The sequence below is a fragment of the Mobula hypostoma genome, chromosome 27, assembly GCF_963921235.1.
Source record: "Mobula hypostoma chromosome 27, sMobHyp1.1, whole genome shotgun sequence".
Lineage (NCBI taxonomy): Eukaryota > Metazoa > Chordata > Chondrichthyes > Myliobatiformes > Myliobatidae > Mobula > Mobula hypostoma.
Genome location: NC_086123.1, coordinates 3,160,640 through 3,282,535, shown reverse-complemented (window position 1 = coordinate 3,282,535; position 121,896 = coordinate 3,160,640). Strand labels below are relative to the sequence as shown.

The 121,896-nt window shown below is 42.9% G+C and overlaps 2 protein-coding genes across 3 annotated transcripts; both read left to right on the top strand.

The window, feature by feature from the left end:
- The first annotated feature begins 379 nt into the window (after positions 1-379).
- Positions 380-85,019, top strand: LOC134338334 (BICD family-like cargo adapter 1). Its single transcript, XM_063034090.1, has 9 exons — positions 380-802; positions 29,214-29,429; positions 50,551-50,667; positions 53,346-53,492; positions 64,487-64,666; positions 69,139-69,357; positions 70,865-70,995; positions 73,075-73,195; positions 80,719-85,019. The coding sequence occupies exons 1-9, from the start codon at positions 416-418 to the stop codon at positions 80,911-80,913; spliced, it is 1,713 nt and encodes a 570-aa protein (XP_062890160.1). The 5' UTR covers positions 380-415; the 3' UTR covers positions 80,914-85,019.
- Positions 85,020-98,876: 13,857 nt separating this feature from the next.
- Positions 98,877-113,770, top strand: LOC134338419 (transmembrane protein 233-like). Of its 2 annotated transcripts, none has more exons than XM_063034223.1 (3): positions 98,877-99,367; positions 106,940-107,074; positions 112,342-113,770. In XM_063034223.1, exons 1-3 carry the CDS (start codon positions 99,188-99,190, stop codon positions 112,345-112,347), a joined length of 321 nt encoding a protein of 106 aa, XP_062890293.1. In that variant the 5' UTR covers positions 98,877-99,187; the 3' UTR covers positions 112,348-113,770. The 2 variants fall into 2 exon arrangements, with proteins under 2 accessions (XP_062890293.1, XP_062890291.1); XM_063034221.1 differs by having other exon boundaries at positions 112,339-113,754.
- The last annotated feature ends 8,126 nt before the right edge of the window (positions 113,771-121,896 follow it).

The following is a 121,896-nucleotide window of genomic DNA, read 5'->3' as shown; positions in this document are numbered from 1 at the left end:
GCCGTGCAATGTACAGGTGTCAGATTCCGTCAGAGGGGTGTGGACGCGCGTTGGGTATCAGTTTAAGCTTTGCTTGCGATCCGCAGCATCATGTGTCCAGCTGCATCCTTGTAAAGAATGGGCTCATCGTCCCCTGCGAAGCGGGGCAGCAGAAAGAAAGCGATTAGCAAGGCGGACAACGACGACTTAGTCCCGGGACAGCGGCCGGCCACCGCCGCAATCACTCGAGAGATCTCGAACGATTGCTTTTTGCAACTGGACACTACTAGACACCGAGTGCTGCGAGCAAGGGGACTGGGTCACACCATCCCGATCCCCGGCCAGGGCACGGGAGGCAGGTCGATGGGACTCGGTGCAATCCGTGAGCTGAGCCGGGATCGGAGCCGATTGTAATCTGCCCAGCGCTAGTGGAACTATGGCGGCGTTATGGCTGCAGGAGTTTCAGCAGGGTGACGAGCCCCACCACTCGTTTGGCGTTGAGGAGGCCGAGCGCCATCAGGCTAGCAATCTGCCGAGACTGCCGCCCCTTTCTCCACTCCTAACCCCTCCTGGGCTTGGCGGCGGCAGCGCCAACCTGCTGTTCGACGAACACTTCCCTGTGCTGGCGACCAGCCGCCAGGAGGGTTACAGCGAGGAAGTGGCAGCCGGTAGCCCCGGCATCGAGGACCTGCTCTCCCAGCTTCGGCAGAAGGATAACGATCTCATCCTGGCGGCTAAGCTTGGCAAAGCCTTGCTGGAGAAGAACCAAGAGCTTACCAATCAGTACGAGATAATGCAGAGAGAGCTCACTGACAAACTAGAGGTAAGATACTGTGGCAAATATAAGGGAATCCTTTCATCCTGCTCACCTCCCCTATCCAAGCATCTTTGACCCTGTTTCACATCGCATTCGTATCTCTGCCCAATTTGGTAGGCTCATTAACCATCAGTACCCCAACTTGTCATCCTTCTTATTCGTAACCAGAACTATGTCATTGGACTCCACCGCTTCCCATACCATTGCATCCCATTTAACCTAATATATCGCGTCTACTTCATTAACATCTCCCAGACTCGCCCTAATGCTGCCGTGACGCCTGAGTTCTGATGATCTTACGTCATTACATTGGCCCGGAACCTAATCCAAGAACGTCAAAAACTGGTGATATTTGGAAATCCTCTTGTGTCCACGCTTTAATGTTTCACGATTAATCTGGAAAATGCTATTGAGACGTGTTGAATATATTGTTAAATATGAGTTTAATAGCAATAATATTACATAGTGAGTATAAGAAAAGTAGTTCGCTGCCTTTCCATCTTGAGGTACAGGGTCAGTCCTGGGTTCGGTGTGCAGGATCGTTGCAAGGGCTTTTAAAGGCTGCAACTCAGAAAAATGTTGTTGACGTGGTTAGACTACCAATGTAGCGTTAGTTCTTGCTGTTCGGCGCCTTCCGGAGGTCGGCAATGTCTGTACTGAGCTAGTTTCTGTCTGCCTGGTGCCCATGGCCAGACTGGTACAGATACCTGAAAGCTGCATGAGGCCCCGCTCCATTTTATCACTTTCAGTCAAACAAGCGAAATGGGCATGTCTCACTCATTCAAACTTGGTTCAATGCTCAGTGTGCCGGATGGGCGCTATTTATATGCAGCACGGTGGGGGAATGATTAGCAGCAAAATATTTCTTGTATGCAAATTAATATTTTGTCTTGGGTTTTCTTAAATGAAGGAGAGTCAAAGTAGACAAGTTGTAGGGAAGGTTGTAATGGTGGGTTGGAAGGGAGGAGAATGGTGTTATGGTAGTAGGGAGTGGTACTGGATCGAAAAGAGAGAAACTGATTACCTTGGAGGCGTGGTACAAGCGTTAGCTTCCTTTCTGATCTCTAGTGTTGTCTGTGGAGTTTACACACTCTTTCTGAGATCCCACGGGTTTCCTTCAGGGGCATCCATTTCCATTAGGAACTTGCTGTGCTGCTACTGAGGTACACTCAAACGATGTGCCAGTTACTAGGTTAATTGATTATTATAACAAGAAACCAGATTAATGTAAATGTGTTCTTTGATAGAACAGACACAATGGGTCAAATGCCCGAAGTCCCCATGTTGTACAGTTCTATGACTAATAACAGGGGCCAAGCAGAGCTGGGACAGCCACGCAGCCTGACATGAGGGGGAAGTGGATATGCCCAGAATCTTTATGGAACATTCTCCTTTCTGAACTTCAGTCCGATACCTAGTGGAGGTGGAGGTTGCCTTACACAAAGTCCTCACTGAAATGAGTTACCTGCTACAATTACAACAGCAGAGAAAGAACAGCATTGCCCGGGGCTCTGAAGGTTAATGTGGTGACAAACACTTAGCATTTGGCTTCTCTCAGATTGGAATTCTTTCCAATAACTCACAGTATGTTGTCCACCGCTGTGTAAGAGATATTAACACTGTTCAAATTTACTATATTTCATTTTCTCTTGCCAGTGACTGAGAATGTACAGTAATTTCACTGGAGTGGCAAGCTTAACTAGGGTACAGGGCACAATAAACTGCACGCACATAATTTACAGGCAACACTGGCATATTTAAGAAGGTCATACCATTTCCTCAAAATCCAGTTGACATGACCATTGGCAGTGAACCATGTAGGTCAGTGCCCAGCGTACTAAATGCAGTCATGATGCTTTCATTCTGCAGTGATCCACCTATCCCATTTAGTAAGCACTCAGTGCTTCTCATTCTAGACCATCCTGTCCTGCAAGGGAGAATAAAATTTGTCTGCAAGTGTCACCTGGTTGACATTGCTATCTTGGTTGAAACAAGCAGTTAGTGTAACCTGTGAGATTTGGATGTGGGGGGGGGGGTCAATTGTTGGTGCATGAATAGAGCAGGTGAAGTGCTCTAATGTTATATATAAGGCCTGATTTATAGTCGGATGCAAAACCGGTCATTTAAATAGTTAGTTAGGCTGTTGGTGCAGTTAATGGAATATGGCTTTTGAAGATAGACTCATTGATCTTGGCCGTTCTTTTGATGTCATTTAAAAAAATAGAAGCAGAAGTAGGTCGTTTTGCCTACTCATCTATGCCCTACTAATCAGTGCAATCATGGCTGATCTTCTACCTTACTAACCCTACATCCATTTATCAGAATGGTGGATTCGAGTTAATGGGGACACATCAGGACCAGTATATTTTGGCCCAATTAATGGCTGCCACAATTAGCCAAAGTTTAATGAAAATAGTTTTAAAAAGACAAACTATGTTTAACTGAGCAACAAATTATGTATTTAAATGAAATACAGATCAAATTAGAATATTACCAATATTACTACAGTACTATAACAGCTAATAATTATCGACAGAGGAGTTCAGAGGAGTACGTTGCTCTGTTCTTTCTGATTGACTGTAAATGAACAAAATCAGTGTTGCCTTCCTGCATGAAGTGGTGTCAAAAATTGCTACTTTGTCATTTGGCATTAGTAGGCCCAAATGAATAACATAGCACAAGCATACGCAGTTGATGCTATTTAAAAACTACTGTATTTGCTCTAAGCACGGTGTAGTGTCTAATGGCCACACACATGCACACAACTGATGCTAGTTAGAAAATGTTGCATTCTCCAAATCTTTGTTTTCATTGTGACATTCAAGGTGATTGTCAATACCTTAACTTCCTTCATGGTTTCTAACTTGCTGAAGTAGTGAAATCGTTTCATTTTCATTCCTGGCCATTTCTAGTATCTCCAAGCCTAACTGCTTGAAACCGCAATGAACAAAACAGTTCTGAATTGTCTTACTGTTTATTTTTGGCTGCCTATCACTGACATAAGCCACTGCTTTTTTGAACACAAGCGGCTGATATTTAAAAACTGTTCACTCTAAGCATGGTGTAGTATTTAATGGCAGACAAGTGCACACAACTGACGCTAGTTAGAAACTGTTTGGCAATAGTCTCCTGTCCCAATTAAGAGGCATAGTGTCCCAAATAAGTGAATGAAGTTCTGGCTATTTTCTTAATTAGTTTATGTTCATTAAGAGTTGTCCCAAATAACTGGCTGTTCCGTTTAACCGATGGACTAACTGACCAGAATCCACTGTATATCATTTATTCACACCCAGACCACTCTTGATGCAAGGTCTCAGCCTGGAATATCAACTTGTATTCTTTCTCTGCAGATACTAATTGATGAGCTGAGTTCTTTCAGAGTTTTGTTTTTGCTGGCAGATTCCAGAATCTATAGTCTCATTTGTTTTCATATCCTTTATTAGCTGGATATACCAGATCTCTTTACAATATTTCAGGCACAATCTTAACAAGTATTTATATAATTGCACTTAAATGTTATTATTCTTGTACTCATTCTTCACTGGCAAACCATTTGCCTTTCTAATTGTTTGCTGTATTTTGGCAGCAGTGATTCACGTACAATGGCACCCAGGTCACTCTGAGCACCAACTCCTTACAGTCTCTCATCATTTAAATACTCTACTTTTCTATTTTTCCCTACCAAATTTCCTCTTGCACTTTCCCACATTACATTCTATCAGCTGTGACCTTGCAGGTTCACATAACCTGCACATATCCATTTAAAACACAAGAGATACTGCAGATGCTGGAAATCCAGGGCAACACATATAAGACGCTGGAGGAACTCAGCAGGTCAGGCATCATCTATGGAAATGAATAAACTGTTGGCGCTTCAGGCTGAGGCATTTCATCAGGACTGGTAAGGAAGGGGGAAGATGCCAGAATAAAAATGTAGGGAGAGGGGAAGGAGACCAAGTTTGAAGATGATAGGTGAAGCCAAGTGAATGGGGGAGAGGGGGGAATGAAGTAAAAAGCTAAGGTGACTTGCAGATGTAAGTGGGACGCAACTGAACCAAGAGGGATAAAATGGAGTTGTGGTATGTGGGCGCGAGTTCAGTGGGGCAAGAGCAGACAGAAACAATGGGCCTACCCGGCCATTCAGGTTTGTGAATCTTGGGACCAGGTGTCAATTCTCTAGACACCTCCTCTTACTTACCCCTTGAAAAGGACCTCACTTGGGACCATCAGGATATTTTCTCTAACATCACCAGCAACCTCATCAGCTCTGGAGATCTCACATCCACTGCCACCAACCTCATAGTTCCCTTATCCCACACTGCAACACCTCGTATTCCAACTAAGTAGTCTTCAACCTGATGGCATAAACATTGATTTCTCTTACTTGAATTACTTCCGGTAAGTTTTCCCCTTCCATTCCCCACTCTAGCCTCTTACTACTTCTCCTCCCTGCCTATCACCTCCCTCTGGTGCCCTTCCTCCTTCCCTAACTCCATGGTCCAGTCTCCAGCCCTTTGCATTTTCCACCTATCATCTCTAAGCTTGTTACTTCATTCCTCCCTCTTACCCACCCATTCGTCTTCACCTATACCTTCTAACTTGTCTTGCTTCCCTTCCACCTACCTTCACATTCTGGCATTTTTCCCTTCCTCTCCAGCTCTGATAGGGGGTCTTGGCCCAAAACATCGGCTGTTTATTCATTCCCATAGATACTGCCTGACCTACTAATTTCCTCCAGCATTTTGTGGGTATATCCATTTAAAACTTCTCTGCATCATCATTACAAGCCATACCGACCCCAACTTGGTATCCTTAGCAAACATGGATACATTATTGTAGACCCTCTCAACCAGGTCATTGATATTGACTGAATACTAGAGCCCAGCATCAACTTCTGCAACACTAGTCACAACCTCCCAATCTCAAAGTGACCTATTTATTCCTAGTTTTTATTTTCTGTCTATTAACTAATCCTCAATGCAGACAAGAATATTTCCTTCAATCCCATGTGCTTTATAATTTCTTCTGTGGCACCTTATTCAAGGCCTTCTGAAAGTCTAATGAGCAGCATAGCTGGCTTCCTCTTTATCAATTCTCAGCAAACTCGAACAAGATTATCAAAAGTAATTTAACTTTAATATATACATGCCAATTCTGATCAGTCCTGCTTTGTTAAGTGTGCTGTTGCCACTTACTCAATCATATACTTTAAATATTTTCTCTGCATTGTTTTCTCCCAACTTTGTTAAATAATGGGGTTACATTTACTTCCTTCCAGTTGAGGGGAACTGCGCTGTACCTCAAGAAGAAGGGGGTGGGATTTTGGAAAATGTATTCTTTGTACCATTGTACTATGGTAATTTTGCTCATCCTTTCGGCAGTCTCTTGAATAGATACAAGGACTGGAGTTTCCTTGGTGGTGTCTGGATCCACATACTAGCCTCATTTGTAATTACAATTTGTTTGCCTTGCTCACCAGTTCTGCAGTGCTTATCGTTAAAGGCATGATGACCTCCTGGAGCAAAGTCTCCAGTGACACCATAACCAGGTTCATTAATACTGTCTCATATGATGGGAAATCAGTTGCTTTGCAGCAACTGTAAAGTGCAAAGGTGCAAAAGTACAGCCCAAAGACAGTAAATTGCTACAAATTTCAAAATAAATTGTGCTTAAAAATGAATAATGATGGATTGTTCATGGACCTTTATTATAAAATCAGAATCAAGTTTATTATCACTGGCATATGTTGTGAAATTTGATGTTTTGTGGCTGCAATACATAAAACAAAATAACTATAAGTTACAATAAGTCTTTGATGATTGTCTTGGAGGAGGAGATGTTATTTTTCATCTCCCAATCTGGAAGTCAATGATCTGGTTGCAGAGGGAGGTACAGAAGCTCAGGTCTTGAAGCTAGTTGATTAGTAATGAAGGAATGATGATGTGGAACACTGAGTTATAATCAGTAAACAGTAGCCTGACGTAGGCATTCTGTTGTCCAAGTGGTCCAAGGGTCAGTGCAGTGCCAATAAGATTCACTCCCTATAAGGCTGGTTGGTTGGGTGGCACAGGTTTTCAGTGCCAATAAGATTCATTCCCTATAAGGCTGGTTGGTTGGGTGGCACAGGTTTTCAGTGCCAATAAGATTCACTCCCTATAAGGCTGGTTGGTTGGGTGGCACAGGTTTTCAGTGCCAATAAGATTCATTCCCTATAAGGCTGGTTGGTTGGGTGGCACAGGTTTTCAGTGCCAATAAGATTCATTCCCTATAGAACTGGTTGGTTGGGTGGCACAGGTTTTCAGTGCCAATAAGATTCATTCCCTATAGAGCTGGTTGGTTGGGTGGCACAGGTTTTCAGTGCCAATAAGATTCATTCCCTATAGAGCTGGTTGGTTGGGTGGCACAGGTTTTCAGTGCCAATAAGATTCATTCCCTATAGAACTGGTTGGTTGGGTGGCACAGGTTTTCAGTGCCTTGCCAGGTACACCATTGGGCCTGAAGCCTCCTAAGGGTTCACCCTCTTGAAAGCTGTTCAGATGTCAACCTCTGAGACAAATATAAGATGCTGCAGGGAATTACACATGTATAATTTTATTCTGCCTTTCAAAGTGTACATAAAAGACATTCATTTTAATTCAGCCATTTATGATGCTAGGTTTCACCTTGTAGAAAGTAATTGCCTGCAAACTCTGCCAAAGCTAAGGTGCATCTGATTCTGTCTCTAGCTTCCTTTGAAACTGCTTTTTCATACTTAAGATAGCCTTCCATAGGTCATAGAAAAGTACAACACAGGAACAGGCCCTTAGGCTGATGTCGTTCATGCCAAGCGATTTAAGCTGCCTACTCCCATGGACCTGCAGCAGGTCCATAGCCCTACACACCACTGCCATCCACATACATATCCAAACATCTCTTAAATGTTGAAATTGAGCTCACATGCACCACTTGCACTGGCAGCTCATTCCACACTCTCACGACCCTCTGAGTGAAGAAGTTTCCCCTCATGTTCCCCTTTAAACTTTTCACCTTTCACCCTTAACCCATGACCTCTAGTTGTAGTCCCACCCAACCTCAGTGGAAAAAGCCTGTTTGCAATTACCCTATCTATACCCCTTGTAAATTTGTATACCTCTTATCAAATATCCTCTCAATCTTCTACATTCCAAGGAATAAAGTTCTAACCTATTTAATCTTTCCAAATAACTCGGGTCTTCCAGACCCGGCAACAACGAAATCCCAGAATATTGCCCCTCCTGTAATAAAGTCTCACTGATGGCTACAATATCATAATTCCAGGTGTTTATCGTAAGTCCAGGTCATATCTGGACTTCTTGTAGAATGAATAAATAGTTGTAAAATGAGTTATTGTTCATAGGCCATTCAGAAATCTGATGGTGTAGGGGAAAATCATTGAGTGAGAGGCTTCAGATTCTACATCCTTACTGATGGTCCTATAAAGAAGAGAGCATGTCCTGTATGGTGGGGGTCATTAATGATGGATGCTACTGTCTTGTGACACTGCTTCTTGCGATGTCCTTGATGATGGGGAAGGGCGTGCCCGTGATGAGTCTGCTCCTCTCCGTGGCCTCTTGTGATTTGATGCAATGGAGTATTGTATAGCAGGCTATGAAGCAGCTAATAGAATGCCCTTCCCCACACATTAATAGAAATTTAATATTTTCACCCCCTCTTGTGTTTAGCAGTATCCAACTCTCAAATTCCAGTTCATCGGCTCTTAACTGAAGTTCCTTGAGCTGGAGACATTACAGCCAATGTGGTCACTATGGCCTGTCCTCTCACCCACCGGCTTCTACATATTCCAGCTGCAGCACATCTGCAAATCCATACCTATCTTAATTAAGTTGTACATTTTTTGAAATATACAGCTGCATTATTGCCTTTGGTATACTTTGTAAGTTTAAGAGGTGGCTTTGGAAAATTCTATTATGGAGCTGGGAACTTATTTGCTGAAGGAAAAAGAACAGATGGCTTACAAAGAGAATCCTATGTTTATGAATAGAAAATTTTAATAAACTTCAAAACTAACTTTGTGATTGTAAAATAGCTTCCCAATTTAGGTAGTTCCTTGGGACTAAAGAGCAATTTCTTCAACTCTGGTATTTGAGTATTGCTGAATTTAACATGGGAGCAACAGGCTCTTTCACAGATGGGACAGGGTTGGTAATTTGTCAGGTGGTGTACTCCTTTTGCCGATTATGCAGGGATTCTTTGTGCTTTTCAGTACCTTACCAAATACTCATTCTCTTTGAATTGCTGACCCAATGGAGATGGTCCATTTTTTAAGGATGTGTTGAATCTCCTCTACCTGTTAGTCTCTCCTCCTGACAGAGCTCAAAATAGAGTTCTGCTCTGTTTCAGGAGTCTGGTGCTGGCCGCACTAGCAACGTAACTTGCATAACAGAAGCAACTAAATGTAACTCAGTACTAGAGATGATGGCTGAGAAGAAGACACTGACATTGGTTTTGTTATCATGCATTTAAATTTGGAGTCTTCTAGGGAGCAAGTGTTGGTGGTATCTTTTCAATCATGAGGTGCCTGCAATAGGTAGTCTAGGTCTTAAAAGAATATAAGAGGACAGTTGACATGAACCTTGTGCCAAGGTTGAGGTAATGATCGTCAAGTACTCTTTTATATCAAAGGCTCTGCTAGCCCTTTTCAGCATTAATACCTGCTACTATCAAGAGTTAGCTCCCAAGATATGGAATATAGTCTGTGTTTTCCATGGTCTCGCTGTGAGCTGCTGTTGTTAGAGGGCAGCGCTGTGCAGAGAGAGGACAACTTGGCTAAGGACCTTTGTCCTTCAGTTGTGTATAATGCCTATTCTCTTATATACTTAAGGTAAATGAGTCATTGTGATCTATTCTAGGGTGCTCTTGGTTTTGGACTGTAGGTAGAAACAGTTCAATTTAGTTTTGAAAATATCTTCACTATCACAGGGAGCTTTTTAGAGGTGAGGTGAGGTTCAGAAATGGCGCTCAATCCCCTTTCAATCAGTATCAGTTTCTCGTTAAGGAAAACCATTCTTGGGTCATTATTTTTTGTTAATTCTTTTTTGAGATCTCTGCCAGTAATTACCACCATCTCCTAATTCTTCTTGAAGAAGTGGTAAACTGATGGCTAGAACTGCTGTTGTCCTTTTAGTGAAGATAATTTCATAATGCTACCTGGGAGAGTCTACCAGGATTTTGGTCTACCGATGGTGAAGGATCATCAATGTATTTCCAAGTCACAATGATGTGTGCACCTTGGAAGTGAATCTGCAGATGGTGGTGCTCCTGTGCACTTGCTGCCTTGTCCTTCTTGGTTCTGGGGGTAATCACAGGTATGCTGGGTTCTGACAGAGTAACCTGAGTAAGTAACTGTTGTAAGTTTTGTAGATGGCATACACTGCAGCTACTGCACTAAAAGTGGAGGAAATTAATGTTTGGATGGTTAATGGGTACCAATAAAATTGGCTACTTTGTCTTGGAAGGTGTCAAGCTTCCTGAAGGTTGTTAGCACTGTAGTCATCCAAACAAGTGGAAGGTATCATATCATGCTCTTATCATGTCTGATGGAAAAGGCTTTGGATGGCAAGAGGTGAGTAATCTACCATCAAGATAACACAAATGTTACCTGTTCTTGTAGCTATGATATTCATGTGGCCTACCCAGGTGAGTTTCTGGTCCATGGTGACCTCAAGAATTGATGGTGGGGGTGTGAGGGCTCAGTGACTATAATGTCATTGAATGTCAAGGGTAAGTGGTTGGATTCTCTTCTGGAGATGGTCAGTGCCTGGAAGTTGTCTGCATTCTTATATGGGTTAATTAGCACACTGAGTTGTTGCACATTGTGCAGTCGTCAGCAAACATTCCCACTTCTGATCTTATGAGAGACAGATGGCCATTGAAGATGGTTAGGTGTACTACACTGCCCTGAGGAATCCCTGAAGTGATGGTCTAGTGTGGGGTGATTGCCCACTAATGATTGCAACTCTTCCCCTTAATGTGAGGTATAATTTCATCCTTTTGGTGACAATTGACTTCAGTTTGACAGGAGTAATTTGATGTTATGCTTGGTCAAGTGCTCCCTTGACATCAAGAGCAATTGCTCCCAGCACTTTAGTCTATGTTTGGACCAGGGCTGTGATGAGTTCTGATTCCGGGTGGACCTGGTGACATCTAAAATAGGCATTGGTGAGTAGGTTATGGGTGAGTAAGTGTCACTTACTTCCATTACAGTGCTGATGATTGAGAGTAGATTAATTAAGTAGTAATTATCAGGACTGAATTTGTCCTACTTTTTGCAAATAGGACATATCTGGGCACTTTTCACATTGTCAGGGTGATGGCAGCTTTGTAACTGCACTGGAACAGCTTAGCTGGATTTATAGTTAGTTCCGGAAGATGGGTCTTCAGTACTGTAGCTGTGATGTAATCTGGTTCTGCAGTACTTCTATAGCCACTGCTCTCAGCCATGTCTTGTTAAGGTGTGCCATGAATCAAGATGATTAGGTATTGACTTCTGTGATGGTGAATATATTCTTAAGCTTTCTCTATTGTACATCACTTTTATGATTCGATTTTGGAGGACTACAGAACTTCAAACTGATACATCAGCTTTAAGATTCGTTAACTTTGTCTGTTATATGTTGTATTTGCTGTCAGCATACATATAATGCTGCACAGAGAGTTCATTATTTTCTGCAGCAGTTCCTATCAAATTGCACATTTCCCAGTTGAACCAGAGTTATTCCCATGGCCTGATAAAAACGGTAGAGTTAAAGATAGACAAGACTCTGAGGTTATAGATTGTGGTGGTACACACTTCTGCTGTTGCTGTTGATATACCACGTCTCATGGAGACCACTCAACATAATGGAGTGTGTCCTCAGTCTGAAGTTGGACTTTGACACCACAAAGACTATATGGTGGCCATTTCTAACAATGCTGTCACAGACAAACGTATCTACACAGGATGGCAGATTGTCCTTCAGGACTCAACCAGCTTGTTTGAAGTGGTGCTGTTTTTGGTGATGGACATTGAATTTCCATGCACTTTGTGATTTTGCTTCTTTCCATGTTTTTCATTCAAAGTGAAAGAGCCCTGATGTATCAGGTAAGGAAAGATGAGAGGTGATAATCAGGAGGAGGGTTATGTGACATGGCACCAGGTTAACTATATGGCTTCATGGAATCTGGAGTCTGTGTTGAGGACTCCACGGGTTATTCTATTCCATTGTGCACTTTAGGTAGTCCATCCCAGAGATTGCAAGAGGGAAGTCTGCCACGTTGTTTTGAGTGAAGACTCGGAGACTGCACAAGACATTAGGAACTATTTGCAATTATGAGCGTTCAAAATGAATACTTGGAAGGCAATTTTCAACTAAATAGTCCCCTGTCAAAGGACCAAGTGGACAGCCTTGTAGAAAAGAGAACTGTGGCTACATTTAATTCTGATGGCTATTGCAGAAAAAAGCTCAGAGCATAATTATACCATGTGTTTAACTACATCAGGATTTGCAGTTAAAAGGTTAAATGGGATAGAATGTGTCTCCATTCCTTTACTGAATACTGGGAATTTCATTCTGCTTCCTTCATCTCTTTCGTTTCTATGGTCTTACAACAGGCTTACCATATTTCAGTTAAGTACATACTAGGTGAACTATTCCTCCATATTTTATTTCTTTCAGGTATGAGCACTTAATCTCTCCCAATCTATATTAAGGGGTTTCTTGCAAAGTGAACAGTATGCTGTTGCACGCAATTCCATGTACAGTGTACCCATATGCTTGTCAAACAGATTTGGAATTTTTGTGAGTTTTTCTATTGACCAATGAACCTATGATTGGTCAATGCAATGGCTTCCAGTGTTTTGTGTGGACTACTTGATATTTGACTTGTTTGTCATCTAATCTCTATTCTCCAAATGAATGCATACAAATGAATGCATTAGTGCCAGAATGTGCAGAAGTAATTGCACAATGATCAGGAATATAGTGAGTAGTCCAGCACTCTCTACACTGCTTCTCTTAATAGAGCTATAATTTATGTTTGCAGCTGATCATACTGAACACTTATGGTGATTATAGTGGGAGCAAAATAAATTTTTCCTTTAACATTTAAGTTTAGGAGGATTGTGTTGAATGATTTCAGTGCTGTCAGAGACAGAGACTAGAATATAACAAATTATTTCCAAAATTAACATCTGGAATTAAGTATTCCCATATTGGTTTCAATGGTGGGAATTAATATAATTGGAGAAAATTTAGAGTTATGTGTTGAAAAAACAGATCTTTAAAATAACTGAGATTTTCATGATTATGTAAATTTACTAAAAAATCTGCCGGGTTCTGTGACACAATAGGTAAAACTTTAATAAATCTCATTCTGAAATTCAAATGCAGTTTTATTGAATCAAGGTCCAAATAGAATTAAATTATAACATGATTGCAGCAATCTAAGCATTGATAATATATACACACAACACACACAAAACGCTGGAGGTTTTCGGAGAAATATGTGCTGGACGCAGAGGCTGGTGGGGTGGGAGGTGAGGACAAGACGAACCCTATCCCTGTTAGGGTGGCGGGAGGATGGGGTAAGAACAGTCATGCGTGAAATGGAAGAGATGCAGTTGATAATAAGCAGATTGATAATACAGTATATAATTCATTCCTAAGAGGGTGGTGAAGAAAAACCTTGTCTTTTTTTTAGGGTCAGCTATAATATGTGCTAAAACCGCATTGTAGCAGTAAGTCTTTAATGTTTTATATTTTATATTAACGTGTAATATTTTAATGAAATCTTTGCACACAGTAGTGATGAAATGTAGTCATTGTTAATGAGCAGGTGTGATGGTCAGTTTGTGCACAGAAAGAGCCCATTAATCTCAGTGAGATTGCTGGACAATCTGTTTTACTGATGTTTATATTGAAGGTAAAATTTGGCCAATGCATTTGAAGCTCTCCCATGTTCTGTATGATGCTGTAGGAATGTTTGTGGCCACCTTAAAAGGAGAAGCAGGACCTAGTCTAATGTGTTATTTTAAGGGCAGCAACTCCAGTACCCCAGCACCCTCCGTTTGGTACTCCATTATTATCTCAGATTTAGGTGTTTCATTTTCAGGAATAGTATTAAAACACACATCCTATCAACTCAGAGCTGAATGCACTACCACTAAACTGTTGGTGAGTGGGAAATGAGAGAACAAGCATATCTTTTCTTTATATGTGTTCCTGCATTAAATGTCTAAGTGGATTGGAATCTCCCACTATTTACTGTACTAATTAATTATGAATACCTAAAATCCAGCTAATGGGAGTTCAATACCATTGCTTACATCAGAGGCACCACTGTGGGCAAGTTGTGTAGCATAACACTTGGAAACCTCATTTCTTCCCAGTGTGTATTATGTGTATAATATAAAATGTCAAACATTAGAATTGTTTAATTCAACTATAGTGTCCATACATAAAATTGAATACATGTGCTAATAAAATTTCATACATGCTAAAGATTTGTATTGGACATGAATGAATTGGATAGAGCCATCACTGAAGCAAGGTAGAGGATCATTGCATTACTAAATAAGTTATTGAATGAATATAGATTTGTATATTTGTTTAATTTGTTTAGGATTCTGTACTATAGCATTTGATTTCTATTTTAAGAAAACTTGTGAAATGATTGTTGAAATATTTAAATTGATTCCATGCCAAACGATTGTACTAGAAAAAATATTATCATTGGGGATACGATGCCATAACATTAATAATCTTCTTTGTAGAATCGATGTCCTCATCTCTGATTATTTGCCATGTCTGAAGACAGTAGCTGCCATAATAAGCAAGCCTTGTTAGGTTCAATGGCATCTCTCATATAGCTTGTGTTGTAATGCAAATAGAGTTTGAAAGCTAGCCTAATGATTCAAGTGCTGTTTTGTCCCAAATTAATGCAGAAAACATCAACTGTTATTTTGGTTGTGGATTTTCTTTTATGCCCAGGTTGGGGTGTATGGGGTGTCAGGGAGGGGTAGCACCTCTGGTGGGGGAACATGTCGTGTCCTTTTCAGGGCGGTTAGTCCACCTTTGGTCCCCACCTGGCACTCAGCTCTCACCTGTGGCTCCCCGTAGCTGTTTACATGTGACAGCGGCCACACCCCGGGCAACGGCTTCGACAAGCCGGCTAAACCAGGTGAGGGTAGCCGACGGGTCTCAAACCCTCGGTATGATAGGGAGTTGTCTATCCCAGCATGTGAAGACAGACTCCGGCGGATTGAGCGGACGAGACCTATGGAAGGTCCAACGGTCAAGAAGGCGGTCTCTGCAAGCGTCGTGGAACGTGTAGAGCAGGACAAGACACAGAAGACGTCCTGGTCATCCACTGCACCTAGTCCCATCTCCAGCCGTCTAGACTCTGTCTTGCCACTGGATCCAGATGGGAATTGGAAAGAGAGAGTGAGGCTGACGCTGCGCAACTCTCCCTCACTTAAATCCAAATCACGCGCTAGTCTCGACACCATCATAATGGTGTCGAGGTCCTCATCGACGTCAACGATGGACGAACAACAATGCCCAGGTTAGACTATGAGTTTAGTTTATAACAATGTTCCTTTTTTTGTAGCTAAGTGCTTTATGATCCTGAAGTTGAAATGCTGCAATATAATGTTTTTTTAAATTACGTTAGTGACTTTTGGCAGAGTTGTAAATTATTGAATTAGGAATTCTTTGGATTTGTGCTTGTAATTGTTACCAAATCTGAGTTGTATTCATTGTCAAGTTCATGTTCCCAAATAAGAGTTCTGTAAGAATGACTATAATTTATATTTCCATCTACTGATAATGCTATAGAGTCCACGTGGCGGAGGTAGTTGTGGTTCATGTTATCATGTGTTTGCGAAATAGATAAATTTTCTTTTATTAAAACAATAACCTTCTCATTCCCCTCATTACACATCCACCCACCTCTGCAAACAAGCAATGAATAAAATATCAAGGCAATGATGTTGCTGCAAATACAAGGAGGATTGTTCTACAAATGGAAAAAAAATGTATAAATTAATCACAATATGACTAGTTTAATATCTGATTCTGCTTGTTTAGGTGGGGTATTCTTTGTAAGCCCAAAGAAGATAGAAAAACAACAACATACAGAGCTCCAGCATTTGATATTCTAGAAGGAAATGAGTAGATGAAGATATTCATTTGTCTGCCATCAGTATGCTGGGAAAAAGACAAGCATGCAAATCTATGGGCATTTTGAGTTCAGGGGATACTACAATGAAAAATTCAGCAGCCAGAGTACTGTGTAAAAGTCTGAGGCATGCTAGATTTTTTACATAAGTTTTGTTTTAGATGTTTATTTTTTGTCTTCTCCATTAGTGTGTTAGTAGAAAAGAGCAAAATTTAGATTTCTAAATATTTATTTTCCAAAAAAATTTAAATATTAGAGATGATTTTGTATTTCATCAAAGAAAGTAATATGTTAAGTAATAGAGAACTTTTCAAATAAAAACTTGAGTATTTTGTATTTGTATGTAGTCCACTGCATGATTAAACAAAGATAATAAACAAATGCTAATGATCAATGATATATTGCATTGAAGAACTAAACTGATTAACAGAAACTGGTGTAGCAGGAATCAAACTGGGCGAAGGAAAACCAAACTGAAAGGTAAGGGTGTGGCAGATGTGACAGTTTAACCCTCAAATCATCAATTCTTACACCATGACAAGAGTGAGCATAGCAACAGGACACGAGGAGGTCATCCTGCAGCATGGTCTCTCCCAAGCAGAAATCTTGCAGCAGACAGGAAATTCAAGATGTGTTGTCCAAGCTTTTCTGAAGAAGCACAATCAAATGGGCAAGGTTGAGGGCCAGAAAGCAGTGGTCAGCTACAGAAACCAAGTGCAATAGACGAGAAATACATCAAATTGATGTCCCTTCTAAATCGGAAGTCCAGCACCGCTGTCAGCTATGAACTCACAGAAATCAATGGAACCCAAGTACACTCTTCTACAGTTTGGAGAAATCTTGTCAGAAGTGGTCTTCATGGAAGAGTTGCTGCCAAAAAGCCATTCCTCCAGTGGAAACAAAGCCAAGAGACAAGAGATTCACCTATGCACAAAAGCACAAGGGCTGAGGTGCTGAACAATGGCAGAAAGTGCACTGGACTGATGGAGTCAAGATTTGAAATTTTTGGCTCAAACAGGAGTCAGTTTTTCCACAGAAGAGCTGGAGAGCACTACATGGATGAGTGGCTGCAGCCAACAGTGATGCATTGTAAAGGTTTGGGGCTACATTTTTGCAAATGGAGTTGGTGGTTTGGTCAGAATTAATGGAATCCTCAATGCTGAGAAGTACAAGCAATTTCTCATCCATCACGCAATCTGATTGGTCCTAACTTCATTCTGCAGCAGGACATTGGCCCCAAACATGGTCGAGATCATAAAGAACTATATTCAATGAAAAGAAGAACAGGGAGTTCTTCAATAGATGGTATGGCCTCCACAGAGCCCTGATCTCAACATCATCGAGACTGTCTGGGATTACCTGGAGAGACAAAAGCAAGCAGGGCAGCCAAAGTCTGTAGAAGAACTGTGTCAAGTTCTCCAAGATGTTTGGAACAACCTACCAGTCGGATTTCATATAAAACTGCACAACAATGTACTTAACAGAATTGATGCAGTTTTAAAAGCAAAGGGTGGTCACACCAAATATTGATTTGATTTAGTGTTTTATTGTTTACTGCCCTTTATTTGATACTTAGACACATTTCATTTCATTATTTTTGAAAGCACTTTACAGAATTTATTTCTATGTGCCTAAGACTTTTGCACAGTTCTGTATATAGTATTAATTCTGATGTGGTTGCTGAATTTTCCATTGTAGCATCTTCTAAACTCAAAATGCCCATAGCTTTGCATGCTTGTCCTCTTCCCAGCATACTGATGGCATTCAAATGAATACTTCATGTATTCATTTCCTTCTTGAATCTCAAATGCTGGCGCTCTCTATGCTGTCTTCTTTCCATCTTCGTTGGGCTTACAATGTCTAGCTTGATATCACTGTATTGGCCCCCTCATTTAAATTGTATTCTGCATTGTATAGTCTGTGGTCCAAAGATGTATTAATATGTACTTTCTTTTTAAGTTTTTGCTTCACTATTATGATTTTGTAAAACTGTATTGATTCATGGACAACTACTGAACTTTTACACTTCCTTCCAATTTCTGCTCTGTTCTTCAAATCGTTTGTTTCTGATAAATTACCAGTTTTTTTTATTCATACATTGGATGCTTAGTATAATTTAACCTATTAGTTTCATTTGGTCCGTAACAAGGTAACTGTACTGAACAAACAAATTATTACTTCCTGCCTTCATAACGTTGCCTTTCCTTTTTATTAAAAACAGTAAAGGTGAATAAGAGAATCTGCAGATGCTGGAAATCCAGAGCAACATGCACAAATTGCTGGAGGAACTCAACAAGTCAGGCAGCATCTATGGAGAGGAATAAAGAGGCGTCATTTCAGGACAGGACCTGATGAAGGGTCTCGGCCCAAAACATAAACTCTTTATTCTTCTCCATAGATGCTCCCTAAGCTTTTGAATTCTTCTAATATTTTCTGTGTGTCCCTCAGCCTGATTCAGTTATTCTTAGCTTTCAGAGTTTTACGGCACAATTTACCAGGTAAACAAAAACAGGTTTACAGATCGTTGACATATTAACATGCTTGATTTTTTTTGTTGTTTGCTATTTGTAGGGAGCTTCTGTTGGAGAAATGAACTGACAGTCATTTACAAAACAATGCTTAATGCAGATTTGAGTGGGAGATGTGTCATGGTGACGGATCAGTGAAAAAAATTCAACAGCAATAGCAAAGAAAAATAGAGCTGCTCTAAGGCAACTGTATAAACCCGATCAAGATGAATAAGTAGAAAGATTCCTTGGACTGCATGGCCAGTATCAGTTTTATTACTGTGAAGAACTTATATCTTAGCTACGTGTTGAGAATCCTATTCTTCAAAGTGAAACATAATTTGAATGGCCTGCATAATAAATCTCATTGCTTTTACTGTGGTTTTATGCTAGGTATAAAATGGTTTTAAACTGTGATTGTGATCAGTTCAGAATCTTGCTTTGTCAATATTTGTTTTTGGCTGATTAAACACTGATTGTGTCGGGTTTAATCTGATGGGGATGTTAAAGGAGTGGTGGTCTGAACACCCTTGACACTAGCGCTTGAGTTACTCATTCTTCTACTTTGGATATAGTATCCTGTTGCACTTTATTTTATTTACAGTGGAACAGGCCCTGCTGCCCCATCGAGCTCTGCCACCTATTTAACCGCAGCCTAATCACAGGACAATTTACAATGAGCAGTTAACCTACTGCAGACATCCCACCTCTCCCGGGACTTCCGGGAGTCTCCCGCATATTGATAGTGGCTCCCTGATGCCCGCAAATTGTATACAATATCACGGGAATCAATTTTTTTGAGTGCGAGCGAGAGAAAAGCAAGAGAGAGCGCCAGAGCGACCAGGAGAGAGCGAGAGAGAAAGCAAGCGAGAGAGGGAGAGAGAGCAAGCGGAAACGCGTGAGCAACGACGGGGTGGGGGGGGAGAAAGAGAGAGAGAGAGAGAGAGAGAGAGACCGCCCCATGACAGAGTGTTCCAAAAAAAATATAAAACGTACGTCACCCCAGACTACACTAAAGTGTACCCTGCCTAATAGGGGTCAAAAAATAATGACAGTGTTGCTCACTGCACTGTTTGCAACAGTGACTTTTCTATTGCCCATGGTGGGTTAAAATGTAAAAGACATGTTGAGGTGAGTTTAACAGGTGTCATTTGTTCATTAGCATAGCTAACGTTATTTAAACTTGCTGGCTAGCTGCTAAGGAGCTACTCTATTGCAGACATCCCACCTCTCCCGGAAGTCTCCTGCAAATTGATGGTGCTACCTCCCTGAAATCAGTTTTTGCAGGGTGGGATATCTGCTACTGTGCATACCAGTACACATTGGACTGTGGAAGAAAACCAGAGCCCCAAGGGGAAACTCATATGCACACGGGAAGAATGTACAAATTTCTTACAGGGTATGCCGGAATTGAACTGTGATCTCCACCCTGAGCTGTAAGAGTGTCATGCTAATCACTACACCACCATGGTGCCCCAACTATTCCACTGAATTGGAGTTGTGTCTCTATTGTATGTAAAAGATTGCAACATTTTTGAGGAATGGTGTTGAGCTTACTGAGGGCATCAAAGTAGTTTTATAGAGTCCTGTATTATAAACAAGATTCCAGACAAGTAATTTTATGTGAGGATTACTTGCCCTCATTCCATGTAAGGCTATTAAACTGAAAATTCACCAAGTTAGAGTATGATAGGAATTTTTTTAAAAAAGGAATAAACTTGATCAGGGGAAATGTTTTATTTTGGAACTCCATCCTGTCTTGTGATATTTCGTGTGCCATGAAAAATAGGAATTGAGAAATGCAGAGGAGAAATGGATTGATAGGCTTTTAGAAAGGAAAGTAGAATAGGTTTTTTTTCAACATTAGAGGTGCCTTTCTACAAGAGCACTTTGTATACACTGCTTGCAATTCACACAGGTCTTGTTTGACATTTTAGTCATAGAGCAGTAGAGCACAGATATAGGCCTGTTATCCCAATGAGTCCGTGCAGGCGACAGCTAATCCCTGTTTCCTGTATTCGCCCCTCCATGTGCCTAATCAAGTACTTCTTATGATACTATTCTACCTGACTCAACCACTTCCTCTGGCAGCTCAGCTCATTCCATGTACTCCCCACCTCTACATGATGAGTTTCCCTTCAGATCCCTTTTAAAATTTGCTTCTCTCACCCTAAATCCGTACTTCCTGGTTTTGGTCTCCACTATCCTGGGGAAAATACTGTTACCATCTGTCTTATTTATGCCTTTTATAATGTTAAGCATCTCTATAAGGTTCCACTCATTCTCCTACATTCCAAGGAATAACAATTTAGCCTGGCCAGCCTCATCCTAAAGCTCTGGCCCTCTACTCCTGGCCATTTCCTTCTAAATCTTTTCTGTACTCTATCCAGCTTAACCATATTTTTATTACGGATTGACCAAATCTATACACAGTACTCCAAGTGGGGCCTGCAACTACAACATAATGTCCCAGCTCCTCTACTTAATGCCCTGACTAATGATTTAATTACAATTTTTCTGTAAAATAGTCTAAATGCTTAACTTTCTCTTCATCAGTACATTGTAATTTCAAGCTGTTATTTATTATGTGTTAGGTCAAAATCATTCATTGTTATACTATGTCTCATACCTTATAACGATTAAAATTGTTATGTTAAAACCTCTATCTAAATTTGTTTGAGAGGTTCATCATGCATTAATAAGTGACCACATTTCATTGGGGGTGTGAGCTAATTCTGGCTCATTCCTTATTCAAATGTTGACTGCTCCTTCTGTAACACTCCTGAAATTTAGTGGTTTAAAGATTCCAGTGTACCTAAATGGATACGTGAGGTAATGATGCACTGGGCACGAGATGTCATTAGCACCTCAGCCGTTGTGGACGGGAGCTAACACTTTGTATTTGATGTGCCACATGGGGGTTGCACAGACCTGCTGGCTGAAGAAACGAACTCAGGTTGCCAGGAAATTAAATGTTTGCTCTGCCAAGGTTGGGTCTGGGAACAATGGGATTACTGAATATGTTTTACAGGATTGACCTCCAGAGTTCAGTGCTGTGGGGGTCTTCTTGTTTATAACATACATTGATGATCTCGATATAAATTTAGGAGGTAAAATTAATAAATTTACAAATTAATTGGTGTTCATTGTTGGGGAGTAGCTTTTCAATGATGTTGATGAATCAGTAGGATGGACAGACAATGGCAAGTGGAATTCAGTCTGAAAAATTGTGAGGTGAAGTATTTTGAGAGGATAAAAAAAATGCAATGAATAGCAGGGCCCTAGGGAAAGAGAGACTTTGAAGTGCATATTCAAGAATCCCAACAGATGGCACACTGTAGAAAAGGTGTAAAAAGGCATGCAGGATACTTCTCTTTGTTAACTGGGGCTTAGAATATAAGAGCAAGAAGTTAATGATAGAACTGTATAAAGCATGAGTCAGGCCACAGCTGGTGTACCCTGAGCAATTGTGGTCATCACACTCAGTGAAGGAAGTGACTGCACTGGAGAGGGTGCAGAGGAAGTTCATCAGGATGTTTAAATAGGGATGGAGTGTTTGAGCTATGAAAAGAAACTAGATAGTCTAGGTTTTCCTTGCAGCAAAGAAAACTGCGGTTGGGTAATGACCCAATTACACAAAGTAATAAGAGACCTCTATAGGGTAAATAGCAGGAAACCTTTTACATGTGTTAAGAGATAAGATGGGAAATTTAGAGGGGTTTTGGCAAGCAAATTTTGAATCCAGAAGGTGGTTGAAATCTTGAACACACAACCTGATGGAGTAGTGGAGGCAGAAACTCTTAGAACATTTATGAAGTCTGCAGCCTAGTGTTTGGAACGGCATGCTGTATGTAGAAGGCTGTGGGCTGAATGATAGAAAATGGAATCGGTATTAATGACCAGTGCAGAAACATTGAATCAAGCTTACTTCCCTGACTTTATGATTTGGGTCAGCAGTCAGACTAATGGGAGTGGTGGGAAGAGATTTTTTTAGTGAATTGTGATTGGACTGGTGGAGATCAGCATCACTGAGTGTGGAATCGCCTAGGCCTTTAAAGGTCAGGGCTTTGGGGAGCTGAGCTGGGTTATCTGCATCACTGAGCCATCAGAGGATTGGGCAATTGAGGTCATCAGGGATCAGCCCCTGGGATTTTTGAGCTCAGGAGCAACAGCAAGGTAATGTTTGGGGGGGGTCATAGGGAAATTAAAAAGTTGAAGGATAAAAGGAATCCCAGTCCACCATGTTAGTATTTATTGTTGCTTCTAAGGTAACCAAACCAAATTTGTCATTAATGTTCAAAATGGGGACTGCATGAAGGATAACCTTAACCTTATGTGGGTCAAACGTAGTACTCGGTATCATGCAGGTGAATTTCTTGGCTATTCTCTCTGTCTATCACATAACGATCTGTTCATCACAACCTATGGGGAAAATTAAAATGTACTTTCTCAGAGTTCAAGCCACATAGGGAAATGCCATTATTCTTTGTTAAACCCCTTCTTTCTTTCTTTCTTTTTTTTGGCGTGTGCCTGCGTGCGTGCGAGTGTGCGTGTGCATGCATGCATCCGTGATGATGTCTTTTTCATGGCTTTTACAAGAGAGACCATGTGGCGCGCCACTCCCCACACAGACATCCCCGCAGCACTTTCCGTTTATTTTACGAGGTCGAGTTGCGATCTCGACACTTAACCCAGCATGGATGGAAAGCGTACTCGGGAGCGGACCTGAATAGTTTTGAACCCGGGAACCTCCGCTCCCGGGTCCGGCACTGATGTCGTTGCGCCACCAGCCCGCCCTGTTAAACGCCTTCTAAGATTTGATTTCCAGAGCTAATCTCAGTACTCCAGATGTGGTCTGATTGGCATTTCAACTTGCGTAGCTCAACTTCTTTCCCATTTTACTCCAGTCCTTTCAGAAATGATGGCCTCTGTGTTATTAGCATGTCATTGTTTTGTGGTGGCAGAGTCTGCTTTGATTTTTGCTCTCATTATTTAAAAAGCATTTATGTATCCAAATTGGATGCTTGGATTTCTCCATTTGATTAATCTCTAAATGCCATTTTGTAATTTTGCTGTGACCTTCTATATTTACAATGCCACCTTGGTAATTTTAGAATACGTGGCTTTGTATATCCAGTTTTCTAAATTGTTTATACATGATATGATGAGTAGAGATCCCAACACAGATTCCTGTGAGACCCTGCTTGTTGTCTTACCAACTTGAGCCTTATATTAACACTGTTTTCTATCTGCTGTTCCCTAGCTAATCTCCTAAACAGTCTAAAATTAGACTTTGATCCTATTAGCTTTAACTTTGGATTACAGTTTTTTTAATGAAAGATATATTTGCAAGCCGCCTTGCGTGTCCAATAAATACTATCCTCATTTACCAATTAAGTGATGTCTTCAGGGGAGAAAAGGCCATTCAACACATTGAGTCTGCTCTGCCGTTCTATCATGGTTGATTTATTATCCCTCTCAACCTCATTCTCCTGGCTTCTCCCCATGACCTTTGATGCCTTTACTAATCAAGAATCTATTAACAAATACTGTATATCCAATGACTTGGCCTCCACAGCCATCTGTGCAAATGAATTCCAATGAATTCTTAAGAAATTCGTCCTTATCTCTGGTCTAAAGGGAGGTCCCTCTACTCCCAGGCTGTGCCCTTGGGTCCTGGACCCCCCCCCCCATTATACGAAACCTCTTCTCCACATCCACTCCATCTAGGTCTTCCAATATTCAGTGGGTTTCAATGAGGTTCCCCCCTCATTCTTCTAAGCTGTAGCGAGTAACGGCCCAGAGCCACCAAATGGTCAGCTTACATTAACCCTTTTATTCCCTGAATCATTTTCATGAACCCCTCTGGGCCTTCTCCAATCCCAACACATCTTTTCTTAAGTAAGGAGCCAAAACTGCTTACAGTACTACAAGTACGGTCTGATTAATGTCTTATAAAGCCTCAGTATTACATCTTTGCTTTTATATTCCTGTCCTCTCGAAATGAATACTCACATTGCATATCCCTTCCTTACTATGCGGCCTGACCTGCCGAATTCCTTCAGCATTTTATGTGTGTTGCTCTGGGATTCCTGCATCTGCAGAAGCATTTGTGTTTAAGCATTACATCATTTCTTTTTTATTCTAGTTATCGCAAGATAAATGCTAAAGTTATATTTGCCTTCCTTACCACTGACTTAACCTATAAGTTAACCTTTAGGGTATCCTGCATGAGGACTCTGAAGTCCTTGTTGCATCATTTGTTGTTAATTATATATTTTCCACTAGAATTTTTGTTTGTTTTTTCTTTGTTTGATGTTGTCCGAAGCAAGTTTTGTCCTTTGTACCTTTATTCCTTAAAGTTATAAAGATGTTCAGCATGATGCTAAATGTATTTTCTTTTCAATGTCCATGCAGTTATTTTACCAATTAAGGTATTTTCCAGTTTTACCATCTTTGCATCATCCAGTTAATGTCACCCTACTTAAAATTAGAATCTTCCTTCACAATGCTGCATCGAATGTGATGGTACTTTGGTTGCTATTAAATAAATAATCCATGTATAGTTAACATCTTAACTAAATTCAATATTCAGGAGGGATAGACATGAAAGAAAAGGAGGTGGGGTAGCATTGCTGGTTAGAGAGGAGATTAATGCAATAGAAAGGAAGGACATTAGCCGGGAGGATGTGGATTCGATATGGGTAGAGCTGCATAACACTAAAACGCTGGTGGGAGTTGTGTACAGGCCACCTAACAGTAGTAGTGAGGTTGGGGATGGCATTAAACAAGAAATTAGAAATGCGTGCAATAAAGGAACAGCAGTTATAATGGGTGACTTCAATCTACATATAGATTGGGTGAACCAAATTGGTAAGGCTGCTGAGGAAGATGATTTCTTGGAATGTATGCAGGATGGTTTTTTGAACCAACATGTCGAGGAACCAACTAGAGAGCAGGCCATTCTAGACTGGGTATTGAGCAATGAGGAAGGATTAGTTAGCAATCTTGTCGTGCGAGGCCCCTTGGGTAAGAGTGACCATAATATGGTGGAATTTTTCATTAAGCTGGAGAGTGACATCGTGAATTCAGAAACAAAGGTTCTGAACTTAAAGAAGGGTAACTTTGAAGGTATGAGACGTGAATTAACCAAGATAGACTGGCAAGTGTTACTTAAAGGGTTGACGGTGGATATGCAATGGCAAGCATTTAAAGATTGCATGGATGAATTACACAATTGTTCATCCCAGTTTGGCAAAAGAATAAACCAGGGAAGGTAGTGCACCCGTGGCTGACAAGGGAAATCAGGGATAGTATCAATTTCAAAGAAGAAACCTACAAATTAGCCAGGAAAAACGGCACACCTGAGGACTAGGAGAAATTCAGAGTCCAGCAGAGGAGGACAAAGGGTTTAATTAGGAAAGGGAAAAAAGATTATGAGAGAAAGCTGGCAGGGAACATAAAAACTGACTGTAAAAGCTTTTATAGATATGTGAAAAGAAAAAGATTGGTTAAGACAAATGTAGGTCCCTTACAGTCAGAAACAGGTAAATTGATCATGGGGAACAAGGACATGGCAGACCAATTGAATAACTACTTTGGTTCTGTCTTCACTAAGGAGGACATAAATAATCTTCCGGGAATAGTAGGGGACCGAGGGTCTAGTGAGATGGAGGAACTGAGGGAAATACATGTTAGTAGGGAAGTGGTGTTAGGTAAATTGAAGGGATTAAAGGCAGATAAATCCCCAGGGCCAGATGGTCTGCATCCCAGAGTGCTTAAGGAAGTAGCCCAAGAAATAGTGGATGTATTAGTGATAATTTTTCAAAACTCTTTAGATTCTGGATTAGTTCCTGAGGATTGGAGGGTGGCTGTTGTAACCTCGCTTTTTAAAAAAGAAGGGAGAGAGAAACCGGGGAATTATAGACCGGTTATCCTGACATCGGTGATGGGGAAAATGCTAGAGTCAATTATCAAAGATGTGATAACAGCACATTTAGAAAGCGCTGAAATCATCGGACAAAGTCAGCATGGATTTGTGAAAGGAAAATCATGTCTGATGAATCTCACAGAATTTTTTGAGGATGTAACTAGTAGAGTGGATAGGGGAGAACCAGTGGATGTGGTATATTTGGATTTTCAAAAGGCTTTTGACAAGGTCTCACACAGGAGATTAGTGTGCAGACTTAAAGCACAAGGTATTGGGGGTATGATATTGATGTGGTTAGAGAATTGGTTGGCAGACAGGAAGCAAAGAGTGGGAATAAACGGGACCTTTTCAGAATGACAGGCAATGACTAGTGGGGTACCGCAAGGCTCAGTGCTGGGACCCCAGTTTACAATAAATATTAATGACTTGGATGAGGGAATTAAATGCGGCATCTCCAAGTTTGCGGATGACACGAAGCTGGGCGGCAGTGATTGCTGTGAGGAGGATGCTAAGAGGATGCAGAGTGACTTAGATAGGTTAGGTGAGTGGGCAAATTCATGGCAGATGCAATTTAATGTGGATAGATGTGAGGTTATCCACTTTGGTGGCAAAAACAGGAAAACAGATTATCTGAATGGTGGCCGATTAGGAAAAGGGGAGGTGCAACAAGACCTGGGTGTCATTGTACACCAGTCATTGAAAGTGGGCATGCAGGTATAGCAGGCAGTGAAAAAGGGGAATGGTATGCTGGCATTCATAGCAAGAGGGTTCAAGTACAGGAGCAGGGAGGTGCTACTGCAGCTGTACAAGGCCTTGGTGAGACCACACCTGGAGTATTGTGTGCAGTTTTGGTCCCCTAATCTGAGGAAAGACATCCTTGCCATAGAAGGAGTACAAAGAAGGTTCACCAGATTGATTCTTGGGATGGCAGGACTTTCATATGATGAAAGACTGAATCGACTAGGCTTATACTCGCTGGAATTTAGAAGATTGAGGGGGGATCTTATTGAAACGTATAAAATTCTAAAGGGATTTGGACAGGCTAGATGCAGGAAGATTATTCCCGACGTTGGGGAAGTCCAGAACGAGGGGTCACAGGTTAAGGATAAAGGGGAAACCTTTTAGGACCGAGATGAGGAAAAACTTCTTCACACAGAGAGTGGTGAATCTGTGGAATTCTCTGCCACAGGAAACAGTTGAAGCCAGTTCATTGGCTATATTTAAGAGGGAGTTAGATATGGCCCTTGTGGCTAAAGGGATCAGGGGGTATGGAGAGAAGGCAAGTACAGGGTTCTGAGATGGATGATCAGCCATGATCATACTGAATGGCAGTGCAGGCTCGAAGGGCTGAATGGCCTACTCCTGCACCTATTTTCTATGTTTCTATGTTAAAACTGGCTTATTGCAATTATTAAATCTAATATGACCTAGATCCTGTTGTTTCTGGAAGTTGAAATTGTTCCTGGAAACTGAAAACTGCACCAAGCACAATAATGTGCTGCCAATTTTGCCTTGAGTTCATCTGCCTATTGCAATCTTCAAGATCATTAAATTTTCCATTAAAATTTACTCAGCGCTTGCAACATTCCTGTGTGATCTCTATTTATGTATTCTGTTAGTTTACAGCTGTCACCAACAGGCCTAAACATGATTCTCATTCAGTGTTAAATGTCTTTTTTTTTAATTCTGCCCATGCTGTGGCTTCTGCCTACGCACCTCATGTCACATGTTTTTGTCACTGGAAATTATTCATCTTCAATCACGAAGGCCACTCTGTACTGCCAGTTTTCCTGTATTTCCTGCAGATCTTATAAATGATATTGGTATTGCTACTTCTGTAGTTTTTCCCAATTTTGTATCGTTCTTAAGCCTGTGCGTTCATTTCCCTCTGTTTAATGGGACCTGGTCAGTGAATGACCTACCTCTCATTTGCTTTCCCCAGACCTCTACAAAAACCTATTGGAACAACTTTTCAGAGAGAGATCTAAATTCTTCTAAAAATATAGATGCTAATACCTTTCTTCTTTTGTAAAGTGCACCTGAAATGCTTTAATCATATGACTAGTATAAATAGTTGTCACACATAGTATAGGATGAATTCCAAAGTCCTACAAAAGTGAAGGAAGGTGCTTACCATTTTAATAAACTCCCCACTCCCCTATCCTGCCTCAACCGCGAATGAATACATTCCCACGTTAACTTCCTTGGCAAACATGGAACCCATGGAGCAGGAGTTCCAAGAGAAGAGTAAAATATCCTGTAGAGTTCTTTATGGTATGCAAGAGAACGTACTAAATTATGAAGCTGATTTTAAAAGGTGTATCAAGATTTTTGATTGAATATTCTGAGGTAACATATACATGAACAAGATGCAATGAGTTCTTTTGATTTCTTTTATTTGCACAGTTTCTTGTCTTCCGCACTCTGGTTGAATACCCTGGTTGAGTGGTCTTTCATTGATTGTTATTGTTATTCTGTAGTTCTATTGAGTATGCCCACAAGAAAATGAACCTCAGCATTGTATATGGTGACATATATGTACTTTGATAATAAATTTCTTTTGAGCTTTGATCATTGAATAATGAAATGGTGCTGAGGAAAAAAACCCACCAATTATCTTTTGTTCATCTGTTCTGTTGTTGCCTTTAAAGTCTGTGGAAGGTGGCTATAAGCTTTTAGAGTAAATCAGATTGTTCATATTTCCAAGCTCCTGTTTCCATAATATTTTATTTGTTGCTTTTAAAACGGAAGTTCAATGGTGACACATTTTCCCATTTCTCATCAGCATCTAGAACAGGAAAAACATGAACTGCGGAGAAGATTCGAGAACCGTGAGGGAGAATGGGAGGGTCGTGTTGCTGAGCTGGAGGGTGATCTCAAGCAACTTCAAGATGAGCTGGAGAGGCATCAGGTCCAGTTACGTGAGGCAAACAAAGAGAAAGTAATAGCTTTGCGGGAACTATCTGAACAGAACCAGCGACTCCTTGAGCAGCTCACCAGGGTAAGTCTTGCATTGGATGGTACTGAGTGACACTCTTGAATGTATTCCAGTAGCAATGTGGTGTTTCACCCCTCCAAATAAAGGTAGAGAGATACTATACTATAAGTGGAGTATTTGTGCATGGCACTTTACTGACAGTAGCATGTGGGTAATAGAGTGTTCAGTGGAATACAAAACTGAGGGCAGAATGACACTGCAGGTATATATATCATCAGAGTTCAGAGATACACGTGAGGTTGTGTCGGTGAAGTGATTTCTTCTAGGGTGAAGAAATGCAGTGCATAGACTTAGTGTGAGAGAGTTGGGGATGAATGTGTACCAAGATTTAAATCCTGGGAAATTTGCATTTTGTATTACAAAGTTAATTTCATTTCTGGAGATATATAGAAGTATCAATCCTCTTCAGATAGATTGCTGTTCTGTCTATTACCATGGCACTGGAGCTTGTCAATTAGCTTTAAAAAAGCTGTGTCACAGGCATGTTATTGGTCTGTGCTGCTTGCTGCCCCAAATGAGGTGTTTCTCATTTAGTTTTACAACCTTCTGTTCCTGAGGAAGTAAAGACTGTGTTCCTCACCAATGCTATGTCCTGCTGTGTCACTGGCCTTACAAGTGGATGTACACACTAGAGATGTGAAGATAGATATTTGAGTGAAAAAGTAACCGTGCCATACTTCAAGAATGAATGTAAAACAAGTTCCTGGTTCTGGGAAATCTGTAGTAAAAGCAGAAATAGAGATTGGGTTTCTAGAAACTGAAACCTTGGTTTCTGAAATTCCAGTCTCCAGTCTCGATAAATGTGTCTGCCTGCTGTTTTATTTTCTGCTCCTTCTCGTCCAACTCTTGAAGAATTATTATTATAGTTCATATTATATTTCCTTCTTCAGAGTTATGTCAGTGAATTTATTCCAGGGACTCCGTGGTAAGATAGCTGAAAACCATAACTTGAGGATTGTAGGTTACAAACCTGTATCCTGACATACAGCACAGTGTACTAAAACTACATAAGCTTGAATTTTATTTGCTGCTAGCTGTAGAATATTTATATTAAATTGATCAATACAAAGCAAAGTTTTTAAAATACTGATATTCTAAAAAAAAGTTCTGAAGGAATCCAGTCATTAATCTCCGTTTATCCATCTGTTTTTTTTTATGGCTTTCGGACACTTTCACTCTAATCCAAGTGTTTCTGGCTAGTTACCTCACCAGTGATCTTTTTAATTCAATTACCTCCAAATTGCCTCACCTGTCGCCACCAGTCCTGTATGAGCAAAACAAATTTGCAATTTAACTGTAGCCATGATCCTGAGTTCTGGGGAAGGATCTCAGCCCAAAACATTGACTCTTTCTTCCTTTCCATAGAGACTGCCTGATCTGCTGAGTTCATCCAGCATTTTGTGTGTGTGTCTGCAGAATCTCCTGATTATTATTCAATTTTATATTATGTGAAACAGACAAATTTAAAACGTGTTCCATGTCTGATTATAGAATTCAATTGAATTAAGCCTCATAAAGAGGTGTATGAGTAAGAAGGATATTAAGGGCAAACGTGTGCTAGAATAATCCTATTATGGAATGAGAAATTTGGTTTATTACTAATTCATTGCTCTTGTTAAAGTTAGATGAATAGTTCCTGTTCCTCTGTGTATTGACCTGGATTACCTTGTGTTGAGTGCCCATAAAGGATCTGTAAATTCTTAGTGGTGAATATTTTTAGTTTCATTATCTATTTCTCTTTTTTTTTGCATATTGTTGTGTTATTTACTCCCCCATACAAAATGTTCAGAGGTTGGTTCTAATTGCTAATTTAGACAATGTGTTTGCTTTTTCTGCAATTTTAGTTGGTAATGTTGTTGTAGTCATGATGTTATTTGACACAGTAAGCATTGATAATGGAAGATGGTATTATGTTAAATTGTTGACATTGTCATATATTTTCAACACAAGACTTGGATGTAATGGAACTGTGTGGTTAAACAAACTGCAAAGCCATATAAAAATTTGCCGATGACACCACTGTTGGACAAATCCACACATGGCAATGAGTCAGTATACAGGAGTGAGATTGATGGTGATGAGTCAGTGGACTGTAACAACCTCTCACTCAATGTCAGTAACACTGATAAACTATTTACTTGCATCAAGAAAGGGATGGGTGAATATGTGCCAGACTATATTAGCAGCCCAGTGGTGAAGAGGGTCAGCAGCTTTAAATTCCTGGGTGTTACCATATTAAATGACCTGTTCTGGGATCAGGACGTGGATACAATTACAAGGAAGGTGTGCTAGCATTTCTACTTTCTTAGAAGTTTAAGGAGGTTCAGCATGGCACCAAACACTCTAACAAACTTCTACACATGTACTGGAGAAGGAGATCTCATTGAAACCTATTGAATATTGAATGACCTAGATAGAATGCCGTGGAGAGGATGTTTCCTATAGTGGATGAGTCTAGGACCGGAGGACACAGCCTCAGAATAGAGCAATATCCATTCAGAAAAGTGATGAGGAGGAATTTCTTTAGCCAGAGGGTGGTAAATCTCTGGAATTCATTGCCACCTATGGCTGTGGAGGCCAAGTAATTGGGCATATTTAAAGTGGAGGTTGATAGGCTTTTGATTACTCAGGGCATCAAAGGTTACAGGGAGAAGGCAGAGGAATGCAGTTGAGAGAGATACTAAATCAGCCATGATGGAATGGCTGAGCAGACTTGATGGGCCAAATGGCCTAATTCTGCTCCTATCTCTTGTGATAGTATCTTGACTGATTGCATGATGGCCTGATACAGTCATTCAAACATGCAGGAACATAAGAATCTGCAGAGAGTAGCGAACTCAACCCAGTTCATCACAGACACGTCCCTCCTGGAAGTATCTACATCAGACACTGTGTCATCGTCCGGGTTGTGCCATTTCTGTGCAGCTACCATTGGTCTGGAAGTATAGAAGTCTGAAGTCCCAGACAAGCTTCAAGAACAGCTACTTTGCTTCAGTCATTCAATTCTTCAACTGACCTGCACAGCCCTAATCATTAGAGACCCAAGAGACTGTGATGCTGGAAACTGGAGTAACGGACAATCTGCTGGAAGAACTCAGCAGGTCAAGCAGCACCTGTAGGAGGAAAGGAATTGCTGATGTATTGGGTCAAGATCCTGATTCCTGATTCAGGACGTCAACAGTTGACTTGATTACTTATGAATATTTGTGTCATACTTTTCACCTTGTTCTGTGTCTCAAATCTTCGTCATAGCCTGAATTTAATTAGTATCTTTCATCACTTCAATATATTGCTTTTACTACTTGAGTAAAATGATATTACAGCAGATTTTCATTTGGGTTTTTACCTGGCAAGCAGTTCTATTAAGCAACAAAATAGCAAGTCAATATCAACAAAATCATGCTTTTGTTCCCGTGATTGTTAAGTCTGCAAACTTCCGATGTTATGTAAAATATAATCTAGACACACAACAAACAGATTATGCTGGCATTCGTACGATATCACAACACCGAGAGAGTGCAGAGATATCTTTCAGATGAAATTTTAAACTGATATGAAAAATACCATAAAATTATTTCACTGAGATGGGTTCTTCTGGGATTTGGCCAATGTCTATCTTATAACCAATGCATTAGCTGGTCATGACCGGGTATGTGTTTCTGTGAACTTGCTGTATGCAGTCTGTCTTTTATGTTTTCTACATGATTGTGCATGAACACATTTTAAGTGTTCTTAGCTGGCTGTAGAATACATTGATAAAAGTTCTTTATTATTTTAATTTTTAACTTTATATCAAACTAATTAGTCTTTTTTTGTCAGTGGGAAATGAATGACACTTCCTCAGAGAGTTTGTATGTATTCTAGCACTATGCGACAGTAATTAAAAATTGTTTTTCAGTACAATAGATCTAAACCCTGTGTGAACAAGACAAGTGACTGTGTACTCAATCAAACAAACTGGATCTGAATTTCCAGTTCTTTCCTTAAATTTTTGGGTGGCAGGGTGGGGATGTAAGGTGCTCTTTCCCTCTGCTAGCCTACAGGTCACCCTTAGGCGAGGTGTAGAATCTGCTTAGACCCCTGATCAGTCACATGAAGCCATGGAAGCAGGTGGTGGATGATCATACAAGAGCAGTTGGTGCATATCACAAGTCAAGCAGATAATCTCTGAAGAGTATCAATAATGGTTCTGCCCAGAAGGCAATGGCAAATCACTTCTGTAGAAATATTTGCCAAGATTAATTATAGTCATGTAGGTCACGATCGCCCATGTCATCCAGACATGGCAGATGACGATGATGATGATCTTTAATTTGGTTCTGCAGGCTTTGCTTTTCTTCAGTTCAGCAATTTCCTTCACTACTTTATCACAAAACCATTGCTTAGGTCACTGAAGAGAGTCAATCATGTGCAGAATGTTTTATTTTAACTATATACAGTGGGCTATGGTCAATTGGGACACATTGGGACCAGTACATTTTGGCCCATTTAAGCAGCTGCCTCAGTTAGTGGAAGATCTATAGAAATAGTTTTAAAAAGAAAAACTATGTTTAAGTAAGTAACAAATTATGTATTTAAATGGAATACAGATCAAATCAGAACACTGCCAAAAGTACTACAGTACTATACAACTATGTAATAATTCTTAATAGTTATCGACGGAAGAGCTAATCCAGTGTATGCTGCTTCGTTCTTTTGATTGATTGTAACCAAACAATATTAGTGCAGGCATCTAGTGCAGATAACGGACTACCCTCATACAATGATTTCGATGACTGCATCTTCAAAATCTTTATTTTCATTGTAACGTTCAAGATGATTGTTGGTACCTTCAAATTCTTCATAGTTCCTACCTTGTTGAAGTAATAAAATTGTTTCATTTTCACTCCCAGCTGTTTCTGGTATCTCTAAGCCTGAATGCTTGAAACCACAGTGAACAAAACAGTTCCAAATTGTCTTACTATTTATTTCTCACCAATCATCAGTGACAAAAATCATCGCTTTTGAACACAAACATGCGCAACTGATGCTGTTTAAAAATTATTGTCTCTAAGTACAGTGTTCTAGCAGTCACACAAGTGCACACGACTGATGCTAGTTAGAAACTGTTTGGCAACAATTTCCTGTCCTAGTTCAGCAGTGTAGTGTCCCAAATTAATGGAAGGAATCCTGGCTATTTTCTCAATTGCTTTTTGTTCTTTAAGAGTTGTCCCAAGTAAGCAGCTGCCCTGGTTAACTGATGGCCCAATTATCTGGAATCCACTGTATGACTAAAAATGCAAAAATCTAGTTTTGGACCTGAAAATACAACTTACTATTATATTAATTAATTTTCATAAGGTCAGGTCACTCATCTGAGTGCTCCTGGTACCATGTAAATCGGTACTACCTGTTGCATGGTTGGGTGGTCGGCGACTAAACTGGCTCCCCCACCAGGCTTGCCTGGTGAGGAGAGTGGCTGGACACCCTGCAGGATGAAAAACAAGACCTGTCAAAGGGCGGATGAACCCTCTTGTAGGGTCAATGGCCATCTAGCAAACACGTGCCATGAAGCGCGGAAAGGGCATCCCTTGCATCGAAGCTTGGTCTGGCCATTCACTGCAACAGAACTTCCCCCGCCATCTTGGACCCCACCATGCCGCTGGATCTGGGAGGGGATGTCGTGAGGGTAGGTCTGGACCTGTGTAACCCCCTACTCACCTAAAATCTACTCACGTACACGCTGTTCTTTTCTGAGGGGTGGGGTATCCTCACAAACCGACTAACTGACTGAAAGGAACCCTCATCATCTTATGGGATGGATAACTAGAAGAAGAATTAATTTTCAGATTTACTTTCAGCACAAACAACTGAATTATAGTTTATAATTTAAAATGTAGGAAATTACGGTTCATTATTTTATGTATTAAAAAGTAAAGTTACTCTTGGGCATTCTCTGCTCTACAGATGCAAATGCCACAGGGGTTTATATCCAAACAGCATCTTGTCACTTCATATTTCCTGCTTTACAAGTTAGAGATTAATTATTAAACCAATGAAAATTTTCCTTTGCCCCATGCTGTTTTTCTCACAACCAGCCACTTGACTACAAAAGCATTACATGTTTCCAGTCCAAGCTACTCATAAGTCTGACTTTTTAAGGGTTTGTGTTTGATGTGCTGTGCACACATCCTATCCACCTTCCATTCCCCAATATGTTTTGGACAATTTATGGTTATTTTTTGGTTTAAAGAACATTGCTTGTACGGAATATATAACCACTGAAGCAGCTGCACTGGGAGTGCCTAGTGCTCAGAGTGGGTGATGGATATAGAAAGTGCTGCATTTCCTGTCCCTGGTGCCCTTCAAACAGAGCACAGGAATTCATTATAAAATATCTGGATGCTGTTGCCATTATCCTAGGTAACATTTTTTTTTCTCTGTGCATGCCTACGATACTTGAAAATTTTCAAGATAGATTCTGTAAAATGGTCTGGCATGTAGTCTTGTAAGCAACATCATTGATGAATTTGGCATTGATTATCTTTTAGAACTGGTAGACTATCAGCTTGAATTGATGTAATTCTTCTTGAGTTTAGGTTTCCAGGATTTGGGTCAAGCAACAATTAAGCAGTAGCAATATTTTTCCAAGTTAAGACACTATTCAAATTGGAGGACCTGATGGAGGTGCAGAATCAGCATGAAGCTGCTGTGCTGCTCTTTCTTGCTAGTAGATATTGTGAATGTGAAAGCTGTTGTCAGAGTAACTGGAGAGAATTACTGTAGTATATTTTATAGATGGCATGGACACTCCCACCATGGTGTGTCATTAATTGAGAGGAAGAATATTCAGTACTGGATGCCAGTCAAGCAACTGTTTGTCCTTAGTAGAATTCAGTTCCCTTTTCTATTAAGTCTGCAACCAGTCAGGCAAATGAAAACCATTCCATTGCACATCAATATGGCATGTATATGCTAGAAAAGTTAGTAAATTACAATCTGGAATTAATCAGCCACATTCAGGTTATCAGTTAGTTTTATTCATAATTAGCAACGCAATTATAATATATATAATTATACATTTGGCTGAAAGCCTCGAATGATGAAGAATCATTAGAGGCTAGTTTCTTTTTCGAACATTCATAAATGTGAATTCATTCATCATATGGATCCGGTAATTTATTTTTGGGCTTCACCGGTATTCATAAACAGTATATATATTTTTGTTTCACACTTGACTGTGTAATTTTAATTTGTATTATAATTTTTTGGTCGGGTCCAAATTCAATTTATCTTGGATAGATGGAACTTCCCTAAATGTTTTCACTGTATTTCGTAAAAGAAGGTGCGGTAAGGATTACAAAATGAAAAAATATTCTGTCGTCTTTGTACTATTCATTAATTTACACAAAAGAGTACATTGGCCTACATTTGAAATCCTGATTAATAACGTAGAGAGCATAAAATTTAAAGAACTTGCACTTGAATAATTATTTCCCTTAATTTTTGGACATGCCTGCTAGTTTTGCTTCATTAGAAAGAAATTCTTGAAATTGTGAAAAATCCATGATTGAATTGACCTGAGTCTATAAAATGACAGGCTGAAGAATTTATTGATCAAGAGTGAAATATCTGCATAAGTCCGGTCTACTCCAGGAGTGCCAAACTGAGATTTTGAACTGAAATTTATGTAACAGACTCCTTTAAGTGCATCCTGTAATGGGCCTATTTTGTGAGAGGTTTCTGCAATGTCACAGTGGTGCTACAAACAAAAGTGAGATAAGATTCTGCCGCTGTCATTGGGAGCTGATTTAAAACACTTTGAGAATACTTAGTACTGTGGAGGGCAAATCTGAAAATTGCAGTAAGAAACCTGATCTCATTATTTTATTGGCTGCTAATTTTAACATCTATTGGCTATAATTATTATACACCACTGGTGACTGATAATAGGTTATGCTGTACTGCTGAAATGGCTAGTCAGCCACAGTTATCTAGATACTTTCAAAGGGGAACACTAATGTATTTTTGCACTTAGTTGATGATTTTATGGCCTCGTTAGAAAGTTCATTGAAGGCTTTGTGATTCACCAACACTAGAGATCCTGCAGATGCTGGCAGACCAGAGCAATACACACAAAATGCTGGGGGAGCTCAGGTCAGGCAGCATCCATGGAAATGAATAAACAGTTGATCTTTCGGGTGAGACACTTCCACTGGACTGGAAAGAAAGGGGAAAGATGGCAGAAAAAGAAAAGGTGGGAGGAGGGGAAGGAGGTCTAGCTGGAAGATGGAAGGTGGATCCAGGCAAAGGACTGGAGGAGAAGGAGTCTGATAGGAGAGGAGAGAGGACAGTGGCAGAAAGGGAAGAAGGAGAGACACTATGGGAGAGGTGATAGGCAGGTGAGAAGATGAGGTAAAAGGCCAGAGTGGGAATGGGAGAAGAGGAAAAGGGAGGGGATTTTTTTTTTAACAGGAAGGGGAAATTGATGTTCATGCCAATTAGGTTGGAGGCTACCCAGACAGAACGTGAGGTGTGCTGATCCACCCCAAGATGGCCTGGTTGTGACAAAACAGGAGGTCACGGTTCCCGAACTGGAATGTTTGGAAACCAGTGTGCTGCACCCAGTAATTTGTGACGACTAGCTCTCCCCTCTGCACAAAAGAAATCAACCATAAATAAAACACAAATCGAATTTATTCATCCTTGTGACTTTTTCATAAATATTTTGGGATAAACAAATCAGTCCTCAAGCTGTTTCATCCTTCAATAAAATTACCGTTGGTCTATTCTTGAAATTTGTCTTAATTCTTGATATCCTGGACAAATAATAACAAAATATTGATTTCATTCTTGGAAGCTTCAAATGAACAACAGCCGTGACTTTTGCAATAGGTCTATTATGCTTAAAGCTGTATGCTGCTACGGTGAAACTCTTAACCTGTCTCTTTACCGTCAATCTTTTTCAAAACTCTCCTAGTCAGCAATTCCATTTCAAGCTTCACCTATTTCAGCATTTTCACAAATGACGTTTTCCTCCTTCCTTTAATGTAGCAAGAATCACAAGCTTAAAACAGATGTTTAATACAAATGCTACTACATATCGTTCTTTCTATCTGCTTTCTTCTCCTCCTCCATGTTTTTACTATTCCATCTAATCTTCATCTTTCCCCAAATGAATAATCAGTCTACACAGATGTTTTAGCTTCATTTATGCCCTCTTATATATTCAACAATGATTTCTGAGCTCATCATGATATTGATGTCTTCTTCCATTACCTTTTGCATCATTGTCACTGTCCAGAAGTTGTCATCTCATTTAATGGAACCTGTTTATGACCTTCAGAATTCAAATCCATCTGATGGCTTTTCTTTGGCCTCTTTACCTCAGTCCATCTTTTCATTGTAGGTAGGAGGGTGACAGACAATCTCAGTTGTTCCATTTAATCCAGCCATTTGTTTCCTGTGTTGTACATTTTGTTCATAACGGACAAACTGCTAAATTGTCATTAAACAGCAGCGCCCTTCTTTACAGATTGTGTTTGTCAAATTGATCTCTACCAAGCAGACACTGAACATCGCTGTGGCACCACTTCAACGTGTGAGGTCATTGCTTCCAAGATGGTCACTGACCTAAACTTCATCAGAAATTTTACCTCTACAACCTCCAAACGCAAATACCACTAACCACACTTAACCCACTTCCACCTCTTCCTGAAGATCCATACACAGGATTGCCAAACACAGATGTTCAGCCGTGGAACTCATTTTATCCTATCTGGAATTTGCTTTTCCATTCTTCCTGTGCTTCCTACCATTCACTATAGTGACAATTCTGAAACCATCCATTATTTTAATGATTCCCAGTTTCCCAGCACTAACTGTGTCATTTCACTGTGAGTCCCTTATACCCCCTTTCCCATTCCTCCACAAGGATAGTTTGAAAGCCCTTTATTTGATTCTTGATCAAAGGTCCAAGCTGTTGCCTTCCATCACGTTCTGTTGTGTCTGGTTGTACAGGTTGAGTACCCCTTATCCAAAATTCCAAAATCCAGAAATCTCTGAAATCTGAACTTTCTCAAATGCTGACATGACATCACAAATGGAAAATTCCACAAGCTCTGGGCACGCTCCCAGGCGATGCGCAGATCTCAATGCATCACATACTGTTCTAAGAAGTTAACTTTGTAAAATAATTTAAAGATAAAGCATCTGCTGATCACAAAGCATTGATAAGTTTGCGAAGATAGTCACTGATGAACATCTAACACCAGAACAAGTCTACAATGCTGATTTGTATTATACCTTAAGTAGACCTAAAAAAAATGTAAAATACAAATGCAGTATACTGTAAGCTTTTAATCAAAACACATCATCAGAGGTGGAGACTGAAAGCCTGTTGTTGTTTGTTGTTATTCAGCAGCTGATTCAGATATTCTCCTGATGCTGCTGATTTACCCTGCACACATTATATTTTCATTATATTAATGGTATGTAAGTACCTATGTGTGATGAATAAGTGTAAGACAAAGACTGCTTACCACTAGCACATAAATTCAGAGTTGGAAATGATGGCAATCCCAAGCTATCTCATTATATATTCCAAAATCCAAAACTCTCCTGGCCCCAAGCATTTCAGATAATGAGTACTCAACCTGGACTTGTTTCCGTAATGAGCTTTTTCTTTGACTACATTCACTTTCGCTAAGTGAGAGATATTGCCATGGAAACACTTTGTGGCCCTGAGCTTTGCAGTGCTACACTTTTGCTCTTGATCCTTGTCTCCACTCCCAGAAATGGGATAGAATTCCTATTATACTCTTTTTTTTCATTGTAGTGATCCTCCTCTGTATCTTCCCTCTTTGGTAGAAAACGTCGAACATTCTCTAGCTTGATGCTCTCTCGCCTCTTTCTCGGGTGCATTGGTGACTCTGTCACTATTAATTGCTGCTTGTGCCATGAACTAGAGTATTTCATTCCCTTTCCTGCCCATTTCAACCCTGCTTTATTTAATTAATCATATATATCCATTTGTTTATTGATTGATTGAGATGCAGCATGGATACAGCAACCCTCAATCAATCCTAGCCTAATCATGGGACAGCTTACAATGACCAATTAACCTACTAACCAGTACATCTTTGGACTGTGGGAGGAAACCTGAGCACCCAGAGAAAACCCACGCGTTTCCATGGGGAGGATGTACAGACTCCTTGCAGATGACATCAGAACTGAACTCTGAACTCAGGCACCCTGAGCTGTTAATAGCATTGCACTAACTGTTACATTACTGTGGCAGTTAGATTAATTGTCGTGGGTATCTCTAATACTTCAACGGACAGGATGGAGCCTAATATCTGCCGTAAGCCCATTGACTCCCACTACTACCTTGCATATGCATCCTCCACTCTGTGTCTGTGAATATTCCATTTTTATCAGTTTCTTTGACTTGATATTATCTGTTCTAACGTTACCTTTCATGCATCCTTTTTGCACAAAAATGGATTTCCTTCCACTAAAGTTGATGAGGATCTGAGTGATATCACATTGAATCCTTTTATGGGATTTCACCTTTCCCAGTCCAAGAATCAGGATAGAACACCCTTGTTCTCATCTTTGTCTCAATTAAGCCTTCGCATTTAACAGACCGTCCTCCACAATTTCTGACACTGCCAATCTGATATCATATCCAGCTGCATCTCCTTACCTTCCTTTTCAGCATTTTGATGGCACCTATTTCTCCAGGATGCTCTTGATCACTCTTCCAACTCCTCCTCTGCACACTTCTGTTCCCTCCTCACCTTTCCATGCAGCTGCACGATACGTAGCACTTCCACTTTAAACCCCCTCCATCTCATTGTTCTGTGCCCTAAACACAGTTGTGAAATAATTGCACTACATGTACTCCTTTAAATTTAACATATTGTATTTGCTGCTCACAGACCATTCCGTACATTGGAGAGACTAAATACAGGTTGTAACAATTTTGTGAAATACTTCTGTTCAGTCTGCAGACCTGCTATAGGCTTCTTGTAATCTTAGTTTAATTCTCCGTCTTGTTGCACACTGATCTCTCTGTCCCCTGCTTCCTGTGTTGTTCCAGCTCATGAAATTGTACCTCGTCTTCCATTAAAATGTCTGACACTGTTCTACAATCTGAAGGTGCTGACTGGCTGTTAATGAGCACTTCCAGCACTTCTGTTTCATTTTCAGTTTTGTGGCATCCTTTGGTACATTCAGATAATTATTTGGGATTTACATCAGCTGTAGACTTAAATTAGCATGCACTATCAACCTTCTTGTCATTTATTCTGTTGGTTCTACCCTTTCCCTTTTTTGTTCTTTTTCTCCTCTTTCCTTCTGTTTCATTTCTATTCCCAGTTATCATCAAAAATCAGCAATGTAAAATGCCACTTTATTTCTCTCAGCAGATGCTAACTAACAGTGAGCTGTATTTGTCCCTTTTTGTTTCAGATTTCTATCGTTTGTGGTGTTCTGATTTGATATTGTAGTAGCACTTGTTGCATTGGCCCTGGCTTCCATTGCACCGGCTGGTGGCGCAGTGGCATCAGTGCCGGACTTCGGAGCAAAGGCTTCCGAGTTCGAATCCAAGTCGGGCCACCCTTGAGCACGCTTTCCACCCGTGACGGGTTGAGTGTCGAGCTAGCCACTCGGCCTCGTAAAAAACAAGGGTCGAGTCAGGAACGTTCATATCATGACCCGGTTAATCCTGACACCACGCGCCAGCCAAGAATGGCTGACTGCCTGGTGTGAGTGTGACACACTAGGAAGGAATGATTTATTTGTCTCACTAATATCTTGTTTTGTTTCTATCAAACTGGACCACCCATTCTCAGGATACATTTGTCTACATTAACACTTAGCTGATCTCTTTATATTCTATAGACAATGAATATACTTTAACATTTGTGCTGTGAGTGCACCCAATTCTCTAGCTATTTTATATCTATTTTATACAGGACTCTTATTGTGTAAACAGCTTTTCATGCTTGCAATTTATAGCACAAATTTGTACCTCAATGTGACCAAGTCTCTTGAGCATGGTTTCCCCTCTTAGGATTTCCTAATTGACAATGAGACATTGCAGCCCAAGTGGAGGTGCTCAGCTGCATGTGATACAGGCAGGAAAGTAGCTGAATCTGTCAAGTGAGGGAAAGCAATGGGAGTCGATCTATGCCAACAGCATTTGACAGGAAATTCCCTCCGGTATCTGATCAACAATGGGGTGACTTAATGTCCTAATTACAGGTGCTTTTCGGAATACCCTTCACTGTTGCTCCCATTGGTCCTGGGTATTATTTTTAGAGTGGAGTTTTATCTTGGCCTGATTAGAGTAGAGACCTAAATTCTCAAAAGTCTAGAGAACCATGCAGATCTGCACCATTTTTTCCTGTCTTTCTGTGAACATTATTTTTTTTAAACTGAACATGTTTCTGTTCCAGTACTGCTGATCTGAGTCATTTATTGTTGATCCCGTTAGGTTGCAGTATATACATAGACACTTCCTGAAGGTTTTGTAAACACACATAACAGTTTCAATGTGGAAAGGGGCCATTCATTCCACTGCATCCATGCTGGTTTTACAGAACTATTCAAAAGCGTTAGGCACATATATATAGCTAGGATGCCAAAGACTTTTGCACAGTACTGTATTTATCAACATGGAGCAGAAAGCAAGTTTGTAAATCTGGGTGCAAAGGATGTTGAGAATGGCAAGGGTGGTGTGCTGCGGGAGGTGTGTGGGACAGGTGGCAGAGAAGGAGTGCCAGGGGTGGGGATGGTGGCATGGGTGCAGATACACCCAGCCCTGAGACACCAGACAAGGACATTTGATTCCAAATATTTGTTTTTTTGATCACGACAGAATGTTTCTTTAGTGCTTCCCACTCCCTCTCCCTTCCCCTTTTCCCAACCATGATTCCCCTGTCCCTGCTCCCTTCCCACTCTCAGTCCACAATAGAGACCCGTATCAGAATCAGGTTTATCATCACTCACATATGTCATGAAATTGGAATGAATGAAGTATGTCATGAAATTGGAATGAATGAAGTTTGTCTTGAATGAGTCCTGAGGAAGGGTCTCGCCCCAAAGCAGGAAAGTGGGATGTTATAAGAAGGTGGGAGATGATAGGTGGAAGAAGCTACTAAATAGAAGAGGACAGTGGACCAAGGAATAAATAGAAGGAGGGGAGCAAGAGGAAGGTTATCTCCTTCACGGTCAAGTCTGACTACCTGAAGGTGCAGTGCATCTGATTCAGAGGAGCTGAGGTATGTAACAAAAACAGGCTGGAACAGATAGTCAAAGCCAAGCAAAAACTAGGACTGTAGGAGTTTTGCTGATTTTAAGTAACTGGAGAGAACCTCATCATTAGGTGTGAGGTGATCTTTGTGTTGCTGTACCTGGAACAGAGGTGATCTATTCACTGCTTCTCTGCCTGGCAATCACCTTGGCCATCTTTCAGTTCATCAGGATATCCAAGATGTAACAGGTCCTACGGGTTATCATGCACAAGTCCCTGGACGGTGAGAGCCGAGCTGAGGCGTACCCAACATGTTCTCATTCTGATGGCTGCTTCTTCATAAGTGAAGCAGGATCAGAATCAAGTTTATTACCACTAATGTATGTCATGACATCTGATATTTTGCAGCAGCAACACAGTGCAAGACGTAAAAAAGTTACTATGGGGCAGACAAGGTGAAGGAGAATCCCATGGGCTTCTACAGATATATTACGCACAAAAGGATAGCAAGGGATCATCTTGAAGATCAGCGTAGTTATCTGTGCATGGAATCGAAAGAGATCAGGGTGATCTGAAATGGTTTTTTCTGGCGTCTGGACTACGGACACAGTCTATAGAACTGAAACAAAACAGTAATGAAGTCGTGAACCATATCTGGATTACAGAAGAGGAGGTGCTTGCTGTCTTGAAGCAAATTAGGGTGGCTAAGTCCCCAGGTCATGACAAGGACTCCCTTCGTACCTTGTGGGAGGCAAGTGCAGAAATGACAGGGCCCTAGCAGAGGTACCTGAAACATCCTTCGCTACTGCTGAGGTGTCGGAGGACTGGAGGATTGCTAAGGTTCCGTTGTTCAAGAAGTGCTCTAAGAATAAGCCTGGAAATTATAGATTGATGAGCCCGTTCTCAGTAGTGGGCAAATTATTCAAAGGTATTCTGAGTACGGGATATACAGTTTAAGTATTCTGGTTAGGGATAGCCAACATGGCTTATTGTCTAACCAATCTTAGAGTTTTTTGAGGAGGTTACCAGGAAAGTTGATGAAGGAAGGGCAGTGGATGCTGTATGCTTGGTCTTCATCAAAGCCTCTGACAAAGTCCTGCATTGGAGGCTGGTCCAGAAAGTCCAGTTGCTTGGCATTCAGAATGAAGTAGTAAATTGGATTCAATGTTGGCTGAGCAGGAGAAGGCAAAGAGTGGTTTGCCTCTCTGACTGGAGGTCTGTGACTAGTAGTGAGCCATGTGGATTGTTTATACTCCATATTAATGATTTGGATGATATGTGGTAAATTGGGTCAGCAAATAGCAGATGGAATTTAATGCAGACAAGTGTGAGGTGTTGCACTTCAGGAGGACTTTTTGTAATTCATTTTTTTTTCTCTATTATTATGTATTGCATTGTACTGTTGCTGCAAAGACAACGAATTTCACAGCATATGAGGGTGATACTAAACCTGAGCCTGATTCTGATGCATTCCTGTAACCTGGAATGTGTTAGTCGGCAGCACTCCCCTACAGATATCTGTTAGAGACCAACAAATTTCGAGCAATCCAAAGAGAGCCTTTGGTGAAGTTGATGATCTTCCCACAACACTTGACTTTGGTCTTGGTTTGCATCTCTGGGAACAGACTGTAGATCACCCAGATGGTATATTATCTCCCAGGTACCAGCATCAGGGATGTCTTGGATCGGGGCCATGGCATTCTCAGTGGGGAGGGGAGCAGCCAGAAGTCTGGATACATATTGGCACCAATGACATGGATAGAGAAGGTGAGGCGGTCCTGAAGAGATATTTCAGGAAACTAGGTAGAAAGTTAAAAAACTGGACCTCCAGGAGAGTAATCTCTGGATAGCTGCCTGCACTATGTGCCAGTAAGAACAGGATGATTTGGCAGATGAATGCATGCTGAAAAGCTGGTACAAGGGGCAGGGGTTCAGGTTTGTGGATCATTGGAATCTCTTCAAGGGAAGGTATGACCTGTACAAAATGGATGATTTACACCTGAACCAGGGGGAGGGGTTGGGAGACCAATATCCTTATGGGCACTTTCACTAGAGTTGTTCGGGAAAGTTTAAACTAATTTGGCAGGGGGATGGGAACTGGACTGACAGTACTAAGGGTGAAGAAGTTCATTTACAAACAGAGACAGTGTGTAGTGAGACTCCTAGCAAGGAGAAGCTGAGGATTGGGCAAAATTGTAGTCAACGGGGTGAGTTGCAATGTAAAAGGAGGACCAAATCAAAAAGGATGAATACAAGACTGAATGTATTATATTTGAATATATTTGTGTACAGTATATGGAATAAGGTAGATGAACTTGTAGCACAGTTACAGATTTACAGGTATGATGTTGTGAGCATCACTGAATCACGGCTGAAAGAAGATTATAGCTGGCAGCTTAAGTTCCAAGGATACACACTGTATTGAAAGGACTGGCAGGACGGCCGAGGGAGTGACGTGGCTCTGTTGGTAAAAAATGAAATCAAATCATTAGAAAGAAGTGATGTAGCATCGGGAAGTGTTAAGTAGTTGGGGGTAGAGCTAAGGAAATGCGAGAATAAAATAACCCTTGCCTCAGCAGGGACCTAGACCCACTGCAATTTGCCTATTGTCACGTTAGGTCAACGGCAGACGCATTCTTCATGGCTCTCCACACGGCTCTAGACCACCCAGACAACACAAACACCTATGTCAGGATACTGTTCATCGACTGTAGCTCAGCATTTAATACCATCATTCCCACAATCCTGATTGAGAAGTTGCAGAACCTGGGCCTCGACTTCCTAACTGGAAGACCACAGTCTGTGCGGATTGGTGATAACATATCCCCTTTGCTGACGATCAACAGTGGCGCACCTCAGGGGTGTGTGCTTAACCCACTGCTCTACTCTCTCTATACACATGACTGTGTGGCTAGGCATAGCCCAAATACCATCTATAAATTTGCTGACAATACAACCATTATTGGTAGAATCTCAGGTGGTGACGAGAGGGCATACAGGAGTGAGATATGCCAACTAGTGGAATGGTGCCACAGCAACAACCTGGTACTCAACATCAGTAAGACGAAAGAACTAATTGTGGACTTCAGGAAGGGTAAGATGAAGGAACACATACCAATCTTCATAGAGGGATCAGAAGTGGAGAGAGTGAGCAGCTTCAAGTTCCTGGGTGTCAAGATCTCTGAGGATCTAACCTGGTCCCAACATATCGATGTAATCATAAAGAAGGCAAGACACCGGCTATACTTTACTCGGAGTTTGAAGAGATTTGGCATGTCACAAATACACTCAAAAACTTCAATATTTGTACCGTGGAGAGCATTCTGACAGGCTGCATCACTGTCTGGTATGGAGGGGCTACCGCACAGGACCGAAAGAAGCTGCAGAGGGTTGTAAATCTAGTTAGCTCCATCTTGGGCACTAGCCTACAAAGTACCCAGGACATCTTCAGGGAGTGGTGTCTCAGAAAGGCAGCGTCCATTATTAAGCTCCTCCAGCACCCAGGACATGCCCCTTTCTCACTGTTAACATCAGGTAGGAGGTACAGAAGCCTGAAGGCACACACTCAGCGATTCAGGAACAGCTTCCTCCCCTCTGCCATCGGATTCCTAAATGGATTTTGAAGCTTTGGACACCACCTCACCTTTTATAATATACAGTATTTCTGTTCCTGCACATTTTTTAAAATCTATTCAGTATGTGCAATTGATTTACTTGTTTATTATTATGTTTTATTTTATTTATTTTTTTCCTCTCTCTGCTAGATTATGTATTGCATTGAACTGCTGCTGCTAAGTTAACAAATTTCACGTCACGTCAAATTTCACAATAATAAACCTGATTCTGATTCTGATTCTGACCCTGGTGCGAGTTATATGCAGCCCCCCCAAACAGTAGTAAAGATGTGGTCTACAAACTACAATGGGAGAAAGATAACGCATGCCAAAAGGCAGCGTTACAATAGTTATGGGGGATTTCAATATGTAGGTAGATTGACAAAATCAAGTACTAGACCCCAGTCAGGGGAATTTCTAGAATGCCTATGAGAGGGCTTTTTAGAGCAGCGTGTGTGTTGAGCCCTTTAGGGGATCCGCTATTCTGGAGTGGGCGTGTGCAATAAACGAATAGATTAGAGATCTTAAGGTAAAAAGAACCTTCAGGGGAAAGTGATCATAACCTGATCAAATTCATTCTGAAATTTGAGAAGGGGAAGGTAAAGTCAGATGTATCGATATTACAGTGAAGTAAAGGCATGAGAGAGGAGTTGGCCAAAATTGGTTGGAAAAGAATGGATAGGATAATGGCAGAGCAGCAATGGCCGGAATTTCTGGAAGCAATTCAGAAGGCACATGATATATACATTCCAAAGAGGAAGAAGTAGTCTAAAGGCAAGATGACACAACCATGACTAAAAAGAGAAGTCGAAGCCAACATAAAAGCCAAAGAGAGAGCACATAATGGAGCAAAAATTAGTGAGAAGTTAGAGGATTGGGAAACTTTTAAACACCAACAGAAGGCAATGAAAGACTTCATTAAGATAAAGATGGCATACAAGAGTAAGCTAGGCAGTAATATTAAAGGGGATACCAGAAGTTTCTTCAGTTACGTGTGTTACGAGAATACACATAAAATTAAGATGTTTGCTGGCCTGGGCTAGCATCAGTGGCATCAGCAGTTGGTCTGCCACCTGCCCTCAGGGGAAGGAGAGATAAGAAACAATGGAGCAGCGTCTGGAGATGTGTAATGAAGGGATGTGGGAGGGAGAGGTGTCTGGAGCGGCTCCCCCCTTTGAACCCTGAACTGTTTGAAGTGATGGACAGGCGATACCCCAGCAGGGGGATAAAAAGGGACAGGTTCGCTAAGACGGACACACACGCCACCCGAGGTAACGAGACCCTGGAAGCGGTGCGCCTCTCACGAGTGGGTGAGAAGTGCCAGACAATGACAAGGGTGGAAAGGTACGATCAGCGGGAACCCGGTGTGTGTCCGCCCTTGCCTGGGTGCCGGGTTCACTGCAGAGGATCGACCGCATCTGGAGGAGGGGTCACAGTCGGTGACCTCAGGTGACATCACCAAGGACCCGCCCAAAAGTTGTTTGTGAGCCATCTCGCTGGTCTGTGAGCCATCTTGCTGGTCTGTGAGTGAAGCAGTGTTCTGAATGATCAGTTGTTCCTATTCTATCTCTCTCTTCCCCCACGTTGTCCATCGCCATGGCAACGATTACTGCGAACTGAACTACTAACTGGACTGAACTTTGAGTCATTTTGAAATTGGTCATTTACCCCTAGACAACGATAGAGCTTGATTGATGCTGTTATCTTAATGCTGTGCACATGTGTGTTTATCATCACTGAACTGTTGCATTTATTATCCTTTCGATTACTGTGTTGCTTGTTTCTTTAATAAAACTTTCTTAGTTCTAGTACTCCAGACTCCAACTGAGTGATCCATTTCTGCTGGTTTGGCAACCCAGTTACGGGGTACGTAACAGTGAAGTGTAAAGGAGAGACGAGCATGAATACTGAACTGCTGGAAAATGCGGCTGGAGAGGTAGTAATGGGGGACAAGGCAATGGCGGACTAACTGAATGAGTATTTTGCATCAGTCTTCACACTAGCAGTATGGTGGAGGTTCGAGAGAGTCAAAGGTCAGAAGTGTGTGAAGTCGCCATTTCTAGAGAGAGGTTTCTTGGGAAACTGAAAGGTCTGAAGGTAGATAAGATACCTGGACTAGATGGTGTAAACCCCAATGTTCTAAAAGAGGTGGTTGAAGACATCATGGAGGCATTAGCAATGATCTTTCAAAAATCACTGGATTCTAGAATGGTTCCAAAAGACTGGAAGATTGCAAATGTCACTCCACTGTTCAAGAAGGGAGAGAGGCAGAAGAAAGGAAATTATAAGCCAGTTGGTCTGATCTCAGTGTTTGGGAAGATGTTGGAGTCGATTGTTAAGGATGAGATCTTGAGTACTTGGAGGCACATGGTAAAATTAGATTAGATTATTAGATTATGAAGACACGTAGTCCTCTTTTATTGTCATTTAGTAATGCATGCATTAAGAAATGATACAATATTTCCTCTGGTGTGATATCACAAAACACAGTACAACCAAGACTGAAAAAACTAACAAAACAACATAATTATAACATATAGTTACAACAGTGCAACAATACCATAACTTGATGAAGAAGTCCATGAGCACAGTAAAAGTTCAAAGTCTCTCAAATGTCCCACATCTCACGCAGATGGGAGAAGGAAGAAAAACTCTCTCTGCCATGCCGACCACAATCCGACTCTGAGTCGTCCGAAAACTTCGAGCTCCGATCAGCTCTCTGGCACCAAGTACCGAGTGCCATCTCTGTCCGACTGCAGGCCATAGTCAGCATAGTTTCCGCAAGAGATAATCTTGCCTGACAAATCTGTTGGAATTCTTTGGAGAAGTAACAAATGGCATTAGAAGATCAGATATTCGGCTCATCATACCCGAGTCTCTGGCATCTGTTGCCACTTCGGGGGAGTCCCGAGGACCAAGCAGGCGTCAGGTTAATCCCATGGGCCCTTGGTTTTAAGGGAAAATTAACACATTGTACTGTATAAAACCCCAAATGCAAGTCATTGGGCAGCTTGACTGTTTGTCCATGGGGTCATGAGCCCAGGTTTAGCCCAGTGGCAGTGGCTGGTGTTGTTTTGGCGTAAGAAGATTATTGTTGTCATATGGCAACATTTCTCAGCTCATGATTGTATGTCAGGGTATCATTAAATCCACACCTTGTTTCCCAAATATTTGGCTTTTGAGACAATTTTTATTTTGTTCTTAGTCTTCCACACTTGTACAGTGTATAGTTCTTGTAGTACATCCCATGACTTTCTTTCTTCTTCCATAGACAGCTGAGATAGAGCAGCAACTCTCAATGCAAGTTCATAACCTCCGTGACGAGTTCCGTGAAAAAAGCATATCGACAAATCAGCATGTGGTGCGCTTGGAGACCTTGCAAGCTGAGGTGAGATCCCGTTGGATTGCATCAGTGTATTTATTCCATGTTTAAAGCTGTGCCTATCGAAGTACACAGATGTCTATGAGCAGAAATTATGTGATGGCACAGGAGATTCTGGTGCAATGGGTGTTATGGTTCAGATTCTCTCTCAGCACTTTAAATAAAGCTGGCACCAAAAAAATAGTTTCCGTTAGCAAACTATTCTCTTGTGACCTGCAGTGAGTAATCTAATACATGGCCTGAATTAAGATATTGAATTGAGGCATTGATTGTGTGGATAGTCAGAGGCTTTTTCCCAGGGCTGAAATGGCTAACACGAGAGAGCACAGTTTTAAGGTGCTTGGAAGTAGGTACAGAGGAGATGTCAGAGGTAAGTTTTTTTTTCTGCAGAGTAGTGAGTGTGTGGAATGGGCTGCTGGCGACAGTGGTGGAGGTGGATACGATGCGGTCTTTCAAGAGACTCCTGGATAGGTACATGAAGCTTAGAACAATAGAGGGCTATGGGTAACCCTAGGTAATTTCCAAAGTAAGTCCATGTTCGGGACAGCATTGTGGGCCGAAGGGCCTGTATTGTGCTGTAGGTTTTCTATGTTTCTATATCATTGTTTAGGACTCCTGTTTATCCTCTTGTCCTATAACACCAGGATTTTTATGGTTTGCTTATATATCTGTTTCCTTAGAATAGTGAAATATACATTATTGTAATATTTAGTCTTAAATTTATAGTCATAATTATTCATACAAATAGACATTGGAACATAGGACAGGAAGAATCCAAAAATAGGAAGTAGAAAAACATTAGACTTGTAGAGTACAGTTCCCAAATTGTTCTGAAGCTAAAAGCCACAAAGTAACTAGTAATGGAATCCCATGGAGCCTCTTGTTTTAGCTGGTTTGCATTGAAAGCACAATATGAACAAGGAATTGGTGCAGAAACACAACTTTGTTCTATTTCACAGACTTTTAAAAAGGCACTTGCCCTTGGAAATGAGCAGTTTAGATGGAAGAATTGTAATGGGAGAAAGAAGTTGTTAATAGATTAAACAAATTAGTAAAACTATTGCAAATCAATTTAAATGCAAACATATGCAGTTGTCATTTCGAACTTAAGATTATGTTTTCATGTACAAAAGTCATTAAAATTTCATAGGTTTTGAATAATTTTGAATACCTTTCAAATATATTGCTGATACATCTATAGAATTAAAGTCAAGATGGAGTTTATGCTATAACATACAAAGTCTATAAAGTTCTCAGAAGCGTAGGTAGATGGTCTTTTTCCAGTGTAAGGGAATCTGAAACTAGAGAGCACAGGTTTAAAATAAGAGGAGAATATTTAAAGATCTGAAGGGCAAATTTTTCCAATATAGTGGTTATATAGAACAGGCTGCTAGAGGCAGAAACAATTACAATATACAAGAAGTGTTTGAGCAGGTACTTTGATGGGGAAGGAGGAGAGAGATATAGGCCTAATGTAGACAAATGGGATCAGTGTGTTGGGCCAAAGAGTCCATTTTTGTGCCTACAGCTCTATGACTCTGTCCAAGATAAATTACGTGCAGAGTATTGTGAACAGTTCTAAGGATTGATGATGCGTTATTGAACCTTTTGGTATGTAGTGACTGTATGCCGAGTATGAATGAATCTCAGGCTTCTTTTTATATGGCATAGGATGTTTGAGAGGTGAGGGTTTACTCTTGGCTACATAGAGTGTGAATATGTTTGAAGGGTTTATATAGAGTAGTGGGGGTAATACATAGAAATGGCTGGCTTAATTAATATGATAGTGAGCAAGATTGTTTGTGTACACTATGTGAGTGCACTTTAATAGATACTTTCCGATGTGTAATTTAGGAACAATCTGTCCAGCACAGTGAATAAGAATCATAAGAATTCCTATAGGATTTGTAAATATGAGAAGCTGCTGACATACAACATGCAATCTGGATAATCAGATCATTGGAATTTAAGCTAGAAATGCTAGATACTTACTCTCTGGACAAAAAACTGAATAATTTTCTTCCCTTAACTTGATGAACACAAAATACCAAATGTTAAAAATGCTGCTCATTACTGTTACATTTTCTGTTTTTTTTTCTTTTTTGTCTATGGGGTGATGTGGAGCAGCAGATTCTAGAAGTAAGTACTTAATACTTTCTATCTAATACTTCAACATCTGTCAATCATTGCTCATTACTGTAACTAAATCCTTTATCCCTTCACTGGATTTGGTGACCTGCTGCCCCTCTGATCACAAAAACACACCAGCTTATAATTCTGCATGTACGATAACATTCCTGCCCTCAGTGTACAGTGAATTTGCTCTCAGTGTCACTAGTGGTGGTGCTCCAGCTTGAGAAGTACAATTGCATCCAACTGGGTGCAATCAACCAATGTTGATGTGGTTAGGTGGTTAAAAGCACCTACTGTGTCCAGCTGGGATTTAAATATTCAGACGTTCTGGCTGGCCTATGTTATCTGCAGCATCTTTGCCTGTTGCTTCTTGCCTGACTTCCCATCCTCTTGTTGCCCTTATCCTAGTTTTGTGGCCTTCCCTTACCTGCCCTACCCTCATTTACCCCGTATCCATAGCCAATGCCTCCTTTACCTGCCACACTTTGTCTCCACACTATAGCTTGGCTGTCTACAGCATTCTGATGCCTAATTTTACCTCCTGATCTCAGATAAAAATGCTAACAGAACGAAAACGTGAACTGGAGCAGCGTATCAGTGCTGTGATTGAGGAGAATGAACTGTTGCAGGGCACGATTGAGGAACTTCAGGAACGAGTGTTGATGGCTGAGCGACAGAGTCGTGAGAAGGATCTGCAGGTGAGGAGTGTTAAAGAATGTACATCAGAGGAACGAACAGGAGCAGCGTGTCCCAAATGACTGGAGTGTGTGTACAAGGAGAATTTATACAACACATGGATTACTTGCATAATAAGGGGAATGAATACAGAGAATATGCACAATATGGGTGCTGCCACTCTCCATTCCTCTGACAGTATTATTGGCTTAAAAACGGGAAACTATCATTCCTTACAAATGTAGCAGATGTTGTGTTGCAACTGGAATTAAATCAGTTATTTAGTGTCATAGAATAATTCTTGCAGGGTACCCATTCAAGTCTCCTATGCTCTTTATACCAGCTACCCTCCTTCTCCACTCTTGGTCCTGATGCATTGATCAGAAAACTTTGATAATGGGGGAGGCGGGATTGTTGCTCACCGCCACTTATGCGCGGGAGCGGGGAGCTGGGGGGGGGACTTTGGGGTTCTCACATTTAACTGTCGTTCATTCTTGGGGGCACCTCTCTGCTTTTGTGGATGTTTCGTGAAGAAAAAGCGTATCAGAATGTACATTGTATACATTCCTCTGACATTAAATTGAACCTTTGAACTCGTGGCCCACGTAGATGCTACCTTGAACCACTGACAAGTTTTGTTTTTTTTTAACCCATTGGACCCTTAGCTTGCCCCTAATGTGGGCTAATTATATAATATAATCAACAGTGGTCAAGCTTACTATCATTTCTGATTCGCTGATAACAGATTGTTTTTGGAGTAGAGAGCTCCAGATCTTGACCACAATAGCATCTTCAGTACAGAACCAAGAAAAGATTGCCTTTGTGTTGGAAGAACTGTCTTCTAAACATCCGTTTAGCATATCAGTTGTTTGTTCAGGAAGTTGCAAAAAAATTGAAGATGCAAGAGACTACAGATGAGGAACAAATATTATGCTGGTGGAACTTCATGAGTCAGGCAGCTTCTATGGAGGGAATGAGCATTCATAGTTTTGGGTTGAGATCAACTTTCCATTTTGCTCCACAGGTACTGCCTGAACCATTGAGTTCCACCACCATCATATTCATTCCTCATCTGAAGTAAATGAAATAGCCAGTGAGAAATGAGTACCAATTTTGCTAAGTGCATTGGGTTTGAAGGCATACAATTTGCTTCAACCATACAATTGGTTTCACTGCTCCAACCAAACCAGCAGAAATTAGCTTTGCTGATATTATCAAAGTAATGCAGGAACATTTATAACTGAAGCCATTGCTGATTACAGAATGCTTTAGGTTATATCAGTGGAATCAAAAAGAAGGGGAGTCCATTTCAGCGTACATGGCTGAGTTGAAGTGATTGAGCATTTTCAGTTTGCTAATGGGCTTAATGATACACTAAGAGAGCATTCAGTTTGTGGAATCTTACAAAAAAATTCAGAAACGGCTCCTAATGGAAGCAGTGCTCACATTTAAGAGAGCAGTTGAAGTCACTGTTTCAATGGAAACCATAAACAGAGAAGCAGTTAAGTTGCAGTCAGGAATGAAAGTGAGCGTGAACAAAATTGCAACATCTAAACAGAAACTAGCTTGGCTGAAAAAAATTGTGATTCTGTTGTGGCAGGGGCTCACACACAACAGACAAATGCAGATTTAAAGGCGAAACTTGCTGAAAATTCAAGCAGTAGTGGACTCCCCAAGGCTAAAGGATGTGTCACAGTTGTGGTCCTTTTTAGGATTTGTCAACTACTATAACAGGTTTCTGCTAAACCTTGCTGCTTTTCTCCAACCCTTGAACTTAATACTGCGGATTGTGAAGAAATAGCAATGGTCAAAGCATTTTGAGATGGTTTTCAAAAAGGAAAAGGAAACAGTGATGGCAGGCATAGTCGTGACACATTATGATCCACATCATCCAGTGACGCCTGCCTATGGCTCTTCACCTTGTATAGGTGCAGTCATGTCGCATGTTATGAGTGATGGAAGTGAACGCCGAACAGCCTTTGCTACGCATTTCCTTACTGCTGCAGAGCAAAATTACGCACAGGTTGACGGAGAGGCCTTGAGTCTGATTTGGGGTGTAAAGCATTTCAAACAGTACTTTTATGGGGGAGAGTTTACCTTCGTTACTGATCATCAGCCCCTAGTGTCCATTTTCATTCTACAGAAGTGTGTTCCACTAACAGCAGCAGCAGGAATGCAGAGATGGGCTCTTTCCTGGAGGACACAATTACAAGTTTGAGTTCAAGAGGACAACTAATCATGGAAATGCTGATGGATGACCCTGTTTACCCTTGGAAAAGGAAGTACCATAGAAATTTACTCATTCCTCTTCACGTATTCTCCCCGACACAAATCAAAAGTCTCCCAATTACAGCAGAGATGACCCAAAGGGAAACCAGGAAAGACCCCACACTGCCTCAGGTCTGTGTGGCCACCAAAAGTGGCTGGAATCTGCAACAAAAACTCCAGTTTCCCCATTTTTTACTGGCACTGGGATGAACTTCCCTTGATGGAGGTTGCCTTGTGTGGTGATTAAGAGTTGTTGTACCATCCAAGCTGAGAGCTAAAGTGTTTAGGAGCTGCATGCCAGTCATCTAGGCATGGTTAAAATGAAGGTATTGGTTTGAAATGGCCTGGGATAGATCTGCAGATCGAGTAGCTTGCCATGCACTGTGTGGGAAGCCAACACATCCAGAAGATGCCAAGAACAGCACCTCTCCATCGCTGGGAAGAGCCTACTTTGTCCTGGCAGAGGATTCATGTGGATTTTGCCAGACCATTCATGGGCACAAATCTCTTAGTAATAGTGGATACAACTACAGAGTGATCAGAAGTGTTTCCAAAAGCCTCCACTAGAGCCTTGCACACTGGTGATGCATGGAGAAACCTCTTCGGAAGGTCTGGTGTTGAAGAGCACTTAGTTAGTGACAGGGGGAACAGTTTCAGTCACTCCTGAAAGTGAATAAAATAAGGCATATTCTGGGATGCTGGAGAAGGGGCCGGCCAGGATATTGGGAAAGGAACCCATCAGGATGTCGGAGGAGCCAGTCTGGGTTTGATAGAGCTGCCCTGGCTACAGACCATGTTGCTGCCGGCTGCTTGAAAGTGTCATAGTTGGCGCAGTGTAATCATGGTAGGTTGTCTCGCACATTTCACTTGCGATCACAAGACTCTGTTGGACAGTGGTAATGTAAGTTCCCGCAGGCCTGTTACCCTTGTTTGGTGGAGGGACAGGCGACGGGTGCTGTGTAACCTTGGTTGTAACAAGGACTAGGCCAGTTGAGAAGACGCAGAAGCGTTTCAGCGTGGCGTCTGCGCTTAGCTGGGGCCTGGTCTCTCCCATTGGTGTTCGAACGGTGGAATAACAGGCTGGATTACGTGTGGCTGCACATTGCTGGGAGACCATACCATTGATTGCTGGACATTGTCACTCAGGGTCTTGGACTTTATGTATGTTTTTTAAGAGTGAATATGCTTCTTGCTCATTATTTTGAATTATGTTACTCGCTATTTTGAATGTTGCTCACTTTTTGAATGTTTGCTTGCTGTTTTGAATGTTTTGCACCTTGGCTGCAGAGGTACGCTGTCTCATTCATTTGTATCTATGTATGATTTGAATGATAATTGATTTGATTGATTACATCCAGCTACAAATCACTTGGTGGAGAGATTTATCCAGAGTCTGAAGAAGGCTCTGCGAGCACTATCAGCAGAACTACACTAACACTGAACCAGAAGCTCGCAAATTTCCTCCTTGCATATCATCGTGCAACACACACCACCTTTCCGTTCACGCTTGAATCTCCTCAAACCCAATCTCAGAGGAGTCTGCAGGACAACGGCTGGGACAGACTGAACGCTCCTCAAACAAGGAGGTTCAGTGTTTCACTCCTGGACAAACGGTCCTGGCGAGGGACTACAGAGGTGATCGAAAGTGGGTACCCAGAAAGATTAAGGACAGAACTGGACCACTCTCCTACACAATGGATCACACTCTGATGTCTTCGATCGGTTGAGGAGAGGAGAACAGAGCAGACGGTTAGAGAAGAAAGTCGGTTACTGCTGTCAGAACCAGTTCCTGCAGTCTCAGGTTCAACTCCTACAGCCACCACTGAGGAGGCTCCAGGATCTGAGGTGTTGCACAGCCACTAGTTTCATTTGCCAAGCAGAGTGACCTACCTTGTCAGGAAAGATGCTATCCCACAAGAGTAAAAAATCCTCTGCAGTAATTAAACCTTTAAACCTGAAGGAGACAATTTAAATTTTACTATGCTATGGACGTCTGTATATAGTGATTGTATTATATAATATACTGTGTAGAGAGCTGTGATGCATTCTTCATTGCATTGGAGTTTATAGTTAAGCAGGGAGGAGTGTTGTGTATTTAATATTTTGTAGCATTTGGGTAATTGATGAAACATTCTTGTTTGTGTAAATAATTATGGCTTGTATGTAAATATAAGTGATTTGCATATGTCATCACACTACCATGTGATACGTGCACACCTCGCTTAAAGTAAACTCGAAGTTAGGCTCACATTCCTGGACTCTCGTGTCTTACTTTGAATTAGCTTCATGTTTTTTAATACTACAAAACGTGATGGGTGAGATCATGGCAAGGATATTCAAAATAATATAATCAGAGGATCAGTTTAGTCTTGGAAGGTGTTGGAGGACCAATACCATGGGAAAATGTCAAAAGTGGGGATGTAAATTTGAATCTCAACGCAGAGCTGAACTGGAAGGTAACATTAGATTATGAGCACAGGAGTAAACAGGCCTTCGAAAAGCAAGTTGGAAATCGACAACAGAGGTAAGGGATGCCAAGTTTATGAAGAGAGAGCAGGATGTTCAGGGGAAGGGGATAAAAATAGAGACCTGCAGCAACAGTGAATGAGTCATGGATGAATCACAAATAACTTCTACAATATACAATTTTATCTTTAAAATGAAAGAAGATGATGTCTGTGTGGCTCTCAGTTCCACCTTCAGGGATTCAGTCTTCACGTCTAGAGGTTCAAACCCATTCTTGCAAATAGAATGCAGAAGTGAGGTTGGGTGTGCAACAATCCAGAAATATCTAGAAAAGAGGAAAGTGGGAATTGTATGCAAGGCACTTGAACTTGGAGGAAAGAAATATGTGGTACAGTGGCTAAAATATTGTGGATGAATTTGAGAGACGGGTAGGCAAATGAAAATGTATACTCTTAAGCTGGTATGTGAAATCGGGTTTGCGGGATCAGTGAGCGGGGACAGAAGACACTCAGTACTGCTTAGTAGGCTAACTGTTTATTTACAGGAGAAGACAAGTACTAAACATTGAGAAAACCCTTCAGGTTACACTAGTTACGAATATTCATCTAAACTGAGCGCCCAAAGTGGCAGGACAAAGCAGACACTAAACATACGCACAGTGGCAAATACTGACCTAAAGTGTGCACCTGGGCCCTCTTTACACCGCCACTGTTTACTGTTTCCATGGCAATGCCAAACTGCCCGTGGCGATGAAAATGTGAAAAAAGGCTGCGCGGTTACTGCGCGCTAGACATAAATTCCACCTGCGCCATGACATCATCAGCTAGTGGGAGGGCCAATCCCTAGCTAGTACCCGGGAGCAGCTCTCAATGAACAGGTAAGATTGACACCCGCTGCGACATACCACTCCTCAAAAGACATGACACCCAGTCCACAGGTTTGTATAATCGATATGGTTACATCAATGTACTATACACAAAACATAAAACAACGCTGCCCAGAATTGTCAGCCTACCAATTGCTACCCAGTGCACTACAGTAGTCCACCAACCTTCCAGTGCCTGATTCTCTCAACGTTTGGCTGATGCAAATGCAAATGTCTTGCTGCTTGCAATTTACAATCAACATTAAGAACTGAAAACTGGTTTTTGTTTGAATTAATAAGTGTTATATTCATATAACTCTGGAATACTCCAAAGCATACCCTTCTCTTGGCCCCCGAACAGAAATCTGTCCCAGGAAGACCAAACTTTAGGAGGATCTGATTAAGCAGGGCAGTGAAAATGCCCTTCACCTCAAATCCCTCCCCCAATTACTAATCTATCATGTCGTGCACTATTTAACATCCCTAATTGGCTATCTGCAAGACTGAGCAGAGATGACAATAAAATGTTCCAGAAATTTGATCACGTCCTCTTCATCCCTTCATTCTCTGATAGCCAAAGCTTTCAGTATTGGCTGTCAGTAGTTACTCTGTGGGCAGGGGCACAGCAAAATAACTTTGTATCAGAGTCAGAGTAAACAGTTTACTTTCCATGCCATGGCAGATCGGAGAGAGCTTGACAACCAGTTTCTTTGATCAATCTACAGGAGGATTTGAGGTGGTCTCAATTCGAATATCTGCCTTGGTGGCATCCACTGCTGGACTGTCCAGCTCAGAGTCTGGCTCACTTCTGTTCACTCCCCGTTCAGGCTGCCAATGCTGTGTGCAATTTCTTCTCTTTCTCAGTCTGTTTTGCCGTCAGGGTTGTGGGACTAGATGTCCCTACAGAAACTCAGATCCTTCCTGTCTACTTTCTCAAACTCTTTCTATTCTAATCCGTATAACTAATCACCTACCTTCGAGAATGAGCCTTCATTACGATGAACCATGACCAGCTTTATTCACGGCTTGCTGTCGTGCTGTCAGTGTCTTCTGCATTTGTGTAACCTTTACTTTTCATTCACAGGTCGTCTTCAGTCAGGAGGTTGATGGTTGTTATTTAAGTTTCCTGTAAGGAAATTGTCAGAGGGCTGACTCACTTGGTCTGCCTTCTCCCTCTGATTCTCTGTGGTCCTGATGAAGGAACTCAGCCCAAAACGTTAACTATTTATTTTTTCCACAGATGCTGCCTGAGCTGCTGAGATCCTCCAGCATTTTGTCTGCGTCGCTTTGGATTTCCAGCATCTACTGACTTTCTCGTGTTTATGGTGTACTCTCGACTGCATTTTACCTGATACGTGTTGGACAACAAACACATTACGCATTTGCATTCTAAGACACAAGAATGACCTGAACCCCGGCTACTCATTTGCGTTTAATGAGACTCACAATGTGAATATGTCTCAACTTTGCAAAGTTCTTTCCAAAAGAACTTAAATTCAATGTGTGGACAATACCCAAAATATTTTTCAACCTTGTGGAACATTCTTGTTAAAAAAAGCAACATTTCAGTTCACTCCTAAGGGTTCCAATCTCCCTCCAAAAACAAATTTAATCCATGCTTGTAGTTTTCTTCCTTCACATCCTTCACAATTAACTGCAAAACTTAGAACAGTTAATTTCCACAGTGGAAAACTTTAACACTTTTTCCAAAGAACAAAAAGAAAAACACTTCACCAAACTCAAACAATTCATACTTTATTATGGGGGGAGGGTGCAGAGGGAATGAACCCTCCCTTCCCTTCGGGAATGGCACAGGAGGATGCCACCCACTGCCACATTTCTGCTGCCACTGAAGATCCATGGGTGCCCTTTGCAAAGATACAGGGAACCCTGAATGGGATGTGAGGAACCCTGCAGAGGACGGAAGGAGCCCGTATCGGGGTAGGGTTTGGAGAATGACCCTTCTCCCTTGATGGCCTCCTGCTCTCACTTCCCCTGGCATTGCTCACTCCACGTAACAGTGGGAACCCCATTTGCCTGCTGCTATCGGATCCCAGCTCTGGGCAGAGCCAAAAGCTTTTCCTTGCAGGTCACACAGGGCCCCTCACCCTCAGGCTGTATGACTAATCTGCACATCCAACTCAGGGGGCCTTCCCCCACGTACTCTAATCCCTCCAATAATCTGACGGCATCTGTGGTACCCTCTAATGTTGGCAGTCTCATTCCCTTTAAACTGGGAGCTGCTGCTTTAACTAAATACCCTACCATGGTACTGATTAGCCTGTAATGCTCCAGTGGGTTGTCACTGCCATGACAGATACCTGTGATGACAGCCCACCTGCAAAGGGCTGTGGTCCCTTCCTCCACTGCACTCCACTCCTCCTGGGGCTGTAGATCCCACTCGAGGGTGAGGGATACCTGGCCTTAATTGCCGCTATCACTCTGCCCCTTTGCGACTCCTCACCCTAGTGGGAAGCAGGAGGCACTCACAGGGCATGGTTAATCCATCCCCCACACCCCCAACACCCACCTCCCTGTTGGATAGACTCCCTCCTGCACTCCCTGCATCACATATCCTCAGCAACCACCTAGGCAGAGGCTCGCCTCGCTTCTGCCCACACCTGTCTCCCTGCTCCGCCAGTTCCTTAGCAGAGAATTCCCTGGCGGCAGTCGCCTTAGTGAGACCCGCGGTGTTATCCACCCCAGGTCCCTCTCCCGCGGCCTGCTGCTCTTCCTCACCCTGTTCTGTGGAAACTTAGGCCAACAGACCCCTTGGCAGTTCTGGTACGATGTGGCCACCGGTCTGGCCTGTACTGGTATAGCTGCATGGGGGAAAGGTGCTCACTTAGAGGGGGATTCCCAAGGCTCCCTTCTAATCTCTTTTACCCATCCTCACAATTTAACCAAATGTCTGCATCCCACATCGCTGTGTCGGTGTCACCTCCTGCAACTTCAGAGCTCAGACCTTAATAGGCCTGGTTGCCAGTTAGTCCTGCAGCAGCCTCTAACTACTGTACCTTTACTAGCCATCTCCGTGCTCCTGTCCCCTATCTCTTTAGCTGAAGTTTGTGCTGACTGGGCAATCTCCCCGATGGTGACACATTGCTGGTTTAGCCCTTCCACTTCATTTTTCAAACTCTATCTCTTTTGCCTTCTGTGAGACTGTTGTGTACTGCTGCTTTACTATGGCTGCCAGCAGCCAAAGGTCACCCCTCTGCCCCTCGGGCTCCCCTTGCTCTAGGGCAGGTGTTCACAGCTTGCTGTCCACAGACCCCTTGCTCAATGGTTTTGATCCATGGCACAAAGAAAGTTAGGAGCCCCTGCTCTAGGGGAGCCCTATCTTATTAAGCATAGACATGATGTTGTGTCCCATTTTCACCCCGCAGAAATCCAACTTACCTGACCAGTCTACTGGCTTCCCATAACCTGCCAATAGGTTGGCAAGACTCCCAAATGCCGCACCCCAGGACTTGGCACTACTCACACTGGGGGTCCGCGGTCTTATTGATCTTCTGGTCCATCACTGAACCCTGCTCGCCGCGCCAATTGTTGTGTGAAATGAGGTTCACGGGTTCAGTGAGTGGGGACAGAGGACACACTCACCAGCAGTAAGTAGGTTAGCTATTTATTTACAAGACAAATGCTGCCAATTGTTGAGTGAAATCAGGTTTGCGAGTTCAGTGAGTGGGGACAGAAGACGCTCACTACAGGTAAGTAAGTTAAGTATTTATTTACAGGGCAATACAGGCACTAAACATTCAGTAAACCCTCCAAGTTTCACTCAGTTACGAATGCTGATCTAAGCTGAACGCCTGAAGTGGCAGGACAAAACAGACACTAAACGTGCACGCAGTTGCAAGTGCTTATCTGAAGTGTGCACCCGGGCCCTCTTTACTGCAGCACACCTCCACTGTTTACTGGTCCTACGGCACCATGGCGTCCTGGAGAGAAATAAGAGAGAGTCCATGGTTTCCACGTACTAGGTTTAAACTCTGCTGGCACTGTGATGTCACCAACTAAACAGCAGCTAGTGTGATGGGGGAGGCAATGCTCTTTAAATGGGCCAATCCGTAGCAACACACACAAAATGCTGGAAGAACTCAGCAGGTCAGACAGCATCTATGGAAATGAATAAATAGTTGAGGTTGCGGTCCAAACCCCTTTATCAGGACTGGAAAAGAAAGGGGAAGATGTCAGAATGAAAAAGGTGGGGGAGAGAAATGAGTACAAGCTGGAAATTGATAGCTGAAGCCAGGTGGCTGGGGGAGAGGGAATGAGGTCAGAAGCTAGGACATGATAAATGGAAAAGCCAAGGACTGGAGAAGGAATCTGATACGAGAGGAGAGTGGACCACAGGAGAAAGGAGAAGAAGGAGAGGCACCTGGAGGAGGTGATAGGCAGGTGAGGAAAAAGGTAATAGGCCAGAGTAGGGAATAGAGGGAGGGGCAGGAAAAAAAATTACCGGAAAGAGAAATCTGTGTTCATGCCATCAAGTTGGAGGCTACCTATTCAGAATGTGAGGTGTTGTTCCTCCACCCTGAGATTGAAGAGGAGGTCACGGACCGACGTGTCAGAATGGGAATGGGGATCAGAATTAAAATGGTTGGCCACCAGGAATCTCCACTTTTTGCGGATGGAGCGGAAATGCTCAACAAAGCAATCCCTCAATTTCCATCAGGTCTCATCAATGTGGGGAAGGCTGCATTGGGAGCACCAGGTACAGCAAGCCCCAACAGGTTTGCAGGGGCAGTGTTGCCTCACCTGGAAGGACTGTTTGGGACTCTGAGTGGAGGTGAGTGAGGAAGTGAATGGGCAAGTGTAGCATTTCTGTCACTTGCAGAGATACGTGCCAGGAGGGAGATCGGTGGGGAAGGACAAATGGACAGGGGAATCTCCAGTGGAAAGCAGAGAGTTGGGGGGGGAGCAGGTAAAGGTGCGTTTAGTGGTAGGATCCCATTGAAGATGGTGAAGGTTGCACAGGGTGTCGTGTTGGATGTGCAGGGTCATAGGGTGGTAGGTGGTAGACAAAAACAGAAGAGCAATATTACGAAGTAAGTTGTCTTGAGTGATTAGAGGGAAATGGAACAAGTAATTACTCCACAGATCCATTAGAATCTATATTTATACTGCCTTCTGCAATATTTATGCACACTTATAAAAGCCTGGTAGTATATTAAAAGTGGTATGTCTAAAACTTGCACCTTTCAAAATTACTTGCACTTTTATTAATGTTTGTAATAACTAAAGGCATGACATGGCAGTGAAGATGTATTTGTTACCAAAAGGGGTTTGGTTTTGGAGGTAAGTGAATGTCATCAAGAGCAGAGTTGGCTAGACTTGATTTTGACTGGAACTGACTTGTTCATCCATTTAAGCAGAAGCAGGTCTAATATCTTGCCTTGTGCTTTGTTTTCACAGTTGCACCAGAACCAGATAGAACTCCGCGAAGTACGTATGTCTCACCGGCAGCTTCAAATGAAAGTGGATGAAATGAATGAGGAGATCAGCTTGCATAGTGTGGGTCCAACGAGCACATCGTTATTGTCTGAAATTGAGCAAAGCATGGAGGCAGAGGAACTGGAACAGGAGAGAGAACAGGTACACAGGAATGCACGCCAAATATCAGAATTAACTTTCATGTCAACTCTATGTTTGGTATAATAAGGACACCTCCCGTGTTCTGTGGTACAGTAATCATGTTCTTATATTTCTCATATTTCCTTGCAACATAGAGAGAGTTCTAAAGCAATCATTCTCCCTCTTACTCCTTGTGATTTATCCTCACATATGTACCCATTAACACCACCAGATTTTTCCACCAGCCATTCGCATTAACTTAATAGCCCACACATCCTTGCAATGTAGAGGAAACTAGACCACCCGAGGGTCACGGGAAGCTTGCAAACTTCATAGGCACAATGGCAGAAGTCAGGATTGAACCCAAGTAGTTGAAGCTGTGAGATGGCTGCACTACCTGCCTGCAGTTCTTCCATGCCACTCAGAATGGGGTAAACTCCAAACAGATCTAACAGTTCAAAAATCGGCATTCCATCGATATAATGTAGTGTGGAATGCCAGCAGCAGTAATGTACAGCACCACAATCTGTGCCCTGGCACCTCCCTCACTCCATCATTATGGCTAAGCCAGGGAGAATCATTCCCAGCTGGAGAAGGACATGGAGACACGAGTGCCCTAATGCGGTGTTTTGACCTGAAGTATCAACTGTCCCTCTGCCTGACCTATGAGTTCCTCCAGCAGTTTTTTGTGGAGAAGGACATTCAAGAACAGCACTGGGTATAGTTGAATATGAGGTGCCAAAACGAAGTGCAGTACATGTGCTTAAGAATAAAAATAGCATGCAAAAGCAATCTCACAGCAAGCAAATCCTATCAGAACTCGGCAGTTCTCCTACAGATACTAGTGAATAGTGGACTCCAGCAATGGGAGGGTGAAGGTACAACAATATCCCACTGCCAGCAGTGGCAGGTTGTGAATGTTAAAGGTAAAGCTGAAGTGTTTGCAACTACCATGTCAGGTACCTACCTATCACCCTCCACTTTAAATATACCCAGTGGTTTGCCCTCCACAACTGTTTGTGGCATTGAAGTCCATGGTTTCTGTTTTCTCCTGTGATCTCCACAAAATCCAGTCCTCAGCCAATTTGATTCTCTACGTAAGCTAGCAAAAACTAGATCAGGGTACTTGATGGCCGTGAGACCAGATAACATTGCAGATCTGTGCTGAAGTTCTGCACTCGAGAACCAGCCATAGCTCTAGCCAAACTGGATATATTTTTTGAATTCTAAAGGTAAGATGGAAGTGACTCCCCAAGCCAGCACTTGACTATGACAGCCAAAAGGTCTGTTCAGTGGACACTGAATGGCCCAAGTTGTATCTCAAAGAGAGAGATAGTTGTGGTTACTGGTGATCAATCATGCCAGCTCCAGAACATCACTTAGTCCTCATGACAGTGTCTGTCTTCACCTGCTTAATCAGTTATTCTTTTTCCACCGTCAAATCAGAATGAGATGTTGGATGATGATTACAGCATCTACAGTTCTGTTCCCGGCTCCTCAGCAAATGAAGCACCTCCTATTTGCATTCAGCAAGACCAGGTCAACATAGGCAAGAGCTAACAAGCACCAAAAGATATTAGGTGCAGAAGAGGTCAATAAGAGAGAGTCTAATTACATACTCTTGACATTCAATGGCATTATTAATACCACAAACCATATGTCATTCTTGACTGGAAGCTCAGCTGGATCAACAACACAAGCTGTGACTACAGAAACTGGTCTGAAACTGGGTATCGGGTAGTGATTAACTCACTTTCTAGAAGCCAAAATTCTTTACACCATCTAAAAACCGGTAGTAGGATTGTAATAGAATACTCTCCAATTGACTGGACGAGTGCAGCTCCCATAATGCGGAAAGTTTGATGCCATCTAGAACAAATCGACCTATTTGACTGATACCATATCCACTACACTAAACATTCATTTTTTCGATGAGCTTCATACAACTGCTGCAATGTGTCTTGTCTACAAAATGGACTGTTGTCGCTTGCCTAGGCTACTCAAATAGTACCTCTTAATATGAGAGCATCATATTCTGCAGCTTCCACTCCCATTCACACAACATCCTGGCTTGAAAATGTATCACTTTTCCTTGATTGTCAGTACATCTAAATCCTGGAACTTCCTTCTCAACACTACTGTGGGAGTGCCTTCTCAAGAGGGACTGCCGCATTTCAAAGAGGAGCTCCCATCATCTTCTGAAAGGAAATTAAGGACAAGCAACATTATTTAAAAAAATTTTATTTCGAGATGCAGCATGGAACGGGCTCTATCAGCTAAGCAAGCCCACGCCACCCAATTACACCCACGTGACCAGTGAGCCTACTGATGCGAACATCTTTGGAATGTGGGAAGGAAACCGGAGCAATCATATACAGAATGTTCAGACTTACAGACAGCTTCAGGAAGAGAACCCTGGCCACTGGCTCAGTGATGGTATTGTGCCACCTTGGTCTTGTCATGATCCCTGTCCCCCAGAATCCAAAAGGGCTCCTTACCTCCACTACCCATTTCCATCAGGAATGTAAATTATGAATGTTATTACTTTCAGGTTCCCATATTACAACATCTATTAACTCTAAAAGATGCAATTCCGCAGTGATATATAATGCACTGTCTTATTTTATCATTAATTCAACACAGTTCGTCAATGCCTCAGTAAACTGTTCCCTTGTTATTTTATAATCCTGTTCCTTTGTTGCTTTACACTTGTAGGTTCCACTGTTTACTCTGTTCATCCTGACATAGTGCTCTAAAATGCCTTCCCTGAACAGTTCTGCTCTCTGTTTTTGTGTCTCTCTTTCAGCCTTTGAATTACAGAGTGAAACCTGCCCACTTGGTCAGAGATTTTAATGTTTCAAGCAGCATGTTTGAGTAAACTGTGGTTTGTGTACCTTAGCCCTAAACTTTAGAATCGCCTGAAGGTATTAATGTTCCCAAACAAAGTAATTGCATCTTGAAATATTCTGATCCATTCCCAGACTCAAGTCATAACATTTCCCTCAATGATGTGACTAGTTCTTTCACCTAGTTAATTTGTTGGAACAGGTATTATAGTGCAGTAATATGAACAAAGTAAGAATAAAAATGAAAAATATTTGAGCAGTTGCTTGCTGTGTTGATAGTAGGATTTAAGACCACAAGACATAGGAGCAGAATTTCACCATCTGGCTCCAGCATTCCATTGTGGCTGATTTACTATCCCTCTCAACCCCATTCTCCTGCCTTCTCCCAACAACCTTTGATACCCTGACTAATCAAGAACCTATGGACCTCCACTTTAAATATACCTAATGGTTTGACCTCCACAGCCATCTGTGGCAATGAAGTCTACAGATTCACCACTTTCTGGCTTAAGAATCTCCTCCTCCTGCTCTTTGTCCTAACTGGGCCTCCCCCTATTCCGAGGCTGTGCCCTCTGTTCCTAGACTCCCTCACTCCTCTCCACATCAGGCCTTTCAATATTTGATAAGATCCCCCTTCATTCTTCTAAACTCCAGTGAATACAGGCCCAGAGCTATCAAACTATCCTCGTAAGTTAACCCTTTAATTCCTGGGATCATTCTTGTGAATGTCCTCCGGACCTTTTCCAATCGCAGAGCATCTTTTCTTAGACAGGGAGCCCAAAACTGCTCACAGTACTCCAAGTGCAGTCTAACCAATGCTTTATAAAGCCTTGGCATTACATCCTTGCTTTTATATCCTAGTCCTTTTGAAATGAGTACTAACCTTGCATCTGCCTCCCTTACTACTGACTCAACCTACAGGTTAACTCTTTCTGCAGACTCTCTGCTTCCTCAACACTACCTGCCCCTCCACCTACCTTCGTATCATCTGCAAAGTTGGCCACAGAACCATCATTTCCATCATCCAAATCATTGACATAGATCATGAAAAGAAGCACTCCCAACACTGGTCCTTTCAGAATACCACTAGTCACCAGCAGCCAACCACAGAAGGCCCCCTTTACTCCCACTCTTGGCCTCCTGCCAATCAGCCAATCTTGTATCCATGCTAGCAACTCTGGAACCATTTTCAACGCACTAGCTATGTACTAATAGACAAAGAAATAGAAAAATAACTTCCCAGAAACTTGCTTGTTCTCGCCTGATCTCGCTGAAGCTTGTTGTGCGAAAGCCTGTTCTCTTTAACACTGGCACACTCCCACAATGGCTGCTCCACTAAAATTGCACTTCTTTTTATTGGCCTTTGCTGAGTGTCTAGTAGATTGCTGTGATTGCAGCCTCCCGAAAGGTCCCGTGCTCTTTTACAACTTTATGCCACCTCAGCCAAACAGGCGACTGCTCGCAATAATTACAGCCCACCGAAAATCATTTTAGAGCTTTCAGTTGTTGAATTAGAGACAATGAGAACAATTGGTGAAAACAGCAAGGAAGAGTTGTATTACCTGTTGTTAGTGAATCTTCGGGAGGAAATTTCCAAGTGTGTTAATCAATCTTGACTTTGACAGCTTTGTTCTTGTCTCACTACAGCTGAGAGTAGAACTCTGGGAGGCTTACTGTCAAGTGCGTTCACTTTGCTCACACCTGAGAGGAAATGACATCACGGACTCTGCACTTTCTACTGACTCCTCCATGGATGAATCTTCTGACACCTCCTCTGCCAAAGATATCCCTACAGGGAGCCTACACACAGCACTGCATGAGCTCAAACGCCTAATCCAAAACATTCTCGATGGAAATGAATCTACGGTACGTTACTTGTCTGGGTTCATTGGATTGCTGTTGCTGGAGTGGAACAGCATCCACTTTGGCCAGTGTCCGGCTGCATGGTAATACAGTTGGCGTTGGTTGCAAGTTTTAGAGAACCGCACATTTTTGTGCTTCCAAGTGTGCTACTTAGTCCTCCTCCCTTCTGGGTTTGGAGTTAAGAGTCATGGGCTTGAGTAGACGAGTAGCTGAGCTGAGAATGGGTGATAGGAAATCGGAGCACACTATGTGGCTGGCTGTTTCGGGATCAGAGACTGGCACATTTTCAAGGAGGGAGTGGGAAGGCCAACAGGAAGGATTGGGCCGAAAATACAAAATGCTGGAAACGCACAGCAGACCATGCAGCATCTGTGGAATTAACATCTCGGTCAAAAACCCTTCCTCACAACTGGGGAAGGGAGAAAACTAATTACCTTCCATCCTCCATCATATTAGTTAATGTGACCATCAGGCTTAGTGGAGTAATTTCCTTTTTTCACAGTTTGAAAGTGGCATTGATGAGATGCTGTAGCCACTACAGTTATTTATCTCATAGCCCAATAGGAAACTCCCACTACCATTATCATTGCACAAAGCTGCTTGCCTTGCGTATAAAAAAAATCACCAAGCATAAATAAAAATGAACTAGCAGCCTGGCGAAACTACAATGTATAACTATAATGCATGGTAAGCAAAAGAGCAACAGGGATTTAAAGGGTTTTTTTAGCAATTAATTTGCAAGCTGTAGGCACTACAGGAAAGGAAGCAATTGTCTTGTTCTATTTGCTTATCAGAAATGGTGAGCAGCAGCCATCGTGTTTCTGCTGTTCATTTAATGAAGGTACTCCCACAGTCATATTGGGTAGGGAGTTCCAGTATTAAGGCCTAATAATGTGAGGGAAGTTTCTAGATAGTGATATTTCCATAGTCCTGCTACCATTTTCTTTTAAAGTGGTCAAGAATGCAGATTTGAGAGATCTCTTAACGGAGACTTAACAAGCTGCTCTAGTTCACTTTGACAATGAGACACAACGTAGCCATGATTAGAGTGGGCGAATATTTAGAATGAGCACTGGAGTGCCAGTCAGAAGGTTGTTTTGCCATAAATGGTATCAAACAGGCATTTTTAAAGCTGGACTCATACAGGAGAGTACATCATCATTCTCTTGACTTCTTTCATGTAGAGGGCAGTGAATTTTCTTCCAAATTTAGCAATAGAAGTCAAGTGATCACATTTGTTTCCTGTTTTTCACAATAATAAACTCTAGTATAATTTTATAGAACTTAAGACTGATGCACCTTTCCAACTTTCGATGCCCACTCTATGTACAGTAAGTGCCCATCGTACTTTGCTTCTGAAATTCAGTTCCATTGTAGGTAGTCCTATGTATTTTAGTGCAACTCCATCTGAGTGCAGATAATTGAGGCAAAGTTTCCACCCCACTGCATGAAGATTAGTGAACTGTAAGACCCCAGTAAAAACTTCCTGTTGAATGAATCTTCCTGACAGGTGGTGCTGCTAAGAGTTGAAATGAATACAATAAAAGAGGAGAGGGACAAGCTGAAGGCAACAACTGAAGAAAAGGATCATGGCAGACAGCTTCAGAAAGCTCTCAGTGACCGGGATGAAGCCATAGCAAGGTAAGAAGCTTATTTGAAGAAATTTGAAAGAGGATGACAAGCTACTGGTCCCAACTGCCAGATTTCCAAAGAAACACTTCAAGGATTAAAATAATCCCTTTTCCATTGTACTTTATACTGGTATGAGTTCCATTCAAAGGGGCACATGGCCTGAATAAGCTCCCGGTATATCAGGCAAATCTATGAAAGGAACTCCATTGTGGTTAGCCATGCTGTCTGACTCACCAAGCTAAAAGCAATTGACTAGCTACAGCTTTGGATTATGTTGATCCAGAAGCACATGGAAATTATTGAACAGTTCAAACTGGCAAATACTTCTATGATGCCTTTTGCTCCCCAAACAAGCCTGCTGCCATAGTTCCTATGTCAGCTCAAAAGGCCATTTCCTTTCCCCACATTTCCTTCCCTATCTTGCACTTTAATTAATCTATACTACTCTCTTCAACTACTGTGTGTGATAGCAAATTTATATTTTCCTACTCTGAGTAACAATTTGTTTTCTGAATGTCCTAGACAAAACTATCGTACTTAGATTACCTCTTTCCCAGAGCTGAAAATACTCTTAAATTCTGGGAAAAAAAGTCAGTATTTAATATATATTATGAGGTTACCTTTGTGTTTGTTTTCAAGAGAAAATAAACCCATCCTATTTATTCTTTACCGAATGTGCATAACCTTGCAGCACATGAAATTTGTGGCCTGTGTGTATGCAGGACAAAGAAGGAGCAACTTCAGATAATTTAGTTCACAGCTGTGTAGGTAGGTTATCATATTTCAAATGTTTATCCAGGTACCCTTTAATTGTAATGAATATTTCTGCCTCCACAGTACAGCACAGATACAGGCTCTTTCGCCCAATGAGTCCATGCTGAAAACGTGGTCCACCTAGCAGGTCTCTATTTCCTGCATTCAGCACGTTTCCCTCTAGGCTCCTTCCCTCTACATACCTGTCCAAGTTCTTCATAAATGATACTACTGTACCTCCCTCAACTACTTCCTCTGTCAGCTCATTCCATATACTCACCACCCTCTGCATGAAAACTTTGCCCCTCTACACATCCTACTTTAGGACCCCTTAAACAAGAGATTGTTACTAGCCACTTTATTTAGGCCTCCCATAATGTTAAAATCTTCTATAAGATCACTCCTCATTCTCCTGCAGTCCAATGAATAAAGCCCTAGCCTGGTCCTTTAGTCCTAGCAACATCACATAAATCTTCTTTCTGCATTCAGTTTAACCATGTCTTTCTGATACAGCATGACCAAAATTGTACACATTACTCCAATCGTGGCCTCATCAATGACCTATACAACTGCAACATAATATCTGCACACCTCTATAATATCTTTCTATATTCATGCTCCTACATTCTAAGGAATAAAGAGCTATTCTGGCTAACCTCTCCCTATCACTCAGGCCCCCTAAGCATGGTCTCACCGGCAACTTGTACAACTGTAACAGAACGTCCCAACCCTTATACTCAATGCCCCGACTGATAAAGGCCATCGTGCCAAATGCCTTGTTTCAGCACCTTGTCTACTCATGACACTACTTTCAGTGAACTGTGGATTTGTACTCCCTAGTGCCTATCATTTGTAACATAAGTCTTACTCTGATTGGACTTGCCAAAATGCATCGAGGCCACCCGAGCTGTGACTACTAACCCATTGGGCTGCATTTTCTTTTTGTTCCCAATCACTTCAAAGTCCTGATTCCTGTATCTAAACACTTCTGGTACCCCAGTCAATCACTGCTTGTAATCATATATAGAAAGAATTGGCTTGGGTAGGTTCTGTATTAAGCTGTAGCCTATTCACATCTGCATTTAGTGTATGATGCTGAATTCTGAGTAGGAATAAAAGCAGCTAATTTCTGCAATCTAACCACACTTTTGAGTTCAGTCATCATTCCCTTATGAAACATGAAACTAGTTGCTGTGGTTTAGGTTAACGTTGAGTGGTTTAGGTTAACGTTGAGTCACCAGTTGGTGTGGTGTCCTTTATTCAACATTCTACACAGGTGGATACAAAACGTGTAATATGCTATAATAAAGGCTAAATACTGAATTTCTATTTCAGGAAAAATACTCTGGAAATGGAACTTGCCAAGTGTAAGATTGACATGATGTCACTCAATAGCCAGCTCCTGGATGCAATCCAGCAGAAACTCAACCTCTCACAACAGCTGGAGGCTTGGCAGGTAAGGCAGGATGAACCCTTTGGTCGAACACCAACTTTAATTGTGAATCCAGTTTTTACTGATTCATATTACTAGTCTCTATAATAGATCTTAAATCATTAAGTCACCAGAAGAAGAGTGATACATTCTTGAATGGAATATGAAGGTTTGTTTCACCATTTACTGGAATAACTACTGGATAACTTTCTCATAAAAGAAAATTCATCTCTTTATTACCTCTGTAGTTTTTTATATATTGAGATAAGATTGCTGGTAAGGGTTAATCTGTTTAGAAAAATCCATCTGACACAATTCATGCTGTAGCCCCTTCGAGTTAATGTGTGGTCCTTGCCAACTGGAACTCACCCTATAAATTTGTCTTCAACTTTGTACAGTTGTCAACCTTTACATGTGCTTTCTGAAAACATGTACAGAATATTTGGTAATACTAAACGTAACCATACCACACATACAATTAAACCTCTCTCGGTCATTTCCAGAAAGTTTGCCAGGCTCTGACTATGGTAAACCAAACTGCTGTTATCTCCTCAGTAGCGCATGGAATGAGGGCATTTGAAATGTGAGCTTATTCCCAGCTAAACTAGTTATATAGCAGTTCACATACATTCTTTAATCTTAAAAGATCAGAATAAATTACTTCTTCCAAGTCTTTATATATTAGGGAGTTTGTTTCTACAAAGGTTCCAGAACATTTCCTACTCTGACATGGTAACCTATAAACATACATCCAAGCTGCAAATTTAGATTTAACGCAAATTAAAATTACTAATTGCAGATTGCTAAAGTGTAAAATAACGGAAAATGCCAGATCAGGCAGGTTCCGTGTTAGTCGATATATCAGGACAAAGACCTTCATTAAGAATTATTGAAGTTTATGTTTCTAAATGAAATTTACTGCAGACAAGAGTTTTGACCTCAGCATGTAACATATGCAATGACCGTGCTTATGACTAATCAGAGTTAATGTAATTGAACCTACCTGCTGGGAAATCATCAGAAGCAGATGGGTTTCCCAGATTACATCCCATTTGGTTTCTCTTTTCATTGATATGACTGTTGGGGTGTAAAGTAGACAGATAATCCAATCCTTTCAGCTTCTCACCAAATCATATCCGTGGTTTCCGATGTTGTTACAAGTAATTAAAAGCGGCTAATTCTCATTCTTATCACTGGTAATGAGAAGTCTCATAGAAGCAATGAGAAATAGGCTGCCTGGCCTTTGTGCCCACTCTACTGTTCCATACAAAACTAGCTGATCATCCTCATTACCCTATTCCTGCTCTCTTTCCATCCCTCCTGATGCCTTTTGAATCCAGAAATGTATCTATTTCCTTCAGTTCAGTAACTGGGCTTCTACTGCCTTCTGGTGTAGAGATTTCCATGGATTATCACTTTGGAGTAAAGACATTTTCCTCATTTCTTTCCTAAAATCCTAACACAGGGACTTTGATTTTTGAAGGGTGGTATCTACCCTTCCTGAGTAGCCAATCTATCAAGCCTTGTTAGAGTTTTGTGTATTTCATTGTGTATCCCCTCTCAGTCTTCTAAGCTCTAGTGAGTACAGGGCTGACCCTCTTCACACAATACTTTTGCCATGTCAGGAACCTATCTAATGAACTTTGGAATCACTTCCTCTACGGCAGGTACTTCATTTCGTAAGTAAAGAGTCCAAGCCCCTGTACAATAATAGGAGGACATCCTTGCTGCTTGAGTTCCAAAGCCTCCATGCACCGCCCCCCACCTGTTTCAGTAGAATTGATTCTTGATGTGCACCAAGTAGACTTTATCATTGCTAGCTCTCCAGTGGAGATTGGGAGAATATTTTAACGTGTTAGGTGTTAGTTGGATAGTAATATCATTGAATGCTAGTGCAGGTTTCAAAATCAGCTGCTGTTTTGAACACATGGTTATATAAATGTCTAGGTTAGCAAAACAATTAGCGTAGAGTTGGAGGAGGATGTTTTTGTGCTTCTGTTTGCTGTCCAACGACCTCTAGATTATGTGTGGGTGGCCACTGTAAAGGGCTGTAAATTTGTTAAATTCCACCTTCCACATCACTTCTCCATCCTGTCTACATGTGTCCTCCCATATCAAAAAAATACAGAACCCTTTGAGAAAAATGCTCAAAATATTTCCTCATTATGAATCCAGTATTTTAGTTGAATATATTGTTGAATGTTGAATGAAGATGGAATTTAATGCAGACAAGTGCAAGGTGTTGCTCTCCTGTAGGGCCAAGCATGGTAGGTCTCACACAGTGAATGATAGGGCAGTGAGGAGTGCAGTACAACAAAGGGATCTAGGAATCCAGGTCCATAATTCATTGAAAGTGGTGTCACAGGTGCATAGAGTCATTAAAGAAAGCTTTTGGCACATTGGCCTTCATAAATCAAAGTACTGAGTATAGAAGATGGGATGTTATGTTGAAGTTGTATAAGGTGTTGTAGAGGCCTAACTTGGAGCATCGTGTGCAGTTTTGGTCACCTACCTACAGGAAATATGTAAATAAGGTTGAGAGAGTACAGAAACAATTTACAAGGAAGTTGCCGTGACCGGAGGACGCGAGTTTAAAGGAAAGATTGAATAGGTTAGGACTTTATCCCTAGGAAGATAGAAGATTGAGGAGAAATTTGATAGAGGTATAGAAAATTATGAGAGGTATAGATAGGGTAAATGCAAGCAGGCTTTTTTCACTGAGGTTGGGTGGGACTACAACTGGAAGTCATGGGTTAAGGGTGAAAGGTGAAAAGTTCAAGGGGAACATGAGAGGAATCCTCTTTATTCAGAGTGTGGTGAGAGTGTGGAATGAGCTGCCAGCATATGTGGTGCATGTGAGCTTGATTTCAACGTTTAAGAGGAGTTTAGATAGGTAGATGGTAGGGGTATGGAGGGCTGTGGTCCCAGTGCTGATCAATGGGACTAGGTAGTTTAAACCTTTTTTCTTGGACTAGATGGGCCAAAGGGTCTGTTTATGTGCTGTACTTCTCTATGTATCCGCTTAACAAGGGCTTATTTATGGTCAACTCCAAGTTACATTTTTGATAAGATCGAGATAAAAGACCACAAAATAAAATGGTGAAACATTAAAATATCTCATTAGATTTTAATCATAAATATTTAATAACCTGTGATAAGTAATTAAATTATAATGAATTTGAGCTAAACATAATTCTTGATTCTTGCTGTTCAATAAATATTTAAAATATTATCATGAATAAATCTCTTCCACACACGTGCTTGAAGTATGAATTTATAATTATTACATGAATCATACACAATTTAAATTCATGATCGTTTTTACTTGTGCCTGGCACTTTCCTAGGTATAAGAGTGCAGGTTGCCTGTGAACAACATGGTATAAATTATGTAAATGTGGAGGAAATACTTTAAAAAGAAATTCTTTGAAAAGGTGAAGGTTAAGAGTTGGGTCAAGGGGTACTTTTAAGTAGAATAATGTTCTCATTGCTTCTGTATATATGTGGCAGTGCTCTGAGTATGAATGTATTGACATCCACGGGATTCTTTAGCAATAACTATCTCCGTGTGGATTAGGAATCAGCTCGGTGGATATAGGTATTTGAGGTGAACAGTTATGATGGGATCATTTTATTGAATGCTGAGTTAAGTTTTGTACAACCTGATCTATTGTATTCCACCCAAGTAACCGTGTATTAAAGTAATCCAACAAAGGCATGCTATGTTCTTGATGCTTCAGCCTTGTGTTTTCTTCCCTCTCTCCTGGTACAGTTTGCTTCCTCAGGGCTTTTTACTATCTGGCTCCTCTGGTTTCTCATCTAGTGGCTTCTCCCAGCTACTGTTCAAGCAGACTATTGTAAGCCCCCTCCTGCCTCTGAGGTGAGCTTTAATTATAGCATCTCACCCATCTGCTCATTATATTTCCACATTCCATCCATTCTTTACCTTTGGTTGTTGCTGCTTTTTTATTGTCCCATCCTTGTAATGTGCATTCTTCATCCGCCATCTTCAAAGTGTCACTGAATGAAGCTCCCAGCTCTGCAAGGCAGACGAAGGCAAGAGTGTACACTGGCTTTAGGGAGTCCATACAGGCAGTGATTACAGAAGGTCAACTGATTGCTTGGAGTACTACCAAAAGAATGATCGTTGTTCTTTCTGACCTGCTCAGCTATAATATAACAACAGTAGCTTATGATGCCATTGTTATTCATTATTTTTCATCAGCTGCCTTATTATCTAGGAGTTCGCAGCAGTCAGTTCCACTCGAGCTCACTTCTGATTAGCAAAGGACTTCTATGTAAAGTAATAATTGCAACAAGCCATTTCTGTCCCATGTTTCCTTAAGTCCTGGTTCAACATGGCTGGGGTTAGGCTCGGATTGTACACTTCCAACTACAGCCTTTCATTCTGTGTGTGACTTAGAATGTATGAAACATGGGGCTGATGTTGTGTTTACCAACCAAACAATGAATTATACCTAAAAGGGAAAACATGCAGCAGATATTTGTGTTTGATTCTTTTCTCTACTGGAAACAGTGGGTATTTACAGGACAGTACTTGTCATCTTTTGTCTTTGCTGAATTGCATGAACCTATCATAACAAAATAAAAATCTGAGTAGAAATTGTTGCTGAGCTCATCTAGTTTAATAGCTGTTTTCAGGACGTTGTTCATTTTCATATCCTGTGGCTCTGAAATGAGTGGTGTGTCAGTCCTGTAATGGTGGTGTGCTGGGTGTGCACTGATGTCTGCAGTCTATACACACACACGATGACTCACACTCACACACTCACATTAATACACACGACACACACATACATAGACACACACCACGACACACACATACATAGACACACACCACACATACACACACCACTCACACTCACACACACACCCACACTCTCACACTCACATACATTCATTCACTCACACTCTCTCTCTCTCTCTCTCTCTCTCTCTCTCACACACACACACACACAACCTCTTCTGCATTGATTCCAGATCAGTATGAACCAGTTTCTGCCTTCACTCTGACCCATTTTCTTGCTCTCTTACATAATATAGAAGTTACATTAGGGTCCCTTCCCACTGAATAACTAATGGTTCTCCCTAATCCCCTCTCCATACAGGACACTTTCCTCTCATTAGTTCTCCTATACCTCACTATTGGTAATGTTACACTGACCCTCTCTGTGAAACACAACATTTTTCCCTCTTTCCTAGTTTTCAATATGCCCCTTGCATGCCACTGACATATGCAGCACACATGTCAATTCATGATCATTTATAACAAGAGAGCCTAACGAACAACCCTTTACATTCAATAGCATAATCGTAACCGGTTCCCCACTATCAGCAACGTGGGGATTCCTGTTGGCCAGAAACTTCATTGGACCAGCTTGCTATCTTCAGGCTACAGGAGCAGGTCAAACACTGGATATCCTACAGCATGTAATTCCGTTCCTGACTCCAGCCTTTTCAGCAGCTATAAAGCACGTTTTTCACCTAGTTAGCGTTTGCAACCTGCAACATCTTAAAACCATTCGGAATAAAACAGTCAACTCACTGATGCCCAGTCTATAACACAATAATAATAATAACACAGTAATACATAGGAGCAGAATTGGGCCATTTGGCCCGTGAAGTACTCCGCCATTTTATCATGGTCGATCCATTTTCCCTCTCAACCCCATTCTGTTGCCTTCTCCCCATAACCATTCATGCCCTGACTAATCAAGAAGCAATCAACCTCCACTATAAATACACCCAATGAACTGGCCTCCACAGCCACCTGTGGCAATGAATTCCACAGATTCACACCCTCTAGCTAAAGAAATCCCTCCTCGCCTCTGTTCTAAGTTGATTTCCCACTATTCTGAGGCTGTGCCCTCTGGTCCTAGACTCCCCCACTCTCAGAAACATCCTCTCCATTTCCACACTATCTAGGCCTTTCAACATTCAATAGGTTTCAATGAGATCCCCACCCCCACCCCCCAATTCTTCTCAATCCCTGAGAGTACAGGCCCAGAACCATCAAGAGCTTCTCATACCCTTTCATTCCCAGAATCGTTCTCGTGAACCCCGTCTGAACTTTCTCCAATGTCAGCACATCCTTTCTTAGATAAGGGCCCAAAACTGCTCACAATATTCCAAGTGAGGCCTCAGCATTACATCGTTGCTTTTTTATTCTTGTCCTCTCGAAATGGATACTAACATTTCATTTGGCTTCTTCACCACTGACTCAACCTGAAAATTAACTTCAGGCAATTCTGCACGAGTACTAAGTCCCTTTGCATCTTTGACTTCTGAATTTTCTTCCTGTTTAAAAGATAGTCTACACTTTTGTTCCTTAGAGCATGGCCATACACTTCCCGATACTGCATTCCATCTACCATTTCTTTGCCCATTCTCCTAATCCATCTAAGTCCTTCTGCAGCCTCTCTGCTTCCTCAAAACTAACTGCCCTTCCATCTGTCTTTCTATGGTCCGCATACTAGCCCACAAGGCCATCAATTCCATCATCCAAGTCATTTACATACAACGTAAAAAGCGATCCCAACACTAACCCCTGCGGAACACCTCTAGTCGCTAGCAGCCCACCAGAAAATGCTCACTTTATTCCTACTCTTCGCCTCCTGCCAGTCAGCCAACCCTCTATCACACTAAACACACTACCACACTAAACCCTATCGCACTGAAATACTCACTCACTCCAGCACAGTGCGCCCTGGCTGCAGTGTCTACCATCTTTACAGAAAAAGATTTATGATTATGTGTACATCAAAACCTACAGTGAGATGCATTGTTTGCATTAACAGCCAACACACCCAAGATGTACCGTGTGTCGCTGTGCATTTCGGTGTCAATATGGAACGTCCACAATGCTCCATCGAACAACAGAACACAGCAAGTGACAAAACAACAACTGCAAAACAAACCCCATTCTTCCCTCCCTCGCACCCAGCCACATCCATACACAGGACAGGCTGTCTTCATCGTCCAGTCTCCGGCAGACCCCTGGCCTCGGGTTTGCTGCTTCCCCAGCGGGAAGTGGAGATCTGCAGACTTGGAGCTCCAGCCATCTACAAACTATATTGCAGTGACTCACTAAAGCTATTTTGACAGCACCTCCCAAACCTTCTATCTCTACCGCCATGGACAACAACACATGCATCCTCAGCTCTCATCCTAATGTAAATATTATCATCGGCCTTTCGTTGGATCCAAACGCAGGAACAGCCTACACAATGGCGCCGTGAGAGCACCATCGCCAACAGGACTGGAGAGCCTCCACATTATAGCTCACGCCCATATTATCATCACCATTATGGTATTGTCACATTGCTCTACATTACGTAAATTAATTTTAAAGTTCCAAAAGTAGTAAATGCCCCTCTGCTTTCTGTATTTGTTCAGCCAAAGGTGAGAGTACTAATAACTTTTTTTTTTGACCACTCATATTTCCTAAAGTAATTCAGAGCTTCGCTGTGGTCCAGCTACGTGTGTAGATACGGCCGAATCTGACTCCTCTTCTTTCCTTGCCCGCAGGATGACATGCACACGGTCATTGACCAGCAGCTAATGGACAAACAACAGAAGGAGTGTCGCCTGCCAGCACACTCCCATGTGAACAGCTGCAGTCTGAGGCACAAAGTCAGCTCCTCGGTGAGACTGGAATGTAATCGAGAAGAGGCCATTGGGGCAGAAGGGAAACGTCTCTTCGCATTTTTCAAGAAGAATTAATTTCCTTTGTAATTACTAATGTGGAGTTGGGAGGGCTGTAAGAGATTCTTTGTACAAAGAGAATTTCATTGAATCGGGAAGGAAGCTCTTCCTGCCCAGGCTCAGGTGATGCTTCCATTTGTCTGCAAAGAGACAACAGTGGAGAAAACTCGAGATGTTCAGCCCAACTTTGGTAGCTTTGTCACTGGAGATTTTCTCTGCTGTTAAAATGTGTCCAGGTTCCCTTTGCCAAAGGTTCCTGTATGTAGAACATTGCACGAACATGCTGTATATAACGGGTTAAAACAAATCATACTGATCTATTATTTTCACAAAAAAGATAATTTCACAAGAAAAAAGAACTGAAGAATGTCTAATCTGCAAAGGATTAAATGTTTGTACAGTATTACTTGAAATGGATGGACTGATTGCCTTGAAAGAATTTAGTGAGAAAGCAAATTGTCTATATCAATGAGTAGCAATGCAGCACCTTGTGAACAGTGCACCTGTCGAGATGCATATGGAATATTGCGGCGTGCGCATGTGTAGCGTGGACATTTCACTGTGTGCCTGTACAACGCAGTGTCTGTGCAACTCGTGCCTGTTCAATATAGTGTAAGATGGTACACTGTGCATTGGTACAGTGTTGCACTGTCTGCCGTACGTGTGTGTAAGTGTGTGTATTTAAAGTGCTCAATAAGTCAGTTTCAACAGAACAGCACTGAGTGCCAGTTCAGTAGATGAATGCGGCATGCGAGTATATAGTGTTAGGGCAGTACAGTCAGTGTGCTGCACCATACCTCTACAGCACAGTGTGGGATCCTAATTAATACTGTGCAGAAATCGTAAATGCTGGGAGCGTGAAAAATACAGAAATGCCAAAAGTACACAGTTTGTCTACCAGTATCTGGAAAGGGAAAAAAATGGCAAATTAATGCTTTGAACGGAGATTCAAAGTACAGTTATTATCAAAGTATATATGTAGTATACAACTCTGACAATTGTCTTCCCACAGCCATGAAACGAAAACCATGGAATCCATCCAAAGAGAAACATCAAACCTCCAATGCTCAAAAAGACGAGTAAATCGCACAAACGGTTAAAAAAGTGAAAAACACACAACATAAAACATCAAACCAGAAAGTCAACAAAGCAGTCCAGGAACGTTTAGTTTCGGCTCAGTTGGGTTCATTTTAGCACTGTTGATTAAACCCAATGGAGGTTCAGCAGCTGAAAGATGAGGATGATTCCAAGGCAGTTAATGGACTGAAAATCTCTGGCTGCTCACCTTTTCTTTCCCAAATAGGCCCTCTTATCAGTTAAGTGCAAAGTCAGATGTTAACCATTCTGTTTTCCTTTCAGATACTGAGACACATTTTGTGTATTTTAATTTAATTTTGGATACAGAGCCATATCGAGTATGGAAGGCTGATAGCCTGATTCATGTAAGTTGTACCAGTTATGATGTTGTCTGAGGTGGCAGACTCTGCCTGTGTGATAGACGAAGGTGGTGTTGAATGGGGCAAGCACAGTGTGAGATATGCATGACGTCTTTAAATGGCACAATGTATGGATCATGGTAAACCTATATAGGGCAGAGTGATCTGAGGTTGGGAGAGAAGAATGGTTAATGCTGTGTAAGATAGTGCCATGTGTGAAGTTTATTTGGGTGATTAGTGCTTATGGAAACTGCCCTAGCCTGAAAATGGAGGTAGTGTACTGTGCTCCAATTCAACAGCTTGGAGTTATGAATCATGTGCCTGAAAATGAGATTGTTCTGTGTCTAAAAGGAGTAGTGTGGGGTAATGTAAATATACAGACACTGTAATATTGTGCAACTGTGAAAATGCAAACAATTGTGTAGAATGTACTATATACACAATGTTAATATACATCTGTTGCAGATGCAATAGATTATGTGACTATGCACCATGTGCCTGTATGAATGAATGAAGCATTTTGGTACAGTGTTGAGCTGTGCATTAGGTGCCTATGAAGCTTTCTGCACAATGGGTACTTGTAGTGTCAGTGTACCATTTCTCTCCCATGTCAGTGGTATGTGGCATGTCTGTACAATACATTAATGGGTAATGCACATGAGCCTGTATAATAACATTACACCTGTGGTATGTTTCCTACAACTGGTGTAGGTCAAAGCACTAAGGACAATGATTGCCGGATCCGTGTGCAGTGTCATCTGCCGACATGGAAAAGTGCACTCCGTACCGGCGCCATTTGTGTACCATGTGCCTTTCCAGTGTGTGCGTGGTGTGATTCATCCACCATGTGCATGCATGTGTAGAACGATGTCCTTAGCATGTCCTGTGTGGTGTGGGCTAGTGTATTATGTACATAAAGCCTTTCGTGTTTGCTAAATCACTGCGTATGATTTTGTCTTTTGATGTGACATTAGAGAATGTAATCGAACACGGTTTCTGGGGTTTGATACGAAACGAGCTGCAGCGCCACCTACTGTACAACCACGGGATGTGGTCATGTCCTGCGTGCTGAACTGTACTGTATGTTGCAGGCGCAGTGTGTTGGCGTGTGGCTGGGATTTTATTTCAAATGGTACACGGATTAGCTGTTTCCTCACATCCGAATTGTCATTGTTTCGGTATGAAAATACCAGTCGCTTTGTTTGTATCTAAGAAAGCCATTAAAAGTCCACCTGTGGGAGCGGTTTAATGCCCGGCCTGCTTGTGCACAGGTATCCGGAACGCCTGCAATGTCGGGCTAGGGAGTCAGCCATCAGGGCTTCTACAACACCACCCTCAGCTCTGTTGGGTTGGATGGATTCTAGCGAGGAGCGGGTGAGCAGGCCCGCAATTGCAAGGCCTGAGATAATACTCCGCAGCAGAACAACACACACAAAATACTGGAGGAACTCAGCAGGCTGGGCAGCATCTATGGAACAAAGTAGAGTCGTTTTGGGCCGAGACCCTTCGGGCAGTCCTGTACTGTACGTTGTTTGTACTTTTTTCCATAGATGCTGCCTGGCCTGCTGAGTTCTCCAGCATTTTCTGTGTGTTGCTTGGATCTGCAGCATCTGCGGATTTTCTCTTATTTGTGACACCGCAGCAAAGGCTCGCTCTCCCTCAGGCTCTCCGTGAACGGGTGACCTTTGTAATTAATGGTAAACGAGGCCATCTGCATGGCCTTTGACATTACGTAGACAGTACTGTTCACTGGGGTCGGCTCAGATTCTTTGTAGAAATCCATCTGGGCTGCAGGCGGAGAGCTGTGCCGTCCCATACAGAAACACGAGGCAGATGAAATGGGCCGTAAACTGCCCCAGGACTGGGGGTGGTGTACAGGCCGAGTATGTTTAGCAGTGGATGCACCTTCGACAATGGCTTGGATCTAGAGTTGAAGTGGAAACAACCCGCCAAAAGGAGTCCTGATGTGGCCTGAAAGTCACCGAATTTAACCCCTTCCAGATGCACTCTGGCTATAGGCGGGAGAATCGGGGCGTTCAAGGCCATGATCTTCAACATCTGCGGTGTGGTTACCAATGTGCACCGCCCCTGCTTTATTACACGACGTGCACATAATGGCAGACAGCTTGGAAGTACAGTCAATGGTGCTGCAATCTGGCATCTCCCAGTTTAATAACATACACCTCGACGTGCCGGTGCTGTAAGCTGCCCCGCTCGCTGTGACACGGACCGTTGCCTTGCTGCTGGAGAGCTCAGTTTCATGCTGCTGCTTGCATTAGAAGCACTGACTTCCCGTCGCTTGTCCAAGCTTTCGTCTCCCTTTTGTTGTCTGCAATCCGCTCGGGAGTGCTGGCTAGCAAAGGCCACTCGAACATCGGCGAGCTTTAAGGCTCCAACGTCATGAGGTAGTTCCATCACCACACATCAACATGGTGTAGCCCACGCTCTTAAAGTTGGTGATTACAAATCCCCTTGGTGTAAAGTGACGGTTCTTCTGGGGCAGGTCAAAAGTGTACGTGTACGGCGGTTTGAGATAGTACTGTAGTTTGGCACTGTACTGCAGAGCGCTATTACCTGGTGTCTCTGGATGTCTTCAGTGTGGTTGCTTTGAGATACATCCCAAAGACCGTGTCGGTGTGTCCAAAGTTGGGGCGCGGATCATTCTCCTTCCGTGAAGGGTGCGGCTGTTTTACTCTATGCGTTGGATATTCGCAGTGTATCCGCCAGTAATTCCGCGTTCGCTGCGGGCCATTACCGAGAGCTGGTAATGGAATCCTTACACCCAAGATGCTGGAGGAACTCAGCAGGCCAGGCACCATCTGTGGAAACGAGAACAGTCGACGTTTCGGGACACAAGCAGGACTTGCGGAAGTGTTTCGGTCCGAAATGTCGATACTCTTTTCCGTAGATGCTGCCTGGCCTGCTGAATTCCCACAGCATTTTGTGTGTGTTGCTCATTCCAACATCTGCAGATTTACTGTTGGCTTTGATCTTGAGGAAGCTTTTGCTTGTTGGATGTGAAATCGGGCCGCACAGAGAGGGTGGTTCCTGTGAGTGTCGTTTAAGACAACAGGTTCTCCTAGCTAACCCGTTCGTAGAGACTAAAATTAAGCAGGTAGAAAGGATTTGCGAATACTGTCGCTGTAGGTAAATGGGCTTGTTGGGCAGGCGATTCAGGCCGAATTGTACCTCATAATCACCCGCCAGCACTTGGAATGGGACCAGCAGAATGGAGCGGGTTAATTCTCCGCGTAGTGTGATCGAAATGACGATATTTGAGCGGGCATTAATATGGACACCATTCAGTGTTGCTCACAACGGCTCCAACCCAATCATTAACAGTGACAATCCAAGCAATGTTTAGGCCTGGCGGGATAGAGAGGGATGCGAGATCACCTACGGAGGGTGCAGCTTTGACTCTCAAAAAGGTGACTGACCCTGCCACTAACGAGGTCAATTATGATTGTGCAATAACAAGTGTATTTGGAGGTTTAGTTGATTGTGAAATTGTCACGACTGTTCCAATTGTACAGATATCATTCCCATAACGTATCCAATTTCTTGTAGCAGTCTCCGGCTGTTCAACATAGAGCGTTCAGAAATGGTATCCGGCTATTTCACCTCCTCCTCTGCGCTGGAGTCTGAGACCGTTTAGGATCGTTGTCTTTGCACCTTCTGTGCATCTGTTGAAGGGACATGGTGTGGGTGGCTTTCGGGGGAAGGAGGGGGGGGGGGTGTTCGGATGCAGGACAATCCCGGCAAGCGGCGAAAAAACGGACTTCCATCCATCCCATTGACCTCCTGCGTAGAGGCGCACATCCCAGCGTTGCTGGGATCCTTAGTGTGATCTCTACATTATAGAAACACGGGGGAGCTGCTCACGCCTGGACGAAAGTGAGTCACGGCGGTCGTGTCTAAACCTCCCCGCACGCACTTTGTCTTGCTGACAAAGGGAGCTATTAGCCCAGCGCCGTGTCAGGCAGTGAAAGGGAATAGCCGCAGTGCTGGCAGGGCTCCCTGTTCACAGTCCTGACTAAAGAGCTCCTGTGGTGACAGTCTGGAGCACCTCTGCTGAGAAGTGATGAATGTGACAGTGTGGTTTCGATTTGCTGTACATCACAGAGTCTGGGTTTTTTCTATATTGAAAAGGTTTCATAGCAGTATGGAATATTTGTAAATGAAATAGTTTCCTGTTAATTTGTATACGAAGAGAAACGCATTATACAAATGCTTATTTTTCAGTAAAACGTTGCTGCCTTTTTATAGTCATGTCTTGTACGGAGCGTGAGAAGCTCCTAAAACAGATTATTTCTATGAAGTGTATAACTGTCCCAGAACTACTGAAAAAATAAAGAATAATGTGGACGGGAAGTGTGTGCTGCGAGTTTTTAACCCGTGTTTTTGGTTGAGAGACTGATTTGGCGTACATTTTAGTGTGGTAATCAAACATACTGCTATCGCGTGTGTGTGTGTGTGCGTGTGAGAGAGAGAGAGACAGAGAGACGCATCATGCCCTGTTTGTGTGAGGCGTGGTAGAGTCGCCGCGTTACAGTATTACTCCATCCGACCACCCCAGCGGCTGAACTTGGACCAGCTGCCCGTCAGCATCGCCCTGCGGTGACCCACCTCACGTTTCATCGTGCACAGTGAATGGGAGTTATGGATAGCACGAAGTAAACAGGTACATGGAGAAAATAACCCGGTTCCCTTCACGGCTATCACTACCTGGTGAGCCAGTGTGAAAAGCTCGAGAATCCGTTCTGATCGTTCAATTCTAGATGCAGTTCTGTTTCCTGTGAAATATGCCTTGGCAACAGAAAGATTGTTGCTTTTTGACCATGGTTTCATGGTAACATGCCAATTTTAGAAATTTGCCCGTGGTGGAGGATGTGCGTTCACGTGGTTTGTCTTCCGATCTGGAATAGATTAATCCCTCGCGTATAGAAGGGAGTAACGACCGCACTGGCGAGGTTCATGCTGGGAGACGCTGGCCTACACTGGGCGCCAACTCCGCCAGTCGGGCATGCTTGCGATAGGCCTAGTGACAGGAAAAAGTGCAAAGAAGCAACACAATTTGTACAATGTCCGAATTTAATGTCAAAGTGTCGCTTATTTCAAATGTCTCAAGGCACTTTTGGATAATGACGATCAGCGTTAGCAAAATTTCCATTTGAAGTGAACCCAGGTGCTGGGAATGTCATAGCGTTAAATATCCAGTGCCTGCCCCACTCATTAACCCTCTCCCCACACCCATGCAGTATGAATCAAATCCTTTCAAAGTTTGATTTTGAGTTTTAAATGGCTTGATTACAAGGATCTTCACAAGTTGGTCTTGTGCATCTCTACACGGATGCTGCCTGACTTGCTGGGTATTTCCAGCAACATCTGACTTTATTTCAGATTTCCAGCATCCCCAGTATTAGTACCCGTACAGAGAAATACCGATCAGGGACGTTCCTACTAAGCCTATCCCCATCCTAGGGCTAACCTACTTCAAAAGTGATGTGCTCCCAGCTTAATTCACCAATCTTGCGATTAAAACTGGACATCAGGTCTATGTGGTGCTTCCTGGGTTTGTGGGATCAAAATTAAATGTGTACCGGGAAAAGCTAACCTTAGGGAGGATTTACTTAAACAGGGCGGCAAAATGCTCTGCTTTGGAATAGCCCCTCCCCAATTATTTTATGTGCATCTACATCTACCCTATCGTCCCTAATCGCTACCTACAAAATGCTAAGCAGAGAGATAGTTCCAGAAATTTGAAGAACAGATTTTCGAAATGCGTCTTTGTTCGTATGCCTGTGGGCTCTTTCCCCGCTGGCCCGCTGCAGCTTAATCACATCCTTCGTCTTCACCCGTTCATTCTCGGGTAGCTAACACTCTCTCTTTCCAGGGAAATGCATCAGGCTCACAGGCCCTCTCATCGATACACAGGACAGGATTGGGGTGGTCTCCATTTGAATGACTGCATGCACCTCTCCCCAGTGGCATCCCCTTCCCTACTGCCCAGTCGATCGCTGGCCCGACTGCTGAAAGGGCCCAGCTCATTTGTATTCAGTCCCCATTCGGAATGGGGCCGGGGGCCGGGGGCGGGGTGACTGCCTTCAGATGCTGTGTGCAATCTTTCTCAGTCAGAAATTGTGGAAACTAATGCCTCAGCTGTAACTTAAACCCCTCCGCATCTATTTTCCCCAATATCTTTTCCATTCTACGCTATTCGACTAATCATCTACCTTCAGCAACCAGCCTTCATGCAGAGTACCGTTACCATTTCACTTTAACGTGCTATTCACGGGCTTCTGTCGCGCTCCTTCGCGTTTGCTGTGGGTCTGTTTCCATCTGCTGTGGTCAGGTCTGCTGAGGCTGGCTGGCGTTCATCTCTAGGTTCTCGGTAATTACACAGCTATGGGTACACTTGATCCCCCGCCCTGTCAGGGGGAGCCACAAGAAGGTGAATCGTACAGTTTGACCTGCGGCCAGCGTTTGCACTGGCTGCCTTGCCGAGTCATGAGGTCCTGCCCTTTCAGGCAGCGGCCTCACCATGACTTGGTCACCCGGCTGTGGGAGGACTATCTCCTTTCTCTCCGGCTCTCTCTCTCTCTGATCAGCAATGTGCTACTGTTGTGTTGTTCGGCCCTTCAATACTTTAAATTGGTTACAAAGGTCTTTCAGGTACTCTGTCCATATAAGCCCCAGGCTCACCGCAACCCGTATTTACCCCATAAGCGAGTCGCATTGCACGCCCCATTAATAACTTGTAGGGGCTGAGACCCAGCATGCGGTTTGTGGTTGCTCGTAATCTCATCAGGATTCCTGGTAGTACATCAACCCATGTCTTTCCCGTCTCACCCAAACTTTGGCCAAGGTGTTCTTGATCATCCTTTCTACCATTCCTGATCTCCCGAACTCCTGAAAGCCGCTGCTGAATCCCTGACAGTCGGCACATTTCCTTCACTTTCCCTGTGAAACGTGCTGCCTGATCCGAGTCCACTTGTAATGGGGTTCCCCACCCTGGGAGGATTTCCCGAACTAGGATCCGTGCAGCGGTGCTGGCGGTGCCTTCGCTTTTTGGGAAAGCCTCTACCCACCGGGTGAAGTGATCCATAATTACTAGACAGTGGCTCTCAATACCCCGCTCATCCCTGGACACCACCAGACCTGCCGGAGGGTCGTGATCATACTGTGCATCAGCCCATGATAGAACTTCAGTAGTATCTGTCTAATACAGGGTGGGACCATCACGGCGCCTTCCTCCATCTGGTCTCTCTGCTCCATTTCTCCCTCTCTTCTGCTTCCACCTCTTCATATCATTTTTACTAAACTGGCTTTTGTCTTCTCTTCCTGCAAAATTGCAATTCCAATGGCCTTTTGCTCCCCTGCTGCCTTCTACACGGTGGTGTTTGCCCGCTCATCTCCTTCCTGCTCCATACTCTCCCCTCTCAGGTGAGCTTTTACGTTAGTTCCCGCCACGTCTGCAGGCAGGCTCACTGCTTCCAGCACTTCTTGTATCAGGTGCCCGTGCTGGGTACCTGCCCCTGTTGAAGTTACAAATCCTCGTCGTGGTGAATGGCCATCGGATAATCATGTACCGGCTGTCTGTATATGTACTTACACGTCTGCCTTTACTGTAGAGCAATGTTTCTATCAGGGCCGCCAGTTCCACCACCCGAGCTGAGGAACCGCCAGGCAGTGCCCCGAAGCTCCCGTTTCCTTCACCGCGGCCCACCCACTCCGTGGCTTCCCCAACTATGTAACTCCGAGATCCATCTATAAAAATTCCCTCTGTTTCCCTTTGCAGAAGTGTTTCCTTCACGTTGATATCTTCCTGCTCTATTTCCATTTGGCACTTGCGCGCCTCCCTCTCTGTTAGGGTGGTGCTCGCGGGATTCGTTCCAGGGTCCCGAACTGTCGTCACTGATTTATCTCTGGGGATGAGAACCGCCTCCCAAGCTGCCGGTGACTGCCCTCCGCCTTCCCGTGTGTAGGAGCTCGCCGGTGGTATGGGGTGTGTGCAGTGTGAGTTCTCCCATCATTACGACCGGCTTGCTCATTCACTGCCCTCGCGGCGCAGTCTAAAGCTGCCGCAATGGCTGTCTGTTTCGCTGAATAATATGCCACTGGCCTTCTTGAGTCCCCATGGTCCTGCGTTATTATAGCCTCCTGTATCGGGGCTGCTGGTGCTGAGAACCCTGGTATGAAATGACTGCAGTCATGGAACAGGCGCGTTATCCCCCTCACTCCCCTTGCGTCTACTGGGCGGGGCATGAAGCTGAATGCCGAACGTCGGTCATCTGACATGTCCTTCCTCCTGCTGGGAGAAGGTGCAGCCTAGGTACCGTACAGTTTGCTTTCCTATCTGTGGACTGATTTTAAACCCCCCGTCTCGCAGTTTCTCTAAAACACTGGCCATCGCCCCTTAATGACCCGCTTCATCTTCCGAAGCGGAAAGTAGATCATCTACATTTGTAAGACGGTCGACCGGTAGGGCGTTAGACTGATCTTCTCCAAAGTCATTCCCCAAGTACAGTCCTTCCTTTGCTTGTGTAAAACACCAGAACTCGTCTTCAAACAGATAATTTTGTAAAGAATCAGTGGGTCGGGTAGCATTTGCTGAGAAATGCTGTTCAGGTTTTTGGGATTTATTTCATTTATGTAAATATGATTACAATATATATATTAATGTTATAACTACTTTCAGTTAGTGAAAATGAAAAGATGCTGGAAATCTAAATTGAAAATGGGAAATGCTGGGGACAGTCTGTGCATCTGATGAAGCGAATTCTGTTTCCATTTCCCACGAGTGGAACCTGACCTGCGGAGTCGGAGATTCCTATAGCTCGGAAATAGGCCATTCGGCCCACCAAGTCTGTGCTCACCATCAAGAATCCATTTAAACTAATCCCATTCTCCCCTACGTTCCCAACAACTCTTCCAGATTCCACCACTCATTTACAGACTACGGCCAAATTTTATGGCCAATTAACTGGCTGGCCCACACATCTTTGAGATGTGGGAGGAAAACTGGAGCGGCAAGCGGGAAATCCAACACAAGGTGAACGTGCAAACTCCACACAGACAACATCCAAGGTCAGGATCTCTGGTGCAGTGAGGCCGCAGCTCCCCTACGCACCCCGATTTTCCCAGCGAGTTCTGTTTTTATCCCAGCATCCGCTCCTGGTTTTTCACTGTTCAAAATGTTGTCTCCAGTTGTGTTTTCACATCCAGCAGTGTTTTCCATGTGCTGGTCAGGGCCCACTGCCGCTTGATCGGCAGCAGCTCAAGCGTGTGGCAGTCCGCTCTGTCCTTAACAGCCTGAAATGCGATTCCCTGGGTCAGCACTATCTTGTTGGATGGCAGCCAAGAAGAGATTGCATGTCATCCACGTCAGGGACTGTGGTCCATGCCGTAAACCTCAAGGTAGAATGCAGAAAATAGAAGATGGCGGTAAACATACAAGCCGTTCTTGTATATCTTATATGAACAGGAGCGTAAAAATGGAGATATTAGTGAAAGGAAATACGGGCCCGGCACAGACAGACATGCAAATATACTCAACAATAAGAAAATGTTAAAGGAACATCCTGATAATGAATTCAGCTCCATATTACTCGATCAGCCATAAAAACAGAGAACTCAGGCTGCATCTGCATCTGTAGAAAGAGAAACTGTCAACACTTTGGGTCAGAACTAGGAAAGAGAGATGCCAGTAGGTTATTGGTAAGAAAAAAGGAGGGGATGGGATGTCCGTGATAGGATGTCTGCGAAGGAAGATGGGGATGGGATGTCTGTGAAGGAAGAAGAGGATGGGATGGAAGGAAGATGGGGATGGGATGTCTGTGAAGGAGGATGGGGATGAGATGTCTGTGAAGGAAGATGGGATGGGATGTCAGTGAAGGAAGATGTGGCTGAGATGGCTGTGAAGGAAGATGGGGCTGGGATGTCTGTGAAGTAAGATGGGGATGGGATGCCTGTGAAGTAAGATGGGGATGGGATGCCTGTGAAGGAAGATGGGGATGAGATGGAAGGAAGATGGGGATGGGAGGTCTGTGAAGTATGATGAGGATGAGATGTCTGTGAAGGAGGATGGGGATGGGATGTCTGTAAAGGAAGATGGGGATGAGATGTCTGTGAAGGAAGATGGGAATGGGATGTCTGTGAAGGAAGATGGGGATGAGATGTCTATGAAGGAAGATGGGGATGGGATGTCTGTGAAGGAAGATGGGGATCAGATGGAAGGAAGATGGGGATGGGATGTCTGTGAAGGAAGATGGGGATGAGATGTCTGTAAAGGAAGATGGGGATGGGATGTCTGTGAAGGAAGATGGGGATGGGATGTCTCTGAAGGAAGATGAGGATGAGATGTCTGAAGGAAGATGGGGATGAGATGTCTGTGAAGGAATATGAAGTTGAGATGGAAGGAAGATGGGGATGGGATCTCTGTGAAGGAAGATGGGGCTGGGATGTCTGTGAAGGAAGATGGGAATGGGATGTCTGTGAAGGAAGATGGGAATGGGATGTCTGTGAAGGAGGATGAAGATGAGATGGAAGGAAGATGGGGATGGGATGTCTGTGAAGAAAGATGGGGATGAGATGTCTGTGAAGGAAGATGGGAATGGGATGTCTGTGAAGGAAGATGGGGATGAGATGTCTATGAAGGAAGATGGGGATGGGATGTCTGTGAAGGAAGATGGGGATGAGATGTCTGTGAAGGAAGATGGGAATGAGATGTCTGTGAAGGAAGATGGGGATGGGATGTCTATGAAGGAAGATGGGGATGGGATGTCTGTGAAGGAAGATGGGGATCAGATGGAAGGAAGATGACGATGGGATGTCTGTGAAGGAAGATGGGGATGGGATGTCTGTGAAGGAAGATGGGGGTAAGATGGAAGGAAGATGGGGTTGAGATGTCTGTGAAGGAAGACGGGGATGAGATGTCTGTGAAGGAAGTCGGGAATGAGATGTCTGTGAAGGAAGATGGGGATGGGATGTCTGTGAAGGAAGATGGGGATGAGATGTCTGTGAAGGAAGATGGGGATGAGATGTCTGTGAAGGAAGATGGGGATGAGATGGAAGGAAGATGGGGATGGGGTGTCTGTGAAGGAAGATGATGATGAGATGTCTGTGAAGGAAGGTGGGGATGAGATGTCTGAAGGAAGATGGGGATGAGAAGGAAGGAAGATGGGGGTGAGATGTCTGTGAAGGAAGATGGGGATGGGATGTCTGTGAAGGAAGATGGGGATGGGATGTCTGTGAAGGAAGATGGGGATGGGATGTCTGTGAAGGAAGATGGGGATCAGATGGAAGGAAGATGAGGATGGGATGTCTGTGAAGGAAGATGGGGATGGGATGTCTGTGAAGGAAGATGGGGATGGGATGTCTGTGAAGGAAGATGGGGGTAAGATGGAAGGAAGATGGGGATGAGATGTCTGTGAAGGAAGACGGGGATGAGATGTCTGTGAAGGAAGTCGGGAATGAGATGTCTGTGAAGGAAGATGGGGATGGGATGTCTGTGAAGGAAGATGGGGATGAGATGTCTGTGAAGGAAGATGGGGATGAGATGGAAGGAAGATGGGGATGGGGTGTCTGTGAAGGAAGATGATGATGAGATGTCTGTGAAGGAAGGTGGGGATGAGATGTCTGAAGGAAGATGGGGGTGAGATGTCTGTGAAGGAAGATGGGGATGGGATGTCTGTGAAGGAAGATAGGGATGAGATGTCTGTGAAGGAAGATGAGGATGAGACGTCTGTGAAGGAAGATGGGGATGAGACGTCTGTGAAGGAAGATGGGGATGGGATGTCTGTGAAGGAAGATGGGGATGGGATGTCTGTGAAGGAAGATGGGGATGGGATGTCTGTGAAGGAAGATGGGGATGACATGTCTGTGAAGGAAGATGAGGATGGGATGTCTGTGAAGTAAGATGAGGGTGAGATGTCTGCGAAGGAAGATGGGGATGAGATGTCTGTGAAGTAAGATGAGGATGTGATGTCTGTGAAGGAAGATGGGGATGAGATGTCAGTGAAGGAAGATGGGATGGGATGTCTGTGAAGGAAGATTGGGATGGGATGTCTCTGAAGGAAGATGGGGATGGGATGTCTCTGAAGGAAATTGGGGATGGGATGTTTGTGAAGGAAGATGGGGATGGGATGTCTCTGAAGGAAGTTGGGGATGGGATGTCTGTGAAGGAAGATGGGATGAGATGTCTGTGAAGGAAGATGGGGATGAGATGTCTGTGAAGGAAGATGGGGGTGGGATGTCTGTGAAGGAAGATGAGGATGGGATGTCTGTGAAGTAAGATGAGGGTGAGATGTCTGCGAAGGAAGATGGGGATGAGATGTCTGTGAAGTAAGATGAGGATGTGATGTCTGTGAAGGAAGATGGGGATGAGATGTCAGTGAAGGAAGATGGGATGGGATGTCTGTGAAGGAAGATTGGGATGGGATGTCTCTGAAGGAAGATGGGGATGGGATGTCTCTGAAGGAAGTTGGGGATGGGATGTTTGTGAGGGAAGATGGGGATGGGATGTCTCTGAAGGAGGTTGGGGATGGGATGTCTGTGAAGGAAGATGGGATGAGATGTCTAGTGAAGGAAGATGGGGATGAGATGTCTGTGAAGGAAGATGGGGGTGGGATGTCTGTGAAGTAAGATGGATATGGGATGTCTGTGAAGGAAGATGGGGATGGGATGTCTGTGAAGGAAGATGAGGATGAGATGTCTGAAGGAAGATGGGGATGAGATGTCTGTGAAGGAAGATGAAGTTGAGATGGAAGGAAGATGGGGATGGGATCTCTGTGAAGGAAGATGGGGATGGGATGTCTGTGAAGGAAGATGTGGATGGGATGTCTGTGAAGGAAGATGGGGATGGGATGTCTGTGAAGGAAGATGGGGATCAGATGGAAGGAAGATGGGGATGGGATGTCTGTGAAGGAAGGTGTTGACATTGAGTGAGAGGTTCTTGTTCTGGCACCACTCAACCAGATTTTCAATCTCCCTCCTACATTATGTGCTGTTTCGTTGCCACCTTTAATTCGAACCAACAACAGTGATGCTGTCAACAAACTTAAGTAAGGCATTGGAGCTCTGCTTAACCTCACAGTCAAAAGTATAAGGTGCAGGGGGCTAAGCACACAGCTTTGTGATGCATCTGTGCTATGGTGATTGTGAGGGTATGTTGTTGCCAATCTAAATGGACTGGGGTCTGCAAGTGAGGAAATCAAGGATCCACAAGGAAATCTGCAGATGCTGAAAATCAAAGCACAGACACACAATGCTGGAGGAACTCAGCAGGCCAGGCAGCATCTATGGAAAAGAGTAAACAGTCTTCGTTTCTTGCCAAGACCGTTCATCAGGACTCACACAAACACACACAAATCTACAGATGCTGGAACTTAAAGATTCAGTTGCACAAGGAGTTGTGAGATCTAGGTCTTGATGCTTATTGATTAGCTTTGAGGGGATGGTAGTATTGAATGCCAAGCTGTAGTCACTGAAGAGCATCCTGATGTATGCACCTTTGCTGTCCAGATGTTCCAGGGCTGAGTAAAAAGCCAGTGAAATGGCATCTTTTATTGACCTGTTATGATGGTAATCAAATTGGAGTGGATCTGAATCACTTCTCAGGCAGGAGTTTTATATGTTTCATTACCAAACTCTTAAAGTACTTCGTCACAGTGAATGTAAGTGCTACTGGACGATAGTCATTGAGGTAGAATACCAGGTCCTTCTAGGACACAGGTGTAATTGAAGCCGCCTTGACCTCAGACTGCCAAAGTGAAAGGTTAAAGATCTCAGTGAACACTTCAGCCAGTTGATCAGCATAGGTCTTCAGTGCTCGGCCGGGTACCCCGTCTCGGCCGGATGCTTTCCATGGGTTCACCCTCCTGAAAGATGCCCTCATGTTGGCGTCAGAGACTGAAATCCCCAGGTCATCAGGGCCTGTGGAAGTGTATGAATGTGCCTACATGTTTGGACAGTCAGAGCGAGCATAAAAGGCATTGAGCTCTTCTGGAAGCGAAGCCTTGTCATATATGTCACTTGGTTTCACGTTATAGGAGGTGATGGCATTCAAGCCCTGCCACACCCGTCGAGCATCCTTCAGTGATTCAAATTTAGTCTGGAATTCTCACTTCACACATGAGATTGCTTTCCAGAGATTGTACCTGGACCTCTAGTAATTAACTTGGTCAGCAAACTTGAATGGCACTGATCTGGCCTTCAACTATTGCGTATCTCATAATTCATCCAGAGGATCCGGTTAGCAAAAACACATGTAATGCGCTGTAAGGTTTCACTGCTAATGTAATGCAATGTTTGGGTTATGACTAGAGATAACGGGGCTTTGGAACGTGGGGCTATCCAATGAGAGGGATGTTGTTCATTCTTGTGTGTCTGGGAGCAGGGATTTCACAGTCTTTGGCCAGGGAGAGATGAGGAGAGAAGACATGAATGGAGAGAGTTGGTAGACCGCCAGACGGGGTGGACTTGGTGTGAGGGTCCGATGGTCAGCCACGATCGGAGGAGGTCGATGGTGGACGATGGCCTTATCAGTGAGCTCCAACATTGCGCATTAGACTGTTTTGTGAGAATGGGCCCTTTTCTGTTTTTTGTTTCTTTACTATCCATATAGTCAAAATAAGAATTATAAAGCTCAATCATTTAATTGCATATTGTGTACTATCTGTTATGTCATGGTACTGATTTGTAACAGGGAACACATCGCACAGCATCCACCCAAAGGAGATTTCTTAAGTTTGGCCGGGCCGGGGGCTATCATCCTCTAGATTAAGCTGCTGGCCGAACCGAGAGTTACACACATCTACAACGCTTTTTATAAACTCCATGACAACCATGGCGTAGTCATTCACATCCCCTGATGAGTCCATGAATACAGCCCAGTCCACTGCTCAAAGTAATCCCTAGCCGCTCCCCTGCTCCTGCGGCCACCTCTTTGTTGCCCTTATCTCATAATAGCTGCCTTCACCCATAGCAAACTCTAGAGATCTCAAGAATCACAGTCTCCCAACCTGAAAATAACCCACCTAATCTCACTGCTTTTTCTGTCTTCAATTCTCAATCCATACCTGTATATTACCTCCAAAATCATGCACTCTAACTTGGTTTGATAATCCCAAGTGTGCCACTTACTGATAATTTCTGAAAGCCCAAATACATCACATCAACTGGTTTACCCTTGCCTATTTTATTAGATATACCTCTAATTTTGTAACAGACATGATTTCCCTTTCATAAGTTTATTTTGACTCTGCTAAAACATCAGGCTGATTAATCAATACTTATTGAAATAGACAAAATTCTCATAGCTTTTTTCCATTTAAATAAAAGATTAACATTGGAAAAATAACTTTTAATAGTGTTGTATGCCTCAGTTCTACGTTATTTCAAAGTGCCTGTTACCACTTCCTTAGCAATAGATAACAGCATCTTCCTCCTCTGACAGATCTCTCGCCTTCCTTAATTAGTGGGGTTACATCAGCTATCTTCCAATCCATTGGAATCGTTTTAGTATTTGTGTAAATTTGGAAGATGAGAACTAGTATAACTACTATCTCTATGGCATCGTCCTTCAACACCTCAAACAGTACAACCACCATCTCAATCTCGTTCTCCTTCAACACCTCAAACAGTACAACCACCATCTCCATTTCCTTCTTCTTCAACACCCCAAACAGTGCAACCACCATCTATCTCAACACCTCAAACAGTACAACCACCATCTCCATCATCACCTCCTTCAACATCTCAAACAGTAGTACCATCAAATACAGCATTTTGTATAAATGTGTATTATTTTGTGTTAGCTGGTACTTCAGCACAGTGGTCAAGTGTGAAAATTGATGCTCAGGATATGAGATCAATAGCCAGTAATTAAAGGATGGGAGATCAATATTTTCTAGTTACTGAGGGTGAGAGGTCAGTGGTCACCACATGTGGCAGATCAATAATCACTGCTTACTGAGTGTGGGAGATTACAGAGAGTGAGATGTAAGGTCTGCTGACAGGGGATTAATAACCAATCATTCCGAAAGATAGAGAATAAAATATCTTGTAGAGGGCAAGTCAACACAAGCAGCAGGGAGTATAGAATTAATAATCACTACAAAAGATGATAAACTTCACTGTTTGGGGAGAAAATATTTACTAAACATTTTCAATAAGGTTTGGGGGATTATCAAAACAAAATTCAGGAATACCTGAGCAATTCTTGTTAGAGAGCAAAATGTTAATGAATATAATAAGAAAATACTTTAAGAAATATTTACAGATGGTAATCAAATAATGAGATTCCAGATTGTTTAATGTCATTTCCAGTACACAAGTGTAAAGAAGAAAATAATTTACCTGGGATCCGATGCAGCACAAAAACACAATAAAGAAAAAAATCAGTGATAAAAAGCACAGTAAATATAAATATGAAGATGGCTTGCATACATAGATTAAACGTGTCCATAGAGAGTGACGCAAGGACAGGAGTGTCTGTATATAAAATGACTGAGAGGAAATGATAAAGTAGTGGTGGTTGGTGTTGTGGAAGGGTGGAGGTGTTTAACAACCCGAGTGATTGGGGAAAGTAACTTCATTAATTAAGGTGATAGATTAACACAAAATTGTTTTAGAGGATGGATGTTTATGAACCCTCTCCTGAAGACTAAATCAAATTAAATACTCAGCTCGCGCCGGAACTTCAGTGACTTTGTAATTATCGGTTGGGCAGCGATGGGGTCGAATTGTCCCGTCTGGATGACCCGATAAAACGAGGTCAGCGTCGATTTGCTCCGAGTTTGTCAACCAAGCCAGTGTGAATCGGAGTCCGGCGCCCAAAGCTCCCGTTCACTTCCCTCATGTCTGGTGCGGGCATCAAGTCGGATTTAAAGCAATCGTTGGAGGAGGTCCCCGTCTGCGACACCGACAATGAAGCCCAAGAAGCGAAGATGCCGCGGAAATACCTCATCCTCACCATGCTCTCCTGCTTCTGCCCGTCCTATCCCGTCAACATTGTGGCATTCGCGTATGCAATGATGGTGAGTGCGTGGGGGGTGGGGGTGAAGCGGGCTGCGGGGGGAGGGGATAGTCGTAGCTACCGATCGTTTTTAAACCGGAGATTCCCATTACAACGTCTCCCCGGGTTACGAACCTCCGGTTTACGTACGGGCCGTACATACGGACGATGGTTTGCGAGCCGGGTGGGTTGGATTTACGGCTGCTGTGGGGTTGTCGGTACCGCCTGTCGAGTGGGAACTCGGTCCGCTTGCGAACTGTTGGGTTACGGAGTCATGTCGAAACGACCTGTACGGGGTGTTTTAGTGAAAAGTGTGTGGGGGGTGGAGTGGGGTGGCGGCATTGAACTGTAGGGGTTTTCATGACCGTCCCGGGGGAGTCTGCAGATCATGTTATTGCGAGCTTTACAACGGGTGGCAGATCGCTAAACTCTTACGAGTTCACGTGTTCCCCGGCAATAAATAGCTGAGGGATATATTTTAATCTTGGCTTGAGGTAAAACCCATCTCCAAGTGCAAAAGAGTCCGCGCGTCCAATTATTGGAATGTCTAAACATTAACCGGCTGCTTTCTGTCGGCTCGCCGGAGGGTGACCACTATCTCGGTTCGTGAGTGGAGATTTCACGGCCGCCCACAATTCAGAGTAGCTGGAGGAAGGATTGCGAAGGTGCCGTGTAGTCAAGGGCACCGGCGACTGTGCGACAACGCAACGCACCGGCAGAACCCCATGCCCTGTACCGGGCGAGGGATGGTGGCCTCGTCACCGGGGAACTCGCCGGCAAAAAGTCTTGCCCGGCCTATTGTGAGGGCATCTTCCTCCACACTGCAGGCTTGTATGCAGCTTGAACCTCCCGGGTGGGGTGAGAACGACGCCAGTAAATAAGGCATTTCGGTATTCTATTGCATTCAATATCCCGATGGGGTCTCTTCAGTGAGACCAAATACAGCTGAGGAGATTGCTTTATCACGCATCTTCGCCCTGTCTGCCGTGAAAGCCAAAATCTCCTAGTGGCTACAATCCATTCCCACATTGACGGGTCCGTCCACAGCCTCCTTTACTTGTAGGAGCAACATCCCTTATCCTGTCTCAGTAATCTCGAACTTGATCAATTTCTCTAACATCTGGTAACCACCCCCTTCCCCCCGCCATTTTATTTTCCCCTCTCCTTCTGGCCCCTTCATTTCTCCTTCCCCACCGCTGCTTTCACAACTTGCCCATCGCTCCCTCTTATTCCATGGGCTACTGTCCTCTTCTATCGGATTCCATTTCGTTCAGCTCTTTGTTCTGCCGCCTATCATCTCCCAATTTCTCACATCATCCCCACTTCCCAGACCTATCCACCTTGTTCATCCCCGTCCATCGTGCTGCTCTTCCTCCTGCATTTTGTGTGTGTGTTGCTCCAGATTTCCAGCATCTGCAGTTTCTCACTCTGTCTCCTAAATGCATGTTAACTTTTGTTGTCTGCACTCCAGCTCAAAAAAGATCTGTTTATCCATTATCCCAGCTGTATTTCTAACTTTCCACCAAAAAAAATCCATCCTATTTTTCATCTCTCTGTTGGCTGCCTCTGGCCCCTCTCTTTAAGCACCTCCTGGTTTCAGGTTGTTGGAAGGTTTGCAGTCTCCCCATTGTGGCTTTGTGATCATTGCTGACTTTAATTGCCTCACCATTGGTGACTGTGCCTAGATGCCAAGGCATTGGAGTTTCTCCCTACCCTTCCCTTGCCTTTCTGTGCCCTTGGCTGCATCTTTAACTCTGGTCTGGCATTAATCATCTGTTATGTTGTGTCCTTCAGCTGAGTCCTTATCAACTGTTGTAAATATGGATTGGCCCTTTTCTAGATTCCTCAAAGCTGATGTAAAAGACTTTGAGAGGATGCAGGAGTGATTTCTTAAAAATTTCCACAGACTCGGCATGTCATCTAAAACCTTGATAAACTTCTATTGATGCACAGTAGAGAGTATCCTGATTGGTTGAATCATGGCTTAGTATAGAAATACCAAGACCCAAGAAAGGAAAAGCCTACAAACAGTAGTGAATACAGCCCAGTATATCACTTAAAAGCCACCCTCAACCACTGGCCGCATCTCCAAGGAGCACTGCTACAATAAAAGATCATCAAAGATCTCCACCACCCAGGCCATACTCTCTTCTCATTGCTGCCATTGGGAAAGAGGCACAGGAGGCTCAGGTCCAATGCCAACCCAGGTTCAGGGAAGTTATTACCCTTCAGCCATCAGGCTCCTGAACTAGCATGGATAACCAGACAATGGCACCAATAAGTGGTGACCCTTTACATGCAGCTTCAATTGGATTCATCATTTAGGACTGTTACAACTGAAATCCAGAGACACAGACATGGGTACTTCAGTAGGCAATGTTGTTTTAAGACGTTCAAAAAATCTATCAATCCTCAAAATCGATGGACTCTGGACAGCAGACTTGGGTTATGAGTGCAGTTTCCCTTTAAGAAAACGGAAGTAGGTAAGATGTGCTGGCCTACGGGTACAATTGAAACGTAGAGCCCTTAAATCCCCACTCCCGATACTTCTGCTGTGTGTGTACTGTAGTCTCCAGATGAAAAAAAATGAAATCCTCAGAACAAGGTTGTAGTACCAGAGGGACATTTGGTACTACTATGCACTTCGCTTCACGGAAACATGGCTCACTTCCACCATTTTGGATGCAGCGCTGCAGCCTGATGGCTTCATCATTCTATGCAAAGGTCAGCCACTTGAGTCTTTTAAAGTCAGAGGAGGGGGGAGAATGCTTTATGATTAACTCATTGTGGTGCTCAGGCGTGACAATTCAGTCTCAGTCCTGCTCACCTGACCTGGAACGTCTAGTGGCCAAGTGTCATCCTATTTTTCTACCAAAGGAGTTTCCCACCGTCATCCTGGTAATGGTGTACATTCCACATCAGGCAGGCCCTGGAGGAGCTGAGCACTGTGATCAATAGTCATGAAACTGTGCACCCTAACACCTTCATTGTGCAGGGTTTTAACCAGGCTGACTTGAAGAAGTCTCTGACCAACTACCACCAACATATCACCTGAGGAACCAGGCAGCCAACACACTTGACCACTGTTAAACCACCATCAAGAATGCTTAGCTTCCATCCCACACCCACACTTTAGAATGTCCGCCCACCTGTTTGTATTTCTACTCCCTGCATGTAGACAGAGAATAAGGTCCACAGCACTGGTGGTGAGGACCATGAAGATATGGTCACAGGACTGCCTTGAGCAGGTGGACTGGACAACATTCAGGGATTCAACTTGAGATCTGAATGAATATGCCACGGTTGTCACTGGCTTCACCAAGACCTGTGTAGATGAGTCTGTGCCTTCAAGAACATACTGGACATAACAAATCCAAAAGCCGTGGTTGTACCAGGAGATTCGTAGTCTTCTGAGGGCTAGATCTGTGACATTCAAGACTAGTGATTCAAAACTAGGACAGAGTGGGGGAGGTGAGAGGTGATCCCCTTGTGGTCTTCAACAGGGCATTGCATGAGTACCTGAAAGAGTTTGCAGTGTTTTGGGAGAAGGTTGGGAATGGAATGAACTAGAGCTGTTATGGGCTGGATTGCATTTCTTCATTTTCCTGTAAGAAAATGTATCTCAATGTAGTACATAGTGACATATTGTACACACTGTGAAATAAATTTGCTTTGATTTTTAAATCCTTCCCCTCTCTCCTTAAACCTATGTCCTCTAGTTTTTAATTCCCCTTTCTTGGGAAAAGACTATATGCATTCACCCTATCTACATCTCTCAATATTTTATACATGTCAGTCTCTGGTGTTCCAAGGAATAAAGACACAGCCTTCCCAACCTCTCAGTCCCTAGAGTCCTCGCGACATGGTTGTGAATCTAAGGCTGTTGCCTCTGCTTTCCCTGAAGATGGGTCCTGACTTTTCCGATGATGGGTTGTCAGTGTTGCACATTTCTGGCTGCAGGTTTACATTACTAATGCTCACAGAAAAAGTGTGAGGTAATGGGAGGTCAAATTCTGTCATGACGCATCAATTGCAAGTACTTTAAGTGCACTGATGTACAAAGAGACCTTGGGGTCCAAGTCCAAGTCCACAGCTCCCTCAAAATGCGGACACAATGGGATAGGGTTGTCAGAATCAGGAGCAGAACTGGGTTTATTGTCATTGACATATATCATGAAATATGTTATTTTGTGATGGAAGTACAGTGCAACACATAAATATATATATAACTTATAACATATATACTGTATATTAAAAAATAAATAGTGCAAAAAGAGAGCAAAAATAATGAGGTAGTCTTCATGGGTTCGTTGTCTATCAGACGTCTGATGGTGTACGGTAAGAAGCTGTTCCTAAAACATTGAGTGTATGGCTTCAGGCTCCTGTACCTCCTCTCTGATATTATCAATGAGGAGAGGGCATCTCCTGGATGGTGGTGGTCCTTAATGATGGATGCTGCATTTTTGAAAAATTGCCTTTTGAAAATATCCTTGATGCTGGGGAGACTAGTGCCCGTGATGGAGCTGCCTGATTTTACAGCCCTCTGCAGCATTTTTCCGATCCTATTTTTTGGTGACTGACAGCAACTACTGCACTCAGGAGGGGTGAAGAAGCCACAACCACATCCATCGCCACTGATCTCCAAGTGGAGACTGACGCTTCCACTGTAGCTTGTGGAGACAACAGGGGAATCTGTAACCCCTTACAGGATCAACTTTATTCACCCTATACGTTCTCATGTATTGGGAATTTGCTGTGGTGTTTGTACATTGTACAATGAAAAACAAAGAATAAAGAATATAAAACTTAAAGTTAGAGGTTAAGGTATAGATACGGAGGGGAAGGGAACGTCGACTCAGACCATGAGAGGCCTGCGTCGGGTATTTTCATGCCTTACAAGACACAGATTGGAAGTCTGTGTGGGGCGCCACTCCTCACACAGACACCAGAGCAATGTGTGATTAAGTGCCTTGCTCAAGGGCACAAACATGCTGCCACAGCTGAGGCTCAAACTAGCAACCTTGAGGTAACTAGACGAACGCCTTAACCACTTGGCCACATGCCCAAGGTATACATGGAATACCATGTATAAAATACATCAATACCAGCATGTATTTACAAAGTAAACAACTTGATAAAAAGTGGTTTGAAGTGTTACAGTGCAGTGCAGTGGCTGAAGCAATAGACAGTGGATGTTTACGGGGGCTGACTAGAATGGTTGATCAGATTTACTGCCTGGAGGAAGAAATGTTTAAAATGGTGTGAAGTTTTTTTGTTTGAATAGCCCTATAGCGCTTTTTGGAAGGGAGCTCATGAACAAGACAGTTTGTAGGATGGGTTGTGACTGCAAAGAATGGTGTCACATGTTAAAACCTGAAATCCAGCCTCAACCAGATATTATGGTTGGGGGGTATTGGAGATGACAGAACCTATCTTTGGGAGGGTCATTCCTCGAAGGGTGTTAATGAGGACAATGCTTTACATTTTAGCAGACTTTCGGATCAAATAGCCGTGGTCTCAGGAAAACGTCAGCTGAAGGAAGAGTGGAAAGGCCCAGGTGTGTGATTTTTCCCAGCACTCTTCATTCTAGGAGTGAATGGAGTGCTTGCTCCTGGAATCCCTACCCTTTTTCCCGCTGATTTATCCGGTTCCCTTTGCATCCCTCTGTCCCAATTTCTTTAACACCTCCCTCTGCAACATATGGCAAACCCTCGTACTTGTGGTCTGTGTATGACATCACACAGCCTCCACACTGGCCCAGCATCAATCAGAATGTGCCCATGAACCTGCCCTCCAGCTCCGTCTGTGGCCTTCCATCCCACCCTGTTCAGGTACTGGGTGAAGGGGAAAGGCCCTTTGAGATCCTGCAGAGCCTCCAAACAGCAGCCATTTTCAATGCCTCCCAAACCCAACACAACATTGAGCTCCCAGGGCCCAACATGATAAGTACAAATTCTGCATGTGTAATGTTCTCTCCGAAGATAAAATTGTAGAGATCTGCTCACCAGCACTGTTGCATGAAAAAAAGGTATCTAAACCTTCTGCAATTCACCTTTCCTCACCCAATGTGCAGAAGAAGGTTATGTTTGACAGCAAACTCTTTAAGTCAGTCCTGGGGAGGTGTGGCTGGAAAAGCCAGTGGTAATGAACTTGGTGTGTGGTTAGAGAGAAACTCTATTCATAGTTGAGAAGCTAGGACAAAGATCAAAGTCAGACTTTCCACCATGCAGTTAGGAAGAACTGCCACATGCAGAGATTGGTGGGAAGTTTGAATATATTTCCAAAAGTGCCAAATGGTGAACATTATATTGAAAAAAAGGGAGACACAAGAGACTGCAGGCGCTGAAATTTGGAGTAACAAATAATCTCAGGAGAAACTCAGCAAGTCAAGCAATATCTGTGTTGAGGAGGAAGGAAGTGTTGACATTTCAGATTGAGATTCTGCATCAGGATAGCTTTTTTAAAAACGCCAACCCATCCTTTATTTTTGCTTCTCCACTAAATAGGATAACAGCTGTTTATTTGTCTCAGCCCCACATTCCCAGCCTTACAACTTATCCTTTAATTCCTTAATAGCTAAGATGGTTTTTTTGAAATATCATTTCTGAATGTACTCAGAAACCTTTTACTTCGAGACTTGGCCTGGTCCTTGACACTATAGCCGGGGAAATGAAACTCTGAGAATTTAAGACATTTCAGTAAAATCGCTTCTCATTTGTCTAAACTTGAGAGAATATGTCCAGTCTGCTTAACCTCTGCTCACAAATCAAAGTCAGGAAACACCTCGTGAATCTTTGCCATTCTCTCCTTTGCAAGAAAATCTTTCCATAGTTTAGGAAACCAGTTCTGTACATAAACATGAGATTCTGCAGATGCTGGAAATCCAGAGTAACACACACACAATGCTGGAGGGACTCAGCACGTCAGGCCAACATACGTGGAGAAGAATAAATGGTTAATCATCCCCACTCCTATACCTCCTGCCTGATGGTAGTACTGAGAAGAGAGCATGGCCTGGATGGTGGGGGTCCTTGATGATGGATGCTGTTTTCATGTAGATGTGCTCCACGGTGGGGACGGCTTTGCCTGTGGTGGACTGGGCTGTGTCCACCACTTTCTGTAGAGTTCTCCGCTCCAGCCTTTTAACTCTCTGCAGGGCACATGTCAGAACTGCGATGGGATACTGTCCAGCAGAGTGGGTGAGTGGAACTCCAACAACACTGGGCAGGTGGGGAGAGCTGTAGCCTTGATGCCACAGGATGAACTGACCGCTCTCTGTGCACTTTGTATTGCCATTCACTGGAGTTTCTGTACCAGGTCATGATGCAGTCAGTCAGAACGCTTCGCTTAATGGCTTTGTCTAACCACTCATTAATTTTCTCTCTTCCTCCACCCTGCTGCAACTCTCCGTATCCACAGCCCTCCCTCTCTGCAACTTAACAAAGGTAGGTTTGCTCCGTTTTTCCATTCTGAGGAAGGATCCTTGAACCATTTTGTGGTTTAACCACAAATTCTCAGCATTAAGCTCCACTCTGGTCACAAAGTTAAAGTGCACGGTGAGTTTTTCCACTGACACTGGCTTTCTGTCCTTCAGGCCCTGCACAGCTACAACGGGGGGGATGTTGATGGAGGAAAGAAGCTGGGACACATGGCCACGCTGGTCTCCATTGCAGCGATTATCACCGGATTAATAGTGATCGCAATCTACTGCATCGTTCACTTCTCAATGGTAGGGACCTTCTCACTTCGTATTCTTTTTACCCTGGCCTGGTTTTGAACCAGGTCTGATATCGTTGAGTTTACGGGATAGTACCCTGTTGAATAAAATAGTTTATAAATTTCTGCAGGTTGTTAAACTTTCCCACCCTGCACTCATCCATGTCAATGATGTATTCCACTACAAATATACTGAAGGTTACTTCCCTCCCATAAGAAAGAACCAATAGCTAGTGTAATAAAGCTAAAAAAAAAAACTGCTAGAGGAACTTGGTGGGTCAGGCAGCATCTGTGGAGGAAGAGCGATGGTCAACGATTCGGGCTGAGACCCTGCTCCTGGACTGAGAGTGTAGTGGGTAGATGATCGAAAGCAATTGGTTCAGGAACAGGATTTGATCTGAAGTTAACAGGCAAACCTCATGATACTGAGCTGTTAAATACAAATGAGATTACTGTGCATGCTGGAAATACCTTCCACAGTTGGGATGCAGTAATCACCAAGAGGCCGGATGGGGTGTGCGAGGTGCAAAAGAACCTGGTTGTTGAGTGGACCATAAGACCATTAGGCATAGGAGCAGAATTCGGCCCGTTGAACCTGGGGCTCCATCATGGCTGGTTATTATCCCTCTCAATTCCATTCTCCTGCCTTCTCCCCATTAACCTTGCTGCCCTTACTAATCAAAAACCTTTCAACCTCCGCTTTAAATATATCCAATGACAAGGCCCCCAAGTATTCCCAGTATATCCCATTGTTACTTGTGTGAAGTATGGAATCTGCTGAATGCAAAACTGAGCCACACGGATCCAGAATGTTGCAGCTGGAATCGCGGGTGTTACAATCATCTGGGCTTCGGGGAAAGGGATAAGAATGTAACGGGACAATCCAGTCACAAGAAAGATGCCAGCCAATTCTGTCAATAACATATTTCTTTTTGACAGTTTTCAAGCAATATTTTGGAGTTAAAGAGGGATAGGGATAGTGGGTGATGCATTATTATATTTAGTAGAGCCACTGTCTCACAGCATCAGAAAACCCAGTTCAATCCTGATCTGGGGTGCTGTCTGCATGGAGGTTCCACGCCCCCCTGTGACATGGCTTTCCTCTACAGGTCAAAGGTTCTCAACCTTTCTTATGCCATGGACTCCTTTGGCAGTCCAGCAAAGCCCGTGGACCCTTTCTCAGAATAATGAATTTAAACGTATGAAATAAAATACAAAGGATGACAAAAGAAACCAATTATATTGAAATACAGTTATTAAAATACTGCTGGGGTTTGCTGCCTACATTCATAATTGAAGGAAATGCTAAATTTCAGCTAGAGGTTAGATGTTACTTCTTCCCATCCAAGTTCACGGATCCCCTGGAGTATATCCGCGGACCCCAGGTTAAGGACCTCTGCTCTAGGTCATCTGGATTCCGCCCACATCTCAAAGCCGTGTAGGTCGGTAGGGCAATTGCCCCCAGCGCGTAGGTGAGGGGCAGAACCTGGGAGGAGTTGATGTGGGATAAAGAATTTTAAGTGATCAGAGGAAAGTACAAGAGGCAAGTTTTTTACACAGAGAGCGGTGAGTTCATGGAATGGCTGCAGAGGTGGAGGTAGGGGCAGATACATTAGGGACATTTAAGAAACTCTGAGATAAGCACATGGAAGATAGAAAAATGGAAGGCTGTGTAGGAGGGAAAAGTTAGTTTGACCTTAGAGTAGATTGAAAGGGCCTGTATTGTGCGTAGTGTTCAATGTTTTCATACAAAATCAGTCAAGAAAGGGAAGATGCAACTGCAAATGGGATAAAGATAGGATCAGTTTAAATGGGTGGCTGGAGGACAGCCCAGACCGAGTGTGCTGTGCCTCCCTATGGCTCTAAGAGGAACAAGGTTTGCAATGTAGTTTATCTCTGTGTATACAATACCAATGCCTGTTGCCTGGGCTCACACATGGAGAGCAGAGGCTGGCTGACATGCAGGGCCACCCCATCTCAGGGCAGGAAGGTCGAGTCAGCGTCACCTGTATTGAACTGGACCTCATTACACTCATGGAGTTTGGCTTTCAGACCTCTCATAGGTTCACACCTGGAGTATTGTGTGCAGTTTTGGTCCCCTAATCTGAGGAAAGACATCCTTGCCATAGAGGGAGTACAAAGAAGGTTCACCAGATTGATTCCTGGGATGGCAGGACTTTCATATGAAGAAAGACTGGATGAACTGGGCTTGTACTCGCTGGAATTTAGAAGATTGAGGGGGGATCTGATTGAAACGTATAAGATCCTAAAGGGATTGGACAGGCTAGATGCAGGAAGATTGTTCCCGATGTTGGGGAAGTCCAGAATGAGGGGTCACAGTTTGAGGATAGAGGGGAAGCCTTTTAGGACCGAGATTAGGAAAAACTTCTTCACACAGAGAGTGGTGAATCTGTGGAATTCTCTGCCACAGGAAACTGTTGAGGCCAGTTCATTGGCTATATTTAAGGGGGAGTTAGATATGGCCCTTGTGGCTACGGGGGTTGGGGGTATGGAGGGAAGGCTGGGGCGGGGTTCTGAGTTGGATGATCAGCCATGATCATAATAAATGGCGGTGCAGGCTCGAAGGGCCGAATGGCCTACTCCTGCACCTATTTTCTATGTTTCTATGTTCCATTTCTGAGAGGGAACTGTGTAAGTAAACAGATCTTTCTCTGCTTTTAGCAGGGATGTCATGTTTAATAGAATGTACTGCTGGATTTTTCACATAATCTACCACACTACGTCTCTGATCACTAAATAAATCAAGTGGTAATGACTAATACTAGGGGTCATAATTTTTAAGTGATTGGAGGAAAGTATAAGAGGCAAGTTTTTTTTACACAGAGAGCGGTGAGTTCATGGAATGGCTGCAGAGGTGGAGGTAGAGGCAGATACATTAGGGACATTTAAGAAACTCTGAGATAAGCACATGGAAGATAGAAAAATGGAAGGCTGTGTAGGAGGGAAGAGTTAGTTTGACCTTACAGTAGGTTGAAAGGGCCTGTACTGTGTGTAGTGTTCAATGTTTTCATACAAAATCAGTCAAGAAAGGAAAGATGCAACTGCAGATGAGAATAGATCCACTAATCCAGACCAGCCAGAAAACTCGATTAAAACCATCACACAAGAGTCAAAGGAGAGCTCATTTCTTTTGAAACTGCAGCTAAATTATTAACACATTGATTGTTAATGTCCTGGAAATATCCATGACAGAAGATTCTTGAAATGTGAGGCTCGGCTGGAAATACTACACCTGAACCTGATATTTTCCACAACACTTGTTCGGATGCTCTTGACAGGAAGGAAGGACGGAAATCTAAATATATGCCAGTGGATGGAAGATGTGCTGATAATTGTCTTGAGAAAGTCACTCTATACTTAGGTGAAGCTGGTTTGCTAGTGTCACTGTGGTCTTGATTTTCAACTATATAACCAGAGGTTCATTAGCTTTGTCAGCAGCCAACACAACAAAGGCTTTGGTGATTGGGGAAAACTGGAGAATTATGCTCAGGAATACAAATTGTCAAGATCTGCCGATCAGCAGAATCGAGAACTTTTATTAGTTTCTTTGAGGCAATGAATGTTAACAATAAGGTGGTTGACAGCTTCAAGTTTCTGATATCCACCACACCAACAACCTCCCCTGCTCCCTCTATACTGATGCTATGATCATGAAAGCACATCAGGTGTCTGAGAACACTCAGCTTGTATCATAGAATACTACGGCACAGAAAGAGGCCCTTCACCCACCTAGTCCCTGTTGAACTATTATTCTTCCCAGTCCCATCGACTTGCACCCGGACCATAGCCGCTCTCTTAAATATTGAAATCGAACCCGCATCCATCACTTCTGCTAGCCGCTCATTCCACACTCTCACCACCCTCTGAGTGAGGAAGTTTCCCCTCATGTTCCCTTTAAACATTTCACCTTTCACCCTTAACTCATGACCTCTCAAGCTTCTGCAGATGCACTACAGAAAGTAATTCTCACGGGTATCATTTTAGTGGGTATGGCGATAACTCTGCTTTGCTCTGTTGGAACCTGCAGAGAGTGGTGACCACTGCTCAGTCTGTCACAGGCTCATCACTTCCATCCACCCAGTCCATCCTCACTCTGTGTGGCGTCAGAAAAGCAAACAGTGTTGTCAAGGACGCCTGCCACTCAGGCCATTATCTTCTGCCTTCTGGGAGGAGGTACAGGAGCTTAAAAGCCCGGATGTCCAAATTTAAGAACAACTTCTTCCCTGCTGCTATCATATTTCTGAACCAATCACCTTTTTCACACCCCCTCCCCAAACTGTCGGTCTCTTAATTCTACCTTTCTCGGTTGTTCTGTTATTGTCACTTTAACATTTCTTTTCACAGGACTTCAGAGAGCACTACAGTCCTTGTGTCATTCTGTTTTGCACTGATTTTGCACATTACTGCACTGATTGTTACATTATGGTCTTATCATCTGTGGCAATGTCAGACGTGTTGGTGCGTAGCTAAGTGGTTAAGGTGTTCGTCTAGTGATCTGAAGGTCACTAGTTCGAGCCTTGGCTGAGGCAGCACGTGTGTCCTTGAGCAAGGCACTTAACCACACAGTGTTCTGTGACGACACCAGTGCCAAGCTGTATGGGTCCTAATGCCCTTCCCTTGGACAACATTGGTGGCGTGGAGAGGGGAGACTTGCAGCATGGGAAACTGCTGGTCTTCCATACAACCTTGCCCAGGCCTGCGCCCTGGAAACCTTCCAAGGCGCAAATCCATGGTCTCATGAGACTAACGGATGCCAAAGAAATGTCAGACCTATTGAGTTCCTCCAAAATTTTGTGTGTTGCTCCAGATTTCCGGAATCTGCAGAATGTTGAGTTTATAATTGTCTGGTGGGTGGATGAACTATCTGGTTTGGCCTGAAATACTGTCACATTTTATTGATGACAATATTTGAACAGCTTGTTGAAGTTTAATGTAAGTAGATATTGCTGGAAATGTAGACCAATATATTTCTATATCTAATGGCTGGGTTATATTAGATTAGAGAAATAGAGAAATGGGCAGCACACAATGTCCATGACAACCAAAGATGGACTTTATGTTTATCCCACTTCCCAGCATTTGGTTTGTTACTTTGCACCTTAAGACTCTTCAAGAGAAAATTCAAGTACTTTAGACAGTCATCGACGTACCCCTTAATCACCTTGCATCACACCATGACTGATTGCTGTGGCTTTCTGACATTTTCTGTTCCAGCGTTGGCAACTTTTAACCTATTTGTTTGTTTTCCCTCTGCAGCAGCAGTGAACAGCCGATCACTGAGAAAGACTGAGTGATTTGGAAATCCCCCAGCAGCGGCCTGATGGAAATGGAATTATGAATAATTTGTGCCTTTCATATACAGTTTATGCAGTTGATATGATTTCTCTTTTTAAACTGACTTGAGGTCAGATCTACTTTGTTTTAATACGAATTGATTACTATCATTAGGGAATGGAAAATTTGATAAATTTATATTTTAGTACTTTATAACAATAGAAATCTCAGAAATCACTTTTCCCATCAAACTTGGAAGCTGGATAACATAGGAACACACGAGAAACAACATAATTTAGCAATATTATACTAAAGACATTAAATCTCTTATATACTTAACATGAGAATAAATCTAAGAACTACCCTATATGGACAATCAAAATACTTGACCTATATTTAATGCCATATATACTTTAATTGTGATTGAGAACTGTATGATTTTAATATGAAACTAATCCCTTGTGTTACCCCTCCAGCAATAACAGGTGATGTTTGACTTGGTTGTACAAAGTTTCTGTCTGTATTTTAACAGAAATTGAAACTCCTTTTAAGATAAATGTTACTATGAAGACAATATTTCAGGTGCAAATGTTAAAATCTTGTAAGCGTGTGTTAAAAGAGATCAGTTTTAAACAAGTCTACATTTATTTCATTGTTTAATGGTTGAAATGATTTAATGTGGTGCACCATCCACTGTTTCTGATGAGTGCATTAATGTCAATATCGACTAGAAATCATTGCATAAACCCCATGACATTCTCTTATATTCTCTTATGAATTCACCTTGATGATAGTCACTCAGCTGGAACTGCTGCAGTCCATTCAGTGAACTTACTACTTCTATCAGTGGTCCAGCAATTCACCCCCCCCCCGCCAAACAGTGAAAAAACTGTCACCTGACACAACTCTCAGAGGAATAAGCTTTAGAAATTCAAAATGGTTCAAAACATCATGCTGCTGAGTATACAGTACAGCTGGACTTTCAGACTGAGCTGAAAGGAACATGTTCAGCCCCACCTCAATAAACTGCTGTTGGTAATTTAGTTTACCCAGTATGCCCAGTTCTCACACCATGCAACAAAGAAAGGTGTGGAAACAGAGGGTGCTATTCTTGATTTTTGCTTACAGGTTCAATTCTCTTCCAGAATTGAGGAGGTGCAATTTCATCATCTTTTCTGTGCGTTACTTGTAAATAAACCAGTGACTCTGGTCTATGTTACTTACAGTTTTGTCACAACTAAGATAAAGAGACTGTAATACTTCAAGGCTTTTCTTTAAACATGAAGTTCCTGGCGAAGATATGCAAGGTCCAGGATTATCTGCTGAGCTTGTGGAAAATGTGAGTGAAGAATTTGCCTTGAAGTTATCGAGGGAGACAGTATGGATACAGACCTTTCACCAACCACCATCACATCACATTTATTCTCAACACTTTTCCAGATTCTACCTCTCAACTACAGCAGCCATTTCATCTACCAGCCTATCTTCAGCAAGTGGGAGGAAGCTCACGCACTCACAGGGAGAACATGCAAACTCCACACAGACAGCATTGAACCTAGTTCTCTGGTGAGGCAGCGACTCTACTAGTTACAAGCAATATTGTGTATTAGGGTTTATCAACTGTTGCTTTATCTTGTGTCTTCATAAGACCATAAGAAAAAGGAGCAGAATTAAGGCACTTGGCCCATCGTGTCTCCTCTGCCATTTCATCACAGTTTACAGAATAGCTGAATGATATGAATCAAGTTGGATTCTTTAAAAAAGAATGCTGCATTGTAAAATGCCAAATGCTCCACTCAATCCCTTATAAACTAACTCCCTCCTGAGAGAGAGAGAGAGGTGGTTGGAGACAGTGATGGCAGCAAAATAGAGGGAGGGCACACGTGCGTGGTGGGTGGGCTCACGGCCGGCACCAGTGACTCTCACACATAGAATGGTGGGCGTGGAGAATTAGTCCGCCCTGTCCAGTGAGAAGCCGCCCTTAGAAGAGAGACACGGTGTTCAGTTCATTGTGTCCGTGCAGACCACCAGGCCCTCTCACCATGGTCCACAATGCCTTTGTGACTCATCTGGATACCTTTTAAATGGTGTGGAAATACCTGTCCCCGCCACCCCTTCAGCAAAGTGTTCCCAACTGCAGTCACCCTCTGGGTAAAAAGAAATGCTTTAGATCCTCCCTAATCTAATTCTACCAATCTACAGTTAGCAATTAATCATTTTTGGAATATGGGAGGAAATGTACATGTTCATGGGGGAAACTGAAAACTCCACAGACAGCACCAGATACTGGCTGCATCTCCACACATGCCATTCCCCCCGCGCCCCCCCCCATAGAATCCAGACAAAGAAATGTCTGGTAGAAACCAAGGAAATAAAATTGTAAATATACTCATAAATTGTATCATTCCTACAAGAATCTATCACAAAGCGATGCTGACTGTATTCCAAATGTGAATTCAGTGGTGACTGGAAGAATCAGCATGAAGTTCTGCTGAAGTGAGCCAAGAATTTCATGCAATACCAATGAAACCATCCTTTTACAATCAAGGAGAGAGAAAATGAATAAGGTTTTACTTTGCTAATAACACAAACATGTTTGCAAAAAGAGAAATGCACTGTAATATAGGCAAATATGGAACCTTCATGTGCACTGGGTGATGTATTTGGAAAGCTGAACAAAGCAGTCACAGATGTTCCAGCAGATCTTTGCATTTCTCTACTTTTGCTGCATTTGTTAAACCCATATGTTTGTACATGCTGAAACACACACAAACAGTATGGGTTTAACAAATGCAGAGTGCTTGATGGCTCTGGACCTCTGCTCCCTGGAGCTTAGAGGAATTTTCATTGAAACCTATCGAATTTTGAAGGAGCTAGATAGAGTGGATGTGGAGAAGATGTTTCCTATAGTGGAGGGAGTCTAGGATCAGAGGGCACACCCTCTGAATACAAGAACATCCCTTTAGGACAGAGATGAGGAGGAATTCCTTTAACCAGTGGATAATGAATTTCTGGAATTTATTGCCACAGACAGCTGTGGAAGTGGGTACATTTAAAGTGGAGGTTAATAGATTTTTAACTAGTAAGGACATCAAAGGTTACAGGGAGAAAATACGAACAGGGGTTGAGAGGGATAATAAATCAGCCATGGTGAGATGGCAGAGTAGACTTGATGGGCCGAAAGGCTTAATTCTGTTCCTTTACGGTCACATACATGTACACCAATACAGGAAGAATGGCCCAGGCCACAGTTCTATTAATAGCCATTGCAAAAATAGGACTGGAGGGTTCAACTTATAAACAACTGGGGCATTTTTCCCCCTGAAGCCAAAGCGGCTGAGAGGTGATCTTGAATTTAAAACCTAGAAGGGCACAGGTAGTGGTCACTTTTTTCCCCCCAGGGAGGGAAGTCCAAAACTTAGGGGACATAGGTTTAAGGTAAGAGCTGAACATTTTAAGTGGAGGCATGAGGGGCAAACTTTTCACACAGAAAAGCTGATACAATCAGCTGCCAGAGCAAGTGGTACAATTGCAAAACTTAAAAGGAATTTAGAGAGATACATGAATAGGATGGTTCAAAAAGGTATGGACCAAATGCAGGAAAATTAAACAAACTTACTTTCAAATAATGCCTTCCATTATTTCAAGTTGTCCTAAAGCTCTTCCTTTAATCAAGTAACATTTTCAAATGCAGATAGTCATAATATTGGAAGCAAAACGGCTCATTATGCACATCTTTTCCATAGTCACTGATTTACTCCGAACGGTCCAGGAAAAACACTACCTCACTATTCTGTCGAAGTCCTGACGAAGGGTCTCGGCCTGAAACGTCGACTGCGCCTCTTCCTATAGATGCTGCTTGGCCTGCTGCGTTCACCAGCAACTTTGATGTGTGTTGCTTGAATTTCCAGCATCTGCAGAATTCCTGTTGTTTACCTCACTATTCTGCTCTTTTTGTATGATTTATTTTTATATATTTCTAATTGTAGCTTACAATTGTTTATGTATTGCACTGTAGTGCTGCTTTAAAACAACAAATTTCACGGCATGTCAGTGATAACAGATCTGATACTCGCGAGTTACAGACTAAATCATCTCAGTGAGGGATAAATGTTGGCGAGGAAACTAGAAAATCTGCACTCCTTCTCTTTAAAATAATATTACATTGGAAGTCTCACAGTACTATGAGTTTAGCTTTGATAGTTCATCATTCCTTAACGTTAGTGCCAGTACTGTGAGGGCAAGTCTGTGGACTGGATCTGACCCCCTGACTCAGGAGTTAAAAGGATACCACTGACACTCTGATACCTCAGTCTGCCAAAGTAACCGTGCAGTGGGATTCAGCAAATGGAGAATATTTATATACTGGGTTGAGTGGCAGTGCCTTATCAATTTGCAAGTTTTGAAAGTGTTGAAGAAGTGCGTGTTGTTGCCTACAAGCTGCTCCTGTTAATGGCAACAACAGATGCAAACCTGCTGCTCTCAGCTTGTGTGCTGGTGTCAGTGACCGGAGCTCGGGGGGAGAGACAGGTGCTTTCATGCATATGTGTTAAAATCTGTATTTTGATATGTAATCCTATCACTGATTCAACTAACTATAGCAAATTGTGTCACAGTGAAGAAAATTTCTGCAACTCATAAACTGAATCAATTGTTTGCACGCATTAACTGCAACCTTGCATGTAACTATCCATTAGTAAACAAACCAGCTCTTCATGGGTCTTGGGATGAGGAGAGACGCATTGATTGGTACTTTAACACAACAGGCTTGATGCACTGAGTTTCGTACAAGCTAAGCTAATTTTAACGTCCTCTGTTATCAGTCAAAAGGTCAGTACGAAGAGCAAGAAAAATTAAAGCGGGTAGGATTATCTCCACCCGAGTTCTGTCTTGTACCCTGGTGCTAATTGAGAGCTTGAGTCATGTAACACTGAAAGACCATCATACCGCATAACATGATTAATTGACAGTTCACCAAAGAGTCTAAATATACCCCTTCCCCCCTGGTGACCATTTCAGAGATCCCTTCATACTCTATACAGAAGTTGGTTGCTGCTGAATACTTCGAATGTTCAATGACTTGTTTATTTTAATTGGCTACAGCTGAATCACTGAAGCAAGCCGGCTATCTCTTTTGCAGCTGACTGTGTAATATCTCAAGAACGCCGAGTGGTGTGATTCAGAGTAACATCAGTTCTGCCGGGGGTAAGAAACAGTAGAGTAGATAACTTGCCCCACCCCCACGCTGCCCTTTCCCAGAGGGACTCCTCAGCGATAAGCGGTTTCTCAATGCAGTCACCAGTGCAGCCTTACAGGGAAGTCTGGGAAGGCTGTCAGTTTCGGAATTCTGTGGTACTTAGAATAAGCAGAAATGCAACAGGTTTTAACTGAGGAACTCTGGGGAAGTGGAGAGGAACAGCCTACCACTATACTTGTTTACACGATGAAACTTCACAGCTTTCAAAAACTAATCTGTCTGCTTTTCCCTTCTTACCAACCCTTTTCCTTATTTGGCGTAATGTAGATGTCACTGGAAAGGGCAACATTTACTGCCCATCTGTACTGGCTGAGAACATAAGGATGAGCCACTTTCTTCAACTGCTGCAGTCTTTCTGCTGAAAATACTTCCACAGCATTGATGAGGTCTTCTTCATAAGCAGCAGGACAAATCCATTACAGCTAATTACTGAAGACGGGTGTAGCCAGAAGTATAACATTTAACCAGCACCTTGCTCAGTGCTATCTTGCTTGGGTTTCTTTACGATTACTTGAATGATGTAACACCGAAAGACCACACTGGGAAAGATGATTAATTGACAGTATGCAGCCTCAGTTCAGAGGGGTGTCTAAGAACAGAGATAACAAGGAATTTCTTTCACCAGAAGGTGGTGAATCTATGGAATTGTGTACCATGGGCAGCATTTTTATGTATAATTAAGGCAGAGGTTGATAGATTCTTGATTGGTCAGAGCATGAAGGGATACAGGGAGAGGGCTGGAGATTGGGGCTGAGAGGGAAAATGGGTCAGCCTAATGAAATGGCAGAGCAGACTCAATGGGCCGAATGGCCTAATTCTGCTCCCATATCTTATGGTCTGCTTGACTCCACATATGACCATGGCTTGTTCAAACATGGACTATAGCGCTGAATTGAACAGACGAAGCAAGAGAGAGACTGCCTTTAGAATCAAGGAGCACTGATACAACTTAAGTCAGAGGGAAATCACTCCCATGGTTGGAAACACAGCTTGCACAGAGAAAGATGGATGCGGTTGTTGGACTGTGATCTTGTAACACAGACTGATCGCATGAGCAGTTACTCCAGGCAGAAGCAGGGGTCCCACCATTTTCAGCTATTTTAACAGCATTCCTTTCTCTGAAGTCAGCAACTTCCCTGCTTCCTACACACTCAGTTTTATTCACAACTCCTCTGTAAGAGCAGTCCATGTCTGAATGCAGCAGAGTATGGACAACAAGGCCTGATAAGTGGCAAGTAACATTAGTGCCAGGTAACGGCCATTTCCAGCAAGAGAATCTAACCACATACCCTTCACAATCGGAGTTATTCTGCTCACCAAGTGCCTCACATCGACACAGACCAGAATCTCCACTGGATCAGCCATGGCTACAAGAGCAGCTGAGAGACCGAGTGGGTGACTCACCTCCCCACAGTGCACAGCTTTTCCATCACCTACCAGGCACAAATCAGCTGCAGGATGGAATACTCTCCACTTACTGAGGCTGACTGTATGAAGCACCAGAATCAGGTATATTGTCACTGACGTACGGTACTGTGCAAAAGCCTTGGGCAGGAGTAAGGCATGTTGGGAATGGTGAGGGTGGAGCGGGTGCAGACACACCCAGCCCTCAGACACCATGCAAGGTCACTTGATTCCAAACAATTGGTTTATTGATCACTGCAGGTCGTCTCGCCGGTGCGTCCCGTTCCTTCCCCTTTTCCCAACTGTGATTCCCCTCCCCACTCGCAGTCTGCAAGAGACCCAGATCAGAATCAGACTTATCATCACTAAGTGCAATACTCGAAATTACTACAGTGGTGTACAAAAGTCTGAGACCATTACATAGTATTGTATGTCGTGAACTTCGATGTTCTGTGGCAGCAGTACAAAGCATAAATATTTACTATAAATTACAATGAAAAGAATAATTCTAAAGAGGAACAGTGAGGTAGTGTTCATGGACCATTCACAAATCTGATGGCAAAGGGGAAGAAACTGTTCCTAAAATGTTGATTGTGGGCCTTCAGGCTCTTGACGGTAATAATGAGAGTATGTCCTGGCCTTTCATGATGGATGCTGCCTTCCTGAGGCAATGCCTTTTGAAATCCTCTCGGTGGGGAGGCTCACGTCAGTGACGGAACTGACTCAGTCTACAACCTTCTGCAGCTTCCTATGATCTTGTGCATTGAAACCAGTCTGAATGCTCTCCACTGTACATCTGTAAAAATTTGCTAGTCTTTGATAACATAACAAATCTCCTCAAACTTCTGAAGAGGTCGAACCGCTGAAGTGCCTTTTTTGTGATTGTATCAATGCGTTAGGCCCATGATGGATGCCCCGAGATGCTGGTGCCCAGGAACTTGAAGCTGCTTGTTATTTCCACTGCTGACTCCTCGGTGAGGATGGATGTGTGAGCCCTCAAATTCCCCTTCTGGAAATCCACAACCAATTCCGTGGTCTTGATGATGTTGAATGCAAGGCAGCTGTTGTGACAGCACTCAAATCCAACTTACCTACCTCATTACCATTCTGCGATTCTGCCAACAACCGTGGTGGCATCGGTGAATTTATAGATGCCGTTTGGATTGTGCCTAGTCACACAGTCATGGGTGTAGAGAGAGTAGAGCAGAAGAGGGTAAGCACAGCATTCAGGATGCTGAAGCTCTGTCCGGGACAAAGCAGCACACTTGACTGGAGTCCCATCTCACAGTAAACGTTAACTTCCTCCACCAGTAGCGCAGTTACTGCGGGGTGCATCTTCTGCAAATAATAGGCAAATCTACCAAGAGAAATGAGGGCTTCAGGCACAGCAGAACACTACCACCTACTGGTTCCCCTTTGAAATGCATGCCAGCCACACTTGGAAATGACATCAGTTTTTCTTCATCGCTGTCTAACTCCTAGGACCGTCCACTCAGTGTCAACAATGGAGTAACCTTCACCAGAAGGACTGTAGCAGTTCACCAAAACCTTCTCCAAGGCAACAGGAATGAATAATATACACTAGCCTTGACAGCAAAGCATGCATCAGAAAACTGATCCTGAAAACTGTTGAATGACATTTAAACAGGCTCTGTCCCTCTGAATATACCTCTTGCCCATCCTCTGGGTCACCCCCCCCCCGTCTTTCTCCCTAGGCCTCCTGTCCCATGATCCTCTCGTATCCCCTTTTGCCAATCACCTGTCCAGCTCTTGGCTCCATCCCTCCCCCTCCTGTCTTCTCCTATCATTTTGCATCTCCCCCTCCCCCTCCAACTTTCAAATCCCTTACTCACTCTTCCTTCAGTTAGTCCTGACGAAGGGTCTCGGCCTGAAACGTCGACTGCGCCTCTTCCTATAGATGCTGCCTGGCCTGCTGTGTTCACCAGCAACTTTGATGTATGTTATTTAAACAGGCTGTTGGGCAAGATACTGATGCCCTGCTTGACACTAGTGACCAGCAGAGTGAGAGAACATAGAGCATCACAGGCCCTACGGCCCACGATGTTGTGTCAGCCTTTTAACCCGCTCTAATATCAATCTAACCCTTCCCCTCCTACATAGCCCTCCATTTTTCTATCTTCCAATGTGGCTATCTAAAAGTTTCTTAAATGTCCCTAATGTATCAGCCTCTACCTCCACCCCTGGCAGAGCATTCCATACACCCAGCACTTTTTTTTTTAACCTCTGACTTCCCCCTTGCTCCAGACACCTTAAAATTATGCCCCCTTGTATTAGCTACTTGCACATTGGGAAAATAGTATCTATCCACTCAATTTATCCTTTTTTCATCTTGTACATCTCTATCATCTGCCATCCTCCCCCTCTCCAAAAAGGAAAGCCCTGGTTCACCCAATCTTTCTGGTCCGAGCTGACTCAATCTCTCCTTGTAGGCTAACCCCCTCTCTCAACCTTTCATCATAAGCTATGTCCTCTAGTTTAGGCCGCATTCTGGTAAATCTCCTCTGCACCCTCTCTAATGCATCCACATCCTTCCCATAAATGTGGTGACCAGAACACAATATTCTGAGTTATGTCACAGATGAGTGCTTTCAGTCAAGAAAGAAAAATAATTGTTATAACGGGAGTCTGTGTACTAAGTGCCCTCTTGTGATTAACACTTACACAAGAACCTGAAACATCCAAATTGCAGCAATCATTGCTACACTGACGCATTGGGTCAGGCCTATAATCACACATTATCATGTAATTGTACCACAGTGAGAGAATTATCATCCTATATCTATAGTACCACACAGATCCTTCATTATATCTTATCAGAATATGTTCCTGTTCACGGAGCAAATAAAACCTCCTGTCGT

Coding starts and splice junctions, on each gene's coding strand:
- LOC134338334 (XM_063034090.1), top strand. CDS start 416: ATGGCGGCGTTATGGCTGCAGGAGTTTCAGCAGGGTGACGAGCCCCAC. Junction 69,358..70,864: donor TCGATGGAAATGAATCTACG/GTACGTTACTTG, acceptor TCTTCCTGACAG/GTGGTGCTGCTAAGAGTTGA. Junction 70,996..73,074: donor CGGGATGAAGCCATAGCAAG/GTAAGAAGCTTA, acceptor TTTCTATTTCAG/GAAAAATACTCTGGAAATGG.
- LOC134338419 (XM_063034221.1), top strand. CDS start 99,188: ATGTCTGGTGCGGGCATCAAGTCGGATTTAAAGCAATCGTTGGAGGAG. Junction 99,368..106,939: donor CATTCGCGTATGCAATGATG/GTGAGTGCGTGG, acceptor TCTGTCCTTCAG/GCCCTGCACAGCTACAACGG.